Genomic DNA, 143799 nt, shown 5'->3' on the forward strand with positions numbered 1-143799 from the left:
CTGTGTCAGGGCATTGTGGGCCGCGATAAAGATTTCTTGAGCTTGCACCGCAAAGTCCTTCGCCTTGAACTGAGAGTCGTGCTCTTTGATTTTACGAATCCTGTAAGAAACAAAATTAAAAAGAGAAATCATCATCTCTCTCTCTCTCTGTGTGACGCTGCCACGACAACTTCCAGAAAAGCATCAGTGCAGGAACAACACGAGGAGGTAAGAGGAACAAACGTACGCTAGCTGTGAGCCGGCGCTCTGTCGCATCTGTTCAGTCCGCTGTTTGAGGCCTTCTTTGGACAGAGTGGAGAGACGGGCGTCGCCCTCCGGGGGGACGTAGGGGTCAAAGATCCCCGCTGGTAAAAAGACAACAGACAGGGAGGATCAATCAGTGCACACCCTCCAACCAGGAGAGATATTACACGATAAATTGTTGCTGTCTGTTTGACGAGTTTGGGCTGTGACGTGGCGTTTATTATAAAATAGATAGGTGGATAAAAACCGGCCTGGTGTGGACACTTAAGGACAAATGTGCACGTGTTCAATTCATCTCACTACTGATTCAACTCACAGACGACTGATTAAAGAGCAGATAGAATCAATTTTTGAGCTGGAATGAAAATAGATTTTACACCGATCAAGAATCTGCAAAAGGTCCTCAGGTGTTTGCTTTCTTAAACAAATCTTAATTAAAGAATATTCAACATTATTATATATACAATGTATTACACAGGTGATCAACTCTAGAAGAATGCATTCAACATAAAAGGTAAACTGAAAAAACTGACATTGTGTAGTAAAATGTATTAAATTAATCCGAGTAATTTATACATAGTAAAATTATAATTCAGTTAAAACTGGAATATCGTAAGTAAACATTTTTAATATTTACACATTTCACTGATGTAAGAGAGGCACTGAACAGGAAGACTACAGTATATTTTATATTTACAAATACAATTTAAATGATTTATAGTCACTGCACATTAACTTTTATAATGCTAATTCAATTTTACTCAAAATCTTTTTATCTGTATTTTTTTTTTTTATACCTCCATTGTGTTTTTATAAGCTGCTGGAAATTCAATTTCCTTGCGGGAGTTCATCCGAAAAGGATCAACAAAGTGACGTCTGAGTCTTTTCAGTGTAAATCAGTAATAAATATATATATAAATAAATATCAGTAACTACCTACTATATGCTCAATGCCAGTTATTTCCTTATATAAAGAGAAATAGCTATATGACACTTTCAAAATCACCCCAAATATCATTTTCTGCATCCTATGTTCTGTATACAAAGTGTTCATATTGACTCATATATGACAACATTTACGCTGTCTTGACATTCAACCATTAGAAACTAGAAGACTCACAGAACTAACTTCATGTTTAAGGAACACAAAAACACCGTTACCAGTGCAGGTGATGTTGATGGGTCTCTCCAGGATCTGCTGCCTGTAGACGATGCCTGCTGCTCGGGCCTTGGCCTCCGGAGTCTTCTCCCCCTCGCCCCCCTTGAGCCTCACTGACGGAGGGATAAAGTAGCGCTTCTTGGTCCGGACCGGCAGGAACAGTGGGACCGGATGCCGCACGTCCAGAGACACCTCGGCATTCTGGGAGAAAGTGTTTTTAAAATAAGATAAAAACCTGATTTATACGCTGGGAAACTGTGGTGAGTCAGTTGCGGTTCAAATGTGTGCAAACAAAACAAAAGTAGTGTATTTCATCAGTGCATCGATAAATTCAGTGTCACTTTTCAACCATGTAGAGGAACATCCTGTCCACTGCTGCACCAATTTTGGGATTAACCAGAGCTTTCATTATTAAATGACCTGAGTTAAGGTGTATCATCTCCCATTCAGCCCAGATTTGTTTTTGTTTTTTTTACTCATTTATTCATGGGGCGTCACAATATCTGTCAGTTCAACCACTTTTGTAGTTTGTTATATAATATAAAAATGCTTTGTTTTAGCTCTGGTGGAGTATCTCATGATTGTGAGTGACTTCCCACTCGCCTCTAAAAAGGTGCAAATTCAGTCAAAACAGCTTTTTTTTGTCAATTTCTGCAATAGGTGCCAAACATACAGAGGAATTTAAAATACTTTTTTCACCGACTCACGGTGCGGTAGGTACAAGAGTAATGTAGAATAGATGCATTCAAAATAGTGCAAAAGAAATAGAACAAAACAGAGATGGAAAATGTGCAATGTAAAGGACATACTGTACAATAAGTGCAATAAACAGGGAACTAAATAAATACATTGGAAATGTACAATTAAAAAAGGACATAACACACTAAATGTAAAGTTAGAAGGCAGTGATGAGCTCAGGAAAGCTTGGCTTCTTTCTTTTAAAAAAATGGACTTATGTAAATAAAACATTTTTAGAATAATTAGTACTTTTATCCAAAATACTCTGAACATAAAGCATTTGCAGTGAATCCAAACAAAACGTGTTCCCAAGGTAAGAACCGTACAATCCGTGCAATAAACAGGAAATTAAATAATAAATGATGTACAATAAAAGGGCAAGAAAGACAAAATGTCATAAATGTAAAGGCACTGTTTAAGTGATATATTTGATTTAAATATTCGCCCCTGTGTGTCTCTGATGTCCTGACAGTTAGCTACCGTTAGCATCGTTAGCCTAGTCAGGACTTTGCGCCGTGACGCGTTAATATCAAAACAAAACAAACGCGCCGCTTCCACAACACAATAACTTTCTTTATTTAACAAAGTAAACAGTTATTAAATGTCTCTCTACCTTCAAACTGCTACATGTTGCTCTGTGGAGAGCCACCAGCGACCTCCTCATGGGCGCCGCCATCTTGAAATCCGTTTGACAGTAACAAACATTTCCGGTTTCACACTTTCAGAATAAAACGTTCATATTATGAGTTCACCTTAAAGCAGCTTGACATCTTGCAAAGTCACCAGGAAAGCTGCAGACAAATAGGGTGTGTGCACCAATTAAGTCAATTCTCACCAAGTGCTTGATTAACACCAATAACTGGTAGTTTTTTGTTGCTTTTCCTCAAAACTTTAAATCATATTACAACTTTCTGTACATTTCAATTTGATACACACATCAATTTAAAAAATTAAATTAAAATAAAACATTTGCTTGCCTTTGAAACAACACAAACGTACAACACATTAACAAGATAAAATAAAATTTAAAAAAATAGTCACAGGGGTTGACGGTTCAACAAAGGAGCTTTAAGCGGTTAAAAGAACACATGATTGTAAATTAAAGAGCAAGAGACTTTGACATTGTTTCATATAATTTGTTTATAGACTGGTTTACTTCTGATAATACCTTCAGGGATGTTATATAGTTTTTAATTTCATATTTAAAACAGTTTATGGTGGGTTTGATTTTATTCTTGTGATGATGGTTTGGAAATATCTTTACTGATGGTTAAATACTTTTATTTCAATTTTTTTTTAAAAACTTGCCTCCCATCGGGGCCCTTAGAAATATAAAAAAATGACGTCACTGATTGGATAGATATGGGACACATTAACCCAAACAGCTGCCACTTATTTTTGTTTTCCTTTTCTCTCTCCCTCTTTTTTTGCCATAGTTTGTTGTCTGTATGTTTTTATAATACCTGTCTTAGGACAACAGAGGGAACTTAGCAATGAAGCTAACTCTGGCATTTTTACATTGATACCCTTTGATATGTTAATTAACATGCATTATCCCAATCAAATAAATAAATAAATAAAATGATATGTCACTCACTGTTACAGTCTAGTGGCAAAATGCCAGAAAGGAAGCGTGAGAAAAGCAGAACCACCACTTAAGTGCAATAATTTATTCTTACTGCTCATTTCTGTCACATACAGTCAAACATATTTTATCTTTATCTACATTTAACTTATCTGATTTAACTTTCTGTGAATTTTATTTGACCTGTATTCTTACATCTACCTCACATATATCCTATCCTATATCCTATCCTATGGGAGAATACCTCTTCGATAAACACACTCTTTGAAGGTCACACCAGTACAGTGAAATAAGCTCCACGTTTTAAAAAGATACATGGGGGCACACTGCTTTCTTCTCTGTTAAGAAAACGTATATATATATATATATATAAGAGTTTATTGCTTACTGTTTATTGTTTTTTTATACTTTCTGTATTTATTTAGCAAAGAGTTTATTGGTTATCTTGTATTGTATTTATTTATTCCTTTGTTGTGTTTTTGTAAGCTGCTGGAATAGTCATCCCAAATGATCAATAAAGACAAGTCTAAGTCTAAGAACGACTGAACAGCGGGACCAAGATCTACTAAAGAAAATTGCTAAATTGACTGGATTTTTCAAGTTTGAGGACTTTTTATCAGTTCTAGTATTTTTTTCTGATAAAGCATGATTAATAATGTGGGGGGCCCAAACAAACAGTAGCCCAGGGGCCCCTGAGCACCTTAAACCGCCACTGTTTGAGATGTAATTCTGGTTCAGGCACGTACGCTGACCCAACACGACGTGATGACGTAGGCTTACGCAGGCCGACGCTGCTTAACTTGAGTTGTTTGGTGTGTACGGGGAGAGAGAAGTGTTAGCTGGCAGTGCTGAGGGAGGGTTCAGTTGATGTTGCTGCTCTTGGGCCGCAGGGTTCCGCTGTCATTCGGTACACAGACTCACTTACCTGCTGCTGTCCACCATCCTCACTGTCACTTCTGCATTATTAATAATAAAAAGTAACTCAGAGCGATAGGTTAAGAGCCACACAACAGCAGCAGCGACCGTTAGTCTTCGTTAGCGCAACAATAATACAGGAACCATGCCCGAGCGGAGGCCCTTCGTCCGGCTACCGACGGACGTTTACCCGGTCAACTACGGCTTGTGTCTGAAGCCCGACCTGATCGACTTCACGTTTGAAGGCAAGCTGGAGGCGCTGGTGGAGGTATGTCGGTGTTACTGTTGCATTTGTCGGGGATCTTCGTTATGTAATCTGATCAGCTAATAACGTTACCAACAACTGCTAAAGCTAATGTGTTAGCCACTAGCCGTTAGCTGGCAGTTGCTAACCGTTTGAAGCTAACCCGTTTCTTGACTTGGCTTCACACCGGGGGAATAATAACAACGTGGGGGTGTTTCTGTGGCAATCCAGAAGAAGAAGCTAATTGAAGCTAAGAAGCTAAGTTAGCAAAACAACAGTCCTGTTAGACAGGCAGCAGACTTGCACTCTCATGTTAGCTTAGCATTAGCCCTTTTACATTTTTTTTTAAATCTTTATTGAACATGTTACAAAAAGTAATTATACAAACTAAAGAAAGTGAATGTGCAGTAAAAAGTAAAGCTAAAAAAGGATCCTCAGAATCCTAAGCGATAAATATATAATCATATAGTTCATGGTCAAAAGGGATAGGCACAAGTTAGAAACTTTAACTTATTTTTTAAATATTTTTTTTGAATTATTGATCATAAACAAAGTAAAAATTGAGTTTGAATCAGTTGGTATCTGATATTTGGCTTCTCGGTTAAAACAAATCACAGCAAAACAATAACGACAAGAACAAGAGATAGACACAAACAAACAAAAAACAACAACAACAAACAAAAATTCAGTGCTCCAGCTCAGAAGACATCAATGTTGTACCCAGTGATAGGCCGATACATCGGCCGGACGGTATTATCGTCCCATATTTGCGATATTTTTAGGTGTATCATATCGGTCGATGCGGGATGTGTCGCGTTCACGATAGTTTTTTTCCTGGTATTATTTACAGACAGGCGTTCACGGGCAGCGCTGTGTTGCAGGAGATGCCTTTTTTAAGTTCAATAAATGTTCCTTTTTGTTTTAAAATTGAGACATTTGCTAACATCATTGTGTAATTTTTATGATGTAAGTTGAGGGAGCGAAAGTAGCATCGGCCCAAGAAAATTGGCATTTTGTCATCGGCTAAGGCTGATGGGGGAAAAAACTAATGGCATCGTCCCTTGAAAATCCATATCAGTTGTTCCCTAGTTTTGTCTTTGAAGAGATTATTTAAGTTCGATATATCGGTACATTATTTCATCAGTTCCACAGACTAACAGCCTTGTTGTAAACGGTTCTTATTGCTGTTTTTTTTTAATATATACAGGTTCCACTTAACTTGTACTTGATTTCTCGAAGTTGGCGCCTGCTAACTAACAGGCGCTGATAGGTCTCAAGAGCATTTCGTTTGTATGCCAGTTAACGTTAACCCCTTGTTGCTATTAGCCAGGATCAGTTACTCTGTTATAGATCACTTTAAGCTGTTAGCTAGCTGCCCACTAATGTTTGTTAAATCATGGCAACATCACGTCGCCCCTCCTACCGCTGCCTCACTCACACTGGCGAGGAAGTATTCATATGCTTTACTTCAGTCAAGGCACTGATAACACACTGTGAAACATTGCAAGTAAAAGTTCTAAGTTCAAAAGACATGTTTTAAGATTTTATGAAAAATGCTCCATTTATTTTTAAAAACAATTTGTCTGTTGCAAGTTTCCTGTTAACATCCCTTAAAAAGTAGAAATCCAGCATCTGTAAATATTCAAATATTGTTATTGTTGGGGGGGGAAATGTTTCCTACTCCATTATAAAGTTGTGTGAGCACGTGCTTGTACTTGTTTCCGTTCAATATTGTATCGGGATTGACTTCCAAACTATTTGTGATGTCACAAACCGTGCTTGTAGGCCCACCCCTTTAAATTAGATTTTCATTGAGCACAGAGAAACTTTCCTCTTTCAGATGTAAATGTGATGGCAGCCTTTGAGTGTCCAACTCTGGTCATGCATGTTTCTGCACAGTGAAGGGCAAACATTCAACTGTAGGTACAAGAAGAAAAAAATATTTTTGAGTGGAGGAGGACTTTAAGTAAAAGTTTGTACCAGCAAAATATATTTAAAGTATGAAAAGTAAAAAAGCACAAAAATATATCCCTAGTTTATATGTTTGTGGATTAATGTTGCATTGTATTGCTGTAGATGTTTAAGGTTGTGCTCATTTTAACTCATTTTATATATTTTTTGGTAGTTTAATGCACAGCAATGCATCATATGACACCTATAGCAGTATTGGTACCACCTAAAGCGCTGGTATTGGGGCCGGCGAGTACACAAGTCTATGCTCCGATCCCAGATAATATCATGATTTTACCCTCAAACAAATCTACTTTAAAATGGTTTATTTATGTTCTTTTTACATTATGACTGAATGCCAAACTAGGTAATTAAAGCAAGTTATACAGGGATAGTAGTAAACAGCTGTTATATAATAATATGTTCAACCCTTCAGTTTATTGCAAACATTCAGCATCAACACATCTGGTGAAAAATGCTTTTCACTGAACATGACAGGGATGAAAAAGTGTCATCTTATGAGTAACTAAAGCTGTCAGACAAACACAGTGACGTAAAAGGACAATATTTACCTCTGAGACGTTGTGGAAGTAAATTGCATTGAATGGAAATACGTAAATAGTAAAGTGCACATGATTCGACTTTGCACTCGAGTAGAGTTCTCAGGTGAATGGACTAAACTGCCCTGACTGTAAAACTGACGTGTGGGTGAGAGTATCTTCAGAGCAGTTCTAGTTAAAGTTAAACTATTCTTTGAAAAGTCTTTTGGGTCCATGTGTGGAATGCACACTGTTAGCCTTCAGTTGACTTAGGGTCATGAATATGTTGAATTCCCTGTAGCGTGTTGCTAAAAAGTGTGCGTGCGCTGTGTACATAGTAGCTACTATGTAACTACCACATAAAACAAACATACCAGCTCACTTTGCATTCATTTCAGAGGGGTAGAATTTGTGCTTACGGTGTGTAAAACGCTCCATTGTGCGGGCACAGACACCTGTCAGCTGAGTGTGTCCCACTCGCTCAACCACACGCTATCAGAGCATCAAGACACACCACATCATCAGTCTGTGTGCATTTGTAAATATTAGTTTTTCCTCTGTGTATAGGGCACCTTTCACTAATGGGATATAAACCGCTTCATAGTCTGGTAGCACATTAAAAATGCTAAGATAAGACTAACCAGAGTGACGTTTGAAATGCAAAGCAGACAGCTGTAAAATGAATAACATAATGTTTTGCTTAACCAGCGGTCCAAAACTCATTGATATACACCTTACAAACACTATAACCAAGACAAGTAAATCCACACATATTTTTAAAAAAAGCTGTTAATTTCCCTTGAAAAATAACTTATTTTAACATGATTATTATTCTGTTGATCGGTTCATTCTTTCAGCACTAAAGCATTGAAAGCTGGCACTTGGCCTTTGTTGAATAACGCAGCAAACAAAGGCATAGAAAAAGTATTGTTTTTTGCATCTGTACAAAAACTCTGGTATCTTCTGGCACCTGTACAGGGCATGACAGGGAAGAATGGGAGAAAATGTGCAAAACAAAGCTATTAAAGCAGGAAATATTCACACACATTTCAAGAAATTGATTGATAAAACATCCAATTAGTGCTGAACAATATGGCCCTAAATCTTCCACCCAGACGTGTCCTTTCAAACCTTGATAACAATGTAATTCAATTCCGTTTTATTCATATTGCCAAATCCTAACCAAAGCTATCTCAGGACACTTTACAGAGTAGGTAAAGACCACACTCTATGACTTAGTCATGATTTACATAGACCCAACAATTCCCCCGTAGAGTACGGTGGAGACGAAAACCTTCACTATAACAGACAGGAACGTCAGACAGACCCAGCTCTGTGGAGGACGCACATCTGAGAGAGGAAGAAAAGGAGAGAGAGAGAGAGAGAAAAGACGGACAGATGGACAGAGAGAGACAAAGACAGACACAAAGACAGACAGACACACTTATATGACTTATATGTTATGGCAGTTAATACAGCAGAAAAGTAGAAACAAGCACAGCTAAGGTGATGGATTATAATAGCAGCAGGAAGCGTCATGCAGGACCACGGCAGCAGGCACCACCACGATCAGCAGAGACCTGCGAGACGACAAAGCACAAACAACTCCGGGGAAGAAGTTGAATTAGTAACATGCATTGATGAGACTTTGATGATACAGACAGAGAGGAGAGAAGCTCAGAGGATATAACAAAACACATACATTTTTCCAGCTGTACAAATTTACCTTACTATGTGCTTTTTACTTTCAATTTAGACGATGCATGTTACGATATGATTTCATCACGACAGGATTCTATTAAAATATGATAAATTAGCATTATAAATTATCTCCCTTCCCTACATTTAACCAGGTTTTGAACATATTCAAACGGCCTATCCTTATTTGAACCATTTAAATGTTCTTTTCAGCAGGTCTTAAAGTTAAGTCCTCCTCAAAGTATTATTTAATCCTGTGTTTGCTAAGACTCGACCACAGTTTGGTTTAGTAATACCCTGTTTGCCTGCAGTTTGTACAGAGCCTGGGTAAAATACAATGGGCCGGAAGAAACTCCAGCAATGTGGCACTTTGCCATTCGCCTGACATGTTTGACAAATACTGCCTCTCTACCGCTGTGTCTTAAACGACGGCAGCGTCCAACCGGCGCCTCCACGAACCCTGAATGTCACTATTACTTCCCTTTCCCAAAACGGCCTGGCATCCAAGTGTGCCACTGTGTTTCGCTCTCAATAAGGTGGACATCCACAGTTTTCACATCTCAAGTCAGAAGCTGTCTAGTCAGTAGATTCACTCCCGTTTCAGCTGATGTTAGAGCTTGTGCTCCTTCTGAATACGCCATCAGACATGCATTTACACTCATCACACACAACTCTTGCTTCTTCACATACTTTATTGAAAGTAGGGATGGACGATTTAAGTAATGTCAATATTTGAATGCTCTCATTACCTTATGAACGAGTCGCTCAGCTGACGAACGAGGAGCAACACACTCTCTCTCACAGCGCATCTGTGCGCAGAGGAGAGAGAGAGAGGACACCGTCTGCCTCCACGGCCACAAATTAACCTCCTGTTGTGTTGCTGCTGTTAAGTTTCGTGGAAGGCAAAGGCTTCTGCGAGTGGATTACTTTTATCTAGCCTGAGTACAAGCCACCATCACAGCAAACATCTGCAACAAGGGTGGTGAAAAAAAATATATATGACAGGGCGGAAAGATTGAGGGCTGATTTGGAACATGTCGAAAAGAGGCAACAGCAGCTTCTCATCGCTGTGTAGCGAATGTATTCAAACAATGGAATGGCGTTTTTTCCCGCGTATCATGTATAGGGGACCGTTACTCGAATAGCGGCGTCAACAATGAGTAATCATACCCATCCCTAATTTAAAGTTCCCCTCCACTCAAAAAAGTGTTGTTCTTCTGTTTGTCTCCTCTAAAATGTCTGACACTGACTCAAGTGACTTGTATCTATCAAAGTTTGTCACTAGAGAGGTGTTTCCACATTCCTCTCCTGAAGGAGGAGATGTCTGTGCACTTCTCTGAAATCTGACATTTAAACGTATCCCGGGCAGTCGGGCATTGTCTAATATGTGAAACACTATTCGACGGGGGATGACCTCAACAAACCGGCAAAGAAAGGTGAAACCTCGAGCTGAGAGCGGACCGTCGGTACAGGCTAACAGAAACAGAAGCTGATAAAAGATGCTAACTACATTTACCATTCTGATGTGTCTGTAAGTCCACCATTTTAGTGACAACACACTCCTCATCTGAGTCCGGGTCTGGCTGACGCCAGGTTCGGGACTCTGAAACTCTAACTATAACGGTAGCGCCATGTGCAGGCAGTCCAGCTATCCACCTCCGCTAGTCACACCTGCCATACCTCAAGTTGGTGATCCGCTGCCCCGCCGTTCCTGTCTGAAGCCGGCTCGAACATGTAGGCAGACAGCTGATTTTCTCTGAAACCTTTAGTCAGCTTGATGAGAGGTTTGCACGCTTCTCTTTCACTTCGGGTCTGCTCTTCAACCGCGGGGAGAAGCTAGTAGAAAGTAGTCACCGAAGAGTCTCAGCCTAGATCGAGGAGCGGTGGGTGAAGCCAGATGTAGAGTGTCTCGATGAGGGAGAAGGAGATATGCTTCCAGCCCCAGTTTCTTTTACTTTCTATGCAGGAAAACCACGTTATCAACATATTAATCATCAGCAGAGCATTTTTTTTTTTAATCCTTTAAAACGTGTCTTCTTGAGTGAGACTTAAAACTCCATCTTCCCCCAAACAGATTTGCATTTGAAATTCTGGCACCGCAGAGATTATGAGAGGATGAATAATTCTGCTTTATTTCAATATTTACAGGTCACACAAGCCACAAATCAGATTGTGATGAACTGTGCCGACATCGACATCATCACAGCTTCCTTTGTACCGCAGGGAGGAGAAGGTGAGGGTCGGCTTCTTTCCTCTCTTTTATTCCTTATTAACGACATTTTCATCAGTGAATAGTTTGTATGTGTCTTGATTTTTGGATTACACCTGATTTTTAACTGCTAAAACAGAAAAGTGGACGTTGCGTGCTGTGGCAATTGTTTTCTTCCTCTCTTTTTTCACTTTTTTATAGAAATAAATGCAACTGGATTCAACTATCAAAATGAGGATGAGAAAGTCACCCTGTCATTTCCTAGTGCTTTACAGAAAGGTAAGAAGAGTCTCCTCCGTGTGAAACACTAGTTTCTCATTAATAGAATAGGATAGAAAGCCGGTGTTGTCATTATACAGTCGGGCTGCAGGAGATAAGGAAATTATCTACTTTGACTGATACTGCAATTACATTATGATTCACGATAATGGGGGTAATTATCCTTTTTGCATAATTATTCTAATTTTCATTGAAAAATATATTAAATTAATTAATGTAGGGTACGACTTGTAAGCCAGGACATTGCTGCAGCACTCACACTTAATTCAGAATGGTATTTTGACACAAATATCACACCCCTCTGCCATTTGGATATTGCAATTTTATGGAAGTTGTAATTGAAAATGAATTGTGCAGCCCTATTGTACAGAACACAGTGATAGCAATAAACAGACCTCAAAAACAAACATCTTCAGTCAACGAAAAAAGTTAAATCAATAATTTGACACGAAAATAAGAGTATTTCTTGAATAATGTTGACGAATACAGTATTTCCCCCCTTCTGTCGTGGCTGAACTAACTGCAGCTCTCTGTGTGCACGCCTCCTTCCTCAGGCTCCGGCACGTTGAAGATAGACTTTGTCGGGGAGCTCAACGACAAAATGAAGGGATTCTATAGAAGTAAATATACAACCGCTGCTGGAGAGAGCCGCTACGCTGCTGTCACACAGTTTGAGGTGAGCCAACGGCCTGAGGGGGAATGGGATGTTTTCTTTTTCCAGTGCGTTGCTTAACTCACAACTTGCCTGTGTTGCAACATAGGAAGGTGTGTTGGTCACGTGACTCCTGTTGGTTTTCCAGAATTGTCCCTAAAGATGAGGCAATCCGTCAAACATCATTCTATTTATACGTGTGTTTTGTGTTGCACGTGTTTTTGGGAGTGTGGACATCAGAACCTGCAGGACACCCACCTGCTGTGTCCGTGCACAGGCTGACGTGCATGCTAACAAATCCTTTCAGTTTGTGCTACACGCAGACATCGAACAGATACAAAGTTAGAACGTGGCTGGGCGACGGTCAGAAAAAGAGCGTGAGCATGAAAGTGAAACAAAAACTGTCTTGTATCTTAGGGTGTGTGTCCACATAGTGTTCTTTTCTGGCAGTGAGGAGGTGGCAGAGCTCTGAGGGGCGCTTCATCCGAGCACCTTGAAGCGCTGCCTGTGGGTTTTGTTTCTATGACAATTACCTTACATGCTGTTAGCTGTGTAGCCACCTAGCTTACATTAAAGTGTAATTCTGGCGCAAAATCATCCCATGGTGTTTTCCGGCACCTACATTCATTCAATAAGCCATCGAGACAGTTTTTTTTTCATGTATGACCTGTTAACGGAGAAATCCGATAGTCGCTAACAGCCGGACGTGGCTAACACTGATTAGTTCGGGGCCGCACGGTGAAGGCGTTAAAACGTCTTTTTTAGAGCAGTTTCTCATTGACCCCCATGTTAAACAGACTGTTTTTCACAGCTTAATTAAACCTGATTAAGACCTGGTACAAAAAAACATTCTAGTCTGTATGTTTAGGTCATATCTCCATGACAACACTGAGGGAGGTGATTGTTTTTATACCAGTGCAGCGATGGCCTTAAGAACAGAAGTGTGCTTGAGACAAAAACTGTTAGTCCGAAGTGTCACCTGACCTTCCCAGTGTTTCACTCCACACAGAAATGAATGTGAAAGAAGGAGTCGTGTGAAGAATGAAAAAGAGAGAAGTTCAAAGTCACCATTTTCATAATTACACACTCGGCCCGTTGCTGCTCGAGGCGGAAGTCTTTTATTTGTTTTGGGAAGGACATGAGGAATTCGGTCAATTCAGATTTCGTCCGTTTGTTTGGTTTCAGCATTTTCTTCACATTCGGCACAAAACATCCTCTTGGACTCAAAGATGAAGCGGTTAAAGTTTGGAGGTCAAAGGTCACTACAACCGACTTCACAAAACACTTTTTTTTGTCCGTAATTCCTCACTAATTATGACAAAAGTTCACAGAAATGTCTTGCAGGATAAAAGTGATGAAGGGGCATTTTCTATCCACAAGGCCAAAGGTCAACTTCACTGTGACATCATAATGTTTCATAATTCAGGAACAGGAGGGGACGCATGTGGACACTGAGGTGGTGACACACATCTTTAAACCGTGCTGGTTTGTTTAGATCTGAGGATGTGTGTGAAGGGTCAATGTTTCAACCCAAAAAAAAAAAACTTTTTTTAAGTCTTCACTACATAGATTATGTAATTCTGTACGGTCTGGGTGGAGACGGCGAGTTGACTGGTTGGTGGGGGAAAACAACCGCAAGGCAGTCGTTCTAGTCATTTTTCTGTGTATTTATATCCAGTATTCAAACAGCGTCCTTCAGCCGGCCTCCGCTCGTATGTCCGAGCGGCCACAGCGTCTCACAGACAAAAATCAAATGTGAGATGTGATCACAGCAAGCGGGCACTGGTTTAAGATGCTTTCTGACACCTCAGATTGATTTGAACCCCGTCTGGATTTGTCTGAATCGAACACACAGGGTCTCAGTTTGTGTCCTTTGTCTCTCTTTCTCTCTCTCTCTCTCTCTCTCTCTCTCTCTCTCTCTCTCTCTCTCTCTCTCTCTCTCTCTCTCTCTCTCTCTCTCTCTCTCTCTCTCTCTCTCTCTCTCTCTCTCTCTCTCTCTCTCTCTCTCTCTCTCTCTCTCTCTCTCTCTCTCTCCTCTCTCTCTCTCTCTCTCTCTCTCTCTCTCTCTCTTCCTCCTTCAGGCCACGGACGCTCGCAGAGCTTTCCCCTGTTGGGACGAGCCAGCTATCAAAGCCACCTTTGACATCGCTCTGATAGTTCCCAAGGACCGAGTAGCCTTGTCAAATATGGTACGTGTCCTACGTTCACTCCTCCCCTCGGAGACACTCCAGACCCCAGACTGTCTGAGTCACTGTCTGATGCCAAGTTTTTTTATGTGTGTGTGTGCGTGTGTGTGTGTGTTCCCCCCCCCCCTTTCTGTGCGCTCTCTTTTCTTTTCCCAGCTTACATAACAGAGCGCAGCAGACAGTCACTGCATATATCACCTCTGGCTAATTTTATGTTTAACCTCATGTGAGGTACAACTACTGTACATGTATAATATAACATCACACTGCTATTATTATTATCATTATATACTTTATTACAATAGCACTCTTTACTTAGGTAGAGCTGAACATCAGGTGATTAAGTCATTACGCACTAACACAAAATTAATAGAAAAAATAAAAAATATGAAAACCGATATACTGATGATATAAGACAGAAAAAGATGTTTAAACAAAGAATCAAAAGGTAATATCTACGTAAATATGTAATTAAATAAAACTCAACATAACACACACACATATATAATATAATATATAATTAGTTTTATTAATAACATTATACTAAATAATTAAATAAGAATAAAACTCTCTATAGCTCATAATAATACATTCACCATAACACATAATGAATAAATATAAATAAATAAATATAGTTTTTTAATAAAATAACTCCATAACAAATAATAAATAACTCTCGATAACCCATAATAAATTAATAAATATAAATAAAAAAATATTGTTTTTTTATAATAAAATAACTCTTCATAACACATAATGATAAAATACTCACTGTAACACATGATACATTAATAAATATAAATAAATTAATATTGTTTTTTATAATAAAATTACTCCTCATAACACATAATAAAAAACTCACTGTAACACATGATAAATAAATAAATAAATATGTTTAACCTCATGTGAAATGCAGCTACTGTACATGTGCAAAGAGGTTTTTGATCTCACAAATTCTTTTTAAAAAAAACATCTAAAAACTTTGTCACACAGACAGTTTGCATCAGAAAACATCATCTGGCTTAGATCATCACTAACAACAACAGCCCTCCAGGCTACCGCGGTTCACCTGTGCGGTGACCATGAGGCTAAATGTGGGTCTCTCTGGTGACGGGCTGAAGAAGGAAATGTGATTATATCTGCGAGCAGGACTAAGCTCTGCACAGACTGATGCCGGTCCAGCTCTCGACCTTTTGTGTCCACGAAACCTGCTGAACATTTATTCTCTCAGCACGTCTGCTGTGACCTTTTTTAACGTCCAGCGCAAAACAATACTTCACTGAGCCGGGCCGGGCCGCGTGTCGACGCTCTTCAGTGGAAACTTTGTGTTAACATGAGGGTTTAGATCAGCGCTACTCAGTTGGCGGCCCGCGGACTTCACCGAGCCTGGGAGGGAATATTAACTGGCCCTTTGACTAAAAGCATACATAGGGATAAAAAAAGTAATTTGTGGCCGACGTTGACTGCTGTCCTCTGTCTCAGCGCGTCAAATACCAGACTCGCTCCACACGCTCACTGTAGGCGCACAGCCACAACGCTCCGCACACTCCCGTTATGTTCTTCTTGGTGGGTTTCTGAAACCTCTTGGCAACAGCTCGCCAAGCTCCTCTCTGTTGTTGTTCTTGCAATAGTTTCAGTCAGGATAAATCACCACCGCGACGTCTCTGTCTACTAGAAAACCAGCAATTCAGCAGTGAATGAACAGAGACGCTTTTGTTTAAAACTGTCACTGTGAAAGATGTGTTTACTCTGCAGCCATATCAGTGTCTAAAGAGAATAACTTGATAAGACAAATCCTGCTAACTTCAACACCACTTTCCCACTGAACTGTAAAAAATACTCTGCTTTAACGTTAATTTTTGTCAGTCCAGTTTTTGAGTAATAAACTAATGTCTCCAATGTGCCTATAAGCCTGGTAAAGTAACAAGTAACTTCAATAATCAGATGTAGTGGAGTAAATAGCAGAATATTTCCCACTGATTTGTAGTGGAGTAGAATTATAAAGTAGCATTAAAAGAGTATTAAGTAAAGGACAAGTTCAATTCAGTTTTATTCATAGTGCCAAATCATAACAAAAGTTATCTCAGGACACTTTACAGAGTAGGTAAAGACCACACTCTATGACTTATTTATGATTTACAGAGACCCAACAATTCCCCCATTAAGTTTGACAAGAGCCTCAAAATTGTACTTTAGTGCAGTAGTTGAGTGAAAACCTCGGCTCTTATGTCGCTGTAGTGTTTTACAGTATCCATTAATGTGATGCTCCTCATTTTGGATCATTTTGGTCAACCAGCCCCACTTCCAAATTATTGAATAGCCCTGGTTTAGACGCTGCTACAGGTGGTGAAAGATATCTGCAGCTGATAGCAGGAGAAGTTCTAACACGTTGTGTGTTTGTGTGTGTGCGTGTGTGTGTGTGTGTGCGTGTGCGTGTGCGTGTGCGTGTGCGTGTGTGTGTGTCCTCGTCTTCCTCCACTGTTGGACTGACATGTTCCTGCGCACACACAGAGTAGTTTAATTTGACGCAACCTCTCACACACACACACACACTCCTGCTGACACAAATACTCAGTAGAGCACTAAATGTGGATAAATCCGCCGCTGAAAGTAGTCCCCGACAAATGCTCCATTTCCCTTCTTCTCTGTCTAAAACAAATATAAACAACATTTCTAATGAAACGAAACATTTTGACGACATCATCATAAACAAAACTCAAAGTAGAAAGGCATGCAGGTACTCTGGCCCGGCTGTGAGTAGATTCATGCTCCACAGAAGATGAACCACTGATTTTAATGACCACACCACTTCCCTCGAGGCAAACTCGACCTGTTTAGCTTCTCCGCCAGCATCGCTCCTGAAATAGTAAATCCATCTGTACATTGTTCTGCCAGACGCCACAATTAATAAATATTTCAGCCTTTAACAGCTGCTGGGGAAGCTTTAGATTTGAGTCGGTTTGCAGCATCACTCTTTGCCTGAACGCTTCTGCTCTTGAGCTCAGTGTCCCAACGTTAACGGTTGAATTCCCCCTTTGTTTTCATTAATCTGTTTCCCTGCTGTTCAACTGTACCTTTGCTCTTCTCCAGAATGTCATTGATCGAAAGCCATATCCGGAGGACGAGAACCTGGTGGAAGTGAAGTTTGCCACCACGCCCATCATGTCCACATACCTTGTAGCTTTTGTCATCGGTGAATACGACTTTGTGGAGAGCCAATCATCAGACGGTATAACGGTACGCGTCTACACGCCTGTCGGGAAGGCGGAACAAGGGAAATTTGCACTGGAGGTGAGAATGTTGACGAAACACCTTTGCACCAATATTTATACTGTATATAATTACATACACATGCAATATCGCCCTGTTTACAATGTGAAATTATCATACATGTGCAATATGTATATATGCGACCCGACCCCGGATAAGCGGATGAAGATGAGATGAGATGTGCAATATCATTACCAGTGCAAAAGTATTTATATTTGTCATATCTATTTCAAAGTGTAACCACTCCCACTCCATTCCCCTCTTTTCCCATGTATATAGCTATTTATTCTTATATTATCAATAAAATGAAATTTTAGAATATAATATTTCATTTACCTCCCGAGTGTTTTTGTAAGCTGCTGGAAATTCAATTTCCTTGCGTGCGTCATCCCAAAGAGATCAATAAAGAGAAGTCTAAGTCTCCTAGTCTGTATTTTTATATACATTTTTATTGTTTGAAGTGTCCCTAAATAGTTTTTTATATTGCTGTTTAAATTGTACTTATATTGTCTTGTATGCACCACAGGAGTTGCAATTGTTGTATGCAATAATACAATGATAATAAAAGGTATTCTATTCTATACAAACGTGACTGGAGATGTAAACAAATACACAGGAAACAGACACTTTTACCAGCATTTAATGGTTTTGTCCATCTTGAATACTTGAATCTTTGTGTCTTCTTTAGATAGATAGATAGATAACTTTATTTATCCCAGAGGGGAAATTAGGTCATCATAGCAGCAGTACAAAACAATCAGAAAGTCTCTCTGTCTCGACCATCGTCTTTTAAAATTTGTTTTGTTACATATTGTTTTTTTCTCGTTTGCAGGTTGCGACTAAGACTTTACCTTTCTACAAAGACTACTTCAATGTTCCTTATCCGTTGCCTAAAATCGATCTCATAGCGATCGCTGATTTTGCTGCTGGTGAGTAGTTCAGTAATTCTACGTTCAGTCATTTGAGACTTTTCTGTTGAAAGTGTTGAAAGTGAAACTCTGTCTGCTTCCTCCCTCTCAGGTGCCATGGAGAACTGGGGCCTTGTTACCTACAGGTGAGCCTTTTAAAAACACCATCACTATATACTTTATTACAATAGCACTCTTTATACTTTAGAGCTGAGCATCAGGTGATTAAGTCATTACGCACTGACAGAAAATTAATAGAAAAGAAATACTCACCAATTTATTTATTTGCTTTCAGTAAAGATTATGAGATATATGATAACTGATCATGTATACTGATGATAAGAGATGGAAAAAAATGTTTAAACAACAAATTAAAAGACAAATATATAAATAAATAACAACTAAAACTCACCATAACACACATAATATATATCTTTTTTATATATTTTATATATATATATTTTTAAATATTATAATTAATAATTAGCAAGAAACAAAACCCTCCATAACAAATAATAATAAAAAACTTGCCATAATAAATAAATAAATATATATATACATATAGTTTTTATATAATATAAGTAAATACAAATAAAACTCACCATTATAAATAAATAAATATATAGTTTTTGAATAACATAATAAATTAAATAAAACTCACCATAATAACAAAATAATTGTATATAAAATAATGAATAAAAAAAATAAACTTTACCATCACACTTTATTTACAAAACAACCAAGTAAAAACAGCAACACTAACAAGACAAAGGTTTGAGGCACACAGTCACATCTGCACCACTCTCACAGCAGATAAATACATTTTCAACTGCTTCACCAAGTTTGTGATAAAAGTGCCAAACATGAAAGGATCCGTCATTAGACTCACGAATATCAAACCTCGTTTCCTCGAAGTTCAGGAAGCTCAAAGTATCCCTGATCCAATGATCCAACAGTTTTGATTAATGATCAATCGCCTTGGTACATTAAAATACCTGTTAAACTGTAGTTGAGCAGCTCCTTCCTTCAGGAAAGTTCTTGTTGCCTCTCCTTGGTTGACGGCGCTGAGGCGCTGCCACCTGTCATGTGTTCAGATGGCCTGTGATTAGCACACGGCAGCCGGCTCTGCTCATTTACCAGCTACAGCCGCCTGCGTGCAGGTGCTCTTAATGAACCGCCTAGCAGCTGATAGTCTGCACGGTTGATGGAGGTAGTCCTTCTGCCGTTCAGAGGAGGCGTCGACCTTCAGCCGGAGGCGTCGACCTTCAGTCACGTTAACTTCCACTCTGTTGTTTTGTGTGTTTTTCCCCCCCAGGGAGACAGCACTGCTAATCGACCCGAAGAACTCCTGCTCGTCCTCCAGGCAGTGGGTGGCGCTGGTGGTCGGACACGAACTTGCCCACCAGTGGTTCGGAAACCTGGTCACCATGGTAACCAGCCATAAACTTCCATCAGCTGTTGTTTTCAGTTACAGACTCCCTGAGCACAGATGCATCTTGTGAGCAGCTTTTTAAAAAATAATAATGGTGACTAGGAGTGCACGTCTCTGTTAAGGCACTGGGAACACAAAATCAGTGCCATCTGTGTATCTCCGCAGTATTCCAACAATCACTCCGAGTCAGAGTAATGTAGGAGATTATGTTTTGACTGACTTGGAGGACACATGTCATTGTGTGTGTGTGTGTGTGTGTGTGTGTGTGTATGTGCGTGTGTAGGAATGGTGGACTCATCTGTGGCTTAATGAGGGTTTTGCGTCCTGGATCGAGTATCTGTGTGTGGACCACTGCTTCCCGGAGTACGACATCTGGACCCAGTTTGTCTCAGCCGACTACACCCGCGCTCTGGACCTGGACGCACTGGACAGTAGCCATCCCATAGAGGTGAGCTGCGGAGAGATTTATAACCCTGAGCGCTGCTGGCTCGTTGGGAAGAATGTTTTTACCGGTGGTGACTTCTTTTCTAATGTAACAACCAAAAGGACAGCCCTCTGATTTATGGATTATTTTGGAAGTGATCTCCTCTATCACTCGTTATTTTTGAATGGTCTTTGATGCTTTTAGGATTATACAAAGTTCTCTTTGCAGATATGTGTTATTTAGTTTTGTCCGTTAGTGTTTGCTCATGGAGAACCAGACTGAGAGAGACTTCACTTGGTATTCGACCGAGAACCACAGTTGTTATCTTAACCAGAACGTCTTGTGACGCTGCAGTAATTAACAAACACAAACTGGGGAAAAGTACACAGAGGCGTGCATGTTAACAGAAAATAAACTTGCTGTACAGTTGAAGACGCGTGAGCAGGGAGAAGTGCAATGGTTGGTTGTCTCTGCTGAGTTTAACCGAACTGTCTGTCGCTGCTCTGAAGACGGGGCTGGCGATGCACGCGTCTATGGCGGCCGCTGCAACAGCGTGACCAGTCCGGTAGAAACACCTACGTGTTCCAGTAATAAAGACCTATTAAGAAAGCGTATTAGGGCCAAGAATGAAAAAATTTAATTTATGAGATTAAAAAGTAGCAAATCTACGAGGAAAAAGTCGCCGATTTATGAGATTCAAAGTCGGAAAAATCCGGCTGTTAAGTCGTGACGTAAAACCCTTTCAAAAAATGATTCCCGGGTCCAAGCCGCTCCAAGCCTTGTATTTCTACATCGCTGCAGTGCTGTGTTCCTTGTTGTTTGAAAAGATCAGAGTTTAAAAAAAACAACGTAATTGTCATTTAACGTCTTTCTTATGGATGAAAAAGATGTCGAACTGATGTTAGAGGTGATCGTAATTGTTCATTTGTTCGGCTGTTGTGTCAGTTTTGTTTCAACGGAGCGTTTGGACCCGGGAATCTTATTTTGAAAGGGTGTTACGATAGTGTTTTGATGTTTAGTTTAGTGAATAGTGTTTATCGTTAATCTTTCTCGTAGATTTGTTGCTTTGAATCTCATAAATGTGCAACTTCATTTTATCAAAATATTACCTCCCTGCCCCGGGTCTGCTTAATTTTTTTCATACTTGGCCCTAATACGCTGTCGTAGACATATAATCATCAAATTAAACGCAGAGTGTAAATACGAGGTTATTCATGCTCCTAAATATATTCTACAGTTCCCACACTGTGGAGCCCAGGTTACAGGGTTTCTCTGAGAACCTCCTTCATGACATTTGGTCAATTATAGTTTTTATGTCTGTTAAAATCGACTTTATTGGAGCAAATAAGATAAACATCAAAGCGTCGGTTAACACCATCAGACTCGCGTCCTGATTTCTGTCTTTGTGTGCTCCAGGTGAACGTGGGTCATCCGTCAGAGGTCGATGAAATCTTCGACGCCATCTCCTACAGCAAAGGAGCGTCTGTGATCCGCATGTTGCACAACTACACAGGAGACGAGGTTGGTTGTCCCACACTTATCGGCTCATTTCCATCTTTATACTCAGTTCATTAGAGGTTCACCTCTTAACTTTTTTCTCTCGTAGGACTTTAGGAAAGGAATGAACGCCTATCTTTTGAAGTTCCAACATAAAAATGCTTCGACAGGTAAGAAACACGCGGAAATAATTTTCCCCCCTCGAAATGAAAAAAGTGCCGTGTGACTCGATCGATCGTTCTGACACCCTGCTGAATTCCTACAGAGGACCTTTGGGACTGTCTGGAACAGGCCAGTGGAAAACCCATCGCTGCAGTGATGAGCTCTTGGACCAAGCAGATGGGCTTCCCCATAATCGAAGTGGACCAGGAGCAGGTGAGCTTCACCGGACACCAGCTGTTAAATCTGCCTCGAGGTAGAGTGCTTTAAATCCATTCTTACCTTTCTGGCATGTCTCACCGCGCTTCCCTCCGAAGTCCCACCCTCTTCCCCCTACCTGATCTCTGACACTTCCTCCTCCCCGACACGTGCGTTGAGAGAGAAATGCTGCGTTCAGGTGCCATGGGAAGTCCAAAGTTTCGGACTCTAACCAGGCAAAGTGCACTTGAAGCCTGTGGAACCTTCTACTAATGAATTTGGAGATCGACCTACCCCCGAATTCGCTAGAAGGTTCCACTTTCTACCTTTCCCATGGCGCTTGAACGCAGCAACACCACCGCAACTGAAACTGAGCGACGGATGACGGACAGGAAGCTTGGCAAATAATTTATTCGGACCAAATAAAATGATTGGTCAGACTTTTAATCAGAAATATATAATAATTAGTTATTGATGAGTTCCAACACCTGGTGGATTTCTTTTACATTGTAGTCTGTCATATGCTTATTAGGAGCATTTTAAGATTACAAAAGAAAAGTGTCAAAGTGCCAGAAAGGTAAGAAAATTGCTTTAAATCAGCATCAGACATTTTGTTGAACGACTGAACTGCTGCTTCAGTATTTCATCGACTTTGCTTCTTTCACGCGTACCTAATGTGACAGCGTGTTTTTCTGGTTCTGTTTGATCATTCACACACACACACACACACACTAACCATGATGTTATTTATAGCAAGGTGACGACCGCATCCTCAAGATCTCTCAGAAGAAGTTCTGTGCCAGTGGACCACACAATGGTGAGAGTTTATATCCGTCATGTTGTGACTTGTACAGGGTTCATACAGTATATTGTGCTGTACTAAACTCTTACTATATATGTTTGATGTTCCATGTCAAACATATATAGTACGAGTTATTCTATATCACTACATTTCACCTTGATGTCCCGGCCGGCTAACACGTACGTTCTGCACCTGCGTGAGAGGACATTAAGTGTGTTCCATGCTTGTGTTCCAAGTGTGGTCAGCGCGTAGATCAGCTCAGGTCAGAGTCCCTCAGATTGCAATGATTGACTCTGTTCTCGTAGCCGCAATCAAAATGCATGAAACAGACATAATTATCCGAACCAGCAGAAAGTCTGTATTCATCATTCAAAAAGAGAAACTGGAAAAAAGACTGGACTCTGGCTGTATTAATTGTATTGTGGTTCACTGTGAGAATTGGGACTTTTTCTCACAGTGCGTGTTAAGGAGTCGGCAGGAAGAGTTGGCTTTTGCTATGGGAAGAGCCGAGCTAACTTACTATGTTACATGACGGGACGATTCGTTAGCACGCTAACAACACAACCTGAACAAACAATTAGGAAGCGTTTCTGCTAAAGAGTTAAGTGGATAACAGCAATTAATGTGACCTGATAAAACAAGTTAGTTTTCAGTCTCACAGCTGACAGACTTTAGCCGTTTGTTTACTTTCCGCACTTCTGTTTCACTTCTCGTGCACTGACTGAACTGAAAATCAAGGCAAGTTTATTCATATAGCACAATTCAAATATATATATATATATATATAAACATAATTAAAAGATCAGGAAATTTCTGAAAAAGTAATATCCGGTTGTTAATTAAAGGTAATATCAGTGACAGTACAGTGCAAGCAGTTAATAAGTTATTTAGTTCACTGGAAGGTGGCTGCAAATAGGAAAGCGTGGATTTAAAAGAGCTGAGAGTTGCAGCAGACCTGCAGTTTTCTGGAAGTTAGTTCCAGATATGTGGAGCATAAACACTGAAAGCTGCCTCTCCATGTTCAGATTTAGAGTCATTTTTTTCCCAAACGCACTTCGCCACCGATTCAACTTGCTGAAATCGTCCAAGAAGCCGTCGGTGAGGCCCGACAAGTAGCAACGGTGCAGTCGTCCTGGTGTGTCAGGGCTCTTATAATACATTATTTCAAATACTATACGATGTTATACTGTTTTATTACAATATACTCAACATTATAGTAGCATCATTACTTATTACATATTAGTCTCATGTACTGTGGTAACATCCACTGTACTGACTTTACTGATCCCACCACTTTAATTGCTCGTGTAAAGTTTCCATTTTTTTTAATTTGACCCCTGATTGTTTACTTTTATCTGATCTTTCTTTCCTCCTGAGTTTCCCCTCTGGAGGTCATTACTGATATCTTGCTGTTGTCGCCTCTCATTGTCTCCTTGTGTTGTGTGTTGGTCAGGTGAGGACTGTCCCAGCTGGATGGTCCCCATTAGCATTTGTACCAGCGAGGACCCCAAATGCACCAAGCTCAAGGTTCTGCTGGACAGAGCCGACACGACCATCACCCTGAGCGGCGTTGCCCCTGACCAGTGGATCAAGGTGAGGTCAAGTCACGCTTCCAGGACCGTATCTCATCTCATCTCATCTTCAGCCTCTTATCCGGGGTCGGGTCACGGGGGCAGCAGCTTTAGCAGGGGACCCCAAACTTCCCTTTCCCGGGCCACATTAACCAGCTCTAACTGGGGGATCCCGAGGCGTTCCCAGGCCAGTGTGGAGATCTAATCTCTCCACCTGGTCCTGGGTCTTCCCCGAGGCCTCCTCCCAGCTGGACGTGCCTGGAACACCTCCCTAGGGAGGCGCCCAGGGTTCAACCTTACTAGATGCCCGAACCACCTCAACTGGCTCCTTTCAACACAAAGGAGCAGTGGCACTGCCCGAGTTCCTCACGGATGGCTGAACTTCTCCCCCTCTCTCTAAGGGAGACTCCAGCCACCCTCCTGAGGAAACCCATTTCGGCCGCTTGTACCCGCGACCTCGTTCTTTCGGTCATGACCCAGCTTCCATGACCATAGGTGGGGGTAGGAACGAAAATTGACAGGTAGATCCCGAGCTTTGCCTTCCTCAGCTCTCGTTTCGTCACACCGGTGTGGTAGAGAGACTGCAGCACCGCCCCCGCTGCTCCGATTCTCCGGCCAAACTCACGCTCTATCGTCGTTTCATTCTCAGATGAAAAACTGAGGGTAAAATGTGGAAGTGTTTGAGGGCAGTAACCCTTGAGTTTTTTTTGAACGTGGATATTCATGCGATCACTTATTTCTTTGCATTATGAAGTGTGGCGTCATAATGTGACTCTAGGCGTCGAATTTGTGGAAAAGGTCATGACGAACATACAAACGGGTAAAACTTTAAGCTAAGACAGTCACCGCGTTTGGCAAATACAAACATTACATCCAGAAAGGAGTTAAACTTTGACCGTCCAGCGTCCTGAGCTGCATTAATGAGTCATCAGAGGAGAAGCCTCGTTCTGTTTTCATGAGAAAGTCGAAACAAAGTCCACCGGAGTTCCTGTTTGTCAGCTGTGAGGACGAAGCAGGAGGGGAAGAGGTCATCAGACTCACCCACAGAGTCTCTCCACACGTTCACCTCGTCCATTCACACACAACGGTTTAGACGGTTAGGTTGTGTCATCTTTTATTCTTGTGGTTTTGGGAGTGGATCTGAGGCAAGAATGTGAATGGACTCGTTGGAGATCTCACAGGTGAAACTTCTAAAATTAGGGATGGGAATCAAGAACCGGTTCCTGTTGACAGCCGGTTGGAAGCCTGAAATATTCGCCGTTACCTCCAGAGGCTAAATCTTCACACAGCTGATGCTGAAAATACTTTGGCTCTGCTCCAAGTTATGAAACTGTAGTTGGTTCATAATTATTAGACTAAAGTTCTCTCTTCCTATTTCTGTTCAGTTAAAAGTCTGAATCATTAGTGCAGACCTGGGACCTCATTTATAGAACTGTGCGTTGAATCCTTCCCAAAACATTGCGTTTGCGCGTAACTATGAACGTGCAAGAAAAATTTAAGATTTATAAAACTCTGCAGCGCACATTTGCTCGCGCTCTTAGGGCACACTCACACTGTCCTTCCACACCGGGCCAAAACGGGTTTTTCGGCAAAAGCCTAGTGCGTTTGACCAGTGTGAGTGCACCCGCTCTGCGCATAACTGCGGCCACGGCCAGTCTGAGAGAGGTGGGCTTTTGTAGAGCGTGTTTGCACGTATACGAGCACGAGGCCTACGGCGGTTCTGACGTCATTTATGTGCGCCTGTTGGAACATAGAAAACAGACAATGGTGGCGAAAGGTTCCCGTTGGTGTGATGCGGAGGTGGAGTGTTTACTGCAGATTTGATCGATGAAAAGATTCAAAAACAGTCGACAAGAGGCACAAAAACTCTGAGGTCTACGGAAAGATTTGTAAACAAAGCGACGCATCGCGATGATGTCATCAATGCGTGTGACGTGTTACGGCGTGATGACGTATAGGCAGCAAGAAGCATTGGCCGAGGCCCAGGTAGTGTGAGTACAAACAGGCTGGCAAGCGGGGGGGACAAGTACCGTAAAGCCCGGGGCACGGTGTGGAAGGACAGTGTGAGTCCGCCCTCAATTATAAATACTGATAATTTCCACCTGTGTTGAATTGTGCGGGAATGATCTCAGTGTCCTTCCACTTTCCCCCCACCGTCTTCCATAAATGACATATGCTAAGAAGCTCATGTCATGTCTAAATGAGGACGTCACATTGACTGACAGTAGGAAAATGACACAGTAGAAGGATAAAAAAACAAAGTGAGAAGGAAATGGAGGTTGAGCACTGCAAAGATGTGTTTGGAAGCATCAGTAGAGGCATTTCAAATGACTTGATTCACTGTTTATATTTAACGCGACCGTTATTATTTTTAAGAAAGTTAAGCATATTTATGTATAAGATATCGAGGGCTATTTAGAAAATGTAAGCCACGCTGTCTAAGAGCACTCTGTCTACATGTTTCGGTCCAACAGTCTGACCCAGTTGTGTCCCCGCTGTTCACAGATCAACCCGGGCACCGTGGGCTTCTACCGCATCCAGTACAGCTCGTCCATGCTGGAGAGTCTGCTGCCGGGCGTCAGAGACCTCAGCCTGCAGCCGGTGGATCGACTCGGCCTGCAGAACGACCTCTTCTCCCTGGTGAAGCTCACGCACACTCACACACGCACGCATGCACGCACGCGCGCGCAGACACACACACACACGCACGCACGCGCGCGCAGACACACACAGATCCCTACTGCTGGGCCATGAAACAATAACAATAATTTCCTTTTTTTTCTTCTTCATGGAAACTCCCTTCACTTCCAGCATAAACAAATACTCAGAATAGAAGAGGGCTGAAACTGAGAAGGGAAAGTGAGCGATGAAAAGTCAAAACAAGTGAAAATTGAATTTAGCTTGTTGACATTAACGGTTTGGTGTTTTTAATAAAATCCAGAACTTTTCCAAACTCTTGGAAATGTTATTTTGAGAAACTGAATTAATTGTAATAAGATTAAAGAAGCCACGTTCATTTATTATCAAACCCTTGTGTGGTGTTTATGCACAGCTTGAGAAAAGTTATTAGTTACAAACCGTCACAGTTTTTCTGGAAGAGTCAGAACTTTAAATTCTGACCGTAAATCTCATGTGGGGCGACTTTAAAGCCGTTTTTCACAGGTGCGATATGGAAATGGGGTGTGGGCTGTGCCAACTATGCACACTGGGTCTAGCGTCAATGATCCGCTTTGCCGTATTCCAGAAATCGAGCGCCTTGAGTAGTCAGAAGATTCGAAAAGAGCTGTATGTGTACATAAAGCCATAAAGCGAGGCAACCATGAGTCTACTGAGGCCACGTCCGAGACACCCTCACCTGCCGGCACTGAGGTTGGCTAGTTTTTATTTACATGACATGGGACTGGTCTCTGTACAAAATAGGTTTTATGTTTATAATTTTATTCTTTTTTTGACTCTCATGCCTTTATTGTGACAGTACAGCTGGAGGTTTTTCCAGGAAATGAGAGAGAGGACTCGTCATGCAGCAAAGGGCCAAGTTGAACCCTGGGTGGCTGTGGCGAGGACTTTAAGCCTCTGTATACGGGGCGTCCCAAAAACTATCTTTGATCAGAAGTGCCACATGCTTAATAATGTTTATATAAACAATATATTCAGTGTACTTCCTGCAAAAGGAAAAATTTGATTAAAAGAAAGATTTTTTTCAAGACAAAAAAAAAGATGTAAAAAGGTCAAACCTTCTCTGTGTGGTTTGTGTGTTTGGACGCTAAAAGCTAAAGTCGGCTGATGTGAAATTTGACAAAGTTGCAACAAACGGAGCACCGTCATCCTCCTCTTCCTCTTCCTCCCCCTCTTCCTCCCCTCAGCTGCTGGAGTGAGTCAGTGCGGTGAAGAGGTTTTTCAGACTTCAAGTCGCACCTCTTCTGTTTCTTCTCATTCAGTCTCTGTTTGAGATGAAAGGAGGATCCAGAACGCGTTAAAACCAGATGTTCAGAAAACAGCTCGTCCTGAATCTTTCTTTTTATTTCCAGACCTTCTCGTGATCTTAAACAGAAGCAGGACTTTTATCTTTTTCTTATTTCTGTCGTCACACGGATGTTTACGGATCAGTCCTTTGGCACAAATTCTTACAAACTACCTTAAATAAAAAAAGATTATTGATTTTAAAAATAATTGCTTCCCAACATTAAGCTGGTGCAGACAATAAACAGATCGATGAAGATAAACGTCGTCCCCTGAACATCACACAAACATTGGTAAACATCATCATATTTGCCGATTGCAGTCAACAAGGCGACGACAGATAAATTTCCCTTCTGTAGAAAACTTTACAACACATAGTTTTAGTTGTTTATAGCACAATAACATGTTATTTAATGTGAGGAATAAATGAAATAATCAGGATACTGTACATACAGTTTGTGGAGCTGTAAGCTGCTTAAAAAGCTTGAAAAATGTTGTGAATTTGACTCTGGAAGAGGTGTAAAGAGCCCTGACAGATGGATGAAGAGTCTTTCAAAAGTACTGGTGTTGCTTCACAACGTTGAGCATTTTGTAAGCGTGACCTCGGCCTCGCCACCAACACCGTCACATCAGCTGATCAGTGTCAGACTTTCCTCACTTCACAGGAACTTTATTATCAGGTTTAACTGGAGATCAAAAAAAGAACTGAGTGTTAAATCTTGATTTATTCATAAAATATTATGTTTTATTGTTTGGAATTTGATAGAATATAAATCTTTATTTCTACATTTATTTATTCTTTTATGTATTTATACATTTACTGATTCATTTATTTATTATTTATGTATTTATTCCAGTAAATATTAATTATAATAGAATTACTTTAATGATCCCAGACTGAAAAATTATTTATTTTAATTTATTTATTTTTATTAAGTATTTTATTTATTCCTTTATTCATGCAGGTATTTATTATTTTATTTATTTATTTATACATTTATCGATTCATTTATTTATGCATTATTTATTAATTATTTTAAATATTAATAATTTATTTATTTCATTCATGCATTTATTTATTTATTCCTGTAAATATTAATTATTTTATTTATTATTTAATTTATGCATTTATTTATTTATTCCTGTATTTATTTATTATTTTATTTACTCATTTATTTACACTAAAGTCATGTTTACTCTTTCAAACACAAGGAGCAGGCACTGAAATATCTACAGTTCATTGGTTTTTCAATATCAGTTCGGCTGTGATATTTGAGTTTCAGTGCTGAAACCTGAACAATACTTTTCTTTTTTAAACACCCTGAGTTAAATAAACATGTTTTCTTTTTCACGTCTGAGGTCAGGACATTTTTAAAATATTTTTGGGGGAGTTTTCTTTCAGTGGGAGGAAACAGGAGCACCCGGAGGAAACCCCTGCAATAATAGGAAAGAGTGAAGGAAGTTTTAAGGATGAAAAAGAGAAAGTAGGAAGGTTTTTTTGCAGAGGGCGTAAACTGGATCACCCAGAGTAAACCCGTGCAAGAGGAGGAAATAGTGAAGGAAGGTTGTTAGAGAGAGCAGAGAGTGTCGTGGCGACAGGATGGTCCTGACACTTGCGTGCTGAAAGGACGTGGCATGAGCTCCTGAAGTCTTACACAGAGGGCGCTCATTAAGTTTACCTGTCTGAAGTTTCTTGTTAATTGTAACTGGACCAATAATGATGATGATGTGCAACATGCAATACCTCCACTGCAATTATCTCTCGCTCAGTTGCAATTTTCCTGCAAGACAGTGCCCACTGTCACGCTGCAGAACAGGGTAAGCAGCCCAGAGTCCGGATCCAAACCGCAAAGAGAATCTCTGGGAAATCCCTGACTCATTTGAGTCCCGACAGGAAACTTGTTTTGCAGCAGGTGTGATTCCAACTTCTCCTCTGCTGCTCTTTCCTTTATAAAACCTTCAGTGTGAGACTTTAAATGTGACGTGAGAGGAAATTTGGATGCTTTTATCGTGCAGGACTTTATTTATTTATTTTAGAGGATCAGAAAAAGAGGAGGGGGAACGTGTCTAAACTCGTTGCCGTGTCTTCAGTCTCGCGCAGGGATGATCAGCACGGTGGAGGTGCTGAAGCTGATGGAGGCGTTCGTCAACGAGCCCAACTACACGGTGTGGAGCGACCTCAGCTGCAACCTGGGAGTGTTGTCCTCTCTGCTGTCTCACACCGACTTCCACGAGGAGATCCAGGAGTTCATCCGGGACCTCTTCACCCCCATCGGCCTGGAGCTCGGCTGGGACTGCAAACCAGGGGAAGGTGAGGAGAAGTGTTCTCGTTTAGAGCCAAAGTAGATTCCTCTTTATTAGCATCTCTCTGAAATCACTTGTTAGAGTGCGTTTTCTGTTACGCGTAGATTTAAAATACAACACTTTTATTTGGACCTTGCAAAATAAGATGTTTCAAGCCGTTTTGTCTCTGTGCCTGTCATCATTTTTTTAAAAGGTCCTGTGTGTAATATTTTACATGTTTTCATAGATTTTTAATAGTGAATGAACGGGTTGTTACCTAACTTAAACATTGAGACCTTGACCAACTTTCTCTGTTGTCATTAACAGCCTGTGGAGTGACTTCTGTGTAAAGGTTTTAAGGTTATTTTACTTTTTTCCCCCAGACTTTGTGTATTGCTTTTCTCAGGGGTATACAATTGATAAATATATTAAAAGTTATGTGTACAAAGCAGTTCCTGTTTTACCCAAGAAGACACAGAGAGACACAACACAAACAAGACACGGCAGATAACGAAAATAAATGAATTAATAAATACATTTAATTAGAAATAATTAAGAATAATAGAACTCAACCTAAACTGTAAAAAAAAAACACACACAACGGACATAACACATACAAGACACTGCAGAAAAATAAACTAAGTAAAAATAATCAAGAATAGTGGAACCAAAACAAAAAAAACAACAACAAATCAACACCAGTCAGTAGAAACAGAATAGACAAATATATTAAAAGTTATCTGTACAAAGCAGTTCCCTTTTTACCCAAGAAGACACAGAGAGACACAACACAAACTAGACACGGCAGATAATGAGAAAAAATGAATAAATAAATTAAAGTAACATTAATCAAGAATAACAGAACTCAAAGTAAACACACAACAGACATAAAACACACAAGACACAGCAGATAATGAAAATAAATTAATATATTATTAAGTAAAAATAATCAAGAAAATTTGAACTGAAACAACAACAAAACAACACCAGTCAGTACAAGATCAGAAAAAATACCTGAGTAAAAGAACCTTAACAGTCGCTGCTAACTGTCAAAAGTCAGACATTAAAACGGGGCAAAGGCCCCTGGAGGTCAAAGGTCATTCTGGAACAGAGACGCTCCCATGTTTTCCTGAAGTTGTCAGAAGAAGCTCACAAAGAAAACCTGAGTTGTTCCAGTTTTAGGAAATAAAGAAACGTCTCTGATCCGATGACGAAAGGAGGGAGGAGAGTGAGATTTAAGCCAAATAAGTCTTCGCACTGGAAGAGTAGTAAAGGCCAGAACATCTTTCATAGACGCAGATAAAGAAGAAGAAGAATTCCTTTATTTGTCCCGCAATGGGGAAATTCAATTTTCACTCTATGATTATTTTTCATGTTACACACACACAGGCCCGAAATATACACACACACATGCACAGACAGGACCTATATACATGCAATTAATGGAGAGATGTCAGAGCGAGGGGGCTGCCAGTGACTGGCGCCCCGAGCAGTTGGGGGTTTGGTGCCCTGCTCAACAGCACCTCGGCAGTGCCCAGGAGATGAACTGGCACCTCTCCATCCACCAGTCCACGCTCCATTCATGGTCCACACAGGGACTCAAACCAGTGACCCTCCTCAGTCACCTATGGACTGAGCTGGGGAGACGCCAAATAAAGCACTAAGTGGATTAGGATCTACTTTCTCTGTGCAGATTTGAGATGATGTGTTGAAAATCGAGGATAGCTTGAACCTGAGGGCTTTTGTCGCGCAGGTCACCTGGACGCCCTGTTGAGAGGTCTGGTTCTGGGGAAGCTGGGGAAGGCGGGACACAAACCCACACTGGAGGAGGCCCGACGGAGATTCAGGGACCACGTGGACGGCAAGCAGGGCCTGCCTGCAGACCTCCGGAGCCCGGTGAGCAGGACACACACACACTAGCACACACACACACACACACACACACACACACACACACACACACACACACACACACACACACACACACACACACACACACACACACACACGCACACACACAGAGCGTGTTTTGTTACTGGTGTAAAGGGAGGGTCATTTTTGACTGTCTGTGTCCGCAGGTGTATTTAACAGTGCTGAAACATGGAGACAGCGCCACGTTGGACACGATGCTGAAGGTAAGACTGGGGAGAACACGGTGACGGAGACGCGAAGATCTTCAGTGACAGTTACTCAAACTTATTAGTAAGGGGGAGGACATTCATTTTCAGTATGTATGCATTGGTAGAATATGTAAGGTAAGATGTTAGGTGTCTGGAGCCTGACGTATGAACAGGTGTTCAAAGTATTTAAATCAGAGTAATAGTGATGAAAGAAGGAGGTGATGATTTATTCTGTCACATCTTTTTACAGCTCCACAAACAAGCAGACATGCAGGAGGAGAAGAACCGCATCGAGCGAGTGCTGGGCGCCATCTCCGCCCCCGACCTCATCCAGAAAGTCCTCAGCTTCGCCCTCTCGGTACGCACGCACGCACGCACGCACGCACGCACGCACGCACGCACGCACGCAAGCACACGTTTAACGCAAGCACGCGTTTAACGCAAGCACGCGTTTAACGCACGCACGCGTTTAACGCACGCACGCGTTTAACGCACGCACACGTTTAACACACGCACGCGTTTAACACACGCACACGTTTAACGCACGCACGCGTTTAACACACGCACACGTTTAGCGCACATGCTGGGAAAAGGTTTTGGGCTCTGTCCCTAGTTTGCAGCTTTAACTTCTGGTGTGTTTACGGAGTAAATGTGACCCAGTTTGTGTTTTTCATTCATTTGGACTTTGAGGCGGTTTTATGACGCTGGTTGATGATTTCCACGGAAACAACGAGGCTCAAACTTCATCGTTCAGTCACAAAACACTGTGAACAGGAGCAGGAGCAGGTTTACAGCTGCTTCACCTCAACTCTCTCACTCTCTCTCACACTCCCTCCCTCTTTCTCTCCCTCTTTCTCTCCCTCTTTCTCTCTCTCTCTCTCTCTCTCTCTCTCTCGCTCTCGCTCTCTTCTCTCTCTCTCTCTCTCTCTCTCTCTCGCTCTCTCTCTCCCTCTCTCTCTCTCTCCCCCCCTTTCTCTCTCTCTCTCTCTCTCTCCCCCTCTCTCCCCCTCCCTCTCTCTCTCTCTCCCTCTCTCCCTCTCTCTCTCTTCTCCCCCGACAGGAAGAGGTTCGTCCCCAGGACACAGTGTCGGTGATCGGGGGCGTGGCAGGAAGCAGTAAACACGGCCGGAAAGCTGCCTGGAAGTTTGTCAAGGACAACTGGGAGGAGCTTTACAACCGCTACCAGGGCGGCTTCCTCATATCACGGCTCATCAAGGTGCACACACACACACACACACACACGCACACACACACACACACACGCACACGCACACGCACACGCACACACACACCACTGAAGATCCTTTTCAAATATTAAACATGTTCAATATTTATGGTATTTAAAAGCTGCTGTCACATTTCTAACCTTCTTCTAAGACTTTACATTCATTTATTTCAACTCCTCGTGACGACCCCTGGGAGAGAAGCAGATGAATCATTAAACATGGACGTCAGTGTCTGTTAACTAAAACTTTTATGGAGTTTTCATTTACTTCACGTGTTTCCTGTTCTCGTGTCTCTGCAGCTCACAGTCGACGGCTTCGCTATCGACAAAATGGCGGCTGAAGTGAAGGTGAGAGCGCTTCACTCTGTGTTCTGCAGTTTGCTGTTTTTAAAGGAGGTTCATTCCTGGAACAGAGAAGGAAGCAGACAAATATTTCTGCTAATTCATGAATCTTTCCATGGACTTTTATTTACGGAAACAGATTTTTGGAAACTGATTTTAAATCGGCTGAATCACATTTCGAAGCTGTTGTTTTGTTGAATTGATCCCAAGGATAAACTGTGTTTTGAGGGTAACAGGAGGGTTAAGTGGCTTTCAGCACACCTCAAACCCTTTTTTTATTTCCTAAGAGCCCGTCAGCTTCTCAACCTGTCGTCTTCCTGCGTGTGTTTGTTTCCCTGCAGAGTTTCTTTGAGAGCCACCCGGCGCCGGCGGCCGAGCGCACGGTGCAGCAGTGCTGCGAGAACATCCTCCTCAACGCCGCCTGGCTGAAACGCGACGCAGACGACATCCAGCAGTATCTACTGCAGCGCAAAGCACCCCCCGTCTGAGCCACAGCCCCCCCGTCCGCCCGCCCGCCATCCCTCCCAACCTCCGCCGTCTCCCTCTTCGCCCTCCTTCGTCGCTCCAGCGCGGACCTCCCCAGCATCATAGCTGCCCCCTCCTCCCCCCGACCAGAGCGTACTTACAGCAGGCTTCATTTCTCTAAAGAAACTGTATAAAAACAAGAAGGCAAAGCCAAGAATTTAACAAAGTGTTGGAAACACAAAGAGACTCTTTCTACGCTAACGAAGCAAATTCATTTTAGACCAGGAATGTAGTTTTACCCCCATTCTGCCCTCGGAGCGGACGACACTTCCGCCAGTCAGCGTTAAATAGAAAAGCCGGCGTTTCAATAAAAAAAAAGAAAAATAGAAACACCCTCGAAAACAGCCGCTATCTCTGCATCACCTGCCCCGTATGCACACCCTCGTCCATCTCCGCGCCGTAGCTGAGAAAACTGTGAATCCCCCGACTTCCTTCCCCCGTCCCCTCCCCCGCTGACACTCATTTTCGAATGCATGAAGTGTGATTTTCTGCATTTGCTGCTTTTGTTTTACTTCCGTTTGTTTTCTGTACAAACAAATTATTTTTCTTTTTATCCCTCCCTTCAGTTAGACCCCCCTCCTCCTCCTCCTCCTTCGTCTCTTTTAGGGCGTTCTGATTGGGTGAAAGCAGAAGGCACGTGGGCAGAATGGGGTTAATAACAGTAGTGTGTGTGTATGCGTGTGTGTGTGTGCGTGCGTGTGTGTGTGTTGTCGTTTCAAACAGCACTGATTCTCCATTTGCTAATAAGCGGTTTAGGACGAAGGCGAGCAGCGCTAGCATGGTACTACATTGTAAACTGTATAATGCAAGCATATTTTTTTTTTGCAGACGATGTTCCTTTTAAAAGAATTAAACGGTAAAGTTCATGGTTACCTGTTTCCCCTCCCCCCTCCCCCCTCCTCTCTCCCCTCCCCTCCCCCCCTTCGAGGTCTGTTCAGTCCGAGTTTGTATAGTTTGAATCATAAACAGGCATATTTAAAAAACGGTTCTCTTCACCCGCCTCCCTCAGTGAAGCGAAGATATCGGCGTGTTTTATAAGACATCAGATGCAGTGGTTTATTTAAATGTTGAGATAATCTTATATTCTGAGGAGAGAGAGAGTGAGAGAGTAAGAGACGAAGAAAAAGATCACAACACTACTCTTTGGGGCCTTTTTTCATTCTGAAGTAACATCAGGAAACGCCTCTTTGATCAAGCGCTCGAGCGTCCGGCGCCTCGACTCAAACGCCGTCAAACTTGGAAGCCTTAAAGTGGTTTTGAGCGGTTTGCGGAGAAAAAATGCTTTTAACTTCAAGTGAAGTGGTGAAAACGGGCGATTTCCACGTAAACGTCAAATGTATCTAAATGTGACAGATTATGCAGACTTGTTGAACGAGTATATCTATATAGAATTTACAATTTGATGTGTTTTTTTTTTTGTTTTTTTTGTTTTATTTTGAAAACATACCGACCCGAGAAGTCATCCGACCCGTCGTTGAGACTCTTCCTCCCCCCCCCCTCCTCCTCCTCCTCCCCGTCCCCTGGAACATTTGTTGTTGTTTTTCTTTTCTTTCTTTTTTTTTTTTTTTTTTTTTTTTGTTTAAAACAGTTGGTGTTCATTAAAGTGAAAAAGGATTATAAAAAAAAAACAAATGATGTGAAATCAATAAGAAAGGATTTTTATTAATGAGTGACGTGTGGAAGTGGGCATGCGCGTCAACAGATGTGGTTTGTTTTGTGTCATCTCACACACACGCACGCGGACGAGGGGAGGACGTGATCGTATGGGATAAAGCAGCAGTGAAGCAGATGAGCACACACACACGTGCACGTGCACACACACACGCGTGGACGAGGGGAGGGCGTGATTTTATGGGATAAAGCAGCAGTGAAGCAGTCTCTCTCTCTCTCTCTCTCTCTCTCTCTCTCTCTCTCTCTCTCTCTCTCTCTCTCGAAGAGAATCCTTTTACTTTGACCTAACAGTTTGTCCAACTGTAAAGTGGAATAATATGAACATGTGATGAACTGACACCCAACCACCCACTGCCTTTATCGCCCTCTATCACAGGTTAGCATAGCTGGTGTACACTCAGCGGCCACTTTATTAGGCACGCCTGCTGCTTAATAAAGTGTCAGTGTGTCTGCTGCTGCTGTTCCCTCTGCTAGAAAGTCGGTGGTGTTGTGTGTTCACAAATGCTCTCCTGCATCCCTCTGTTGGAACCAGTGGATATTTGAGTTACTGTTGCCTTTCTATCAGCTCCGACCAGTGTGTACATTCCCCTCTGACCTCTGGCATCAACAAGGCATCTGCGCCCACAGAACTGCCGCTCACTGGATCTTTTCTCTTTTTGGGACCATTCTCTGTAAACCCTAGAGATGGTTGTGCGTGAAAATCCCAGTAGATCAGCAGTTAGTGAAACACTCAGAGCAGCCCGCCTGGCACCAACAACCACGCCACGTTCAAAGTCACTTAAATCACCTTTCTTCCCCATTCTGATGCTCCGTTTGAACTTCAGCACCTCTTCTTCACCACGTCTACATGCCTGAATGCATGTGGTTGCTGCCATGTGATAGGCTGATTAGAAATTTGCGTTAAGGAGCAGTTGGACAGGTGTACCTAATAAAGTGGCCGGTGAGTGTATAAAATATTAAAGATGATTACAGAGAGGAAATTCAGGTGTCTACAAATTTTAGTTTCGTGTGCAGAGATATTTAATGTTTTCTAATGAGTCAGAGCTTAGTTGAACACGTCCCAGGTGTTTCTAAGGTAATAGAAGGAGGCTGGGACACCAAAAACATATGTCTGAGCTTTGGGGTATGACGTGCAGTGACACCTGGTCTGCAATTATGGAGGCCTGAACATACATACATACATTAATGTATAAATAAATACAGGAATACATGCATGAATAAATCATTTAATAAATATATAAAAAATGCATTAAATTTACTAAATATATGTACAAATTAATGTGAAAATACGTACACTATAAAAAAATAAATGTAGTACACTATAATTATTATATTAGTAGTAGTAGTAGTATCTTGAGTATTAGTATTTGTATTATACCTATTATAGTCATATTATTAGTAGTAGTATTAAATTATTAGTAGTATTCTTTTTTATAATAAGTATTATTATCAAATGCATAGATAAATAGGATTAAATGAATGCATATTAGTGTATAAATAAATACAGGAATATAGAAATACATGCATGAATAAAAAGATACATAATTTAATAAATATTTTTAAAAATGCATTAAATTTACTAAATATATGCACAACTTAATGTCAAAAGACGTACACTAAAAAATAAATGTAGTACACTTTAATTAGTTTATTATATTTATTATTATTATATTATTATTTATTATATAACTATTAGAATAGAATAGATTTACTTTAATGATCCCAGACCGGGAAATTATTCTGTAACAGCAGCAGTGGGTCAGCAAATAAACACTTTGTACATAACATGCATAGAATCCATTACATACATAGTGCATATATATACAGTGCACAGTGTGCTGTAAACAAACAATAATATATACAACAAAATATGCAAAATATACTATAACAATAATAATATATACTAAAAAACATATTACTTTATATTATATTATAATTCCTATACAATTATTATTATTAGTAGTATGATATTATTATTTTAATATGATTCTTTTAATAGTATTATTATTATTATTAATATTATTATATTCACCTGTAGCGTCTCCCCCACTGGAGCCTGTTGGGTGCAGTTCCCATGTGTCGCCGGTAGGGGCCGCGGTGGTGTCGTGTGTTTGGTGAGCGGAAGGAAAAAGGAGGAGAAGAAGTGAACTTGTGTTTGGACGAAGATGACAGCTGTGTGAGTAAACAGGAGAAATGTGTTAATATACAAACTAATACATGTTTGATAATGAAGTCGGGACTTATTTAATCAAGTTTTAAGTCTTACGGCTGCGTCCGTGTTCTGGAAACTTTACGGATTTAAGCTCAACCTGAACGAGTTAGCATCGTTAGCTGCGCGGGGCTAAATGTACTGTGTGATAAGAAGCTAACCGAGTTAAACAAGTAAGAAGCTCAGACTAGCGTTACCTCTGCTAACTGCACTAAGAGCTAATATATGATGTTAAGTTATATTCCCCATTATTTATATTTAATAGATATATTTGTATTTAATATTTTAACCGTTGGGTTGTTCAGGTTGTAACTGCTGACAGGTGTTAGCATAGTAGCATGTTAGCATTCAACTCAAACCCACTAATAGTTGTTATTGTTATCCAAAAACCGGAGCCAGGGCTGTTTTAATGTTACATTTCTCACACGTAAGTGGTTGGAAAGTGTTTGTAATGTTTGTAAAAGTCGTTAATAACGTTTCAAATCCTTCCTGTCAAAGGTCAAAGGTTTATTTTTAGCTCTGCTGAGGGTCAGTGGTTCCTCCCGAGAGGCGGCTCGGGTTAATGGACACCTACAGACAGTGATTCAACAAGTGTCCACATCCTTTACTTGACTTAAAGTCCTCACAGCTACACTGTGACTAAATATATACAGTTTACAATGATTTAAAACAGAGAAAATCAGCATATTTTCACATCTGAGAGGGTGGATCTTTGGCATTTTACATGAAAAGTTACTTGTCAGTCGATATTCTGACAGAATAAAGCATTTTGTGTAAGATCTGGTCTGCGATTATGGAGAAACTATGACTTAAGTCTCAATAAATCAATGCATAAATCGACGTACAAATAAAAAAATACACAAATTAATAAATGCATATACAGTATTAGTGTATAAATACAGGAATAAATAAATGCATACATTAATGTCTAAATCAATCGATACTTGAATAAACAAATGTATAAATAAAAACACAAATTAATAAATGCATATGTTAATGTATGAATAAATAAATACAGGAATAAATAGATGCATACATTAATGTCTAAATCAGTCGATACATAAATAAATTAATGTTTAAATAAATACACACATTAATGAATGCACATATTAATGTATACATACAATAAATATGGGAATAAATAAATGCATGAATTAATGTCTAAATAAATACAGGAATAAATAAATAATGCATGGATTAACATTCCCGCTGTTTCAATGTGCATTTTACTGCTGTAGATGTTTAAGGTTGTGCTTATTGCATTTTAAGTATTTTAAGTAGCAATGTAAGTAAAAGTAGCAGTACCTCAGGGTCAGATTACACTTACACAAATCTTTCTTAAGTCGAAGCATCAACATCAACATCATCTGAGGACACGTGGTTTTCCCTGCACAGGAAGGAGATGAAAAACTGTCATCTGAAAAGTAACGAAAGCTGCCGGACAAACGTAGAGAAGTAACTTACTCATATGAACTGGATTTCTTCCTGTTTGTCAAGAGTGAAAACTCACCAAACAGGATCCCAGGAGGAGGCGCTGTCGCCATGGTAGCACCTAAAGGAGCTCCACATAACAGTAAACAGGAGGAAACATTTTTTATGGCTTTTTCATGATTATTTAAACACAAAATGTTTTATTCTGTCAGAATATTGACTGACAAGTAACTTTTCAAGTAAAATGCCAAAGATCCACCCTCTCTGATGTGAAAATGTGCTGATTTCCTCTGTTTTAAATCATTGTAAACTGAATATATTTAGTCACAGTGTAGCTGTGAGGACTTTAACTCAAGTAAAGGATGTGGATACTTGTTAAATCAGTCTGTGGGTGTCCATTGCCGTCCAGTCCATATAGCCAAAAGAAACCACTGACCCTCTGCCGAGCTAAACCTTTGACCGTTGACAGGAAGGATTTTAACGTTTATCAACGACTTTCACAAATATGTATTCGCTGTAATGTTCAGCCTCAACGCTTTCCAACCACATACGTGTGAGAAATGTAACATTAAAACAGCCCTGGTTCTGTTTTTTGGATAACAATAACAACTATTAGTGTGTTTGAGTTGAATGCTAACATGCTACTATGCTAACACCTGTCAGCAGTTACAACCTGAACAACCCAACGGTTAAATATATATATATATATAGTATAGTAAAGTGGCAATAATCTCCTGGTTCAAATGCTGAAATGTGCTGCTGTAATGAATATATTTAGTTGGTCAGACAAAATAAGCGCTTTGAAGACGTTATTTTGGGCTGTAGGAAATGTGATTAATTGAATAACCATAAGTTGTATGCTTATTAAACGTAGCACAGGGTTATTTCCTTTCTGTGATGGTGTGTCCTGAAGTTTCCCGTCCTCTCTTCAGGCTGTCTGGTGTCGTCCAGGCGGTGACTGACTGACCGATGCCTTCATCATGATGCTGAGCTGCAGCGCCCTGGTCGTCGCCCTCCTGCTGTCCCAGGCCAGAGGCTTCCTGAGCCTCTCCGAGGACGACAGCGTCCCCGAAGAGTGGGTGCTGCTCCACGTGGTTCAGGGCCACATCGGGGCCGGAAACTACAGCTACCTGCGCCTCAACCACGATGGCAGGATCATCCTGCACATGCGAAGCCTCAAGGGGGACGCCGACCTCTACGTGTCGGATAAAACCCTGCGGCCGAGCTTCGACACCTACAAGCTGCAGTCGGTGACCTGCGGCCAGGACGTGGTGGTGGTGCCGGGGGACTTCACGAGGCCCGTGGGCATCGGCATATACGGCCACCCGTCTTACAAGGAGAGCGAGTTTGAAATGCGGGTGTTTTACGATCAGACGGTTCCCCAGGACCCGTTCGACAAGGGCTCATACACTTCAGAGGGACTAAAGAAAAGGAAATCCCCTCAGGCAGAAGAGGAGGACTTTCAGGAAGAGGAGTCGATCTTTTGGACTATTCTAATCGGACTTTTGAAGATTATACTTGAGATTTTGTTTTGAAAAAGGTTTCCTTCATCGGTGCTGTAACACAAAGACGAGATTCTGCTTCTTCTTCTTTTTCCGGCTCAGCTTTGATACATCAAATATTCTTTTCTTCTATCCTGTAAGGGTGAGAAAATGTCGCCACTGAGAATTCTGGCATTTTAACAAGCGTTCGTTCCTTGGGATCAAAATCGCAAACTTGATTTAAAAGAAAAATTGAATTCGCCGGTGAAGCCTGACTGGTGAAAAGCAAACGAACCCGAGCTCGTCAGATTCAGCAGGTTTGGCTTCGGTGTCCTCTCGTGCAAAAACACAATGAAGCGTATCAAGGTGAAGCACAGGTACATGTTTAGTCATCGCCTACATTTGGGCCTTTGGGAGTTTCTATATGGAACCGCAGTTCAACCAAAAGGGCAAGAGGGGAAGATTTCTCGCATCTCAAAGGATTGGTTTGGGTTTCATTCAAGTGTATCTTTAATTTAACGCACAGTTGGAGGAGTTATAGGTTACTGTCGATGCCGGTCGTGAAGTGATCCCTTCTGATCCGCAGCACTCGTTAAACCTGAGGGGGTAGGCGGTTTATTTGTGGTGTTGTTGGGCAAAAGAGATCCGTTATAATCTTTCATCATATTGTAATTCAAGTGTCCTTTTGGCCCGTGAGCAGCAGTGAGTTCTTACTGATGGAACCACATTAAACAAAATATCACACCGGAGTGATAGTTATTACAAACTTTAAACCATGTCTGCAGTGGGAATTTAATCCCTAGGTTTGGTGCGTGGATTCATGAATAATTAAAGTGTAATTCCGCACAACATCATCATCCCATGTTGTTTTTACGGCACTTACATTCATCAAATAAGCCATCAAGACAGTTTTTTACGTGTAACAACTATTAACGAAGAAATCCGGTAGAGTCGCTAACAGCCGGATGTGGCTAACACTGATTAGCTCGGGGCAGCACGGTGAAGGCATTAAAACGTCTTTTTTAACCACTAATACTGCTGAAAATAACAGCAAACCTCTGCAGTAGTGCGAGAAGCTGACTGAGCTGGTACAGGGACCAGTAAGTAAGTCTTTAAAACACTCTTTTAATAAACTCCGGGTTCAATAACTACGTTGTTGGTGCTTTGTTTTATGTGTAGTGACTCTTCTCATGCTGCTGCAGAGGTTTGGTGTTATTTTGAGCAGAATTAGTGGTTAAAAAAGACCTTTGAATGCCTTCACCGTGCTGCCCCGAGCTAATCACTGTTAGCAAAGTCCGGCTGTTAGCGACTCTCCCAGATTTCTCTGTTAATAGTTCAAACATGATAAAACTATCTTGATGGCTTTTTGATTGATTATATAAGTGCTGAAAAACAACTATGGATGATTTTGCGCGGGAATTACACTTTAACCGCAGTGCCACTAGCTGGTTACACGCCCGTGTTGGGCCCAAAGACCAATAAACATCCTGAACAAGGCAAAAATACTAAGAAAAGAGGAAATCCAGGCAGAGGGCAGGTTCATACGTGATGATTAAAAGGGATTACTGGACTTTACAATCGTATTTGGAAAAAAAAGCTGCTTTTTAAAACCCATTGTTGTGAGACAGCCTGCATCCATCTGAGAGGGGATCACTCCACGGTCGGTACGGCAGAAGTCTCACAGCGTACACAAGACGTGAGCGAACCTGAAATCTGAACCGATTGTTTTTGACTTTTAACATTAATGTTCAAATTTAGAGATCCTCAAACAGAGATGAGCGTAGCGGCCGCCTCCCGCCTCTCAGCCTGTGAATGAATGAAACCGCTTGTCTTAACTTCTTGCATATCAACACGTCACAGGATGTGTGTGTGTGTGTGTGTGTGCGTGGCTCCAACAGAAGAAGAAAAACAACAATTTAGCAATACAGACACTCGTCAGACGGGTTTATTACTGGGGTTAATATAGTTTTATCTTTATCATTCGACTGAAAGGCTTTAACGGGAGAAGGACGCAGGGCTGTAACTTACCATTATTTACATTGTTGATTAATCCGTTATTTAATTAGTTGTTAGATCTATTAAAAAAAAGTCTTTCAGGGGAGGAAAGAAACCAGAAACTCAAATTTAAGATGCTGGAATCAGAGAAATCTGAGTTTTCTTTCTTATCAAAACCGTTTGCGTTTGATGTAATCGTTGGATTTAATGTCTGCAGCTCGATTAAGACGTCACCGAAGGTTAAGCTGCTGCTGAATACGCTGTCATGATTCACTGTTTGCAGGATTATTTCCTTAATTTGGGATCATCTGGGTTCATGGGGATATAGCTACCGACCTGTTAACATTAGTAGCAACATTTAATTTGGTTCAATCACTTTTTGTTTTGTTGTATTTTTAGTTTTTTTTGCCTGTTGGACACGTTCCTGATTTTAAAACCATCCCCTCCTGCTGCGTTTGGAGTTCAGTTACGACCACTGAGCAGAAATGTTCAACAGTGCCTTCCAGAGATCAGTCTCCTGTTGTGCGGGCGAAACCGCCGAGCAGCCGTTTCTCCTGTTCCCGGAGACGAATCAATCAGGTTTCTAAATAAAAGCTGTTGTTTTTTGCAGACTGTTAAAAAAAAACAGTGTCGTCTCATTTATCTTTGTTTCAGATTTGGGAGGGAAAATGCACTTTGATGCCTTCACGACCACTGAGAAGTTAATATTAATCTGCAAATTTAATGTCATTTATCAGACAAATGTAGTGACGTAAAAAGCACAATATGTCCCTCAGGGGTGGAGTGGAGTAAAAGTATTAAGTAGCATTAAATGGGAGTGGGGGAACTTTTTGTTTTGATACTTAAAAGTACATTTTAATGATAATATTTGCGTAATTTACGTTTTATACTGTGATATTTACTTTGAGACTAGTTGTTAACTGACAGATATCACCATGAAACTCCCCCGGTTTATTACTGACATTAAGACTATTATCTTTGTGTTAAAAGTTTTGTGAAAATGTAATGTTTAAATATGCAAATGAGGCATAATGTTATGAAATACGAGCTAATTTGCATCAATTTCCAGAAGAGAAATGTGAACACTGGATAAAACCAGGTTCAAAATTCTTGTTTTACTTTGTAGACATATTAGAGTCAAAGGTTTTTACAGAAATCTCCATAAATCAGGCTTAAAAATGCAAGTTTTTATGACTTAAATGTTTTTTAAATGAGGCCGTGATTGTAAAAACCTTGCGTATATAGAGAGGAATGAAAGTGTGAAGTTTGGCGTCTGTAGCTGCGGCTCAAGTGGAGAAAAAACCTCTAAAATTCATAGATTTTGTAAAACACTTAAGGTGAAAATCTATTCAAACTAACCGATATCCCCATGAAACTCCCCCGGTTCATTAGTGATATTAACACTTCTTGTTTTTACGCGATGTTTCTGAAATGTTGTGTTTAAATACGCAGATGAGTCGTTTTCTAACGCTGACTTTTGTTGAATTAAGGAGAAATCCACAGACACAAACAGACAAAAGTGAAGATTAATAAATGTTTCCTTTCCACCAAAGAGAGAAAACATGTTTAGGAAGCAAAATGGACCAAAAAAAACTCAAACTGAAGTGAATTAAAGTATGTTTTTACTAACACCGTTTACCCTTGGGGTCAATTGCGACCTCAGCAATTTAAACATCCAGGAAATGATCACAATCAAAGCTGTTACTCAGGTTTTAACGTCAGGTATTCAGTGTTTTTGTCGACTTCCTGAATAACATTTTAAATTAGGTGGAGAAACCATCGCTAAACAGAGGAGGAGGGCTGAGACACCACTTATCTCCAGTTTACAGTGCTGCCCTTTCATCCCTTCATTCAATAATCCAACCTCAAAGAACAACTGTTCAGACATGGCCCCGTGTGACCTCAACGACTGTCGTTAAGACTCAATAGAGCACTAACGAGGTCCAAACCAACGACTGTCACTCTAACAACAGTCGTTGGCACTTGGAGCACAAAAGGTTCCAGTGACATCATCGACCTTGTGAGAGGTTAAATACCTGGATCTCAAACCAGTTAGTTGGACCAGTCCCAGCCTGGTCCTGGTCCAGTCCCAGCCTGGTCCTGGTCCTGGTCCTGGTCGTGGTTCAGTCCCAGCCTGGTCCTGGTCCAGTCCCAGCCTGGTCCTGGTCCTGGTCCAGTCCCAGCCTGGTCCTGGTCCTGGTCCTGGTCAGATGCGTACATGAACTGATGAAGCCTCTTGGATGAGAGGAGAAACGTCTTCCTAGAGAAACAACCAGTCCAGTTGTTTTTGACTGAAATTGCTTTAAGGATAACGACGAGCTGGACACATGAGGACATTCACAGGCTTCCTGATTAACATTTTAAGTTAGGGCGCACTCACTCACACTGTCCTTCTGCACTGGGCCCAAACAGGTTTTACAGGTGAACCCCAGCTCGTTTGACCAGTGTGAGTGCAACCGCTCCGCGCCTAACACAGCACTGAACACCTTCTTATACGTCCAGAATACCTGTGATGTGACTTTGGAAATATACGGAAAAAATACTGATCTAAAATTGGATTGAGGGAAATATTTGTTTGTGTGTTTTAAAGGAAGTATTTTATTTATGAGTACTAGTTCGGGCGTCTGGTAAGGATGAACCCTGGGCGCCTCCCTAGGGAGGTGTTCCAGGCACGTCCAGCTGGGAGGAGGCCTCGGGGAAGACCCAGGACCAGGTGGAGAGATTATATCCCCACACTGGCCTGGGAACGCCTCAGGATCCCCCAGTTAGAGCTGGTTAATGTGGCCCGGGAAAGGGAAGTTTGGGGTCCCCTGCTAAAGCTGCTGCCCCCACGACCCGACCCCGGATAAGAGGCTGAAGATGAGATGAAACTATTTTGTGTTATTTATAATATTTGGAATAAAAGTAACGTCCATTAGGTGTTACCTTCAGGGTCAATTTGAGCTCAGGAAAAACAAACTATTTCAAACATTTCTAAATATTTGAATTGTAAAATACAGAGTTATAATAATTATATCATTAAAATTATAGAATTGACCCAAAGAAACACAGATGTGACAAGTTTGTTTACAGAACAATGAAAAAATATGTACAATTTTAGGTTTTCCCCCCATAAAATTAGGAAAAGTCCTTAAATATGAAGCAAAAACATGATTATTTAGAGACGTTAAACCTTGATCCTGAGGATAAAAAGAGGGTTACGGTGAATATCTATTCAAACATATCCCCATGAAACTCCCCCAGTTCATTAGTGACATTAACACTTATTGTTTTTACGCCAAGTTTTCTGAAATGTTGTGTTAAAATACGCAGATGAGTTGATTTCTAACGCTGACTTTTGTTGATTTAAGGAGAAATCCACAGACACAAACAGACAAAAGTGAAGATTAATAAATGTTTTCCTTCCACCAAAGAAAGAAAACATGTTACGGAAGCAAAATAGACCCAAAAACCTCAAAATTAAGTGCATTAAAGTATGTTTTTTCCCCTGCAGTGTCTCCCTTTAACACTTTAAATTATAACCCAGAATAAAAAACAAGTAATGTGCAAAAAGATGAAGCTTTATTTACAGTTTTAAACCCAGTTAAAGCTCGGGTCCAGTATAAACAGTCACCTTGTTGCTGCATTAACACATGAACTTATTTATATTAATAAAACAAATAAAGCAGAGTCTCTGTGTGGACCCGGGTCCCTCATGTGAGTCTGGGGGCCAGCTCGATGCTGTTGATCCGCAGCACCGTCTGCGGCTGGACGATGATCCTCTTGCGCTGGAACCGGTGTCTCTTCCAGAACCTCATGTGCACTTTGGGCCAGGACTCGGTCTTCTCGATGACCGTGGCCTCGACCCGGACCAGCTCCTTCCCGAGCAGAGGCCTGCCCACCAGGGTGAAGTCCTCCGCGCCCACCAGCAGCACCTTCTCCATGCGGATCCGCTCCCCGCACTCCGCCTCGATGTGGTTCTCGATGAGGATCAGGTCCTCGCCGGTGACCTTCCACTGGCGGCCGGCGACGTGCACCACGGCGAACAGGCGGCCGTATTCCCGCTGCAGGATCCGCTGGTTCACGGTGCTCACCACCGCGGCGTGTCGGCTCCGCTCCTCCTCCTCAGAGACCAAGGTCGTCTGCTCCGGCCACGGCGGCCGGGACAGGGAGGTCAGGGGCTCCAGGACCCCGCTCCCCGAGCTCTGTGTTCGGACAGCGGCCGGGGACAGCAGCGGGTTCGTGGGTAAAAACCTGCAGCATGTCCTCCACAGACCCGCTCCTCTGGTCAGCGCCATCTTTACAGGAAACGCTCCGGTCCGCACCGCGCATGCGCGAACTGCCCTTTTCTGCTTTCAAGGACCCTTTACCAGTGTCGGACATTTTAAACACACTCATTTACACTACAATAAAGTTGTTTTATTTTCTTCTTTAAAAATAGAAAAATAAATACATAAATTACCAGACAAAGATAAATAATAATAAATAAATACTAAAATAAATATCAGTCAAAATACAAGCCGTCAGTTAGAAAATAAGGTCTATAGATTTCATACAGATTTATATTTATTTTATGTATTTGAACTTTTTTGTTATTTTGGCGGCCTTAATAAAGTTTTAAACACAGTCATTTACACTACACTAAAGTTTTTATTTTCTTCTTTAAAGTAGGAAAATAAATACATAAATTACCAGACAAAGATAAATAATAATAAATAATTACAAGAATAAATATCAGTCAAAATACAAGCTGTCAGTTAGAAAATAAGGTCTATAGATTTCATACAGATTTATATTTATTTTAGTTTCATGTATTTTAATTTTTGGTTATTTTTTATTTTCTTGCTTTACTTTTATGTACTGCTTTTGTATTTATTGTATTAAATGTTTTCAATTTGAATGTATTTTACAAGTGAATGTACATTTGAAAAACGGTTAATAAACTACATGAATACATTTAAAGAAATCCATGTATATGTTTAGATTTTAAAAAAATAAAAATTAAAACAAAAAACAAATCTAAACATATGTATGGATTTTTTTTAAATGTATGCTATTAAGCGTTTTTCAAATGTACATTCACTTGTCAAATACATTCAAAATGAAAATATATCAAAATAAATACAAAAATACTAAAAATAGAAAAAACTCCTACATTAACAATATAAATAAATATATATATATACTGTTTACATCGAAGTTTTTTTTCTATTTTATTTTAGATAGTTATATATATAAATACATATGTATATATACTGATTATAAAGAGGTTATTTTCTATTTTATTATATATAGTTATATATATATATAAATATATATATACTGTTTATAAAGAGGTTATTTTCTATTGTATTTTATATAGTTATATATATAAATATAAATATATATATATATATATATATACTGTTTTTAAAGAGGTTATTTTCTATTTTATTTTATATAGTTATATATATAAATATAAATATATATATATACTGTTTATAAAGAGGTTATTTTCTATTTTATTTTATATAGTTATATATATAAATATAAATATATATATATATATATATATACTGTTTTTAAAGAGGTTATTTTCTATTTTATTTTATATAGTTATATATATAAATATATACATAACAGGGAAGTTTCGACCTTGGCTGCTGGAGTTCTAAATTTCCGACAGCACTTAAACGCAGCGCAGATGTGCCTCCATTTTGTTTCGGCCCGTTTCCGTGTTTCCACGAAAGGAACCGATTAAAAACGGTGTTCACGGGAGAACCATGGCTCTGCTGGCGGGTCCGGACTGCGGGTAAAGTTTTCCGTGTTTCCCTGGACACTGGTTAAAGTGACTCCGAAGCGCCCCTCCGTGTCCTCGCACCACAGCCGTTGACGGTTTCACAGCAGCCGGACTGCGCCGGACTCTGACAGCTGAGAAAGTAAACAGCTCCATGCTAACGAGCTAACGGCGGCTAAGCTAGCTCCGCCGTGTTAACCGCCAACCGAGCTAACCGAGCCAACCGAGCTAACGCTAGCTAACGTTAACCTGTTAGTGATTTATTTTGTGTGTTAAGTTACATCACCAGGACGTGCCAGACAACGCCACTACGGCACTTTCCATCCATGTTGTTGTGGAGGACGAGGTTATCCAACGTCTTCTTCTTCGAGCCGCAGGGTGAGTGCTGAAGCTAACTTTACTCCACCTAAGTTTAACATGAAGCTCCCAGGTGAAGACGAACCTGGGAGCGGCTGAACAACCTGCCCAGGCCCGATGAATCCTGCTTTTACTGAGTTTTATATACAGCTGTGGAAGAAGTACACATATTATTTACTTATATAAAAGTACACTGAATATGTTCCACTACAAATACCCTAAAAGTGCTGCGTTCAAGCCCTTTTATTGATGTACAATCCTTGAGACAATTGATACAATCCTGTAAAATAACCTGTAATGCTTCATGTTTTATACACGGAGCTTATCTTTTATAAGTCAAACATTCATATTCAAATGAACTAAAGCTGTCAGAGTAATGTAGTGGAATAAAATGTACAATAATTATTGGGTTTATTGGGTTAATTGGCTATTTAGTGACATAAAAAGCCTAAAAACAAACACACAGAGAGCCACAAATCCTGTTTTCTGAGCTTCATTCATCATGGTTTATACACTAAGCTTATCTTATAAAAGTAAAACATTTAGTCTTAAAATTAACAAAAGCTGTCAGACAAATGTAGGGGAGTAAAATGTACATTATTTATTGTGTTTATTGGTTAATAGGCTTTACTTAGTGCCATTAAAAAGGTAAAAAAAACACACACAGAGCCACGAATTCTGTTTTTCTGAGCTTTATATCCAGTGGTGCAAGAAGTACATATATTATTAACTTAAATAAAAGAACACTGAATATGTTCCAATACAAGTAGCCTAAAAGTGCTGCGTTCAAACCCTTTTATTCATGTAATATCCTATAAAATAACCTGTAATGCATCATGTTTTATACACAGAGCACATCTTTTAAAAGTTAAACATTCATATTCAAATTAACTAAAGCTGTCAGACTAATGTAGTGGAATAAAATGTACAATAATTATTGGTTAATTGGTTATTTAGTGACATAAAAAGCTTAAAAATAAACACACAGAGCCACAAATCCTGTTTTTCTGAGCTTTATATACAGCGGTGGAAGACGTACACATTATTTACTTGTACACTGAATATGTTCCACTACAAATACCCTAAAAGTGCTGCGTTCAATCCCTTTTATTCATGTACAATCCTATAAAATAACCTGTTATGCATCATGTTTTATACACCGAGCTTATCTTATAAAAGTAAAACCATTAGTCCTAAAATTAACAAAAGCTGTCAGACAAATGTAGTGGAGTAAAATGTACAATAATTATTGTGTTTATTGGGTTAATTGGCATAAAAAGCCTAAAAACAAACACACAGAGAGCCACAAATCCTGTTTTCTGAGCTTCATTCATCATGTTTTATACACAGAGCTTATCTTATAAAAGTCAAACATTCATATTCAAATGAACTAAAGCTGTCAAACAAATGTAGTGGAGTAAAATGTACAATATTTATTGGGTTTATTAGTTGATTGGCTTTACTTAGGGGCATTAAAAAGCCTAAAAACAAACACACAGAGCCACATATCCTGTTTTTCTGAGCTTTATAAACAGTGGTGAAAGAAGTACACATATTATTTACTTAAATAAAAGTACACTGAATATCTTCCAATACAAGTAGCCTAAAAGTGCTGCGTTCAAACCATTTTATTCATGTACAATTCTATAAAATAACCTGTAATGCATCATGGTTTATACACCGAGCTTATCTTTTATAAGTTAAACATTCATATTCAAATGAACTAAAGCTGTCAGACTAATGTAGTGGAGTAAAATGTACAATATTTATTGGTTAATTGGCTTTATTTAGTAGCATAAAAAGCATAAAAACAAACACACAGAGCCATAAATCCTGTTATTCTGAGCTTTATATAGAGGAGTGGAAGAAGTACACATATTATTTACTTGTACACTGAAAATGTTCCACTAACAACAGCCTTAAAGTGCTGAGTTCAAACATTGTTACTGATTTACTATTCTGAAAAATAACCTGTAATGCATCATGTTTTATACCCAAAGCATATCTTTTGCAATAATAATTTTACTTTGTGGCATAAAAAGCCTAAAGAAACACACACAGAGAGCCACAAATCCTGTTTTTCTGAGCTTTACATACAGCGGTGGAAGAAGTACACATATTATTTACTTATATAAAAGTACACTGAATATGTTCCACTACAAACAGCCTAAAAGTGCTGCGTTCAAGCCCTTTTATTAATGTACAATCCTATAAAATAACCTGTAATGCTTCATGGTTTATACACTGAGCTTATCTTATAAAAGTAAAACCATTAGTCCTAAAATTAACAAAAGCTGTCAGACAAATGTAGTGGAGTAAAATGTACAATAATTATTGTGTTTATTGGGTTAATTGGCATAAAAAGCCTAAAAACAAACACACAGAGAGCCACAAATCCTGTTTTCTGAGCTTCATTCATCATGGTTTATACACCGAGCTTATCTTATAAAAGTCAAACATTCATATTCAAATGAACTAAAGCTGTCGAACAAATGTAGTGGAGTAAAATGTACAATAATTATTGTGTTTATCGGTTTATAGGCTTTACTTAGTGCCATTAAAAAGCCTAAAAACAAACACACAGAAAGCCACAAATCCTGGTTTAGTTATATAAAAGAACACTGTGAAAATGCTGCACTACAAGTAGCCTAAAGTGCTGCGTTCAAACCCTTTTATTCATGTACAATCGTATAAAATAACCTGTAATGCATCGTGTTTTATACACTGAGCACATCTTTTATAAGTCAGACATTCATTTTAAATTAACTAAAGCCGTCAAACAAATGTAGTGGAGTAAAAAGTACAATAATAATTTTACTTAGTGGCATAAAAAGCCTAAAAACAAACAAAGAAAGCCACAAATCCTGTTTTCTGAGCTTTATAAACAGCGGTGGGAGAAGTACACATATTTTATACTTTTAATACGAATAGCAACTAAAGTACAAGTAGCCTAAAAGTGCTGCATTCAAACTCTTTTATTTATGGAAAATCATCTACGGTAACCTGTAATGCATCATGTTTTATACACAGAGCACATCTTTTATAAATAAAACATTTATATTCAAAGTAACTAAAGCTGTCACACGGATGCAGTGGAGTAAAAAGTACAATGATAATTTGCTTTACTTAGTGGCATAAAAAGCCTAAAAACAAACACACAGAGAGCCATAAATCCTGTTTTTATGAGCTTTATAAACAGCGGTGGAAGAAGTTCACATTATTAACTTAAATAAAACTACACTGTGAAAATGCTGCACTACAAACAGCCTAAAAGTGCTGCGTTCAAACCCTTTTATTGATGTAAAAGTGAAGCAGAAAATGGAGATACAATGGAGGTACAATTAGTGTGCGGTTAGGGCTGGTCCATAGATCAATACGATCATTTATCGTCTTTCAGTAGAATCGTACTGTGATGAAATCATATATTGAGATATCATGATACACAATAATGTCCTCTAAATCAACAGTAACCAGCAAATTAACTCCAAATTGTTAAAGTTATGGTTTTATGATCAAAATCGTCATATGTACCAGCATGGTGCCCAGAAATACACCTTCAAAATGATGTTTAAATGTCTATTGTGTGTTTATATTATATATAGATCGGCTTATCGCACTGCCAAAGAAACAGCGGCTGAACCTTTACATCACGTGGACATCCATGTGGTTATTTCTTAAAGACTGTACATTAATTGAATAACCAGAAAACATGCTTTATCATGATATATATACCGTTTCAGCCCCCTGTACAGTGCTCTCTGCGTGTTTTCCCCATTAAAACTCCTGATTTTGTCCAACAACATTTATGATTTATGATTTAATAATGGAATAAATACACGTGTGCTTTGCTACACTGTTAAACAACTTACGGCACAGTTTGTCTTGGAAGTGATGCTATGTTACGACTTCACTCTGCGCCGCAAAAAGCCTAGAAACACACACACACACACGCACGCACGCACGCACGCACGCACGCACGCGCGCGCACGCACGCACGCACGCACACGCACACGCACACACACACAGGTAAAGGCCTTTAGTTCAGTGTATTTCCTTGCCCACGAAAGCACCTTACTTCCTCGTACGGCCCCACTCTCTCTGGCTGTATTTCCCTGTGTGGCGTCACACTGTTGATGTGGGGAAACAAACTCTTTCTCTCCGTTAAATGTTTGGATGAACATCGTAACGGGACCAAACGTCAGCGATCAGAACCTACTTATGGACCTCACTTTGCTTTCATCTTGAATGGAAAGGATTTGTCAGATTATTTGGGTCAAAGGTCAGGACCTGTTGCTTTTTATCAGGGTTATAGCTGTCAGTTTAAGGTTTTCTCATATATATATATATATATATATATATATATATATATATATGTGTGTATGTATGTGTGTGTGACAAAATTAGAGCTGCAACAATGAGTCGATTATTCAATTAGTTCTCAACTAATAAATTAATCTGCAACTCTTGATTATCGATTAATCGGTTGTGTAAAAATGCTCTGATTCCAGCTTCTTAAATGTGAATATTTTCCGGTTTCTTTCCTCCTCTGTGACAGGAAACTGACTTTCTTTGATTTGAGGACAAAACGAGACATTTGATGACGTCATCTTGGGCTTTGGGAAACACCGATCCACATATTTTAAACAGTTTTATGATATTTTACAGACCAAACAGCTAATCGATTAATCAACAATGACAATAAACGTTGAGTTGAACTGCAGTACGGCAATATTTACGCCATTTGGACGCTTTACGTTCTAAACTTTGCACCTTTTGGTCATTTTGCACTAAACTTCTTAATAAAAATGAGAAAATACGTTTTATTTTAAGGTATTTAATTCACACAGAAGTACGCAAAATTAGGCATTACCATGTGGTTATTCCATAAAGAGTATTTATTGAACTTGGACTAGAAGAGTTTGGCCATCGCCCGGCCCTATATGAAGCTTTTCTCCGTACTATTTTGTTTTCTGTTTTAGTAAACGGAGTATCTTTAAGGTCTTGGACTGTTGTTCAGACACAGTAAGCACTGGAAACGTGTGATGGGAATTTGGGGTATTTGTTTAGATTTGATTAATTCCTATAAATGTCCCAGAAAAATGTGTCAGCGTTGTGTCTTTGGCACCATTATCACCTCAGTCAACCTAACCCCAGAGTCGTGTATCTGGAAACTTTTATTTTCTTGTTTTTTTTAATCCTTTTAAAGACGCTCAATACTTTTTACATCTGTTCAGGGTTTTGCTAAATACTTCAGCAGGAGACTCATTTTATTTCACCTTTGGCATCAACAGTAATCCACAATAAAAAGAGTGAAAGTATTCCAAAAATAAAACGTAATTTCCGCTGCAAAAAGCGCTTATTTTTTAATATCTATAAATAATCTATGCAGTCTGTAAGCTGTCGTTGTAATGGAAAATTCCCATCAGATGTTACCAGAGTCCAAACCGAGCTCCTAACAGTGGTTTATTTTTAGAAGATGTTTGTAAGCAAGTTTTTGGTCCTTCTACTTAATAAATGACGTAAAAGATTAATGTAAATATGTATTTCTTTAAAGGATTAATTAACCATTTAACTGTTGCAGCTCCACGTTAGAAGCAGAGTGATTAAATACCAGAAAGGCCGACCGTGTATGTTGGTTTATTGTTTTTTTTTACTGCTTTTCCCACTAAAAGTAATCTAAAACATGGCTTCCTCTGTCAAATTGGTTTGTGCGTCTCAAACAGAGTTGCGTTGTGTGAGGTGTGTCAACAGCGGCTTGTGTAATTATTCTGATGATTATTAGTATAATAACCGGCTTGAAACTAGGATCTGTGTGGCTTTGGTCCTTGTACGCTCAGCAGATCTCAAAACATTTATTTTTCCTCCGGAGGAGCGATAACCCCCGACTCTCTTCGTTTAAACCACGTCACTGACTGACTGACTGACTGGCGAGCTTGCTCGGTGAGATTCCTTTGGTTTCCCTCGGTGAAAACCTGCCCCAACACTCAACCGGGCTGCCTGAGGAATGGAGCAGCAGCAGCAGCGGCAGCGGACGGTGAGGGTGGGGTGAGGAGCTGCTGCTGCTGCTGCTGCTGCCTGCAGGAGCCAACAATGGGCCCAGACAGCTAACTGGTTTGGGGAGATCTAATGACCTCAGTCGCTGTGTTGACACACTTAGAGCAGTTTCAGGCGGGGTTTATCATAGGTACGTTTATTAAACAGGCATACACTCAAAAAAGAAATAAAAAAGTGTAGAGGAAGAGCAACAGATGAGGGATCCCTTGTGTGTGCAGAATGGACCGACATAATAATGGATTGGGTTTATAAAGCGCCTGTCTCAGTACTGAAGGAGCTTTACAGAGTCCAGGTCCCATTCATTCACACAGACACACGTGGTGGTGGTGGTGATAAACTCCTACAGTAGTCGCAGCCGCCCTGGGGCAGACTGACGGAAGTGGGCTGCTAATCAGCGCCTGAACAGCAACATGTGAGACCACATCCACCTTAGGAAAGCTTTTCTGAAAACCTCTGCCACTTCAAAGCGTGATCCTCAGGAAGTGAAGACACCAAAGTCAGTAAGGATATGTTCACACTGCAGGTCTTATTGCTCAAATACGTTTTTGTTTTGTTTGGCTGCTCACATTACGTCTTTAAATGCGGCCTGTCTGTGGATTGCTCCTGCTCTGCTACCGATACCTGGGCTGAGCGTATCGATGTATATCCAATACCGATCCGATAGTACTGTTGAATAAATAAACCGTATACCTCGCCATGTGAGTGAAGGCATCAGGCTTGACACAAACATTTAGCCTTGTTAAAAAAAGGCAACAAATTAACACAGATGACAAGCGGTTGAAGATGAATGAATGAATGAATGAATGAATGAATAAATGTACTTACTATTATTTATTAACAAATAACAAAGTGTACATTAGCAAAGAAATAACTAACACTTCTGTGTAAAGTGCACTGCAAACCATTATTTTAAAATGTAATATAAAAAATAGCCGCTTCCTGAAACCCAACAAATAAGGCTTAATTAACTTCCTGTGTATTATATTAATAAAGAAGAAATGACTGGGTCGGCCTCATTCATCTGATATCCGAACTAGCTAATTAGTCAATATCGGAGCCGATACCCGGATCGGTGCATCTCTACTCCTGAATGACCCGCATGCATATGTCGATCATTGATGACATCACGTCACAACGGTGTCTACGGAAGCGAACATGGCAACATCAGTCAGTTGCTGAACTCTTTAAATAAAGAATAAATAAAAATAAATCTAAATAAACATGTTCAGTATTAGTCAGTTGCTGAACATTTTAAATAAAGAATAAATAAAAATTTAAGTTTGACACCATTTGTAAATCGCCTTAAGCACGGTTTTCTGTAAAAGTTTTCATATTGGCGCTTATCAGAAAACCTAAACGCTGATGTGGTCATGATGGGCCATCTTTCTCTCGACCCTCCTTCTCTCCACACTTCACTGACGTTTCCCCGGAGCTGCTTCAACAACGGCGTCTTTCTCCCAAGAATCTCCTCCATGAGCACATTTGTTTCCACTGTGAAGCAGCAGAATGAACCGCGCTGGCGTCCGTCCTCCTTTCTCTTTTTAAAGGTAGCTTTCACGTCAGCAGAAAAGTCTCGCAACTAATCCTGGTGATCTCATGTTGTCACCTGTTTTAGGGTTTGTCCTGTGTTAGGTGGAGTGTGTGTGTGTGTGTTCACCTTGAGCCTTAATAAAACCACGATGACGTTTTGATAATGAGTAATGCTCATGTGGGATTTAGCTGAGGGTGTTTTGATTGTCTTAATCGTGGTAAATGTTACTTTTCTGTCAGATCTTTGACTCCCATCTGAGTCATGGTTTCATATTTTCCCGTCACAAATCATGTGAGACATCCTGGGTACTGAGACAAGAGACAGGGACTTGTGTTTTGTGTACTTTAATACACAATAAAGCATTTTCACTCTGCCCTTTTAACACAGCGGCTTCTGTCTTCTGGCTAAAAAAAGACTAAACGGGTTAAATTCAAAGGCATTAGTGCCGGATGATGTGCCCAAAATCTTCTATCCTGATATAGGTCGTTTTGCTATATACGTACATCATGATAATAATAATAATACTAATACATTTTATTTGTGTTGGACTCTACATTCAACAATCTCAAAGTGCTACAGAGCAGAATAGAAACATAAAAATAAAAGGTAAATTGAAAAATAAGTGTTAAGTTAAAAGGATATAATACGTTTTTCTGGTCATTCAACACATAAATGTAAAACTTTTTATGAAATAACAACACAGTAGGGATTTAACAGTACACTAAAGTCACAGTTCTGTACGTAACTCGTGAATTTCACTGCCTTCAGGGAGTAACGCTACCTCCGGAGAACCGTTACAGTGCTGAGGTCCAGATTTTGCTCTGATTGAATTGTAATAAAATGGGTAAAATTTAAAAAAAAGGCAAAATAACGACAGCATTATGTCGATTTGTAAAAAAGTCTTTAGTCATACTTTGTCGGCTCAGTCCCCCAAGACGACAGTTAACAAGATTAAAACTGTTTTCAATATGCAAATGATTTTCAGAATTTACCAGGTAACGTTTGTTCAACTTCTTCGCTTACTTTTCACGCGTGAACATTTTATTTTAAAGTAGAAAACGTGATGTGTATCTATGAAATTTCTCACTTTTAACTCTCCAAGTCTGTTTCTGCTTTCATCAATACACCGACTTTTCCACCTCCAAGCATAAAAACATTATTTTGAGGGGTTCATTCATTCATCTTCAACCGCTTATCCCGGGGTCGGGGGGTGCTGGAGCCGATCCCAGCTGACATCGGGCGTGAGGCGGGGTCCACCCTGGACAGGACGGCAGTCTATCGCAGGACACATAGAGACGAACAGAGACAGACAACCATTCACACCTACGGGTGATTTAGAGTCATCAATGAACCGAACACCTGCACGTCTTTGGACTGTGGGAGGAAACCGGAGAACCCGGAGAAAACCCACGCAGACACGGGGAGAACATGCAAACTCCACACAGAAAGGCCCCAGCCGGGATGCACGTACGTTCAGCGTCGAGGGTTCGATACCTCATGTTTGCTCAGTGGTCAAGCAGCTGGAGCTGTGTGAGGTTTTTTGGGGGCATTTTTTTTACAATGCAGCCACATAATTGTTTCCTGAATTATCATCTGCACTGTAAGCCAACGAGGCATTAACCACTTTGACTGTATGCTCTATACTGGAGCTGACTCGTCCTCATTTTTATGCCAATATCACCAAGCTGCAGCTGTGGAGAACCACCTTTTTAGAAACCTGCTGGTGTACAGAGAAGTGGTGTTTTCTTAAAAACGGAGGGTTTTCCCACTGGGGAAGACATTTCACACTGTGGACACTTTTTTCCAACCACATTTGCACAGACGATAGACAGAAAACCCTAAAGTATGACATGTAGAGCTGTGCCAGTAATAAAATACCTTCAGTATGACATTTCTTAGAACATCTGTAGAAGAAATGTTTGGACACACAAGAATACAGCGAGGAGGCAATTAAATATTGAGCTGGGCTTGGGCTAGAAAATGGTGAAAGATTTTTTTGAGCGGTTCCCAAAGCCCAAGATGACGTCCGCAAATGTCTTGTTTTGTCCACAACTCAAGGACATTCAACTTCCTGTCACAGGAGGAAAGAAACCAGAAAATATTCACTTTGAAGAAGCTGAAAAAAGAGAATTTGGACATTTTCTTTCTCTTTAAAAAAATAGATTATCAAAATAGTTGCCAATTAATGATCAATCTTTGCACCACCTACATGCACATCATACACATGTATTCTTCTTTGTGTATGACGGATATGGGTATACCTTTTTAGCCTCTATATTTTAACCCTTTACTGTTTTAGGCAACAGTTTTTAGTCTCCAGTGTTTCCTCAGGGGGCCTGCCAGTTTGGGAGTTGTCTCTGATCTTGGCCGCGGGGGGTGCTGTCCCGGGGACAGTTCCAGCCCGGGCGACTAGAGGGCTCTGCACCTTGGTGCGGAGGCTCCTGTCTGCCCGGGTTGGGGTGGTCCCTGTGGCGGTGCTCCCTGCGACCGTGGACTAGGACCTCTCCCAGTGTGGTTGGCCCCCCAAAGGTAGCTTCCTCTAGCCTCCTCTGTACGTCAGGTCTCGCTGCCCGGCCATGTCTCTGTAGCGACAGCTCGTGTTTGTGTAGGTGTGAGTGTGTGTCAGCGTGGCTGTGTGTGTGTGTGAATGTGTGAATGTGTGAATGAACGTATACATATGTGTGTATGTCTCTGTGCATGACTGTGGGAGGGTTGGGTTCTTTTAACTTTCTTCTCCTGATTTTATTTGATGTTTCTCTTTTTCTGTACATCTCTGTAACTCGGCACTTTGCGATACTTGTATGTATGAAAATCAGCATATAAATAAAGGTTGATTTGATTTGATTAAAAATAATAGTGTATTTGCCAGTGTACTCTGCAGATGAAAAGACCAAAATTAGATGAGAAAAGGTTTTACTTCTTGCCTCCTCATGGAGCTGTGGATACCACAAAGTGTTTTAACCTTTCTCTCGTTTTGGAAGTTAATTCAAGTTTTCATCTGGAAATACCAATGTTTGCAAATACAACTCGCCTGAAAAGATTCACACGTTTCAGTGTTTGAATGATCATTTCTCAGCCTGATCGGATAAAAACATGTCTGTTGTCTTTCAGGAGTCAGCTGAGACGGTGAAGTCCCGGTCCTTTGCCCCCCCGCCCACACAGAGAGGTGCCAACAGAGGGACAGGATGCCTATTCCTCCCCCTCCTCCCCCCCCAGGACCCCCTCCTCCCCCCACCTTCAGTCAGGTCAGTTTTTCCTTCTGTTTCCGTCCTCTAATATGTGCTGACGTTGTCAAAGCTTGTCAAAGTTTGTCCCCACAGAGGTGTTTTCACATTCCTCCCCTGAAGGAGGAAATCTGACATCAAAAGTATCTCGGGCAAACTATAGTTGGAACGTCACAAGCTAACAAACAACAGAAACTAATGAAAGATGCTACCTACACTTACCATTCGAATAAGCCCGTCAGTCCACCATTTTAGTGACAACAGACTCCTCATCTTAGTCTGTATCTTCGAGTTCAGGACGCCAAAACTATCTGGCTGTTAAAGTCTGACGTAACACCCTTTCAAAATAAGATTTCTGGATCCAAACGCTCCATTAAGACAAAACCGACACAACGACCGAACATGTGAACAATTTCGATCACCTCTTTCGTCAGTTAGACATCTTTTATATCGATACGAAAGAGGTTAAATGACAATTGCACTTTTTTCTTTTTTAAACTCTGATCTGTTCAAACAACGGGAACGCAGCAACATCTACATTGCTGCCGGGCGTTCCCCTTTGTTTGAACAGATCTAAGAGGCTTGGACCTTTGGAAATCATATTTTAAAAGGGTGTTACGTCACGATTTAACAGCCGGATAGACCTATTTCCAAACCGCAAGCACGCAGGTCGGGGAGCCAAACGCCGTTCTGTTCATGTTCATCTGTTCACGTGAACGTTCAATGTTCATTTCTGGCAGCGGAGGTCTGCTCTGCAGAGAGCTCTGTGCAAAGCCCCCCTTCAAGTAGCAAAACTAAAATCTGTAGTTATAAACTTCGCTGATGAAGCAGAACTAAACATTAAGCTTCTGAAATAATAATAATAATAATAATGAGTGAAGTCCTGGTACGTAATTGTGCGCACGCTGTCTCTCTTAACGGGGACACCGACACACCTGCCTGATGAGAAATGAAGCCATGTGCTGAAGCGGTGGACCGCAGCTCTGCAGCTTTGTTACATTTCATAAAATACATTTAGCAGTAATATTTTCCATAATGATATAATTTGTGACCCATAATATAATATTGAGAGTACATTACTTTTGGCTTAAAGTATTCACACATCGTATAAGCTCTCTAACGCGACACGAGGGGACAGTAATTTGATTTGTTTAGGAGGAAAAAACTTCCTCTCAGATCTTTAATGCAGTTACATGTTCCTGGAAAATGGAGAGGAAAAAAAAGCAAATTTCAAAGTCCGGGCTAAAGATCCTGTTTTCCTGTTTTCTCACCTGGCATGAACATCAGAGAAGGATAATTATAACAAAATATACAGTTTCAGGGACAGCAGTCAAACTCTGTACCCTGGCAGGAAGACACGCTGTCCAGTGAACCAGCTACTGAGTCACGTGACGTTTGTTTACGAGCTGTGGTTTTCTTTAAAGAGTGCAGTTTGAACCCAAACACACAAACTGTTCCACTACGGTTCAGACCAGAGGAACTGGAGGTGTGACGGCGAACTTTTCAACTCTCTTCGCAGGCGAACACGAATCCTCCCAAGCTGAGCTCATCCGAGACTAAAGGCAGAGGAGCTCTGCTGTCCGACATCTGCAAAGGCGCCAGACTAAAGAAGGTCGGCGTGGTCAATGACCGGAGCGGGCCCATTCTAGAGAGTAGGTCGCACGCACGCACGCACGCACGCACGCACACACGCAAACACACACAAACACACACAAACTGATGTGCAACAGTGAAACAAAAATCTGACGTTTTTTTTTTTAATCAAATGCAGTTTTAAGGCGTTTTGATAGTTTCGTCTGCAATGAAACTGAGGTTTTGCACCAGACGTCAAGTAATGTCATGACGTCATGACGTGAGACACAGAAGCTTCTGCTGCAGAGTACGAAAAGCCCCAGAGGGTCATACATTACAAACATTTTATTTCCTCTGTTTTCTCTTTTTCAAGATAATTAATTTGAGATCTGGAGAAAACAAAACGACAGTGTAGTCTATTAAATCAATTCAGGTACCATCATTCAGTGTAGCAATGTCAGAGGAGCAGGAGAATATCGATCGCCATATCTCTTAAATCAAATAAAATAGCTGAAATACGCCATCTATTACATCTATATCAGATAATGTTCACATTAGTGTGCATCTAAGGGCGCACTCACACTGTCCTTGACACTGCGTTTGACCAGTGTGAGTGCAACCGCTCCGCGTATAACTGCGCCCAGCTGTGTTCGCCTGTTGGGACATAGAAAATAGAAGGAGGGCCCATGCGCGGACATTTAACAACAACAACAACAATGGCGGCGAAAGGTTCACGTTGGTGTAATGCTGAGGTGGAGTGTTTACTGCAGATTTAGTCGGATGAAAATATTCAAAAACAGTCGACAAGATGCACAAAAACTCTGAGGTCTATGGAAAGATTTGTAAACGAAGCCACGCATCGCGATGACGTCAATCAATGCGTGTGACGTGTTACGGCGTGATGACGTATGGACAGGCAAGAAGCATTTGCGCGAGGCCCAGGTAGTGTGAGTACAAGCGGGCCTGGGGCGCAGGGGGAGAGGGAGGGGAGGACAAGTACCCTAAAGCCCGGGGCGCGGTGCGGAAGGACAGTGTGAGTGCGCCCTAAGAAGACGGTTAGCAAGGTTTTTAGCTTTATCAGAGGCGTGAGTGAGCCTGATGTCCTCATTAACTACATAGGTTGTTTTGGTTTGTTATAACAATTCAAAAATATTATATTTCAACAGCATAAATACAAGTACAGGGAGGAATTAAGATATAGATTACAGTTTGATTTCACAACAGTAAATAACCAACTGAAATCATCTGTCATTGTTGTCTATAGTGTTCTTAAAGATATGAGAAGTCTTTATGAGGCGTTACGTGTCAGGTGGGATGGAAATCTCAGGCCTATCACGTTTCATTCATCATCTGTCAAATTAATTATCGTTATCACGGGAAAACCGAGGAAATAAAATGTTATGTATGACCCTTCAGGGCTTCTGTAGCAGAACGATTAAATGCTCTAGATATTATACTTTTTATTTTAGATTGTTTTATACAGCATTACGTAAACAACCATGCGATACCATGTTAGTTTGAATTGACGTGGGTCTCATCTCTTCACCAGAGGCAGGAGGTGGAGGAGGAGGAGGTGGAGGAGGAGGAGGTGGAGGAGGAGGTGGAGGTTTCGGAGGAGGAGCACCGATGGGAATGGGAGGCCTTTTCCAGGGAGGTGTGCCAAAATTACGCCCAGTTGGAGGTAAAGACTTTTGCCGTATTTCTGACGTGATCATCTATATTTGAAAGTGACTTTGTGATGTCACGATACAAAAAACAACAGTGGTAGGAAACTATTTCATGTTGCACAAATGCTCCTTGTGACTGTTCTGCAGCTTATTTTCAATTTTCTCGTTTAATCTTTGGGTTGTTTGGTTCATAAAATGTCACAAAAGGTCGCACCGTCTTTGTTTAAGTGTTCTTACCACAGAGAGAGAGCCTGAAGTCAAAGTCCACCTCTGCAGGGAGCTAATAAATAAATAAAGCTCATAAAATCATTGATAATCAGCAGCAGTCCAACACAAACAGTGTATCTGCTCATGCACTCAATAAACTGATAAAGGAGAAGGAAACTTTCTCTGTTTCTACTGAGCTTTTACTTTTATTTCTCCCCTCAGCAAACTGTTCTCCACGATCATTTTGTGGTTATAGAAATGTTGTTTTAAAGGCCACAGGCCATAAAAGTCCTCAATGTTTGAATCAGCAGAGAGGATTTGGACTCGAACACGGTTATTTTCAGCTTAATGGAACTTTTTCTCCCACTTATCTCTGATGGAACAGATGTTATTTGTGGTCGGCGCTGAAGCAGTGAGGGACGAGGGATATTAAATATGAATGAAAGGCTTAATTTAGAGATATCAAATATTTACAGTTAGACAAAGCGACTGTGACCTTTGACCTCCTTACTGCAGTGGAGAGAAGCGAAATGATGAAGATATAAAAAATAAGAAGCCATATTGATACTTAGGGGTCAAATTTGGAACAGTTATTGTGTGTGAGTGTATAAATATGTAGTATATACATTTGTTGAAGGGAAATTTTGCAATACGTCGACAGGTATTTAATTTATTGAATTACCACAAAACAAAGACATTTCTCGGCAGAAAATGAAACTACTCTGATAATAGATGAGTCCTTTAACTCCTTCCCTCAAACAAAAATGACAAAACTTGTTCCTGTTTCTTAAATGATTTACAGTTTATCGTCATGTGGTGTGATGAGGTGCTTTCCATCCACCTGTTTTAATGCACGTTTTCAATTTGCGCATAAAACCCTGAATTGAAACGCTGTAATTTTTGAGAAAACGCTTGGCTGAGGTGGGAAAGTTGGCAAACTGATAAAAGCCAAACGTGACATCAAATCATCAAATCAACCTTTATTTATATGGCGCTTTTCATACAGAAAAGTATCGCAAAGTGCCTTACAGAGATGTACAGAAGAAGAGAAACATCAAGTTAAGCAGGAACATAGTTAAGCAGGAACAGATTTGGTGAATAAATGACACATCAGCCCGCTGTGGTGGAGCCGGCGGTCAGGTGACTGCACGCTCTCCCTCTGCATACACACTGAGATCGCCTCCTACTTGCGTATAGAGAGTGTGCATTATTATCTTGAGTATATCTGACATGTGGGGTGGGTTTAGTTCTTGTATGATGTCCTAAACGTCATCTCTCTGTCCTCCACATAGATGGTTCAGCCGGCGGTTCAGTAGGGAGATCCGCGCTGCGGCCCCCAGGGGCCCGGCCCGCTGCCCCTCGGCCCCCCACTGGCCGCTCCCCCTCACCTTCCCCGGCCAACAAGCCCTCTCCACCGGAGCACCAGCGATCCCACCGCCCCTCGCTCCCTGACATCTCCCGCCCCCCCAGCAGCAGCTCCTCCACAGGCAGCGGGATGAAGCACAGCACCTCCGCCCCGCCTCCTCCTCCACCTTTCAACAGAGGTGGTCGCGGCAACGCTCCGCCTACGCCCAGTCAGAAAGCACAAGCGCCGTCTTCCTCATCCTCCTCTCACAGCAGAGAGAAGCCCCTCCCACCGACGCCCAGCAGAGGCCACACCCCTCCCAGCTCCGTGAAGCCGCCTCAGTCTTCCAGCAGACCACCAACAGGTGGCTCCTCGGCTCCTCCACCTCCTCCACCGTACAGACCACACACCGGCGTCTCCAACGGGCCGTCCCAAGTAGACGGCAGTGGTGCTCCAGAGCTGCCGCAGAGGCACAACTCTCTGCACAAAAAACACACATCAGGAGGCAGCAGCCAAGGACGCAGCCACGCTCCTCCACCTCCTCCGTCACCGTCCCCTGCCTCCCAGCCGGGAGGAGGACGACCACCCCCACCCGCCAGAGAGCCGCCTGGACGCAGATCAGGTACAGCACACTGTAAACGCACAGAACTGTCAGTGTTCAGTTCTGAACAGAGGTCACTACTCGTGCTGCAGGTTTAATGTCCGTCACAGATAAAAGAAAAAGCATTCGAGATCACGTTGCAGTCTGTCTGGAGATTAGTTACTGTGTACATTCGTTAAGGATGTGTTGAGTATTTGATGAAGACAACATCTCAGCTGGAGGAATGTTCATGCAGAGGCCGAAGCAAGTTTTGACTCGTGAATCTCTATTGTGCAAACGCAGCCTGAACATTTCCTCCACATAGAGCTCACCTACTGTAGGTCCATTTCTCAAAGCAGACAGGATTTAGTTTGGCTTTACTTCACTTATAAACACCCGTCTCTTCTGAAGCCAGGCTTCTGCAGAGATACTTAACGTACTGTAGTTTAATATTTCCTGTTATATCTACAGCTGTTTCTGTGTTTTGGGACTTTTTTTTTCCCCCCATTGGATCAAATCAGAGTAGTTCAACACATGGAGTCAGTGGATGTGTTTTGGCTTGTTTGGGTCGATGCCCATGTGGATTATGACACACATCAAATGCCTCAGCATATTGTTTAAGTAGGTAAATGTTTTATGTGCACATAATATAAAAGACAATTCCCATATATATTTTAGGTGAGGTTTTAAGATAAGCTCGTAGTTGGTTTCTACCTCACATGCATTTACATTATTATAACTTCTCTGCCTCTTTAGGAAACCAGCAACAGGTGTATTGATTCAAATGGGAGAAGTGAACACAGATAATGACATTTCCCTTCAGCCAATAATCACTAAAGTAAATATTGTCTGGATCTGCTCGGCTAAGCTAACGTCTGTGAACACCTCAGAGAAAAACATTTTTGCAATTAGCTGTGTAAATATCTATGTCAGCAAAAGAAAACATAAAAATATTCTGCAGATACAACTTTTCATTAGGGTTGGGTACCAGTCTCATTTGAACCGGTACCCAACGATCCGTGACCTTAGACTCCGCCCACTCCACAGAGTTGACTTATTCGCCTGGCATTGTGACGTGAAACTGCGGTTTTCTCAGTTAAACTAGAAGAGCTGCACACATTAACTATTGTACTCCTATTCAAGTTAGCAAAGCGCTAAACAGAAGTGAGTCGGTTCAGACCGGACGTCTCTTTTGATCGGTTAGGAAATATCGAATCACCTTCCTCCATGGATATCAGTGCAGGTAATGTCCGACTGAAGATGGAAACGTAGTGAAATTAGTTACAATTCTATCTGATGTTAGGCTACAACTTTCTCTCTGTAATAAGAAAAGTATAATTGCAGTTGTAAGACACCCAAACTAACAGTTATTTATCCTATTTACTTATTAACATTTTATTTATGTAGAACAATTTAAAACAAAATACAAACCCTTGCTTACTCCCTTTTTCTTCAGGCTAGTTTTTATTTTATTGGAGGTTAAAGATTATGGATAATTAGGGGCGCGGCCACTTGAGTGACAGCTGGCCCCTGGCCCTCACTTTGCCCTCGGAGGCTAGTTGTCAGGATTAGCATCATTAGCATGCTAACTCCGTCATCTCAACCTGAACTGCGGCCATTCAGGTGGTGGTGTTACTACAAGTGACAAGATGGTTTGCTCTTCGATCGACTGTACAGACAGATGGTTTAGGAACACACTGTATTAACGTTAGCTTTGTTATGCTAATTAAGTAGCTGCACTTGCACCATGCACTCTATCCATTGTCGACACATACACTAGATGCTAATCTGGAGCACCAGGAGGATTCGGGCCGTGAGGGTCGGTGTTTTACAGTCTATGGGCACAGTGCTGTGTTGAATATCACTTTAAATCATAGATCGGAAATGCTCCCTGCACTTGACTCCTGGAGCCGGTGTGTTCTCCGCTCGAGACTGACATGGCGGTGGTGGTAATGTTGCTTATTCAGTAATCGTCAGCCAGATGGACGTATCTCCCTCCCCCCAACGTCACATACATGCCCTTTTTTATGAAGAGGAAATGAGGCGGAGTCAAAGTCTGAGAAGATGGCGACTCACGTAGGCGGGGACGATGGGATCAAGTTTAAATAATTGACATCGTTGTAGAGGTTTCATCCATCATATATATATTATATACTATCTATGGTCCGTACCCTACCTTACTTTTCACCCATCCACATGACGTCCACTACTTTCAAACGAGACAGGAAGTGTGAACCGCTTTACTCCACGGGCACATCTTTAGTATAGAGAGAGCCTCTATTTATATTACATGTCTATATCAACAGGCATATTTTGATATGCCTAATTGCATTGTCAATTATGATTAGCTGCTAATAAAAGCACAGAATCAATGTATTAATTTCTAGGTTTTATATGGTCATTGAGAAACTTATCATTGTTTAAAGTTAAGTTGTGATAAATCCCAGCAGAAAAGACAAAATCATGATTATTCAATATGAAATGTTTTTGTCATTAAACACTCGTGAGTCTCATCGTTTTATCTTGAAGAAAGGAATTACTTGAGAATTTAAGACGCCTACAACAAAACTCGTGTCAAAACGTTGTAGAATGAAACCTTTTATATCTCACAGACATTAAACAGATAAAATGTCAGACGTCAGAGCAGATATATGGCTCGCTGGAAACCGTTTTTTTTCGATTCATGATTTGAATTCAGAACACACACACACACACACACACAAACAAACACACTAACACACACACACACACACACACAAAACAGGAACGCACTTGTTAGCCGGAGCTGCGTGTGTGTTGTGATTGGACGGCGGGGCGATTCGCCACGAGGCCTCCTGGTTCCTCTGCATTCCTGCAGCCCTGTGGAATATTCCAGCATTCCTCTTCTTCACTTTCATTCTTCCTTTTGCTGCTTTTTTCTTTGTTTTTACATCAAATTACAAGTTGTTTCCTGTCGTGTTCCTATTCTGTGCTCCTGGTTTGTTTCGTTCTTTTATTTCCTCCATATTTAAAAGATTAATGTTGCCGTGCAGCAGAGACTGGTTCACAGTAGAGGCTCTATGACGGTATATAACAACAAAACACACTTTGACATTTTAACAAGGTAGATTTGTCAATTTAACAACACAGTGTTGTTCTCAACTATTGAATTAAGTCCAAAATAACTATTCTTACAACACAAATATTCCACCTTTTTCCCTGTCTCTCTGGGTATATTTGTACATAAGTTAGTGAGTATACATTGTTTTATGTTATTACATTTTATTCTATTCCAATTTAAATGTGTGTATACATGTGTGTAGCTTGAACTTGGTCAACTTGGCTGCAGTTATCGATTCATGAAAATAATGAACAGATAAAATGAAAATAATCATTGAGTTGTTTGCTCTAAAATGTCCGAAAAAATTGTGAAAAATGTTGTTCAGTGTTTCTCAAAGGGCCAACACAACAACAAACATTAAGTTTTTTTGTCACAGAAGAGGAAAGAAACTAGAAATATTCACATTTAAGAAGCTGGAATCTGAGAATTTGGACTTTTTTTTTTTCTGTAAAGATGACTCAAAACCATTAATTGATCATAAAAATGGTTGTTGATTAATTTAATGTGAAGTCATCTACAGTACGTGAGTCATGGAACAAGTAAAAACACACTAAACGACAAAATAAGCCCAGAAATATTAAAACATGATGCCCGTTTTATAATCTGTAATAATAATAATACTTTATGGATGCTGTAATTCAGAAACTGCAGTTCTTCATCATACATGTCATCCTCATCATCTGTGTGTGTGTGTGTGTTGTTCACACAGCTCCCCAGGTGCCCCCCTCCGGGTCTCGTAACGGCGGTCGGGACGCCCCTCCTCCTCCGCCCCCGTACCGCATCCACAGCTCTGCGGCGTCAGAGCCTCACAACCGAGTGGGCAAACCTCCTCCCCCTCCCTCCTCTTCCTCCTCCGTCTCCTCATCCTCCTCCACCCGAACCCCGGCTGGACCCCCTCCACCGCCCCCGCCCATCCGGAACGGCCACTCCTCCATGTCCTCCTCGAGGTCCATCATGGGTGAGTCAACATGTTCCTCCTCCATTCCTGACTTCACCATCAGACAGCTGCTAAAAGATTTGTGCACTCGGCTTTTGTGACTTTGTCTTTATTTTACAAAACAAACATGAGTTTAAGAACAAAACAGGACGTTTGTTTATTTAGCATGACATCATTTAAAGGGCGCCAGTCTCCACATGGTGGGAAGACACGATGTAAATATGCTGTTGATGTTCACGTATTTCTTGCACGTTCAGGAATAATTCTCGAAGTCTGTTTCAGTTCCCAAACGTTTGCACTTCGGCTGAGGGTAGAAAAGTTTTTGCAGTAGTTTGATAGTTTGTGGTTTCTGCATTTGCACCGTCACGCTTCACAACAGCCACTCATGCCCCCTTTCGACCAAGACATTTTGAGGGCCGGTTTAGAGCCGGTGCCCAATTTTGAACCAGTTCTTTCCGTATCGACAGCCAAAGAACCGGCTCTCAGTCAGGAAAACTGGTTCCAGAGCGGCACCAACTCTTTACTGGTCTTGAACCGGCGCCAGAAAACGTCTTGCATGCTTTAAATAAATGTTGTGATTTTAGAATTTGAGTATTTTATTGTTTGTTTTATTGTTTTTGTTGTGTTTTATTTATTTCTTTGGTCAAATTAACACATTTTCGAAAGAGACATGTCTTGAGAAACACGGTTTAAGTTAGGTTTTTTTTTTTTAAATGTTTATTCACAGTTATGCACAAGAATTATTCACAGTTCCTTTCAGAAAATCAAAGAACTATTAACAACTCGGCAAGCTAAAATAAAAATGTACATGTCTGGTGTAATGGCAGTTTTCATTGCACACAGCAACAGCCCAGCACTAGAACGGGGTCTGGGTTGGTCGAAAAGGGGTATAAATGACTCATTTCACTCAAGTCCAGAAAAGCTACACGATGAAATAATTCAATCCCATTTACTTTAAGTTAGCTGGAGCCATAAACAGGAAGTAGCTTCTGGTTTTCCTGCTCTGAGGGCCCAACCTCAAGTCGTGCCGATTGGGCATTTTTTGCTGCAGAAGTTTTTGGCTTCATGTGCTGCTGAGCATATGAAGCAGCTGCCTCCAACACTGTATCCAGTTTTCTTTATACATTTATGATAAAAACAGCTGGGTGGTAACTAGGGTCGTACAATTGATTCCTTTTTCATTTCCGGAGCACGTGAGCCGAGAGGAGATCATTTCTGCTCCTCACTCGTGGAGCTGTTTGTTCCTCAGATCGCTCCGTCTGCATGGACTGCAACGCTGCAATAACACAGAGACGAGCTCGGGCGTGCTTCGATCTCATGATGTGAGCGTTATCAGAGGGAACCTGGAGTAAAACATCCCACTTTTTAAAAAATCCGCTCTGAGCTCTATCCAAATAAATAAATAAATCCTTGCTCCTCGGCTCTGCTCACATTCTGTCGTCCAACTGTACCTTCTCCAGATCTCCTTCAGTTTGTAATGCAGGTTTTCTGTTTAATACATTTTTTTATTTCTCTGTTTTTTGCTTTAGTGAGCACCTCCGGAACCACGTAGGACATTACACAGCCTAAACTTAATTTAATGTGTAAAGCCGGATTATTTACCCGTTAAAACCCCAAATATCTGATTCTTTCATGCGGTCAGACTTCCTTCTGCACTTTGCTGCGACTAAAACAAGAATTCAGATGTGAAGAAACGAAGGGAAACTAAAACAACACGAAGCGGTCGGTCAAATGAAGTGTTTGAACGGACTTGCTTTTTAAATCCACCAGTTATTCTGCTGTTGCACTTGTATCTTTTATTCTCCTTTCACTCTCAGCTGTGTGTCTAATCCTCACTCCCAGGAGCTGTGGGCGCAGGCTTTTTTTCTGATCTTGATGTGATGGTGATGAAACACCGCCGATAGTCAAATGTTCCACTGCAGCCATGCAAACGAGCCCTTTTTCTGTTTCCTGCTGTACTAGAATAAATCAGGAGGGAAGGGATGATTCCTAGATTACTGTCTGAGGTTCATGTGTAGTACGCAAATAAGACACACATTCATTCAGGGAAGTGATGCGTTGTTCCAGCTCATTTAATGTTAAGTTGTTCACTCAGCGTACAGTGTAGGACTTCTTTTATACACAGTCCAAAACTTTAACCACAATGTTGTAGTATAATAATGTTAATTTACAGACAAGGTAATCCAGAGGTTTAAGAGTCAATCACCTGACCGACTGGTGACGTGTTTCACTGCTGAAGATCAGACGTAACAACAGGAAGTGAACACCTCTGCAGTAAACAGGTGTTCCTAATGAACTGGTAATTTGATGTATGTGCACATTTTTAAAAAGCTGCTGTTTTGTGTTTGTCTCTTCCCTCAGATGATTTTGAATCCAAGTTCAACTTCCACCCTATTGAAGACCTTCCCCCTCCAGAGGAGTACAGGCATTTCAACAAGGTTTACCCCAGCAAAAACAACAAGGGTACGAGCGCAGCACGGCTCACGTGTGCTTCTACGTCTCTGCACCGCTCACTGAGACTGTTGTTGTCGGATGAGTTTGGTTTATTTGTCCAGTTTAAATAAAAGAGAGAGAAGTGGAAACTCAAGTCTTAAAGTAGAACAACAGTAAAAAATCAAGAGGAGGAAAAGGTTTTTAAGATGAAGCTGTGTGTCAGAAGGAAGTTTAGTTTAATGTGACAACAAATACAGATAATTGTGTGCCTTTTTGTAGTAATCGTCAGGTTAACAGTTAATGGTTTGTGTTTTTGCCCCATTGCCTGCCCTGTCCGGTGCAGATTTAGCTCAGTGAGAAGTTAATTGTTGAGGTGGAGGCTCAATCTCTGGCTCCATCTGTCCACAGCACCTGTGCTTTTCCTGCTGTGAGAGTCAAACTGTGCACAGATGCCCCCTCTCACAATGTGGACTAAAATGGAAAACAATTTGTGATTCAGATGCGCTCCAAAATGTTTTGGGTCCTTCCTCGGACCGTGCTACACCTTTTCACCAAGGCTAATGATTTGGTAACCGTGCTGACAGAAACCAAGCCGGGGCGCCTCGTAGCTCTCCTGTCATGTGGGACTTAAAACCTGTTTCCAGGAGCTACCGTGTTTTCCCGAGTATAAGCTGCACCAGCTAAAAAATGCATAGTACATAAAAAGAAAACCCATAAACATTTATTTTATAAAATCAGAGACCAAGAGAGAGACCAGCTACCTGGGCGTGGAGACGTAACTGTACTGTTGACACGCCTCTCCGGGCGGCACGTTGTTCAACCACCCGTGTGTGAACTTGTTCCCCTCGCTGTGGCCATCGAGCTTTTAGCCCCAAAATTAGCTTTTTTTGTTTTCTTCATTGCACTTTAGAGGATCCTCCGCTTTTCTCCAGTCCCTCACAAGTTTCTCGCTCACTCCAAACTTGCTCGATTACCGTTTTCATCTTCAGTGGTACAGGAGTAACAGGAGGAGCAGATACTGGCACACAAGCCTAGAGCGCCCTCTGTCAGTGTGAAAACAACGAACATGTGAAATTATATATTTTAAATGTACTGTATAAGTCACACCTGAGTTTAAGTCGCAGGATCAGCCAAACCATGGAACATAGTGAAACTTATTACCGTATTTTCTGGACTATATTTCCACCAGTTGACCTGAAGTGACCCCTGCTCCTCTGTCTCTCCTTCTTCTGTCCTCAGGCACGATGAGAGGAGCTCCTCCGGCGCCACCGGTGGGGAGGTGAACGGACCCTCAGCTCAGGACTTGAACTCTCAGTCAGCACCGAGGAGCGAGAGAGAGAGTGAACGAGAGAGAGAAAGAGAGTGAGTGGTGAAGAAGACACACTCAAATCACACAACACACTACAACACACACCAACACTAAAAGCCACCAGCTGGAATACACACGACAGAAACGCTACGACACCACGCAGGTTTGACACGACTCGCCGGTCACCTTCTGACTTTTGCACGAGAAGAAAAAAACAACAAAAACCACTCGGGAGGTTTTCTGACTGCGACTCCGCCTCGACTTCTTCTCCGCCGCTGCCTGCTGAACGTAGAGGACTCAAACATATCAGGACCAAACTCTCCGGACACTTCCAAAACCTCTGCATTCCATCTTTTTTTTTTTTTTTTATGCATAATCACGATAATAATGGTGAGTTTCATAATTCTGAATAACGTTTGATTTTGATGATTTTGGTGTCAGCATTAATTTGTGGTTGGGGAAAAAAAAAGAATTCAACTCTACGGATGGATTCCCACAAAACTGATAATGCCATGAATGTGTGGGAGCTTATCGACAATTATTATTATTATTATTATTATTATTGTTGTTATTTTGGATATATTTTGTCTTAAATAGCCATTCCAGCAGTGCCAGGCTGAGGGTGCGTTTGATCTACCCTCTTGTGTCAGTGCCAAACGCGGGTGGAGTCAGATGAGCTGCACAGGTTCAGTTCACAGACGTGTTCGACGTATAACTAACATTCAATTCTCCTCTCTGATCAAAACGCATCGCTAGAAAGCTCGTCAAAGTTCTGACAGAAGCCTTGCATGGTCGTTTATTTTATTTTTTACATTTGGAGAGGGACTATTTCTTCTTTCGGTTGTTTTGTTTTTTGTACCCCCCCCCCCCCCCCGCCCTTTACTATAACTTTATTATATTTCCATATTCAGGCGATGTTGCACGGCAGCTTAACTGCTTAAACCGAGACACTGTGCATGACGCTTTTTTATGCACTTATGATAACGTGAGATCGCGGTTTTTCACGTCTAAAAAAAGACAAAACAAACAAAAAAAAACTAAAAGGGTTCTTTGCTTATTTTTTCCCCGACGTGTTTGACAAACTGTTCACATGGTCGACGTCTTTCTCCAAAAGCACGCCGCGGTCCCTGTGAGGTAACGACACTAAAGTGTGTTTGATGTTTGCCGCAGGTCTGCAGAGTTCCTCAAGGTGTTATTAAGGGATCATTTATCGACTTTCCATCCAGGGAAGTCGCTGTTGAAGTGTTATTCCGGCGCAAAATCATCCCATGGTCTTTTTCTGCACTAAGATCCATAAGCCATTGAGACAGTTTTTTTTCCTGTAACAACTTTTAACGGAAAATCCTGGAGAGATGCTAACAGCCAGAGGTGGCTAACACTGATTAGCTCGGGGCAGTACGGTGAACGCATTCAAACGTCTTTTTTAACCACTAATGCTGCTGAAAATAACACCAAACCTCTGCAGCAGCATGAGAAGAGTCTCTACACATAAAACAAAACACCAATGGGCTCCTTCCTTTTGGATTGACTTTGGTAAATGAGTGGAATGGACTTTACTATGAGAGGAGCTGGTACAGGAGCCAGTAGGTAAGTCTTTAAAACACTCCTTAATAAACTCTGGGTTCACTAACTACGTTGTTGGTGCTTTGTTTTCTGTGTCAGGACTCTTCTCATGCTACTACAGAGGTTTGGTGTTATTTTGAGCAGAATTAGTGGTTAAAAAAGACGTTTTAATGCCTTCACCGTGCTGCCCCGAGCTAATCAGTGTTAGCCACATCCGGCTGTTAGCGACTCTCCAGGATTTCTCTGTTAATAGTTGTTACAGAAAAAAAACTCTCACTTATTTGATGTAAGTAAGTGCAGAAAAAGACCATGGGATGGTTTGGCGCCGGAATAACACTTTGAAAAGCTCAAATCTGTTCTGAATAATCAGTCATTTCTTTCGTATCACTTTCGCTGCTGCTGGTGACCCCCTTTATACAGAAGCACCGTACGGCCGGAGGACGACGACGACTGCGTGTTGTTGGATTGCTATGCAAAGAGCAGTTTGTACAGATTGTAGTTGGTAGCAGCTAACCAAAAAAAAAAAACAGAAAAAAAACACTTAAGTGCCAGAGAACTGTTTAAGCAGACGGAGGTTGTTTCCTTTTCTTTTAAGCTTAACTTTAAAACACTAATTACATCCTATTGAAAACTAAAATGAACAAAAAGAAAAGCTCCTCAGTGACGCAGCGCCCCCTGCTGGTCTTTGCCTTACAAAAGAAAAAATCTGTTGTCACTCTCATCGGTACCAGTGCTTTGTATTGTTTTTGTTTAGGGGGGAAAGATGATGACGACAAGGTAAATAAGAAGCAAGTTTATTTGAAAATGCAATAAATATTGTATATTTACATTAAGGAATATGGTAATCATAGCTATTGATCTATTTTTATGTTGTAAAAAGTTTGTAATATAGGAAAGAGAAACGATTATAACGATGTTGCAGTCGGGAGCTTTCGGTCGCTTTAGACTCTGTTAGCGCCTCTCTGGATGTTTGACCATCAGGGGGAACGAGCTGATCGGATTTGTGAGGTTTTTGCCAACGAGCCAACGTTTTTGGGGATCCTGTTTCTATGATGCCGTGTGGCGGGGGCCGGGCGCTGTCGTGGAGGCGTGTGGCGGCCGACCACGACCACAACCACACAAAACAGTGGAACTACACTTCCTGTCCCGCACATGGTTGTTGTTTTTTTTTTTTTAAATGTCTCCTGTTCTCACCTCGTCCACTCTTTAAGAGCGACAGCCCCGGTGGTCATTTCATGTTAATCAACCATGTTTTTATCATTTGAAATAATTTCAAATAAATATGGGGGGAAAAGGGTACCTGGTGTTTTTGTTTGCTCCTCCTGCCGTCGACTCTGTGTTTTACTGTGTGATTTGTTTTATAGTGGGGAAGAATATCAAAAGGTTACACATGAGGATCTGTGTTTCTACAAAAACCCAAGATGACCTCCTCAAACGTCTTAGGTCAGGGTTAGCGAACCCAGTCCAAGACCTAAAAAGACTCTGTACTATTTTGTTGTCTTTTATAGCAAACGGAGAGAAGCTTCATATGGGGCCTGTCAGAGACGTTTGAACATTATCTCTTCAAATGTTCTTTTTAAAGAAAGGTTAAGTGTAAATAAAATCAACCTGCACGACATACGGACGTCCCACATGGTGACTGTTAAACAGGAGCGTGTTGAGCCATTTTCAACCCATTAAATGCTGATTTTGTTTTTATTTTTATGTTTATGTTAATGTGAGAAATGAGAAATATTAATATTAGCATAAAATAAAAATATGTTTACAAGTACTTTTACTTAAGGATCACAATTAATTAATTATTTGTAAAAACATTTATATTTAAAAATGAATAAAAAATATTAATATAAGTATAAAATAAAAATATTAATATTAGTACTTTTACTTTTGTTTAGGATCTGAAATAATGAATTAATTTGTAACATTGATATTCTAAATTAAACTTAAAACGTATAAATAAAAATACAATAGATAAAATATAAATATTAATTTGTAAAAAACATTTTGAAAATAAATAAAAATATTAATATTAGTTTATTAGTATTACATGGGTACTTTTTTAATGATCACAATGAATTCATATTTTAAAACTTTTTTAAAATAAATAATATTGGCATAAAATAAAAATATGAATACAAGTACTTTTACTTAAGGATCACAAATAATGAATTTATTTGTAAAAACATTTATATTCTAAATAAAACGTATGAATACAAATATTAATAATTTGTAAAACATTTTTAAATAAAATAAATAAACATATGTATATTAGTTTATTAGTATTATATTAGTGCTTTTTCTTAAGTATTACAACGAATTATTTTTTTTAAACTTTTTAAAATCAAACAATATTAATATTTAACTATACTTAAAGGATCACAAATAATGAATTCATTTGTAAAAACATTTTTATGCTAAATAAAAAATAATACATAAAAATAAAATATTAATTTGTAAAAACATTTTTATGCTAAATAACAAATAATACATAAAAATAAAATATTAATTTGTAAAAACGTTTATATGCTAAATAAAAAAAATCATATAAATAGAATAAAAATATTATTAGTAGTTTTACTAAAAAAAAAATAATACATATAAATAAAATACAATGAATAAAATATTAATATTAATTTGTAAAAACATTTATAGTTTTACTTGACTCTGGTTCTAACAGACTGCCACGTCACTGACTGACGTAACGAAACAACAGCTGATTTTCCCGGGAAAATTAAATTCCGCCAAAACCACAAAACAGCGTTCTGTTTAAACTCCCGCCACACGCCCTCTCGGCTTCTTCACCACTGACGTAACATCCGGTCTGTGACGCTAGGCCAATGAACGTCGGGTACACTGTTGCTGTGACCTTTGCTCGACCAATCAGAGCACAGCAACGGGTGACGCAGAGGATCCGAAGCAGCTTTGGCGCAAGTTTGAGCTCAGTGTGCGGAATAAACCGGAGCAGAGCGACGCGGAGAGGACTCCGGGACAGGAGAAGACACTTTTATCCGAACTGAGAAGACTTCCTCCAGGTTTTTAAAAAGGTAAATAAAATAAAAACACTTTAATTTAAACGTTTAAAGGCGAAGCGCGCGCAACATCTGCGTCGATCGTAACCGGAAAAGAGTTCCGTCTTCTTCTCTTTCGAGTTGTGTAGTTCGCTTATCGCCTAAAATGTCCCCTTAAACTTCTGTTTCTTGTTTTATATTTAACTTTACACCGATTATTATGTTAACACGCTATGTTTTAGTTTAAACTACAGTCATGATAATGTCGTAAATGTGATTCTTTTAACGTAAAGCTGTCTTGGCGCCATTTAACAACCGCGCTGTATTGTTTGTTTGTTCTGAGGGAGATTTAATGAAAATATAACTTAAATATGTTTTATAACCTTTATTTAAACTAAGGAATATATTGCGGATTAACCTCATATACATTGATGTGTTCCTGAATCATGGAAACCGATATAAAGTTCATATAAATATAGTCTTAAACACATTTACATTTGTACTATTGATCATCAGCTTAAAGTTGATTTAGACTGTTGGTGTTTAATGCAAAGTTGTGTCGGTTTTAAGAAGTTAACGCTTATTTACAACCAGAAAAACGCATTATATAAGAGATGATTTTTATTATTTTAATAATTAAAGCTGCTGTAGCTCAAGAACTTTAAGTAGAATTTGAGGTATTTGTATTTTATTTGAGTATTTCCTTCTTAATGCTACTTTATACTTTGACTCTGTTTTACCTCAGAGTGAAAATTTGTACTTTTAAAACTGTATTCTGGATTAAGATACCGAGCATAATATAAAGTAGTTAAAATGAGCTCCACATTTATCAGCTGCAGCATTAAAGTGATGCAGATTAACGACTAAACATGTTTAAATAAATAAATGCATCATAAATACAGAAATAAATGAAAAGATGATGAAATGTAAAGCATGTATGTATTTTATCAATTTATGTATTTATTTATTTTATTTTTACATTTATTTAATGTATTTATTAATACATTCATGTATTCTTTAATGTATTAATACATTTATTGAGGCATTCATTCTTTTTATTTATACATCTTTTTTAATTTATACATTTTTGATGCATTTATTTTATTTCTAAATCTATTTATTTTATTATATAATATAATAAATATAATACTATTTATACATTCATTCTTTAATGTATTTATTTATACATTTTTAGGCATTAATTCTTTTATTTATAAATGTATTTAGTTATGCATTTATTTATACATTTTTGAAGCATTTATTATTCTTAATTTATTTCCGTTTGTTTATTCCTGTATGTATTTATTTATTTATTGAGACTGAAGCCGTGTTTAGTCCTCCATAAAACACATGGATGCATTAATCTTTATGCTTTAGCATTTGTGAGATTCACGCCAATAAAGCTGAATTAAATTCTTCAATAATTGTAATGCTGTAATATTATAAAGTTTGGTGTGTTTTCTGTTTAAAACGCCTGTAAATTTAAAACAAAGTGATGTAACGAAATCCAAATTCAGAACCAGGAAAAATCTGCATAAATACTTGTTAAACCTTTCTCCAGGTGTTTCCTTTTATCTAATTATTAATTCTTATGTTTTCTGTTTCAGACTCAACATGCCCAGCACGCGCTCCCACGGTCAGGCTCAGCCCACGCTGTCCTTCCCTCGCCGCAAATCCTGCAGAGTTTCCTCCCGCTCCAAGACGCCAAAGCAGCCACAGACGCCTCCATCACCATCACCGACCAAGCCTGAACCCCAGCAGCTCCCCGCCCCGGCTTTGACCCCGAGGCGTCCTGCTGTCCAGTCCGCACTGCTCTCCCCAAAACGAGCGGCTCAGCCGTCGCCCCCCAGCCTCCAGCCTCGGCTTCCACTCAGCCCCAGGAAACGCACAGGTGAGCGAGACTGAACCAGCATCGACTCACGGGACGTGCAGGGGTCGTACGGGGGTCCGATTTAGTACAGGGGTCGTTCAGGTGCTGGGAATCCTTAAAAATGCTTCAATTTTAAGCTTTCAAGGCTTGAATGATGATGATCAGAATAGTTGATTATATTTCTGTGGAGTTAGTTTTCCTCCATCGTCGTCCATCTGGAAAACTGTCTCCAAACATCATGTGTGTTGTTTATAGGACAATAACATCAAATTTGATGTGATGAACCAGTGCAATATTAAGTTTACTGAGGATCTTTCTTTGTAAATATGGAGTTTTCCACAGCTGTGAGGTGCTGGAAAAGACTAAAAATGCTTGGAAAGTGGTGGAAGTTGACTTTAGAAAAGGTGCAGAAATGCTGCATGTGTTCATGTGTAACCTTAAATAAGTGTCACTGCCTAAAACGGTCTGTTGCGTGTTATTGACGCCTGTGCAGCTCGGCGTCTTTACGTCAACACAAAACTGTCAATCGCCTTTTTTTAACTATGTTTTTTGAGTTTCAGACCTTTTTTTATCAGTGTTCTCAAACGTCTCTGTTGTTGTTCCTTCTGCTTCTGAATTGGTTTGGTTTTATCAGTTCACGGTTAGCGTCTTCTAGTGACGTGCACGACTTCCTGCTCATTAAAACATTTGTGTTTCCTTTCTCCAGGTGACGAAAATGGCTGTAACCTTGGTGCCGCCCTGCTCGGGTCGCCGCCAAAGCAGAGCAAGCCGACTCCGACTTATTCGCCCCGGAAGCTCGGCTTCAACGAGAACTCGCCGCTCCTGGCCCGCCGCCGGCTGGTCCCATCCTTGTCACCGCGGAAACCGCTCTCCCCCACCGCCGCGTCGTCCCCAGGGCGACAGGAAACGCCCGCTGGAAGCCCGGCCCGCCACAACTCTGAGAGGAAGACGCCGGCTGTTCAGCTCTTTGCAGAAAGTAAGAAACTCTTTTTATCAGAAAAAGAAACTAATAATAAACGTGTTTCAGAACAACTGTAACCATCCAAATGTCTTGTTTAGTGATCGACCGAAGCATCGGCCGCTCGATGCGGGCTGCTACGGTTGCCGTTTTTTCCCCAACATTATTTACGGAGAGGCGCCCACAGGCAGCTCCGTGTTTCTGGACTCCTAACATTTGTCGTCATTGTGTAATTTTTTATGGTGAAAATTGAGGGAGCAAAAGTCGTATCAGCTCAAGAAAACCATCAGTTCGTATTGGTTAAAAAAAAGCAATAATAAAAATATAAATAATAAATTGGTATCGGCATTGGCCCTAAAAATCCCCTCTTCGATCCCTGATCTTGTTTTGTCGCCCAAAACCAAAATGTTTCCAGTTTAATCTCCTGGAAAATTAAGAAAAGTTTAAGTATTCGCTCACGTTCGCCTCCACGTTTCTCCTCCAGAGTCGCGGTTTCTGAACGTGAAGCAGGCGCTCCACACCGCCGTCCCCGAGCGCCTCCTGTCCCGGGAGGCCGAGCGTGCGTCCATCCGCTCTTTCCTGGAGGAGAAGGCCCTGCAGCGCCTCCCCGGCAGCCTCTACATCTCCGGAGCCCCCGGCACGGGCAAGACGGCGTGCCTCAACTGTGTGCTGCACGAGATGAAGGTACTTAAACGTTTCTGCTTTGTTTTTATAACGTCATCATTCTTATTTATTTAATTACTTATTTCATTATCTATTTATTACTATTTAATTATAATTCTTTTTATTAGATTTATTAATGCCCTTATTTATTTTATTATTTATTTATTTGTTTATTAATGTAATTTATTTATTTCATTATTATTCTTTTTATTAGACTTATCAATGCCATTATTTATTTATTTTATTATAATTTTTATACTATTTAATTATTATTCTTTTTATATTTATGTTTATCAATGTCATCATTAATTTAATAAGTTCATTATTTGTTAGTTATTAATGTTTATAACCGTGTTTGTGTCTCGTGGTCCCGTCAGGCCGAGCTGACCCCGGTTCAGACCGTGCTGGTGAACTGTATGAGTCTGCGGAGCTCCCACGCCATCTTCCCGCTGCTCGCCGCCAAGCTGCAGGCGCCGGGCGGACAGAAGGGGCTGCAGGCGTTCCTGACGGCCCCGGGGCCCGCTGTGTGAGTACCTGACTGACCTGCTCCGCCCGCTCTCAGTGTTTAAGAGGAGCTAGAGGAGTCTGAATCTAACAGACACGTACGTTTGTTTGTTTGTTTCCAGGCTGCTGGTTCTGGATGAGATGGACCAGCTGGACAGTAAAGCTCAGGACGTCCTCTACACCGTGTTCGAGTGGCCGCACCTGCACAAGTCTCGCCTCTGCCTCATCGGTGAGAAACGGACGAGAACATTTACACACAACAGGAAAACACACGTCTGACCTTTTTTATTATTATTATTATTATTATTATTATTATTGTTGTTATTCAGGTTCCTACAAAGTCTTGAAAGTGTTTGAAAATGCTTCATTTTAACATTTATGTTTTTTTGGTTCGGGAATAAACTTTAATTTAAAAATTCTCCTTATAAAATGCATCGTTTTCAACACAATCTGGTTTTTCATCAGAGAGAACGACGTGTTTATTAACAAGGAGAAAAAAATATAAAAATACAATTAAATTAATATGACATATTTAGATCGACAAAATATAAAACTTTTAATTAGCAAAAGAAATTATAGTACATTTAAATCAGTTATGAATAAAAGAATAATTCATTTTAATCAACAAAATTAAATAATACATTTAAATAAGCAAACTAAAAATATGTTTAAATTTAAACAAACAAACCAAAATGATACGTTTATATGTATTCTTTTATGCATTATTAATTTAAACAAGAAATAATACATTTAATTAAGCAAACTATAAAAATAAGAAAACATTTAAATTAAGAAAAGTCTTTTTAATATTTGAAATAAAAGGATTAATTGTCTCCTGGCGTCTTAGACGATCTGGGCATTTTTTGTTTTAGATGTGGAAGTGCTTTAATCTGTTTGTTTATTATTATTATTTTTATTAACAACAAAACATTAACTTTTTTAACCTTCTGATACAAAAATGTGTTTTGAAAGAACTTCTGACGCAAAATGTGAAAAGTTTCCAAAACAAACACGGAGAGAAACAAAGAAGTGGTGAAAGATATTAATGCATTATTATTATGATTTAATAATGTTCTGTTGTTTCTTTCTTCAGGTATCGCCAACGCTCTGGATCTGACCGACCGTATCCTGCCGCGGCTGCAGGCTCGCCCTCACTGCCGCCCGCTGCTGCTGCACTTCCCCCCGTACAGCCGGCAGGAGCTCGCCGCCATCGTGCAGGACCGGCTCGCTCAGGTAGACGCAGGCTGAGATGTTAACTTCCTCTTGGTTCTGAAACCTCCCAGACGTTTGTACTCAGTACTGTTCTGCGCTCTTCCTCTCAGGCGTCGGCTGAAGGGCTCCTGGACGCCTCTGCGGTTCAGTTCTGCGCCAGGAAAGTGTCGGCGGTGTCGGGAGACGCCAGGAAGGCTCTGGACATCTGCAGGTACGAGTTCAAGTTCAGCGTCGTCTCTGCTGGTTAAACGCCAGAAGTAGCTTTTTAGATTAAATGTAGATCACTGAGGAGTTGAGTTAGTTTGACATTAAATCCGTTTCCTTGGTTTCATCCTCAGGAGAGCCGTGGAGGTCGTGGAGTCTGACGAGCGGAAGAAAACCTCGGATCAAACGTCTGAAACTAAAGGTGAGCGTCGCCGCCGCTGCGTCTGAACGGGCACATTTATTCTGTTTCCTGACACAAACACTAACTCCAGCTCTTCCTGTCCTTTGGTGCGTGCAGCGTCCCGGGTCAGCCTTCCTCAGGTGGCGCGGGTGCTGTCGGAGGTTTACGGCGACCGCATGGCGTCTCAGTGCGGCGGCGGCTCTGACGGAGAGAGTTTCCCCCTGCAGCAGAAGCTGCTGGTCTGCTGCCTGCTGCTGCTCACACGCACCGGGAAGAGCAAAGAGATCGTCCTGGGAAAGGTGAGTCGCCCCGCGGGCTTCTGTTCACGCAGACGCAGAGACGGCACAGATGTGACTCAACATTTACTTTATTATTCTGCATCACAACACAAACGTGTACGTGTAAATCTCTGAGCTTTAATGTCTCATAACCAGTGTTGCTGAGTGATCATTTTTTCGTGTGTTAAAGAGTAAAAATGACGTGTTTGTTTTTGTGTTTCAGCTCCACGAGGTGTACAGTCGCCTGTGCGCCCAGCGGCAGGTGTCTGCGGTGGGTCAGGGCGAGTGTTTGTCTCTGTGCGGTCTGCTGGAGAGTCGAGGCATCTTCTCTCTGAAGAAAGCCAAAGAGGCTCGACTCACCAAGGTGAGTCACGCGCCGCGCTGCGACACCACAGCACCGCCACAGCACAGCACCGCGACACACTACGTCAAATATAAGAATACGTTTAAAGTAACAGAGTTTGTTGTCGCTCTGACACTTTCACATCTTTGTTCTGAAACTGTTGCACAATAATTTCCCTCGGGGTAAAAAAAAAGCTCCTTGAATCTTTCCAAAACAAACAGAAATAAAGAAAAATATTCATTTTATTTTTATATATATGTAAATATATTAGTATCTTTGTCTTTCCTAACGTTAATGTTTTGAATTAACTTCTCGAAAACAACTATTTTTCCACAGTTTGCTGTTTTCTTTCTACCCAACGACTCGTGTAAACCAAACATATTTGTAATATTTATTAAAAAAATAGAAATAAAACCATCCCATCGTCACATTTCTTTGTCTAAAACCCAAAAAGATTCAATTCACTTTGATGTAAAGTCAAAAAAAGCAACAAAGTCTTGTATTAAAAGCCTGTAACTGTTGCATTTTTGGACCTTTTTGCTGGAAAAAACGACATTTTTGTGGCTTTAATTGACTGATTGTTGCAGCTCTGCGTGTAAATCCGTTAAAGATCCGATGTCTCTCGTATAAACGTTTGAGTTTGATGTGTTTTCTGTGTAAACGTGACGCCTTTGTTTGTTTCCTGCAGGTGTTTCTAAAGATCGAGGAGAAGGACGTGGAAAACGCTCTGAAGGACCGGACGCTGCTGGGGAGCATCCTCGCCGCAGGACTCCCCTCGTGATCACACCTGTTTTTTTTTTATAAAGACGTTTGTTTACGATGATTTTTCTGTTTTTTATTCTCGTTTTTGCTGAGAGTTTGTACAGTTTTTGATTTTTAAATGAAAAATAAGATTTTTTCCCCTCATACCGACGCTCAGCTCCTGAGCCGATGAAATATATGAAACTTTCACGTCTGTTGCAGATTTACAGCGTTTTGTTTGTTTGGATTTGTGACGTTTATGCTGTAAATAAACAAATGTACAGAGCTTTTAATCAGTCACCTTTTTGTTTCACTGTGTGTTTGTTTGATTTCCTTGTGTTTAATATGTTATTTTTCTGCAACAGAAGCCGCTCTCTAACTGAAGCAGGAGTGTGTCCGACGCATCTAAAGCTTTTAACCTGCTGAAGTAACGAAGCTCTGACCGGATTAAAGGGTCACGCGTCGCAGCAGCAGCAGGGTCAGGGTCAGCAGCAGCGTCAGGGTCAGCAGCAGCAGCAGGGTCAGCGGCAGCAGCAGCAGCAGGGTCAGCGGCAGCAGCAGCAGCAGCAGGGTCAGCGGCAGCAGCAGCAGCAGGGTCAGCGGCGGCAGCAGCAGCAGGGTCGGCGGCGGCAGCAGCAGCAGGGTCAGCGGCGGCAGCAGCAGCAGCAGCAGCAGCAGTAACAGCAGCAGCAGTAACAGCAGCAGCAGCAGTAACAGCAGCAGCAGGGTCAGCAGCAGCAGCAGCAGTAACAGCAGCAGCAGCAGCAGGGTCAGCGGCAGCAGCAGCAGTAACAGCAGCAGGGTCAGCAGCAGCAGCAGCAGCGTCCTCCTCTGCAGCAGCAGCAGGTTGGACACGACTCATGCTTTAGTCCTGTGGCTCCTTCATTAGCTCCCAACAACAATTATATAAAAGTGGAATTTAATTGTTTAATGTAGTTGAACTCTCAGTATTAACGTGGGTTTGGGCAAAAATAATACTGCTGCTGCTATTTTTTAATTATAAATACTGCTGCTGGTAGTGAAGCTCAATGCTTCAACGTTTTAGCTAATCCAATGGGTTTTTTGTTAATGTTAATGATACTTTTTTACTATTTCAACAGTTTTTCTGTTAATACTTTTATACTAACTATTTCAACAGTTTTCCATTACTTACTTTAACAGAAAAAAACTGCTGAAGTAGTTAATGATACGTTTTTTCACTAACTATTTGTACAGTTAATCCGTTTTTCTGAGTTTTACTTTAACTAAATTATTTCCAATTTATACAAGTTTATATTTCTACTCCTGTCCACTAAAAACTACTTTATATATTAATAGTAATATAATATTATATATATTATAACTACATCTCAGAGGGAAATATCGTACTTCTTACTCCACTGTTTCATACATTTAATCACTAATTTACAGATTCTGGTAATTGATAAAAAATATAACCAGCAAATAAAACAGTGTATAAAATATTAAACTATATAAAGTATTAAAATTAGCTCCATGTTTCCCAGCTGCAACATTAAAGCATCGATCAGTCCAATAATATAACACATGTCAGTGCATAATGAGTCCTTTTGGTATTTTAAGTATAGTTTGATGCTGATACTTAATATTAGTATCTAAAGTAATATTAGTGTTTCTATGCTGTGATTTTGGTTTTTATGTAAAGCATCTGAATATTTTTCAACAATGAAAGAAAAAATGTTCAACTTTTAATTTGGGGATAAAAAATAAACATAAAGCAAGACGTCGCTTCCGATCTGACGGGTAAATAAAGTGAATTTAGTGAAATAACGTCGATAAAGAAGATATTTTATTCCATATTCAAACATCGGACACAAAACTATTCAAACCAGGTTTTATTGAAATATGATTTATTCACAGCAAAGTGGGTGAAAATATAGTTGTGCATGTTTCAAATACAAATACAGCGAGCAGAAATGTAAACGTGTTTGGAGATAGAATATTTAAACATACCAACATATAATAATAATAATAATAATATTAATAATAAACAACACTAACTAAAGCTTTTCCAGATACAGCGAATAAACGTCGGCTTCTCCAACAGTGCATTTCACAAACTCCTCACACATAATATATATATTATATTTCTATTTTTTTAGCTTAAACATGAGATTTATTTATTTTTAACAACAATTTGAATGTTTTCCTGTGATTGTCTGAAACAAATCAGCTCCTCAGGTCCCGAAATAAAGAAAAACACAAAGTATCTTTAAATTAAACGACTTTTAATCTTCTTTCAACCTGAGACGTTTGCTGGAAATCAGGACTTTATCTTGTAAAAATGTCTTTTCTTTTATTAAATTACATATTTTTAAACTGTCACACAGAAGTAACATCTGTGTGTGCATTTAGAAACCAAATATATATATTTTTTCCCAAATAATAAAAGGTTTTTGGATCTTCTGCTGTACTTTTCAGAAACATTACGTTGATTTTCTCTTTAAAATCGAATCATTTCTCAAATTCCACGTCGTCAGTTACGCTGTGCAGCTTCAACATCATTAGTTTAAGAGTTAATATTAGTTTTAATAACAATCTGACGTGTTCTTTTAAACATTAGACCGTTTAATCTCCTTTCAGTGAAACAGAATCGACACTTAAAGAGTCTGAAACACGGAAACGAAGCTCAGGTTGTTCGTGCTGAAGACGTTTAAGCCACAAACGCTTTAAGATCTAAAACGTACGCAAAAAAAAGAGGCGTGAGGAGACGCGAGGACGTCAGTGTGTCCAGTTTAAAACAACACACACTCACACACACATCTGTACACCTGACTCCCCTCTAAGATGATGTTTTGATCTTTTTTTTTACAATATTAAAGAGAAAATATTCAGTTTTTCTTCTTGTCCAGGCAAAAAAAACTACATTCACACCATAATATAATATAACATTTGTCCTTTCATTTATCATATTTTTTTTAAACATTAACAGATTTTTAAAAGCCAAAATGGCAGATTTTCAGTGTTAAATTCAGATTTTTGTTCCTAAAAAGTGAGAAAATGTGAGTAAAATCCTAATTTTCAGTGTTAAATTCTGATTTTTGTTCCTAAAATGTGAGTAAAATCATAATTTTCAGTGTTAAATTCTGATTTTTGTTCCTAAAAAGTGAGAAAATGTGAGTAAAATCATAATTTCCAGTGTTAAATCCAGATTTGTGCTATTAAAAAGTGAGAAAATGTGAGTAAAATCCTAATTTTCAGTGTTAAATTCTGATTTTTGTTCTTAAAAAGTGAGAAAATGTGAGTAAAATCATAACTTTCAGTGTTTAATTCTGTTTTTTGTTCCTAAAAAGTGAGAAAATGTGAGTAAAATCATAATTTTCAGTGTTAAATCCTGATTTTGGTTCTTGAAAATGTGAGTAAAATCAATATTTTCAATGTTAAATTCAGATTTTTGTTCTTGAAAATGTGAGTAAAATTAAAAAAGAGATTTAAATTTGAAATAATCTCACAAACGTACGAATCTAGTGTTAAAATAAAGTAACAGCTGTGTTGTTTCACACTGGACACTTGAAAACAACAATTAAGAGTAAATAAATAACTGTGCACATTCATAGTGACGAGGTTCGTCCGGTGCTGAAACATTCTCAGCGATTTAAAACACGTTACGTTGCGTCCGTGATGAACTTTAGCCCTCGGTTTGAGTCACGACGACATCGACACTTATTTACAATCTTCCGTCACGTCAAACGCTCAGAAACGCACTTTTCTTCACTACGACACGACTTTGATTTCACGGAGACGTCAAATCTAAATATCAAAATACCTTCAAATATATTTAAATTAAACTTCACTGGATGCAAACTCACTTTTTTTTCACATTTCATATCGTTGCTGGAAACAAACGCCGCTCCTGTCGAAGCAAATACGCTTCAGACGTCTTAATTAAACATAAATTAACAATATTACAGTGTTGCATTTTAATAAGTTACTATTTAAAACGTTTAAATTGTTGACTTTTGTATCATCACCCACGAGACGTTGCAATTATCCCTCCTTAAACTCAAGCAGAAGCTGCATCTCACTGAAGAACGAACTTAAATCTGAGGTTATTGGAAAGGCAGTACACTTTAAATAAACCTTTTACTCTGAAAATACTCGTTTAATCTGATTTATGTGGATTATTCTGATCTAAATATCAGAAATGTTCCCGTTTGGTCCGTGTTTTCCTGCTGCCTTTGAGTTGTAAACGCACACAGCTGCCTTTTGTGAAAGAGGAGTGAAAATAAACGCGTCTAAAATAAAGCAAATACATTCAAATAGTGATCAGACTGTGAATTTCCCTTCAAAATAAAAGCTCAGAACGACTCAAATCTCTCTACATAAACAGAGAAACGATATTTCACCTCGACAAAACTGATCCGGTTCAGTTTGTTTCGCTGCTATCAGACGAAAAAACACAAGTTTATTTTCAAATGACTCATAAATAAGTTGTTTTTTTAAATAACAGTCAGATTTAAAGGTCTTTGAACACTGTAAACATCCTCGTTTACGTGGATTTTAAAGGGAAACGATACATTTAGTGGTCGTATGGAGGACGGAAGCTGCCAAAATAATAATAATAAATGCAAAATTAGATTAAAAAAATACATTTTAATTGAATTAATACAAATAAAGAAGCAAATTAAAACAGAAATTTGAATTAACGTCACATTTTCCTCAGTTAATTTCAGTTAAATCATTAATTTTTAATATTATTTTAGAGTTGCACGGTTGAACAGATTAGTTGTCGAATATTAAATTAATTGGTAACTATTTTAATAATCAATTAATCGTTTTGATTCATTTTTTAAGAAAAAAACCTAATAATTCTCTGACATTTAAAGACGTCATCTTGGGAAAAACATCCACATTTTTTTACCATTTTAAAAATAAGTAATTAATTAATTGAGACTGAAAATAACCGTTAGTTGCAGTCTTTTGTTATTTTTGGTTCATTTAACGGTGTTTTATATAAAGGGGTGAATGGGGCACGATTTATTATATTATTAAAATATTTATTGTATTACAAGTTCTTTGAAACGTTATGTTTAAAAATGCAAATGAGGCGTTAAGTTCTGAAATATGAGGTTTTTTTTTTATACATTTCCAGAACAGAAACGTGAACATTTGATAAAACCAGGTTCAACGTTCTCGTTTAATGTCGACATATTTATAATATAGAGATATTTACAGAAACCACTTTTAACCATAAATCAGAAAATACTGTTAGTTTTGTTTTCTGCTTGTTTTTATGAATCAATTGTAGAAATCAGATCAGAGATCACCATGAAACTTATTACTGACATTAAGGCGCTTATTTTTTATAGTTTTAAGTTTTCTAAAATGTTCTGTTTAAATATGCAAATGAGGAATTATCTGATGTTAACTTTTGATGAATTAAGGAGAAATCTACAGCCACAAACGAACAAAGTGAAGTCAAATAAATGTTTTCTTAAACTAAAAAGCAATTTATTCATTTATTTATTATTTGTTTGGCAGCTTCTTCCCTCCGTACTGTGCGTCTGTGCACTGTTTTAATGATATTTCTATGGTTACACTTATTTAATTCATATTATTATATGAAGATTTAGTCTGTGAGTGTGTAACCTTTACTTTAATATCATATATATGTATATATATTTATATTTATGTATAAAACCAAATATTGTATCAGTTTATCTCCATATTTAATGATTCAGTCGTTACTGAGCTCTGATCCAAAGCTTCTACTGTCACGGACCTCGTCTCGTTTAATGTTTGGTGAACGTCTGTGACTTTAAATGACACAGTGTTTAAATAAATAACCGTATAAACTTTAAATTTTGTGTGAGTTTTGTGTGTTTTCTCCCTCGACAGCAGCGATTCGCTCTCACGGGACGCCGTTGGACTCTATCGACACGGTTCTGTTCGTGTCACCGCTCTTCTTTAGCGAGGGATCGTGGTTTAAAGGGGGGCGTCCCGTCTCTACCTCAGCCGGGCGGAGAAGCAGCGCATGTACTCCGTCATCCAGCGGTCGTCCACCACCGTCAGCTGCGACCTCCTCGTCTTCTCCAGGTCGGCCGAGCGAGCCCGCCGGCGCTCCGGGTTGGAGCCTCGTTTGTCGGACTCCCTGCGAGGCTGAGCGCAGGCGTCGGGCGTGTTGCTCTGAGAGGAGAAACCAGAGAGATGCCCGCGTTTTATTATTCATGTCTGCGGAGTTTCTGGTGACACGGCTTCACTTCTCCGGTGTCCTGTGAGCGAAGTGGAGCCTCGGAAACACCCGACACTTTAACTCTTCAGTGGTTCCTCTTTTAAAATCGCTTTAACGGAAGATCACCAGGACAAAGATGTCTAAAGATCATGCTTGTGCTCTTTTTGGGTTTGTATCTTATTTTCAAACTAACCATTGACTTCACGTTTCTGAGCAGATATCCTGATATGCTAATAAAGTCCTTCTTAAATGGAAAAATGACAGTTTATATATTTACACAAGCATCTGAAGGCGTGTTTAGTTTTGCTTTCGTCTACGAAAACGATGACGAAATATTGTCGTCAACGACCCTTTATCACGTGACGAAAACTAGACGAGACGAAACGAAAATGCTGGGCATGTGACGACGACTAAGACAAAATATATAATGCAATTTCGTTGACGAAATGTCGTTGTTTCGTCTCGTTTAATCACGTTTTTATTATTATTATTTTGCTGTTTTTCTGTTTCCTGTGTCTGTGTGTGAGACTAGCGTGTGTGTGTCTCTCTCTGTGTGTGTGTGTGTGTGTGTGTGTGTGTGTGTGTGTGTGTGTGTGTGTGTGTGTGTCTAGCGTGTGTGTGTGTGTGTGTCTAGCGTGTGTGTGTGTGTGTGTGTGTCTAGCGTGTGTGTGTGTGTGTGTCTAGCGTGTGTGTGTGTGTCTGTGTGTCTAGCGTGTGTGTGTCTGTGTGTATTTGTTTGTGAGAGTGTAAAGTGTGTGTTTAGTTCCTAACTGACTGACTCACTCTATAAGTGCACTAAACTTCCCCTTGTTGGCCAAATACTTTCACTAGTTTTGTGTTTCACAGAGCAAATCACACTGAACTGAATTTAGCATCAACATAAATTGGATTACCTCTTCTAGACCTGTAAACTAAAGATATGTGCATGAAAACTAAAGATATGTGCATGTAAACTAAAGATATGTGCATGAAAACTAAAGATATGTGCATGAAAACTAAAGATATGTGCATGTAAACTAAAGATATGTGCATGAAAACTAAAGATATGTGCATGTAAACTAAAGATATGTGCATGAAAACTAAAGATATGTGCATGTAAACTAAAGATATGTGCATGAAAACTAAAGATATGTGCATGTAAACTAAAGATATGTGCATGAAAACTAAAGATATGTGCATGTAAACTAAAGATATGTGCATGAAAACTAAAGATATGTGCATGAAAACTAAAGATATGTGCATGTAAACTAAAGATATGTGCATGAAAACTAAAGATATGTGCATGTAAACTAAAGATATGTGCATGAAAACTAAAGATATGTGCATGTAAACTAAAGATATGTGCATGAAAACTAAAGATATGTGCATGTAAACTAAAGAAATGTGCATGTAAACTAAAGACATGTGCATGTAAACTAAAGATATGTGCATGTAAACTAAAGATATGTAAACTAAAGATATGTGCATGTAAACTAAAGATATGTAAACTAAAGATATGTGCATGTAAACTAAAGATATGTAAACTAAAGATATGTGCATGTAAACTAAAGATATGTGCATGTAAACTAAAGATATGTGCATGTAAACTAAAGATATGTAAACTAAAGATACAGTATGTGCATGTAAACTAAAGATATGTAAACTAAAGATATGTGCATGTAAACTAAAGATATGTAAACTAAAGATACAGTATGTGCATGTAAACTAAAGATATGTAAACTAAAGATATGTGCATGTAAACTAAAGATATGTAAACTAAAGATATGTAAACTAAAGATATGTGCACGTAAACTAAAGATATGTGCATGTAAACTAAAGATATGTAAACTAAAGATATGTGCATGTAAACTAAAGATATGTAAACTAAAGATATGTGCATGTAAACTAAAGATATCTGCACGTAAACTAAAGATATGTAAACTAAAGATATGTGCACGTAAACTAAAGATATCTGCACGTAAACTAAAGATATGTAAACTAAAGATATGTGCACGTAAACTAAAGATATCTGCATGTAAACTAAAGATATGTAAACTAAAGATATGTGCATGTAAACTAAAGATATGTGCATGGGTTTGGCTAAAAGGAAATGTTGGTTTCATCAATACTACTAGGTACTTTTATATATTGATTAAATATAATTGCATCACTAAAAAGAGACTAATATACAATTTTCCTCGACTAAAACTAGACTAAAAAGAATATAACCGTGACTAAAACTAATAAAGACTAAAATGACAGCTTGACACAAAAACTAGAGTAAAACTAAAAGTAAAACAGGCCAAAAGCAACACCAGGCGTGTTCATGACGTCTATATCATGCGTCGTCATCACAGGAGCAAATCAAACCTCTGACGCTGAAGAAAAAGACCTTTAACTTGCTCTAAAATGCTGAGTTTTCCACACTCACGTGATTCGGCGTCCTCCTGACCTCCGTCCGTCTCTCGGTCCACTCCAGTCGGCTGGACGGCGTCCGGTTCTCTTTCTCCTTGGTGCTGATCGGCGGTTGGCTCTTCGCCCTCGGCGGTTTGCGGACGACGGCCGGTTTGTCGTCATGGGAACTGTCCCGGTGTAACGGTACAGACCTAGGGGTGCGCCGGCGGTGACGTCGCTTCGGTGCCGGGTTCACCGGCTCCCCGTCAGAAGAGGTCGTGTCTGCGGGGCCGTTGTCTGTCGCGGTGTCCTCCGAGGCGCCGCTGCCGTTTGGAACCAACGAACCACCGCTGGCTTCAGTCACGCCGTTTTCTAGAATCGGTTGACAGTAAAAAAATTGTGTATCTAATGTATAATAATGTTAAATATTATATTTCTTTTAGAGAGCAGACTTCTGAGACCTTTGCTGAGTCTGTTTTTCAGTCGATTGTGTTTAATATTCTGCAGACTGACCTTTCTTAAATGTGTGGAGCTGAAAGTCAGAGCTTCTGTTTCATATCTGAGCTCGGTGTGTGCACACGAGGATACAGTGAATATTTTTAGCTTCAGCGTCTGCTGAGGTAAAGCGGCCTCAGACCCTCAGACCCTCAGCGTGACGCTCACACAGGAGCACAAAGAAACTCCCCCTGGGGTTCGTTACAGTTCCCAAAATAAACACAAGAACCAACAGAAACAGGACACTCACTCACACTGTCCATCCGTACCGTGCCCAAACAGGTTCCACGGCTAAAGTCTAGTTCGTTAGACCAGTGTGAGTGCAACCGTACCGCGGCTAGGTGCGGCACGGCTTTTGTAAAACATGTTTGCACATGTTGCACAGATATGCTTATGATATGATCTGGTCACAGTCTCCTCACCTGTGGTCGGTGCAGCTACATTCGGTGCTTCTCCACCTCCCAGGTCAGTCTCTCCGCCCTCAGGAGAAGGTTTGGGCCCGGGGCTGGACAATATCTCCTTCGTCTCCGAGGATGACGGCGGTGGGAGGGACAGAGGGGCGATTTTGTTCCTGGTCAGCCTCGGCGTGGACCAGCCGCTGGAGTCCGAGCTGCTGTCCCAGCCCTCCCAGAACCAGGGCTTGTGCGAATGCTCCATCACCCGCCGGGTCAGACGGTACTTCAGAGAGTCCTCGTAACATTTGGAAAACGTCTCCCACTTTGGATCCCTGAACTTCTTCATGTACTCCGTCCGGATTTTCCTGGTCACCATGGTTACAGCTCCTGTCTGGTTCTTATCACTGTAAATATGAAGCGGAGCAGGAAGTCAAACAAAGACGTTAACTGCCAAAATGTGTTTCTGTCATATTCATGTCAAATTAAAAAGAACAGTGTCAGAAGCTGTGTTGGTTTTTAAAGGAGTGTTTTATTCAGATCCTTAAGTGTTGCATTGAAAGTACAAGTTCAGTAAAAGTGTGTTTAATCAGTAAAATGTAGTTAAAGTATAAAAAATGTCCCCTGTGAATGTTATATTATAAACTTAGTAGACATCCCTCTGGGGCTTAAAGCATCAGAGGGAATTTAAAAACTGTACTTTTTTAAGACAGTTTTGATCTGTAAAAAGACGAAAATCATATTAGAGCATAGAAAATTATAATAAAAAAGTTTAAAAAATCATAGAAAATTATAACAAAAAAGTTTAAAAAATCATAGAAAATTATAACAAAAAAAGTAAAAAAAATCTGAAAATTATAACAAAAAAGTTTAAAAAGATCATAGAAAATAACAAAAAAGTAAGAAAATCATAGAAAATTATAACAAAAAAGTAAAAAAATCAGAAAATTATAACAAAAAAGTTTTAAAAAATCATAGAAAATAACAAAAAAGTTTAAAAAATCATAGAAAATAACAAAAAAGTTTAAAAAATCATAGAAAATAACAAAAAAGTTTTAAAAAATCACAGAAAATTATAACAAAAAAGTTTTTAAAAATCAGAAAATTATAACAAAAAATTTAAAAAAAATCATAGAAAATAACAAAAAAGTTTCAAAAAATCATAGAAAATTATAACAAAAAAGTTTTAAAAAATCATAGAAAATTATAAAGAAAAAGGAAAAAAATATCTGAAAATTATAACAAAAAAGTTTTAAAAAATCATAGAAAATTATAACAAAAAAGTAAAAAAATCATAGAAAATTATAACAAAAAAGTTTAAAAAATCATAGAAAATTATAACAAAAAAGTTTAAAAATCATAGAAAATTATAACAAAAAAGTAAAAAAATCACAGAAAATTATAACAAAAAAGTTTTTAAAAATCAGAAAATTATAACAAAAAATTTAAAAAAAATCATAGAAAATAACAAAAAAGTTTCAAAAAATCATAGAAAATTATAACAAAAAAGTTTTAAAAAATCATAGAAAATTATAAAGAAAAAGGAAAAAAATATCTGAAAATTATAACAAAAAAGTTTTAAAAAATCATAGAAAATTATAACAAAAAAGTAAAAAAATCATAGAAAATTATAACAAAAAAGTTTAAAAAATCATAGAAAATTATAACAAAAAAGTAAAGAAAATCATAGAAAATTATAAGAAAAAAGTTTAAAAAATCATAGAAAATTATATTAAAACAGTTTTAAAAAATCATAGAAAATAACAAAAAAGTTTAAAAAATCATAGAAAATTATAACAAAAAGTTTTAAAAATCATAGAAAATTATAACAAAAAAGTAAAAAAATCATAAAAAATATAACAAAAAGTTTTAAAAAATCAGAAAATTATGATAAAAAAAACTTAGAAAATTATAACAAAAAAGTTTAAAGAATCATAAAAAATTATAACAAAAAAGTAAAAAAATCATAGAAAATTATAACAAAAAAGTTTAAAAAATCACATAAAATTATAACAAAAAGTTTAAAAAATCTTAGAAAATTATAACAAAAAGTTTAAAAAATCATAGAAAATTATAACAAAAAAGTAAAAAAAATCATAGAAAATTATAAAAAAAAGTTTAAAAAATCATAGAAAATAAAGAAGTTTTAAAAATCATAGAAAATTATAACAAAAAAGTAAAAAAAACAGAAAATTATAACAAAAAGTTTTAAAAAATCATAGAAAATTATAACAAAAAAGTTTAAAAAATCATAGAAAATTATAACAAAAAAGTAAAAAGAAAATCATAGAAAATAACAAAAAAGTTTAAAAAATCATAAAAAAATTATTACAAAAAAGTTTAAAAAATCACATAAAATTATAACAAAAAAGTTTAAAAAATCTTAGAAAATAACAAAAAAGTAAAGAAAATCATAGAAAATTAAGAAGTTTTAAAAATCATAGAAAATAAAGAAGTTTTAAAAATCATAGAAAGTTATAACAAAAAAGTTTAAAAACAGAAAATTATAACAAAAAAGTTTGAAAAAATCATAGAAAATAACTAAAAAGTTTTAAAAAATCATAGAAAATTATAACAAAAAGTTTAAAAAATCTTAGAAAATTATAACAAAAAGTTTAAAAAATCATAGAAAATTATAACAAAAAAGTAAAAAAAATCATAGAAAATTATAAAAAAAAGTTTAAAAAATCATAGAAAATAAAGAAGTTTTAAAAATCTTAGAAAATTATAACAAAAAAGTAAAAAAAACAGAAAATTATAACAAAAAGTTTTAAAAAATCATAGAAAATTATAACAAAAAAGTTTAAAAAATCATAGAAAATTATAACAAAAAAGTAAAAAAATCATAGAAAATTATAACAAAAAAGTAAAAAGAAAATCATAGAAAATAACAAAAAAGTTTAAAAAATCATAAAAAAAATTATTACAAAAAAGTTTAAAAAATCACATAAAATTATAACAAAAAAGTTTAAAAAATCTTAGAAAATAACAAAAAAGTAAAGAAAATCATAGAAAATTAAGAAGTTTTAAAAATCATAGAAAATAAAGAAGTTTTAAAAATCATAGAAAGTTATAACAAAAAAGTTTAAAAACAGAAAATTATAACAAAAAAGTTTGAAAAAATCATAGAAAATAACTAAAAAGTTTTAAAAAATCATAGAAAATTATAACAAAAAAGTAAAAAAATCATAGAAAATTATAACAAGAAAGTAAAAAAATCATAGAAAATTATAACAAGAAAGTAAAAAAATCATAGAAAATTATAACAAGAAAGTAAAAAAAATCATAGAAAATTATAACAAAAAAGTTTTAAAAAATCATAGAAAATTATAACAAAAAAGTTTAAAAAAATCATAGAAAATTATAACAAAAAAGTTAAAAAGAAATCATAGAAAATTATAAAAAAAAAGTTTAAAAAATCATAGAAAATTATAATAAAAAAGTTTTAAAAAATCATAGAAAATTATAACAAAAAAGTTAAAAAGAAATCATAGAAAATTATAAAAAAAAAAGTTTAAAAAATCATAGAAAATAACAAAAAAGTTAAAAAAATCATAGTAAATTATAACAAAAAAGTTAAAAAAATCATATATTATGAAAAAAGTTTTTAAAAAAGTCATAGTATGTCAAAAAAAAAATTAATAACAAAAAAGTAAACAAAAAAACAGTTAATTATAACAAAAAAGTTTTAAAAAGTCATAATTAAGCATATTGAAAAAAGTAAAAAAAACAGAAAATTATAACAAAAAGTTTTAAAAAATCATAGAAAATTATAACAAAAAAGTAAAAAAATCATAGAAAATTATAACAAAAAAGTAAAAAGAAAATCATAGAAAATAACAAAAAAGTTTAAAAAATCATAAAAAAAATTATTACAAAAAAGTTTAAAAAATCACATAAAATTATAACAAAAAAGTTTAAAAAATCTTAGAAAATAACAAAAAAGTAAAGAAAATCATAGAAAATTAAGAAGTTTTAAAAATCATAGAAAATAAAGAAGTTTTAAAAATCATAGAAAGTTATAACAAAAAAGTTTAAAAACAGAAAATTATAACAAAAAAGTTTGAAAAAATCATAGAAAATAACTAAAAAGTTTTAAAAAATCATAGAAAATTATAACAAAAAAGTAAAAAAATCATAGAAAATTATAACAAGAAAGTAAAAAAATCATAGAAAATTATAACAAGAAAGTAAAAAAATCATAGAAAATTATAACAAGAAAGTAAAAAAAATCATAGAAAATTATAACAAAAAAGTTTTAAAAAATCATAGAAAATTATAACAAAAAAGTTTTAAAAAATCATAGAAAATTATAACAAAAAAGTTAAAAAGAAATCATAGAAAATTATAAAAAAAAAGTTTAAAAAATCATAGAAAATTATAATAAAAAAGTTTTAAAAAATCATAGAAAATTATAACAAAAAAGTTAAAAAGAAATCATAGAAAATTATAAAAAAAAAAGTTTAAAAAATCATAGAAAATAACAAAAAAGTTAAAAAAATCATAGTAAATTATAACAAAAAAGTTAAAAAAATCATATATTATGAAAAAAGTTTTTAAAAAAGTCATAGTATGTCAAAAAAAAAATTAATAACAAAAAAGTAAACAAAAAAACAGTTAATTATAACAAAAAAGTTTTAAAAAGTCATAATTAAGCATATTGAAAAAAGTAAAAAAAAAAGTCATAATAAAAAATGAAAAAAAAAGCCATATCACAAAAAATGTTAAATAATAAATCATATTTTATAGTATTTCTACCAAATGAATGAGTTTGTTGGTGTCTGAGGAGGCTGTTTACCTGCAGCCCCGTGATGACGTGTCTCTGACAGGTGTGGTCGCACCTGTAAGCCCCGCCCCCTCCCTCCACAGCAGATTACGGTCAGAGGATTGAGTTTACCCCAGTTTCACTGCTCCACCATCAGGGCTCCAGCTATTTATGGCAGGAGTCCTCTCGCCTACACACACGCTTCATTTCATTTTATCACCCTTATCTTTCAGTGTAAATAACCTAAACTCATTATTCATTCATCTGAGCTGACCTATATTACCAATATTAAGTGTCAAAAAGCGAATTATTGCTAATTTCATTGGTGTTTTTCCTCCTGTAACTGAAGCACTGTCTTATTTTGAAGGGTTTTTATTTCCCATTCAAAAATCATATTTATTTTTTTAACGAGTTTATGCTTTAAAAACATCGCAGAGACAAATAAAACACCCGTTTGTTTCTGTTTAAGGTGAAAAATGACATTAAGTGTGTAAATGAGAGTTTTAAAATGTCGGTTATCGTGTGAAAACAGGCTACAACCCTGTTTAACGGCAGCCGTTACCTTCACCTGCCTGCTCCGTTAGTGCCCGTTTGTAAACACGGTGATGTTTGAGAAAAGAAAAGATGGCGGCCAACGGCTGGATATTAAAACGGCAGTTATCATTTCACTCACCCAGACATTCCAGAGCGGTCCGGTGCGGATTTAGACCCAGGCTGCCGCTTCACTCCCGCGGTCACACACCCAGCATCGCTCCGCTCCTCCGGCTGACAGCGAGCTACAAGCTAGCTTAACAGCGAAGACTTTCAAAATAAAACTAACGTATCACCTGCAGTGCATTTTTTTTAATAGTATAGTATAACGACAAAAGTTTATAAAAAAAAGTCATAGTAAAGTATGTCAAAAAGTAAAGTGCATTTACTTATTTATGCATTTATTTATTCTTTCATTTTTTATGCACAATTTATCTATTTCTGTTTTTATTTATTAACAACAAATTAATTCATAAATTAATAAATTAAATATATTTACATTAAATTAATTTATTTCAGCATTATGCATTTATTAATTTTTTTTATTATTACTTTTTATTTATTAATTAATTTCAGTATTTATACATTTATTTATGCATTTACTTATTATTTTATTTATTTATTCAATTATTTCTTTAATCATTTATGTTTATTTCTGTTATAAAATTATAGGATGTATGAATACATGAGACTTCCTACCTCATTAACAGATGAACACAGAAATACATAAATAGATACAGGTGAACAAAAATGTAGAAATAATGTAAAGCGTTAATTTATTTATTTATTACTACTATTCTTAGACATTTTGCATTTTGATTTTTACTTGTGGTCATTTTGTGTTGACAATATTATATGAATCAGGGCCCCTGACTTAATGGCCTCTGGGCCTTTGCCCGGTAGGCCCATTCAGTAATCCATCCATGCTTCTGAAGATATATACTTGATAAATATCCCTTACTATTTGATCATTTTTCACACCGACAGTCCTCTACCAAAAGTGTTTTGGTGTTTTAGTGCTTCAGAAACGTCACTAGAAGTCAGTAAAGGACAGCAGAACGCACCAAACTAAAAGCTAAAATCAATACATTTTTGAGGAAAACGCTCCTGCCAGCACTCTCTCTAAAAAAATACTACAACCTGATTATAGAAATAACAACATTTATTTAGAAAACAGCTCAAAAGTTCAAATAAATCTTGAAAATGATCAGAAAGGAAAGCTGAAGTGCAGTTGCAGCGTTACTTGGATCAGTCATCACATCTGAGCTTCTAGGTAATGTTCATAATTGGCCCGAAGGACAAATTCAAAATAAGGTTTGGATTTCAAAACGCTCAGCTCGCCCAGCTCCAGCAGCTCTTTGACGTCAGGCAGGTACGTCTGCAGAGGAACTCCTGCAACACAAAGAGTCTTTTGTCATTCTGGGAAAATCTAAATATAAGACAGCGTGAAGACATTAGTGTACGTCCACACGATCAAAAACAACCTTTTTTTTCCTCCGTAGTTCTTAAAAGGTTTTCTCTCCACACGGCCTCGACTCAAGAAATATCTGCGCCCACATGAAACCAGCTAAAAACGCTGTAGGAGACATGCCGGGCCTGGGTGTGGCGCTGTAACTGCCACAGAAATACACCAACAACAACAGAGAAGAAGAGGCGGGGAGACGCTGTGGAGAATACAAACACCAGAGAGTTTCTTCCCAAATCCTCCTCCATCCTAGAGACAAACGTGTCCCTGTTTCTGGTGTTAGTGGAGACTTTGGTGCTGTTCTGGACTCTGATGCACCCATCACTCTGCAGTTAGTGTCCTCACTGAGCAGAGGGGGCTGCTGGGAGCCCCTTCCCCGTCCCAAAGAACTCACAGACGCCACTTTCTCACTACTTTAGAGACTTTTTACACCTTCTTAGCAACTTTATTTATAAAAATAGACTAGCGACCAGTTTAGCGACTTATTCAGAGCATCAGGGAAAAGGGAGAAATCTGTGGTCGGCCTCATTCATTCCCATGCATGTGGCTCAGAGTCCAGTTCAGTAAACAGTCTACGGGTCCGTCTCTCTCCTTTCACGCAGCAGCACTGTTGCTATGTATGTGACGCCGCGGGGTTAAAGGTCGGAAGTGGGCCGATGTGTAATCATTTAACAAAGTATGACGTTTTGCTGTCCAGACGACAACGCCATTAAATCTTCCCACTCTGGCACTCGGTCTCAAAAGATCCCGTTTTCAGGCTTCGATAACGCCGGCTGCGTGTGGATGGACTAAAGTTGTGCAATTACAGAAAAACGCGTCTCAGTGTGGACGGGCCCTTAGAATAATATGACACCGTAAGATCTGAGGAATCCATCTGTACAAACATGCTAGCTGAGAAAGGGGCTAAATAACGTTAATAAGTTTTGTCGAGGGAAAAACTGTCTGCTATTTGCTTGCCTGGATTTTCATTAGACATTTGTTTTACATTATGTTTACTTGTGTGGAGGAGTTGATACCTTAGAAATGGTTAACGGGGATCCAAATAAATATATAAATCCAAAAATTTCCATAAAATAAACCTGTTGACATCGGGACAAGGGAAAAGGGGAAGGGGAAAAATGCTAACTCACATTGAGGTTTATGACTCTATACAGAATTAGAAAGCGTTGATCTCCAATAAAAACATTTTTATGAATGTAAATAATGATAATCACATCCTCTAGTGCGTTAATAATACCTTCTGCAAATCAGAGTGATAGGATTTAGTCATTTTTTTCCAATGTGTCCATTTGTGGATTAAATAAATCGTCCTGGTTGTGCTTTTATTTTTTAAACGCGGCTTCGTGAACGTTTTTCTCACCTTCCTGGATGAGTTTGAGGAGGATCTTGACGAAGATGCTGTCCTTGGCGGCCTCCAGAGGGTCGTCCGTCCCGTCAGCAGAGGACCAGCTGGGAGGCAGAGTCAAACATTAACGTGATGTTCAGTGAGCACGGAGCATGATACATAAACAAAAACACGCCCGGTGGCTCTTACTCGTCTCTCCGGAGCACTTTGCCGAAGATCTCACACTTCAGCGAGTCGATGTCTTCGGCTTCCTCCTGCAACACGAGCACAGAAAATCCACATGAAGTCGACTTTTAACTGCCGTGAGCCCCGAACGGTCAAACCAATGAATCAGTTGGTTACCTCGTCGATGTACTCCAGCAGATCCAGAGCCTTTTTGAAGTCGTACTCGTTGGCTCGCCTGTTGTCATCGCAGATGTACAGCTGAGGAGGAGAGGAGGCTGTGAAGTTACTGTCAAGCACACACACGCATGCACGAGATAGACAAAGCAGGGACCCGCTCAGAAATACAGCTCCATCGCTCCACTCATACATTCAAAATGTACATTATAAATTATGTCTCAGGGTGTCGCTACAGATATAAACATGACAGGCAGATAGCTTCAGTTTGCGTGCGTGCGTGCGTGTGTGTACCTGTATGAGGTTGTGAGCACTGAGCAGAGGCATGGTGTCGGGGTTCTGCTGCCTGTCCTCCAGCAGCTGTCGGGGCAGAGTCTCCTGATGCAGAAGGAAGCGCTCCTGCTCCACGATGTCTGCGTGGACAGATTAAGTATTTCTTTAACAGCATAATGCAGAAACTTCATACTAGGGGCTTCGTACTTAAACATGACCAGATAAACTCGTCAAACTGAGGGAGTTACCGTCGACTTGTTTGTTGAGCTCGCTCTCCGGCAGGTTGGATGCGAGCACCGTCAGTTTACTGAGAGCCAGCAGCGTCTTCTTCTTCACAAAGTAACGCGTCTCTGTGTTGGCCTGGCTGTAGAGCGTCCTGTTGGCCTGCAGTGACACGCCACGCCACATCAGTCACAGCATCACAATTAAAACTGTGTCAAAACAGCTTGTGCATATTTTGACTTTTCTTAAATTCTAAAGACTTTTTTCTGAAGATAATATGATATGTTTGAAGACTCATCTTTATAGTCAGTGCGCTTACATGCAGTTAAAAAACCTAATTATATTCCGTATTCCGTATACTCTGGTTTTTCAAACGCCATGTAAACACCGTACCCCGGTTAACAGACCTAGTTAACTCCTTCAGTAACTCATGGAGTATTCATGCATGTAAACATCTTACCTAGAATAATATCAGTTCATGCGTCTGCACATGCTCCGTAGGTTATAACTACCCCCCCCCCCCCCACTCCCCACTGATCTACAGCCTCTAGAACACGGTCAGCAGCTCTCAGAGGGTTTAAAGGAAGCTTCTCTTTTTCTGTGTGTGCTTGTGTGAAACACAGAGCGATATGTGTGTGTGTGTGTGTGTGTGTGTGTGTGTGTGTGTGTGTGTGTGTGTGTAAAATGCAGAGGCAGTTATTCTTGCTGCTGGTTGTTATGAGCAGAGAGACGGTGACTACCAAGCTGCTGAAACAGGAAGGAAACAGAGTGCGTGCGTGTGTGTGTGTGTGTGTGTGTGCGTACGTGTGTGTGTGTGTGTGTTTCCTCTGCTCTGTACTGTGGCTGCTGAAGACGATGAAAGTGAGGAGCAATGAAGGAGCGTGGTAGTTTTTAAATCGCACTGTAAAGAAATGACTGCCGCTCAGAGGAGGAAGTCTTGGCCCTGGATGTGCAAAACGCTTCACATTGCACACAAAAAAGATATGATGAAATGGAAGGAAGGAAGGAAGGAAGGAAGGAAGGAAGAAAGGCAGGAAGAAAGGCAGGAAGGAAGGCAGGAAGGAAGGCAGGAAGGAAGGCAGGAAGGAAGGAAGAAGGGCAGGAAGGAAGGCAGGAAGGAAGGAAGTGAGGCAGGAAGGAAGGAAGCAAGCAGGGTTCTTACACTTTTTCAAAGGTCAAATTCAAGCACTTTTCAAGCACTTTCAAGGTAAATTTAAGGTTTTCCAGCACCTTACAGCTGTGGTAAATTACATGTTTGTACAAATACATACATGTTGAAAATTATTTCATGTTTAAATCATGTTAAAAAAAGATGGCATTTGGCTGTTTTCTTACACCAGAAGAATGAGAAATTAAATTTCTGTTTTATGGCTCTTTGTTGTGAAAGAAATACGGAAATTATTTCAAGCACTTTATCCAAAACTCAAGCGCTTTTCAAACCTTGAAAACACAACACTAAAATTCAAGCATTTTCAAGGATTTCAAGCACCTTTATGAACCCTGAGGAAGGTAAATGAAAGTAAGGAGCCTTCAGGTCAGCAGCTACTGAGGAAGTGAAAAAATAGAAGGAATGAGGCGAGATTACAAACAAAGTCCTAATCACGCCGTGCAAAACGCTTCACATTGCACGCAAAAAAAGATGTGAGGAAAAGAAAGAGGAAGGAAGGAAGGACAGAAGGAAGGAAGGAAGGAATGAAGAAAGGAAGGAAGGAAGGAAGGAAGAAAGGAAGGTAAATGAAAGTAAAGAAGCCTTCCGAGGTCGACAGCTACTGAGGAACTTTTATTTATAGTCTCGGAGGATGTGGTTTTCATAGCATGGTGTGTGTGTGTGTGTGTGTGTGTGTGTGTGTGTGTGTGTGTGTGTGTGTGTGTGTGTGTGTGTGTGTGTGTGTGTGTGTGTGTGTGTGTGTGTGTGTGTGTGTCGTACGCTGTGGTAGTCGTGGACGTGGATGTGGTGCAGCCAGCTCAGGTGCTGGTGAGACTGCAGGAAGCTGGCCAGCTGTTGGTGCTGAGCGGCCGGCTGGGACAGCAGCTTTCCCCTCTTCCCCTTCTCCATGTACCAGCGGAACAGGAAGTCAGCAAAGTTCTGCGGCGGGAAGTGAAGAGACGACTTTAAGTCTCAAAATACTACAACTTTAGTCTCAAAATACTAAAACTCACAATAGTGTTAGAAAAACAGCCCTTTTTTCAGCTTTGTGACGTTTTTTCCAGGTAAAAGACTTAATATATATCTTCAGAAGGAGAAGAATTTTCTCAACACAAGTACAAACACGTGGTTTTCTCTGAACAGGAAGAGACGGTTTGCGGTTCTCTGAGTACCTGGTCTGCGAACTTGGTCATGTAGTGCTGCAGGCGGCTCTGGTTGTCCGTCTGCTCGCACATCTGGACCAAGATGTCGAAGTCACAGTACTTCTCGGCCAGCGCTGCCACCCACTGGTACTGACCCAGCTCCACTGCAACACGTCACAAGGTCAAAGTGAAAACAGTCAGCAACTCAAGCCTGCTGCAAGACTTCAAAAATACTCACAATGAGGAAAACTCTCCTCAGCAGTGGTGCAAAGTAACTAAATACATTTACTCAAGTGCTGTACTGAAGTACAAACGTGAGGTACAGACAGAAAAGGACCTGCGACAAAGTTCCTGCCTGAAATCAAACCTCCAATCTCTTTTTGTGAAGTCTATGATTTTAATCTTATCAGACTCTCAGTACGTTCAGTCCTCCACTCACATAACGGAGCCAGCAGCTCAGAGCGGCGTTGGCCGTACTCCATCTCTAGGCTGTTGTAGCGCTCCTGTTGGGCCCCCGGGGGCCTCTGCTGCTGCAGGGAGGTCAGCTGCGCCACATAGCCGCCCAGGTAGATGTCCAACAGCGCCACCAGCTGCTCGCAAAGGGCGCTGCGCAGCTCCGAGTCGGCGTGGGGGTACACCGAGCGCAGGATGATCTCGTGCTGGCGGGAGATGATGGAGCGAACACCACCGACACCTCCTGACGCTGGAGGAGAGGAGATAATACGTTATTCTACTACATAAAGACGATAAATCGATTATGAAAATAATTGTTAGCTGCAGCTTAAATCTAAATTAAACCACACTTTCAGTCTCACTTGGGCTCAAATCTGTCCGCTGTCGGGCGGCAGCAAATTGAACACTTACCTGTCCACGGGATGTACTCCGGCTCTGCAGCAGCGTTTTCAGAAGCTCTGTACATGAAGGCCTTCGTCTCTCTGTACTGACCAGCAGCCTGAAGCATGTCCTGCACACAGACAACAAGTATTAGGATTTTTTTTTCCCTTAGAGTTTATTTCGGACTTATAATAAAGACACGGACCAGATTTTTCCAGGAGAACTCTCTCCTAGGATACGTTTGAATGATTTGTGCACAAACATCTCCTTCTACCAGCAGAAGAATCTGAAAACACCTCTCTAGTGATAAACTGCTCTGATAGGAGTCAGTACAGTCATGTCAGACACTTGAGGTCAGAAACAGAAGGGTAGCAGACGGATCTTTAAGCGTTTACCTTGACGATGTTGTTGACAGTGAGAACCACCTCGGCCCACTGCACCGAGTCCACCGGGTTCTCCTTCAGACTCCGCTCCTCCTCGTCCAGCAGACAGTCGAACACTGAGGAGATCTGTGACACCTGCGAGGGCACCGCAAACACAAGAGTCAGCCTCTACACGCCACACGGATCATGAGCGCGAGAAAGAACACCATGAAAACACAAACCTCTCTGAAGAAGACGTCGGCCGCGGTGAGGCTGGGAGCCACCGCTGCGTTGCTCCTCTGCAGCGCGATGCCGATGGCCCGGTTCACCAGCTCGCCGTGTTTGGCGTGGTGGTTCTTCAGCACCATCGCTGCCTGAAGCTTCTCAGCGTGTTCGCACAGCAGCAGGCGTGTCGCCAAGGGAGTGGAGCGCACTGTCACCTGGCCGAGCCGCTCCAGCAGACCCACCTGACAGGAGGAGCGCAGAGACCATCATTTAATATTATATTGACTCTACCTTTCTGTTATTTCTAAATCCAGTCTTAGATCTATAATTATTATATATTATAATATCAATAATACACTTTGCTTTATTACAATAAAACCATTATATTTGATATTCTGTTCCATGTTATATTCAGTGTCAGAAATGAAGGGAAATGAAAAGAAATCCCAGAAAAAATGTGACTGACATTATTTTTGATTTACTTATTTTATTGTTCCCTTTTTATCATGTTCTTTAAATATTGTATTGTTAACATTTTAGAATCTATTTTATTTATCTAGTTCTTTAGTTATTGTGTTGTTAGAGGTTTTAAATCTATTTTATTGTTTGATTTTTATCAAGTTCTCCAATTATTTTATTGTTATAACCTTTAAATCTATTTTATTTTTGGAGGAATTCTTAAAGAGAGCTCTGTGTGTGTGTGTGTGTGTGTGTGTGTGTGTGTGTGTGTGTGTGTGTGTGTGTGTGTGTGTGTGTGTGTGTGTGTGTGTGTGTGTGTGTGTGTGTGTGTGTGTGTGTGTGTGTGTGTGTGTGTGTGTGTGCGTGCGTGCGTGCGTGCGTGCGTGCGTGCGTGCGTGCGTGCGTGCGTGCGTGCGTGCGTGCGTGCGTGCGTGCGTGCGTGCGTGCGTGTACCTGGAGCAGGAAGTCCATGAAGCAGCCGTGGGCCTTCATCTTGTCCTCCAGCTGGTGGAGGATGATGAGGGAAGTGAGGGGAAAGCCGGCGCTCTCTGGAAGAACAGAAATCCCCAAAAAATAAATAAAAATAAAAGAATAAAATATAAAAATGTATTCAGGTTATTTGATATAACTGTGTTTTTTTTTCTGATCAATTTCTGTAAGACTTTATTCAGTTTTTTATGTTATATGTTGTATTAAAGGGGAATTACTGCATTTATGAAAACAATAAAAACATGTTATATATGTTGTATTAAAGGGGAATTAATGCATTTATGAAAACAATAAAAACATGTTATATATGTTGTTGTAAAGAAACTGAAAAAAAGCTGTTTTTAGGGTGAAAATGTCTTTAACTTTAACATTAAAATGCAGATTGTTTTGGTCGAATCTTACGACTCACAATCTAATATATTACCTAAAGATTAGGGTCTGGCAGTGTTGTTAGATAAATATAGATATAATATAGTATAAGTCTTGTAATTTAACATTGTAAAGAGAAAAGGGCAGGTGGATAGACCGTCTCTCTCCCCCTCCTGTTCCCCTCCTCACCGTCGGGGACGGACTCGGCCCAGCGGGGGTCGGAGGCCGGGTAATCGTCCACCAGGTCCAGGTTGATTCGAGTCACCACGCCGTCCAGCTCCGCTCCCTCCTCGCCGTCACCGTCGGCGGGGAAGAGCTCATCCGTGACCGTCTGAGCGCCCACCAGATCGTTCCTGACAGAGGAGCGAAGGTTACTTTTCTTTTTACAGTGTCACAGCGAATAAAATCTCAGTCATAGATCGTGCAGCTTCAGTCTGAAAACTGCTGATCACAGCTTTATTATTCTTTTTTTGATGCACTATATAAAAACAGTCGTTATAATATCGACAATAATACATGAAATGTGATTGGAGATTAGTCTCACTTGTCTTACAGCAACTAGAAAATAGTTTACATTTGTGTACACGGTTTCTGTTAATCATTTATTGTATTAAGGGCGCACTCACACTGTCCTTCCACACCGGGCCAAAACTGTTTTTTCAGCTAAAGCCTAGTGTGTTTGACCAGTGTGAGTGCAACCGCTCTGCGCATAACTGACCGCAGTGCGAGAGGTGGGCTTTTGTAGAGCGCGTTTGCACATGTACGAGCGCGCGCACGTGTACAATGCCTACGGCGGTTCTGACGTAATTTTCTGTGCGCCTGTTCGGACATAGAAAATAGAAGGACGAACCATGTGCGGACATTTAACAACAACAACAATGGCGGTGAAAGGTTCACGTTGGTGTGATGCGGAGGTGGAGTGTTTACTGCAGATTTGGTCGATGAAAAGATTCAAAAACAGTCGACAAGACGCACAAAAACTCTGAGGGCTATGGAAAGATTTGTAAACAAAGAGACGCATCACGATGACGTCAGTCAATGCGTGTGACGTGTTACGGCGTGATGACGTATGGGCAGCAAGAAGCATTTGCGCGAGGCCCAGGCAGTGTGAGTACAAACGGGCCTGGGGCGTTGGGGGAGAGGGAGGGGGGACAAGTACCCTAAAGCCCGGGGCACGGTGCGGAAGGACAGTGTGAGTGCGCCGTAAGTGTCCATTTCATTATAATATAGGTGAAATAAGTACCGCAATAGTTACTTTCCATAGTAACTAGTCGCTTTTACGATTTGTAACTCAGTAATTAATTCAGTTTTTGGGAGAAGTAACTAGTAATTGTAACAAATGACTGTTTAAAATTAACGTGGCCAACACCCTCTCTCACTAAATACACTGACCCTCTGCAGAAACCGTGTGATGTATGATTCAGACGAAAGAATAAAGTATTGTGTGCAACCAGCAGTATTTTCCAAACCATCAATAAAAGATTCTGTTTCTTTTAAAAAGGGACTTGTGGGTAATTTACTGACGTACCGACAGAAATGCAAGAACGCCGCCTTCAGCAGTTTGGTTTTGTCCTCCTGAGCTACGGGCTCTGCTCTGGTCGGAGTCTCCATGGCTGAAACCTTCGACACAAAAACCAGTGTGAACATTAGAAATGCATTTAAGATTCAGACCGAACGCATTATCACACGCACGGTTCCCACGCTTCTCCACAAATGGCCGACCAACGTTTCCTAACTGGATTTTCAATATGTGAATCTTTTGCATAATGTAGGAATTAACGTGTCTTCTTTTAAGTCGACGGCCTTTTCTCCGTGTAGCTGCTGCCAGTTTGAGTTTTACCTCCGGAGCTGCAGCCAGCGAGGAGCACAGCGAGTCCTCCATGGTCTCCGGCAGGATGGAGGCGCTCTCCCGGGCCACCACCGCCACCAGGCCGCTGTTCTGGGAGAAAAACACGGGCAGGTTGGCGCAGCAGCCTCCTCCACGTACACCGTCACCTGGACAGGCGGAGGGAGAGGGAAACATCGTCATCATCAGACATACAGAGATTTTTTCTGCTCATCTGACTCTTCAGTCTGACGTAACACCCTTTCAAAATAAGATTTCCTGGGTCCAAACGCTCCGTTGAAAGAAAACAGACAACAGCGGCAGAACGTGAACAATCACGATCACCTCTACTGTCAGTTAGACACATTTTCATTGATAGGAAAGAGGTCAAACGGGGAACATGGCAACGCTGCGTTGTAGAAATACAAGGCCTTGGACCGGCTTAGACCCGGAAATCATATTTTGAAAGGGCGTCATGTCTTAACAGCCAGATTGTGTGGTTCCTTATGATCAGGTCCATTTGATTTTACATGTTTTCTTTCCTTTTTTTAAGTTTAAACCCCCAAAAAAGAATTACATTGCTTTTAATAAGGTCCTGCACATTTCTACCGTCAGAAACTCATTTATTTATGTACTTTCTTCATGAGCAAACAAAATACTTTCTGATATATGCTGCTGCAGAGGTTTGGTGTTATTTTGAGCAGCAATATTTGGTTAAAAAAGACGTTTGAATGCCTTCCCCGTAATGCCCCGAGCTAATCAGTGTTAGCCACGCCAGGCTGTTAGCAACTCTACCGGATTCTCCATTTCTGAAAACAGTTCTATACGAACGTTCATCTAGAGATCGTTGTAATGAGAGAGCATTTTTCCTTCAGAGACTTAAAGATAATTTTCTCACCAGGTGAGTTAAAGCTGATTTTCTCATCAGGTAGTCCTCCCCTGCTGGTGCCAGTGGAGCAAGCAAACACCATCTCCTCGTTGTACAGGAAGGCCGTGGAGCCGGGGAAGCGCGGCAACGCCAGCCGCGTAGCCTGTAGAGCCTCCTCACTCTGAGGAAACAAAATATTGAAAGAAAGTGTATTGTATAATGTTTATACACTGCTTAAGAAAAATAATAAAAAAGTCTCAAAAAATTAAATAAAACAATTTCTCTTATAAACTTAAAAAGGAACCTGTAGTTAAAAGAGTTTTGGTTGCATTTGTCAATGTTTTTAGAAATGAATTTCCACTAGAATACAATGAAGGAGACATGAATTTAGTTTGTGGTGAAATTTTAAAACTGTGAAGTGAAGAAAGAGAGCGATGTGAGACAAAGATACTCTGTGAGGCTTTTGACAAGCAGGAAGGGAGTCCACCCCTGCAGGATCAGGATCAGGATCAGGATCAGGACTGACCTGGAATGGAGTGGAGTACTTGGTGACTTCCACGGTGAAGTGGTCGGAAATGGCAGCTCCGGTGTCCATCAGGGTGACCAGGCAGAAGTAAGCCAGGCAGGGAGTGTCTGACGGGTGCCAGGCTGCAGCCAGAACCACCAGACCGGCTCTAAAAAACACGTAGCACAGACTCCGGTTTTATTTGGGTTTATTTCAACACTTACCCAGAAGTGATCATCAGAGGTGCAGCTCAATTATCAATGATCTTCTATTGTTTATGTTTATAATAAGCAGATAACACCAATGATTCTTTTAAATGTATGCAGTATCTTTTGTGTAACTCCTCAGTACACAAGGCGGTCTCGAAGACTACTTCTTTCTGCATACAAGGATCCTCCCTTTAGTGACTGATTATATGTGATTATTAAGTCCAAGCTTCCATTTGTCTCCTTGCAGGACAGATTTATTTGTTGAAAAGTAAACAAAACCGTCCATTTCCCATTTACTGACCTTGATTTAAAGGTCATACATGACATTCAGTTAGAGAGGATTAATAATAATAATAATATATAATAGAAAGATATTGTTATGGTGCGTATAATCTGGAATTTCAGACTAAAACACAACACAAAGCACCATTTGCACAGCACTATTATTAACAGGGGACCTCATGTGATTTAGAAATTACCTTCCCAAGCCTGTGTTTCATGCAGTGCATTCACACGAGATCAATCTGTATTTTTCTCAAATTTACTGACATTATCCCCTGAACATGTTAGCGGCCGTGCCTTCCCCTTTAAGAGTCTGTTAGAGGTCCGTTATGGGGAGTATCTCTCACGTGTTTGTGCAGAAAGCACCACAACACACGCCGCGGTGACAGAGGAGCGTACGTGTTCAAGGTGGTTAAATGGGAATAGTCTGATAAAAAGTCTCAAGAGTAACTCAAGCATGCTTTCCAACATTACCTTGAGAAAAACAGGTTGAACTTTTATTCTGAAGTGTAGAATAAGCAGGAAGTCATGCACATACAAACACACGGATGAACAACACACTCACTGGCTGAGCTTCATATCCAGGTACTTCACGTTGGCTCCCTCCTTCAGCTCCTCGTAGTTGCTCTCTGACCCCTGGAGGGAGAGAAATGTTTAATGTTGGACCATGAAGGGCATCTGCATACTTTAAGGACACGTTTCACTATGGTTTTCAATGCGGGACTTCTAATTTAATTAAATATTATTTACGGTGCCAAATCATAACAAAAGTTATCCCAAGACACTTTACCTATAGGGTAGGTAAAGACCACACTCTATGACTTATTCATGATTGAGGGGCCGTCGTAATTATACGTATGGTAGCTCATATAAGTGAATGAACTCTAAACCGAGACATGTTTATCGCACAGCATTTTATTAAAGCTAAATGCTGAAAGACTGTAATTAATAACTGTGAACCTGTAAAGCCCTACAGACAGTAACAGCAGGGATGGACTTTTAACCAGGAACTACAAAATAAAACACAAGTCTTTGCTTCATTGGCTTTAGATGGAGTTACATACTCACTCAATAAATGAGAATCTCAGTCACATGGCGAACGGTAACCATGGTAACCCGACACCAGTCAACACCCAGCTGGATTAGTTTCATATCATCTACAGGTCGGCTGTGTTACGTTGGTAAACTTGTTTTGATTTGCATAAATCAATATATCTATTTTATTTTAGAAAGTGAGATAATAGTCTGGAAACAACACAAACATCCAAACTCTGCCTTTTCCCTTTCTTATCCGGACCTGGACATTACTCAAATTAAATTCCACACTTTTACATACTGCGTAGCAACCCTGAGTCTGATATATAATCACGTGGATTCTGGTACTGACCCAGATGGCGTCCGCGATGCTCTCGGTCAGAGCTCTCTGGGCGTCCCAGCTGAGGATCTGGTGCTCCCAGCTGTCGTCCACCTCCCATTTACTTAGACTGGAGCTGGTCAGTGTGTACAGGCAGCTGGCTCCGCCCACCCACAGCACGCTGTGGAGCTGCAGCGGGAAAAAAAAACCAACAAAGACAGAGGACACGTTGTCAGGTTGGAGCTGTTCCCCCACTGAACTCTGAACTGAAATCTGTTAGCATGACTCACTGTGTCGTTGGCAGGTGGGGAGAGGATGCCGAACAGGCTGGAGACGCGGCGTCCAATGCCCGAGAGCATGCCCTGACCCTGCTGCAGGGCTCGGTACTGCAGCTTTCCTGAGGAATCTGCACTCGCTCTCAACAGATGACTTCTCTCTGAGGACAAGACGAAGCTTCCACCCTGGCAGAGGAGAAAAAAGTGAGGAATAAAGACAAAAGCAGGGGCGATTGGTTTGGTTTGTTCGATGTTTTAGCTGCAAACGCATCAAAACAAATCAGATCCACTGACATTGACAGCAACAACAAAGTTGCAGAGGTCTCCCAGGTCCACGTCAGTCTCCGTGTAGTTGCCCTCCTGGGTCAGGCAGGGCCAAAAGCGAGCCATTCCCTCCACAGCCACCGCCAGGACGGAGATGGACTGAACGGAGGCCGTCTCCAGAGGAGCGGCGGACGACACGGCCACGAGGTCGGCTGTGTAGTTGTACTCACTGCTGGGCAGCTGCAGCTCCTTACACACCGACAGCTGCAGGAAAACACACAGAGTCGGAGGATTTTAAGACTTGAATTATGAATCTGTGAGTGTTTCCTTTAGGGCTGCATCTCCGATCAACAGTCCAATACTAAAATATGTTCAGTTTACAACCATATAACACAGAGAACGTAGCAGTTTGTCACAATTAAGAAGCCGTCTACCTTAGCCACAGCAGTCTGGCAGATCTTCCAGATGATCAGTCTCTCTCCACAAACCATCCAAGCCCAGCCGCTCTCATTCACCTTCACTGAGATCCGGTCGTCAACTAGAAGGACCCGCACACGCAGAAAATGTTCGGTTTAAATACCCGAACAGGAAGCAGTACTTTTACCAAACCCTGACGCGAACAGAAACTTAATTTCGCCCCAAACAGAGATGAGGTTTTCCTTTACCGTCAGCCATCGTCAGCGCCTCCATCACTTTTACAGGCAGCGACGAGCCGAAGGTTTGGACGTCATAGTTGATTGAATCTGTAGCTGCGTGGGACTGCACTCTGGTGGGAGTGGACCTGACGGAGAGAAAGATTCAGAGGTAAACAGAGTGAACGAATGCTCACGACAATCAGCTGAGTATTGAGCTGCAACTGCTTTGGTGCCGTTGAACTGTTTTAAGAGATGTTTCTTAAATGTAGTCTACCGTCATTGATATCAATGAAGTGAATAATCTCAGTGGTGGAGGAAATATTCAGATCCTTTACTCAAATGAAATTACTTATAATACACTGTGAAAATACTCCATTACAAGTTAATCATGAAAATGAAGTTAAAAGTATTAAAAGTATAAAAATGTCCCCTGTTTTAAATATTATTATTAGCTCAAGCATTAATGTATTTACTAAATGTATTTAGTCACTTTCCACCACTGGAAACCAACTTTATATAAGATAAGATAGTCCTTTATTATTCTCACAGTGGGGAAATTTACAGGGTCACAGCAGATGCAAAACACAAAACAATCATAATAATAATAACAACAACAATAATAGTTTATGTACACAGTAAAAAAACACAAATTAACAGTTAAAAATAGCTAAAATGTAAAGTGACAGTAAAACACAAAAGTGAGAAATAAATAAAATGAAATAGTATTAAAATAATTTTGCATTTAAGTGAATTAGTTTGAGGTAGGTGCTCTTAAACTGGCAGCTGGGTAACAGTTAAAATAGGAAAAAAAAACTGTAATATATTTTAAAAAAAAGGTACAAATAACTAAAATGACCTAAAATAGGTCATAACTATAAAATTATTAGGCATTTTTACCTTTAAAAAATATGTAAAATATGTGGTAAAGTGACGGTAAAACACAAAAGTGATAAATAAATAAAATAAAATATTATTAAAGTATTGTTGTATGAGTGTATTAGTTTTAGGTAGGTAATCCTAACAAACTGGCAGCTGGCCAGTCTAAAATAAAAATAACAGTAACAGTTAAAAATAGGAATAAACTGTAATACATATTTTTTTAAAAGGTAAAAAAAATACCTAAAATTACCTAAAATAGGTCAAAACTGTCAAATGATTTGGTATTTTTAACTTAAAAAAATTATTAAAATATGTGGTAAAGTGACAGCAAAACACAAAAGTGTTTAATAAATGAATAAAACAAAAATAAATACATTAAATAAAAAATATCGTCCTAATAGTAACCTCCATAAAGTGGGGATTTATTACAAAAATGTTGTATTTGACTGCATCAGTTTAATCTCGGTGCTCCTAATAAACTGGCAGCTGAGTAAACACACACAAAAACAGCAGTCACCGGTACATGTGTCACTCACCTGGCCGACAGAGTGCTCCTCCTCACCGGGGAGAACAGCAGACTGGTGGCCGCTCCAGAGACGCTCTTCCTCCCGGGGGTCCTGCCCTGCTGCCTGCGGCCGGGGCTCGGGGCGGAGCGGGGGCTAAACATCCCTGCTGTGATACCGCTACTGCTAAACAGCTGAGAAATATGTAAAAAATTAAATATAGTTAACCAAAAACAGCATAACCAACAGCGCTAACCGTTAACTCCAAACAGCGCGCGGTACCGTCGCTTCAAATATACGTCATCAGTGGGTCAACGGAAAGTCCCGCCCACCAACCGCCAACTTTTTATTTTTATTTTCTTCTATTTACTTATTTTATTATTAACAATGATCTCATTATCTCGGCAATATACATTTTACACAAATGTCCTATTTTTATGTATTTTTAAATTAGATGAAACTAAACAAACTACGTCATCACTGGGGCAACGGGAAGTCCCGCCCTCCATCCTCCGCCCTCTAAAACGATTTTTTAAAATTCATTTTTATTTTATTTTATTTACTTCTTTTATTATTAAAAAAAATCTAATTTTGTTGGAAAAATACTTTACACATAAATGTCCTATTTTTTATTTATTTTTAAATTAGATAAAAATAAACAAAAAATAATTGATGACTCTAAAATCACCCGTAGGTGTGAATGGTTGTGTGTCTCTGTTCGTCTCTATGTGCCCTGTGATAGACTGGCGTCCTGTCCAGGGTGGACCCCGCCTCACGCCTGATGTCAGCTGGGATCGACTCCAGCTCCACACTGTGTAGGAACCCTGTTAAAAAGCCAAGAGGAGGTGCAGATGGCTTTTTCTTCAATGGATGTTTTTCACAATAAAGCAAAAAGTTCAATGGTAGAACTATCTACCTGTGCACTCAAAGTTAGACCAACAATCAGCAGTATCTCTCTGTTTTCAAGTCAAAAGGTCATATTGTTTGTTAAACAAATGGGCATAAGATGTTAGGATGCAGCTTATGTAAGAAACGGGTCCAATTTGGTGACACGATTTGCACAGATATCCTACATCCAACGTGGAGACAGTGGTGGTTTGTCATCTGTCAGTGTTGATTGTGGGTATTCAAATGTAGGAAGCATGAAGAGGAAGGTTTCTGTGTGAGCCCTGATCACCTTGATCCTGGGACGGCTGCTGAAAAACACTGGTTTCTAAAAGGTAAAGTGATCTTTAATGCTTGTTTTTTTTCATAGATTACAACAACATCCTGTTCCTCAGCTTTAGGGATGCAACTAATGATTATTTTTCTTTATCGATTAATCTGCTTATTATTATCTCGGTAAATCGATTTGTCTTTTGAAAAATGTCCAATTTATCAAAGTCCAAGGTGACGTCTTTAAATGTCTTGTTTTGTCAGTTCAACACCTTGGAAAATTCAGTTTAATATGATATAAAACAGAGGAAAAATGTTTGATTTTTGCACGCTAAATTGTTTTAGGATAAATTGCTTATTAACATTTTTTGCGATTATTTTTCTGTTGATCGATTCATTGATTAAATGACTAATCATTGCAGCTCCTCCAATAAGACAATAAGGCTCCTGACAGCTTTAGAAACATTTTTATATTCTGATTGTAATCTAAATTGTAGTTTTCCACCTTTGAGTTCCACTTGTTAGTAAAATATTACCAAAGGGCTATTTTTATCTATTTATTCATATATATATTTATATTTTCTGCCATTTTTTTGCGTGAAAAAAAACATTTTAACGATCAATCGATTGTTGAAACAGATGGAGATCGTTTTTCTGGCGACTGATTAATCGACTGATAGTTGCTGCTTTTCTTAACTTACCATTGAAAACTTCCTCAGCAGAAATCACAGGTTTCACAGCTACACAGAAATAATTATGTTGCGTTTATTTCCCTTAATTGAATCCCGTTGTGTTGTTTAGTGCAAGGCTGCGTTTCATTTCACTTTTTTTAACTTTCAGTTGTTTGTTTTAATGTATCTGTATACAGATGGAGTGAGTTACACGCAAAAGCATAAAGCATAAAGCATAAAGCATAAAGCATAAAGCAATCTTCCGACCATGAAAAAACAAGCTAAACAAAACTAATAAACACAGTTGAAGTGTTTTGTTAAATGTAGCTCTGTGTGAAGACGCCATAATCACAAAGACCTACAGCTTATTCAAGCAGCATAAACTGTTTTAAAGAAAGTTTTTGGTTCTTCCCCAGATATATATATACATGTATATATATATACTGTTTATAGCATGTAAGGACAGATGAGTGTTTATAATTAATGATAGATGCAGCTTCCTATATGTCAGAGAAGTGGGATTGTGTGTATGTTATATATTATAATAATATAAAGAATGATGTAATATTGTATCCAGATAAATATCTTTGTAATTACGCTTTGTTAGATACAGAACAAGGATAATTGTAGAATGACAAATGTAAGTTATTATTATTGTTATTATTACTTTATAGATAGAAGTGTTATTTCAGTAATATTTATTAAAAAGCGGTGGAATTAAATAAGTTTACACTTCTCCCCGCTCCTTTTCAGATATGTGAACAGAATTTATATTTTTTTAGTTTACTTTGTTAAACTTTGTTATTGTACATTTAATTTTCTCTCTGATTTTTTTATCTCTTTTCTTTATGACTGCCCATTAATGTGTGATCATTTTTGTTTTTTCTTATCTAATCAATAAACAAAAAACAATAGTTGCCCAGGAAAAGGCAAAACAAGCTGTGGTTCACAGCCGATCATGTAACCTGAGCGAACGAGATGCAGGACTTCTCAAACACAATCTGCATGTTTGAGAGATGTTAATAGATCATAAAAAAACATTATGTGGCGTTACACACACGCTCAACAGCAGAAACTCTGGCTTAACTATGAAAAACACGGAGGTAGAAAGAAACTATCATAACAATAATGAGTGAATTTGCATCATTTTTACAAGCTGTGCAAAACAACACCTGGCATACGGTGAGTGTAACATGCAAAGTAAAGAATAATGTTTTTACGGAGAGAAGTCGTGTTTTAATCAGTGGCAGCGACATTAAAAAGCTGCCTTGGGGGTTTTTTGGGATGTGAAGGGAGCATCGCGTGGAGGTGCGTGAATAAAGATCATTATCCCTTTTCACAAGAACTGGGGCCCGTTTCACAAAGCAGGTTAAAGGGCGCACTCACACTGTCTGAAAACTCAGAGTTTCCTATCTCAGAGCAGATCAACTCAGAGTTCAGGGTTAGACTCAGAGTTTGTTGAACCTGCTTTGTGAAACGGACCCCTGGTGTGCTCTTGATCAGGATAAGGAACATGCTACCCTGCAACAGCAGCAGACACAACTGTTTTCACTACAGACGGGGCACTGCGAGGGAAGCGTGTGCTTGGGTGACTGAGTTACGGTCAGTGATTACAGTTGTCTCAAAATCCTGTTTGTCCCGGAAATAAGACTAAACCTGAGTTTTGATTAGTTATAGCCCAATGAAACGTTGCTGCTTGTTGTGAACATGACGTCGGTGTCGCCCACAGATGTGCACGGTTATAACCTGACTCCGCCAGATGCATTGATTCGCATGATTCCCATTTTCTCAGCAGATCCATCCGGGAACTCTTTTGGGAAGGGGCGAAAATACCGGTTTCTGATAAATCATCTGTCTAGCGGGCCAAATCAACGAATCAGATCAACGAAGCGTATGACTTACTAAGGCAGGGGTGTCAAAGTGATCCAGTAAAGGGCCGTGTGGCTGCAGGTTTTCATTCCAACCAATCAAAAACACACCTGGTCCAACAAATCAACTGTGTGAAGACAGTTCAGGTGAGTGAGTAAGTCGAGTCAGGTGTGATCTTGTTTGGTTGGAATGAAAACCTGCAGCCACACGGCCCTTTACTGGATCAGTTCGACACCCCTGTACTAAGGCAAAGCTCAGAAAGTAAACAACATATCGGTAAAGGATATTTGCCGTTGGTGTAACGTGAATTTACGGATAAAAGGGAAAACTTCAGGTCCATATTCAACAGAAGGATCCAAGAGAAAAAAGCGTTAGCGAGCCGTTCGCTTCATAGCTGCGCTCATCTCATCCATGGAAGCCGCCATGTTGTTTACACTGAACAGTCGCGTCTCGTTTCTTCACTTAAATCCGCCTCAAAACCAACGCTGATTGGACGTACGCTTGACTACTTGAATATGACTCCAAATTTTTTCCGTTGCACGTTTCCAGACTGATGTGCGAGTAAAATAAAATGGAACTCGCAAGATCAGGATGGTCTAACGAGGCTAACACTGTTATGTCTGTAGCCTACACGACTTAAGACTGTTTTTTTTATCCGTGTTGTCGTGCCACAAAATGAAGAACGACGCATGGCGGCGGACGCATGGCGGCGGACGCATGGCGGCGGACGCATGGCGGCGGACGCATGGCGGTTGATGAACGCGACGGACGCAACGCATTGCAACATTTACAGAGAGAAATCGAACCATCCACAGGAGACCGACGGGAGACTTTGTTTTACTGGATAGTTAAAATATTCTTTTATGCAAAATTGGCAGAAAATGCGCTAAAGCAGAAGTAGCCGGACCGAGCATCAGAAGCTGCAGAAGTTGAACTTTTTTGGTTTCATGTGCCACTGAGATACTTTCACAAATGTGCTCTGCCTTAAACACTGTATCCAGTTTTCTATAAAGATCCCTGGTTTTTAAGAAAAGCGCTCTCTCCTCTCTTTTGACAGAAATTCAACGTAGACATCAGCTTGACCTCAACTCAGCCGAGGCGATGGAAAACCAAACCATCAATCAGAACAACAAAAGCGAGATGATGGATATTCCGGTCTGGTACTTCCTACCCATCATGGGCACAGTGCCAACACTCGGGTTACCGTCCAACGCTCTGGTCATACGCCTTCTGCTGGGGAAACCTGGTATCTGCTCCACCTCGGAGATCTTCATACTCAACCTGGCACTGTTCGACATGCTGTTCTGCGTAATGTTCATTGCGGAGTTCATCCGTTTCATGTGCACTCACACAGTGGAGGCTGCTAACTTCCTGGCTTTGGGTTTGATTCATGCAGGAGGGCCAATGTTGCTTTGCATTTTGAGTTTGGACAGCTACGTGGCTGTCTGCCATCCGCTCGTCTTCCTCCGGCTCAAGGATCCTAAACTGCGACTTTGGTTGTGCTCGGTGGTGAGTGCCGTAACTCTTATCTGTTGCGTATTGGTAAAGTTATCCCCAGTGTACAAGGGGGTTGTGACGTTGGGGCTCCTGAGCAGTGCCATAGTGACCATATCCACATGCAACATCCTGATTCTCAAGTCTCTCCGCCATTCAGGGCCCAACAGGAAGGTGATGCATCCAGTGAAAAAGCGAGCGTTTAAGACAGTGCTGACTGCGTTAGTGCTGGTCAACGTCCACTACCTCACCCCACTCATCGAGTACCTGATCAGGCATCTTGGTACGGGGAATTCTAATCCCTTCTCATTACCTACCTGTCTAAGTTACCTGACTCTCTCCATGGGCAGTTTCGTTCAGCCTCTGTGTTATCTGGTCCGCACCAAACAGCTGCCCAAGATCAGCCGTCACTGCGGCTCAGCTGCTGAGACAAAAACTGTGGCAGCAGATTAGACCAGCACGACCTTCACGACATAAGAGCCCACTGTAAGGTCAAGACAGATGTCCGTCCTCCACAGAGCTGGGTCTGTCTGACGTTCCTGTCTGTTATAGTGAAGGTTTTCGTCTCCACCGTACTCTACGGGGGAATTGTTGGGTCTATGTAAATCATAAATAAGTCCTAGAGTGTGGTTTTTACCTACTCTGTAAAGTGTCCTGAGATAACTTTTGTTATGATTTGGCACTATAAATAAAATTGAATTGAACTGAATTAAGGGAAGAGCTGGACTGGAACTTAAATGGTAGGATGACAACATGTCAACATTTTTGAGATATAATAGAGACTTCTATTTTGTTGTAACTTTATAAAGATCCTTTTGAGGAATGACCTCTAGTGACACCTGGTGGTAGCTGTTGGTCTTTAAATGCTCGTATGCCAAACCTGAAATTCCTTTTTTGTTTGCATCTTATATGGTTAAAGTAATTTTGTTCAACTTCTTCCCCGGAGTTGTTTGTGCTTTGTCGTCTCGCAGGTCTCTGCTGATGGTGGTGGTGCCTGCTGCCGTGGTCCTGCATGAAGCTTCCTGCTGCTGTTATAATCTATAACCTTAGCTGTGCTTGTTTCTACTATTCTGCTGTATTAACTGCCATAACAAATAAGTCATATCCACATTACTATAGATATTATTATAGTTACTGGAAGTGTGTCTGTGTCCGTCTTTGTCTCTCTCTGTCCATCTGTTCGTCTTTTCTCTCTCTCTCCTTCTCTTCCTCTCTCCGGTGCAGACAGATGTGCGTCCTCCACAGAGCTGGGTCTGTCTGACGTTCCTGTCTGTTATAGTGAAGGTTTTCAACGCCACCGTACTCTACGGGGGAATTGTTGGGTCTATGTAAATCATAAATAAGTCATAGAGTGTGGTCTTTACCTACTCTGTAAAGTGTCCTGAGATAACTTCTGTTATGATTTGGCACTATAAATAAAATTGAATTGAATTGAATTGATAAGCTAAGTAGAAAAAAAGCCACAGCATCTGGACACAGCTCCAGAAAACAACAACTGGAGATCCATTGTTTATATCGTCATAGAGCCGATGAACATACTCTAATATAATATATAATATAATATACTCTGTACTAAAGTATGTTTTCTCCACAAACGTCTACAGGCAAAACTGGGAAATAGGACTTCATAGAATAATAACTGCCAAAAGCATATTTCAATCATTTATTGAATAAATCAGACAAACATCACAGTTTGGCATTGATAGTCAAATACTCCCCGAGGCAGATATGACGCATGAATCTGTTTCATTAAAAGAGAAACAAATTATCATCAATGTCAATAAACATTTGAATTTATTCAGCTTCTCTTTGAATAGAGAGAAAAGTAAACACATTATCAGTCATGAATGGACATTATGAGGTTAATTAACTTGTTTGTGATTATGAGTATTGTCTGTGCATCTGTGCTGCTTGTGTTGTCGTACACACCAAGAAGAATCTGGGATAATTAAACTGAAAGAACATGAACACGTAGAGAGAGAGGACTGTTCGGGCTGTTCACCAGCTTTCAAATATGAAAACAAACATTTCACCTCTTAAAGGGAGTGTAAGTGAAAGAAAAATATTTTTTTTCTAAATCCTGGAGGTGTTGACCATTGTACTGTGCTGGAGCCGATCCCAGCTGACATCGGGCGTGAGGCGGGGTCCACCCTGGACAGGACGCCAGTCTATCACAGGACACATAGAGACGAACAGAGACAGACAACCATTCACACCTACGGGTGATTTAGAGTCATCAATTAACCGAACACCTGCACGTCTTTGGACTGTGGGAGGAAACCGGAGAACCCGGAGAAAACCCACACAGACACGGGGAGAACATGCAAACTCCACACAGAAGGGCCCCAGCCGAGATTCGAACCTTCTCGCTGTGGCGCGACAGTGCTAACCACTAATAATCTGCCAATCAAGGTGGAATTCACTGTATTAAATAAAAGGGCTTTGGTCAGGAGGAGCTCCTACAGATTCATTAGCGCTAATTCTTTATAGTGACACATCATCAAGCATCAGAATTAACATGAAATTAAGAAACGCACGGTACGTGTAAAAAATATATCAAAATATACAAATATATAATAAATAATTCTTGAAACTGAATTTATGATCCAAATCACAAAAACCTCCTCTCTGTCTTTTCCTACAGGTTTAGAACGAGTACGTGTTTAACCCTCCTGTTGCCTTCAAACTGTACTAACAATGTTTATCCTTGGGGTTAATTCGACCGCAGCAATTTAAACATCCAGAAAATGATCATAATCAAAGTTGTTGCTCATGTTTTTATGTCAGGTACTCAGGTATGTGTATTTGTTGACGGCCTAAATAGCGTTTTAAATTAAACACAGCACCGTAAAAACGCCTTCTTATACATGTATTTGGAAATATACAGGAAAATAACCAACTATCTTACGAATTTACCTAAAATTGGATTGAAGGATGTTCGTGTGTGTTTTAAAGTAAGTATATTATTAGTAAGTACAATTTTGTGTTATTTATAATATTTGGAATGAAAGCAATTTCCATTATCAAGGACAGTAGCGCGTATTTCTGAATATTTTTATTGTAAAATAGGTTGCTTACTCCAGGTAGGGAATGAGTCCTTACCCCAAGTGAAGGAGTTCAAGTACCTCGGGATCTTGTTCACGAGTGAGGGGACGATGGAGCGTGAGTTTGGCCGGAGAATCGGAGCAGCGGGGGCGGTGCTGCAGTCGCTCTACCGCACCGTTGTGACGAAAAGAGAGCTGAGGAAGGCAAAGCTCTGGATCTACCGGTCAATCTTTGTTCATACCCTCACCGATGGTCATGAAAGCTTGGTCATGACCGAAAGAACGAGGTCGCGGGTACAAGCGGCCGAAATGTGTTTCCTCAGGAGGGGGGCTGGAGTCTCCCTTAGAGAGAGGGGAGAAGTTCAGCATCCGTGAGGAACTCGGAGTAGAGCCGCTGCTCCTTTGCGTTGAAAGGAGCCAGTTGAGGTGGTTCAGGATCATCTAGTAAGGATGAACCCTGGGCGCCTCCCTAGGGAGGTGTTCCAGGCATGTCCAGCTGGGAGGAGGCCTCGGGGAAGACCCAGGACCAGGTGGAGAGATTAGATCTCCACACTGGCCTGGGAACGCCTCAGGATCCCCCAGTTAGAGCTGCTTAATGTGGCCCGGGATAGGGAAGTTTGGGGTCCCCTGCTAAAGCTGCTGCCCCCGCGACCCGACCCCGGATAAGAGGCTGAAGATGAGATGAGATAAAAAAAAATAATGATTATAAATGATCAACATGACCCAAAGGAACACCAGTGCGACAAGTTTGTGTTCACGACAATGAAAAAATATAATCATGTCCATTTTTATGTTTTCCCAGTTGTCCCCGTTAAATTAGGAAATTAGGAAAAGTCATTAAATATGAAGCAAAAACGAATTATGTAAAGCATGTAGTTAGAGATGTTAAGCATTGAATGGGGTCTAATTGACCCTACGGATAACAGGAGGGTTAAATGATGGATTTGACCCGGATTCTCCTCTAGTGCACTTCATAATAAGTATATATAACCTGGTATCAGGACATAAAGTATATATAAGTATCTGAATATTTTCTCCACCCTCTCCAGTTTAAGAGTTCTGTACGACAAACACACAAAGAACACACAGGAAATGATCGAATGACACAGACAGGTACTCATTTATCAATTCACCCGCTATGATTTCATAACACGTGGATCCACAACTGAATACGTTCACTTTTACAAATAAATAACACTTTTCTTTCTCATACAAAATGTGAGTTGTATGTACAAGCAAGTAGAATATCATGACGTCAACAGGACATCTTTCAGAGAGGTTAGAAAAATAGTTTTTTTCAAGTATTAAAAGTACCGGTAACAAAATCAAACTTAACTTTAACTTCAAACTTGCTAAAAGAGAAAAAAACGAAAGGTTAAAAAGCTGCATATTTGATCTTTCGTAGGTATATTAAATCCAACACTGATTAAAAAAAAACATTCACTGCCACACTATGATTCATTTCTACCTATTGTTCATAGGATGGAGAATCCCATCAGTCACATCAGAAACAACCATGATTCAGAAGTGTACGGTCAAAACGGCTCCTACGGCTGTTTCAAATCATCCTTTATGTGTAATTAACACACTTCCTCACGTACGCGTGACCGTAGGAAGTCTTCAGTGCACCATGAAGCAAAAACTTTAACACCCACTTGGTATAAAGAAAAGTAATGTTCATTCGAGATTGTGCTGCTGTACTAATGTGAAGTGAGACTGTGGATGCTCTCATTCGTCCAGGCCGTCGTTATCCCCAAAGCAATTTCAGTCAAAAGCAACTGGACTTGGTTATTTGTCCAGGAAGACGTTTCACCTCTCATCCAAGAGGCTTCATCAGTTCATGTACGCATCTGACCAGGCTGGGACTGGACCAGGACCAGGACCAGACTGGGACTGGACCAGGACCAGGACCAGGACCAGGCTGGGACTGGTCCAACTATCTGGTGTGAGATCCAGGTATTTAACCTCTCACAAGACCTTGACGACAGTCGTTGGAGTCACAGGAGGCCTTTTGTGAACAGTTGTTCTTTGAGGTTAGATTGTTGAATCTCCTGAAGGGCTGAAAGGGCAGCATTGTAAATTGGAGATAAGTGGTGTCTCAGACCTCCTCCTCTGTTTAGCGAGGAGTGGGCTTTCTCCTTGAGGTGTAAGTGGACAGCAGAGTCCAGGCCTGAGGAGTTAGCTCTCCTGTGTTGGGCCGTGCATTTATGCAGTGGTTGTTTTGTTTCTCCAATGTAGAGATCTTTGCATTCCTCATTGCATTGGACAGCATAAACCTGATTGCTTTTGTGGGTGTATGGTTAAATACCTGGATCTCGACACCAGTCTAGTTGGTCCAGTCCCAGCCTGGTCCTGGTCCAGTCCCAGCCTGGTCCTGGTCCTGGTCCAGTCCCAGCCTGGTCCTGGTCCTGGTCCAGTCCCAGCCTGGTCAGATGCGTACATGACCTGATGAAGCCTCTTGGATGAGAGGTGAAACGTCTTCCTAGACAAAGAACCAAGTCCAGTTGCTTTTGACTGAAATTGCTTTTAGGATAATGGGAAGTAGGAAAACCATGATAAATACGAACAGTTAATAATACGACAAAAGTAAAACGATTCTGTGGCACTCACATGATCGAAAGCATAAAGTTTCCAGAACTTCATGCTCTCAAATGGTTTCACTAGGTAGATTTTTTGGTTTTTAGAAAAATATTTTACACCTCATTCTGTTCATATATTCAACGTCAAGTGTGCACCTTAAATTTAAGGTGCACACAAAAAAACACAGCAAAACCAGCTGACTCACAGGAGTGACCTGGCTCAACACTCACTATCTGTATCTGTTCAGTAGCGTTTGGCCTTGAACGCACCTCAGAACACCAAAATGAATTGAACTTCTTATAAAGTGTACATGCAAATGTACTTGCTGATATGTTGGAATGAGACTCTGATTGGTGCAGAACCCCAATTTTAACAGGGAGGGAATACGATGATATCAACACATTACTCTCGTACAAGCCAAATTACACTGGCCGTCTGTTATCCACGCCACTGATTTTAAAATTGTACTCATCTGTACTGATGTGAGAGTGTTAGGTTATGTTTAGCACACATTTAACAATGCTGGACATCTGCATTTCCCTAATTAGGGATGAATAAAATACTTCTGTCCTATTCAATTCTAATCAGTTTTAAAGAATTGAATGGAGTTTCTCTAAATACTATTGTTTTTGATTTATTGACCTCATGTGCCGGGTTTTATCGTCCCTCCCTGACCATTTTATATAATTTAGCATGATTTTATCCTCCTGTGTTGATTCCTTCGTTGTTGTATTGTTTTTTTTTTGATTACCGCAAAGTTTTATATAAATAAAGTTTATTATTATGTGGATGCGATCTGTCCATGCACACGGAAACGGTAAAGGCACGTGTACTCGACGTGACCCCAGTTGGTGAGGACCCGCAGCTCCACAACTCGATACACCACGTCACTGGGGTTCTGCATGATGAGGGCGGGGGCACAGGAGGAAAGATGAGGAAGAGAAGGATAAAAAAGAAAAGACAGAAAATGAAACATAGGGGAGGAAGAGATAGAGATAAAAAAAAGATGGAAGAGAACAGAAGTTGTCAGATTATTTGGATTTTCAGTCACGCTAAACTCGTACTTTTTATACAGAACAGGAAGTAGTTAGGTCATGTCATGTTTGTCAGTATCAACTCACAGGCAGTTTGAACGTCTGCGTAGACTCTCCATGTTCATCGTAAGTGAATGTCCCCAGCAGTGTTCCTTCTTCTAGATCATCTTTCATCCCCTGGGAAAGAGAAAGTGAAATCACAAGCTATGTCTATACAGAATCAGAGTTATTAAGCTGCTCTGTGTGACTTTCAGTTTTTCCCTAAAGTGAAGAAATTAGATCAAATGATTAGATCAGGGCAGCTCCCCCTCCCCTTTTTAGTCTCTGCTTTTGTCTCCGTCTGTCGGTGTTTTCCTGTATGTGCTCCCTTTCTGTTTCCCTGGTTGGAGCTCGTTTTCCCGGCAAGTGTTTCTAGTTGGCTCTAATCACCTGCCTCTCAGGGCGCACTCACACTGTCCTTCCGCACCGGGCCAAAACAGGTTTTGCAGGTAAAGCCTAGTGCGTTTGACCAGTGTGAGTGCAACCACTCCGCGACTAGCTTTGGCCAGCTGGCCATCCACAGCCCAAGTACCTTAAAGCCCGGGGCGCGGTGCAGAAGGACAGTGTAAGTGCGTCCTCAGTATATTAAGCCGGTTCTGAGTCTCATTCGGGGCCGGATGATTATTCTACATACTCCAGATGTCTCCCCGCGTGCCTCCCTCCTGTGCTCATTCCCCGTGACCATTTTTCTCAGTTCTCTCCATGTTTTCCCCTTGTTCTCTGTGCACCCTTTTGTTAAGTGAGTTTAACAAATCTGTTAAAACTGTCTCTTGCGTTCCGTGTCTGCATTTGGGTCCAATCCTCCATGACAGAAATAATCAGGGATTAGGGAAGATCTACACCTTCCAATCAGAATTATCTGGAACAAAGAACAGCGTTCGAAATTTCTCAAATTACAAATCAGTTTTAATTACCGGTGTAAAATGCAGCTCCTTTAAAACAGGCTACAGGCTATGTTCTGCAAGATCTGTCTGTATCTGTCAATTAAACTGGGTTCAGGCAGTTTTGGTAGGTTTGCGCCTGCTAATAATGTTTGGTTAGAATATTCCAGAGCAGAGAGACATTCAATCCAGCAACAGCAGTCACAGGCTGCCTGGGAGCACTCACATAGACTTCAAAATCTTTGGGAGCGGAGTCGATGCGTCCGGTGGGAGAGTTGTAGCGCGGCAGGTGGTCCAGCGTCACATGAGTTAAAGTGATGGGGTGAGACAGAGAGATCACAAGAGTCCCCTCGACACCGTGAAACGCCCAACATTTCCCTGGGAGCAGCACCGGGTAGCCCTGGGTGGGGAAGGAGCAGACAGCACTGTTAGTAAAAAGTGCATGGTCATTGAGAGAGAAGGACGGACAGCAGAGAAGAAGAGACAGAAGGAGAAACAGAAAGGTGTTGTCAGAGCTCCTCAACCTCAGCATCCCTTTCCCTCCCTCCATCGCTCTTTTAGGGGATCTCTTCTCTCTCACTGTACACCAACATCGACAAACTTTCATTCTCATGGCACTCACGGTAGCCAGGAAAACTATTTTACTCAACTGGAAAGACCCAGCATTGGCTCAATCTATTAACCGATCGTGCAAATCTGGAACAGCTTACTTTATATCATCAATAACAGACAATGTGATGGATTTCAATAAAACCTGGTCTCCCTTTTCTTTCTCTATAAACATGCAAACATGGCAACGATTAAATAATAAATTATGGCTTCTTTCTTATCTTTTCATCTATTATTAGTATTGTAGCAAATACGTTTGATTTGTCTATTTTGTTCTCTTGTTTTGTCACAAAAAAAGAAAAAGAGAGGGAAGGTCCTGAGAAGACAGACAAGCGTGGAAGGAGACACGTAAGGGAAACAGAAAGAACATAATAATACCTGAATAACGGTGCGTGGGCTTTCAGATGGGTACCACAGAGGGAATCCAAACAGCGTCACACATGCTGAACGAATACGATATGTCTCTGAACACCTGGTGCTGATCACACTGGCACCTGCACACACACACACAAACAAACAAACAAACACACACACACACACACACACACACACACACAAACAAACAAACACGCACGCACACACCAAGAGTTTAGGTTGCACTTGCTACGCCACTTCCAAGTTGAAGGTTATTTGTCATAAAAATATGAATGTGTGATCTTTTATCCACAATGAAACAAGACAATAAAAAAACAAAACCAGACAAATTTGTTGCAAGTTTAAATGAACATGTTAAAACTAATAGACATATAATGTGGATGACTACCCGATGGACAAATACATTATGAATGCTTTTACATTTCCAAACCATAAAAACATCCAAATATGTTTGATAATCTTTTTAAATGAAGAGAGAGGGAGCACAGACAGAATTAAATATTACCAGTACCTTGAGTCTCCAGTGCAAAGTCGGCCATTTTGTCAGCCATGGGACGTCCAGAGTCTGAGTAGCTTCCTCTGCCACCGAGCCTGATAGCATCCTGCTCCTGGTTCACATACAGTAAATACCGTAAACACGTGTGCATATCTCATATATAGAAGTCATATGTGTCATCATATGCCAAGATACAGACTAACAGATGACACAGATCAACATTGAAATAATAAATTAAATCTATATAGCGCTTTTCGGACTCAAAGTCGCTTAAAATCAGATGCTACCGTATAAACAGTGTTATTCATCCAATCAAAACCTAATGGATACCACCACATGACAATAACAGAACTTCTTGTACTGTGATTATATTAATATGGGTTTTAGATTGGGTAAGAGGTCTTGAAAATGATCTACTGTCCCTCCACCCACCTTGATGCGGTCGGTGAGCCACTTCTCCATGGCCTGTCGGAGCTCTGGCGTGAGATCGTTTTGGACCGGGGTGGTGCTGGTATCAGGACAGGGAGCAGGAGGAGGCATCATCTGGATGGAGGACAACTCCTGGGACAGCTACAAAAAACAGGCACATTAAAGCCAGAGAGTCTGAAGGCAACAGGTCAGTTGGAAGTGAGTATTAAGGAAACACAGGGTAAACACATGGCTCTGTGTTTCCTCACAAAAATCTTGAGTTTAATCAGTTGTGTAGCCCTGTTACCTTTTCATTCTGGGCTTCTAACGCTTGGATCCTGAGGCTCAGGCTAGTAGCAGCAGAGTGGCTGTCCGCCTGATAATCCACCACCTGCCTGCCCAACCCTGAGACCTCCTGCTCCAGACGCAGCCGACTGTCCGAGTCCACAACCTCGAGCTTGGCTTTCATATCCTGCATGTCCAGCTGTATTCTCTCCTTCATCTGAGAAAGAAAGATGTGACCGCGTCAGTCAGAACTGGATTTATGGAGACATTAGAGGAAAAGCGTCAGGGAAGGTGAGTATCACTCGAAACAGTAATGGTGGGTAAGAGGTTACTGCTGAGGCTTTCAGAGTGGGTCCAATTAAACATTACATAACTCAAGTGAACTCAGGGGATTTAGGATGAACTCCACATTGTTGGACAGATATAGCTTAGTCCAAGGAGCTATTGATAGATCGATTTAATGTAGACAAATTACAATATAAAACGTTTAAAAGTAAATCGTGAATGATGCCTTCGATGACTGGTTTACACTACCAGAGTAAGTTACACTACAAAAACATACACACCGTATTGTTTTATTATTTTCTGCACTCCCTCTTCACCACCACTAGATGTTACTCAAGCACTGCTGGGTTTCATCCTTACTCACCAAGAAAGACTTTAACTACACACTGCTGGTTAACCACAAAAGGACAGGAATGAGAGAAGACATGGAGCATAGCAGAAAACGAGGCAGGCAGAAAAAGAGAGTGAAATTCTCCCTCACCTGAGAGAGCATCAGTTCCTGCTTCAGCTGCTGCTCCTCCTGCAACAAACACACACACACAGGTTACACTCCAAAAAAAACAAAGTGATAATACATCATGGTTTAGGGTTATAATGATTTGCATGATCTGTATCTTACCAAAAGATGTTGCAACTTTGCATCTACAGGAGCAGACACAACAGCTGGATCCTAGAGGGAAAAGGAGTCTTAATATTATTGGGTAAACAAATTATTGTTTAACGCTAACAACCCCCGAATAAATAGGTGTTTGTCATTTATAATAATTTTCAGATTATCTGTGCCTTACCAAAAGATGTTGTATCTTCGTCTCTACAGCCGCAGACACAACAGCTGGATCCTAGAGGGAATAAAGGACTCTTAATACTATCAAGGGCAGAAAAGAGACCCCATGTTTTCATGTCAACCCCCAAATACGTAGATGTTTGTCATTTTAAATCATTTACAGATTATCTGTGCTTTACCAAAAGATGTTGTATCTTCGTCTCTACGGCAGCAGATACAGCGGATGGATCCTAGAGGGAATAAAGGCGCCTTAACATTATCTAAGTAACAAAAAGACCCCATGTTTTCATGTCAACAACCCCCAAATACGTAGATGTTTGTCATTTTTAATCATTTACAGATTATCTGTGCCTTACCAAGAGACGTTGTATCTTCGTCTCTACGGCAGCAGACACAACGGATGGATCCTAGAAGGGAATAAAGGCGTCTTAACATTATCGAAGTAACAAAAAGACCCCATGTTTTCATGTCAACAACTCCCAATTAAATAAGTGTTTGTCATTTTTATAATTTGAAGATTATCTGTGCCTTACCAAAAGACGTTGTATCTTCGTTTCTATGGCAGCAGACACAACTGATGGATCCTAGAAGGAATAAAGGCGTCTTAACATTATCTAAGTAACAGAAAGACTCATGTTTTCATGTCAACAACCCCCAAATACGTAGATGTTTGTCATTTTAAATCATTTACAGATTATCTGTGCCTTACCAAAAGATGTTGTATCTTCGTCTCTACGGCAGCAGACACAACGGAGGGATCCTAGAGGGAATAAAGGCGTCTTAACATTATCGAAGTAACAAAAAGACCCCATGTTTTCATGTCAACAACCCCAAAAGAAAAAGGTGTTTGTCATTTTTATAATTTACAGATTATCTGTGCCTTACCAAAAGACGTTGTATCTTTGCCTCTACAGCAGTAGATACAACAGCTGGATCCTAGAGGGAATAAAGGCCACTTGTTATTATTGAGGTATCAGAAAGACCTCCCATTTTCATGCCAACAACCCCCAAATAAACAGGTGTTACTCATTTTTAACCATTTGCCTACGATCTGTATCTTACCAAAAGATGTTGTAACCTCGCCTCTACAGCAGCAGACACAACAGCTGGATCCTTGAGGGGGAAAAAAATATCTTAATACTATTGTGCTAATAAAAACATCCCCACATTTTCATGCCAACAACCCCCAAATAAATTAGTGAGTGTGACTGATGTCAGTGTGCTTACAGTATATATACTGAGTGAGTGCCAGAATAGTTACAATAATCATTTCTTCGTGTGTTAATGAGCTTTTAAATCTAGCGGGTCATTCTTTTAACGATAGGAACTGAAAAGGTAATTGAATTGATGAAAATCCTAAGGATACTATCTTTAACACGCACGCACGCACACACACACACGCACACACACAGTGAGATGAAGAGTGTCTGCCCTACCACCACAGGAGTAGTATGTATGGTGTTGGGTTGAGGAGGAGGACTGGCAGGGAAAACAGGTTGAATCTTGGGTTTTGTCTGTGACAGGGTCTTTGTGACAGCCATGCGGGAGATGAGAGAGGTCAACAAAGGAAGGAGAAACCAAACACCTGGAGAAAACAGGAGAAATGGAGCCTTAAGAAACAGAACTTAGAAACAGAGACATGGTCTGACTCCATGAAACTATAAAAGTCCCACAGACGCGTGAAACTTGTAACGACTGACATTTACTATGACTCATTCAGTCAGGTGGGGCAAATGGAGGGTGAAGAAAAGCTCACCACATGAGCAGAGGAGGCCGAGCAGTGCTGCTGTGCAAGTCAAACCCACACATTCAGGGGCAGACTCTACTTCCTCATCTCCACTAACCAATTACCTGGAGGAAACACGAGGACCGCAAATCTATGATGCCTTTAGAAAAGTAGGTTGTGGGCAGCTCAGCACAAGTGTGTCAATGTTTTCCAGTCATAAATCCGAAATCAAGAATAAATAACTAATTAAATCAATTGTATTAGTGTATAAGGGTTTAGTACATTAAGACTGAAATATATGAAACCCATTCCCATGCTCACTAATGTCTCATGAGTTGTTGCAGCAGTTTTTTGTCTGATACCATATGTTACACAGATTTGGTGGTGCACAATTTAACCATTTATTTTACTGAGAATTGATAAAATAGGTCAAAAATCCCTCCAAAATACCACATTAAGACACCCAAACCCAGAGGAACACCATAGGAAAATATATACTGTGATTCAAAAACGTTTGACATTTGGAGATTTCTGCAAGAATTGCATTTTTTGGGTGATTGGATGGCGAGCGCTTCTGTTCTGGAAACTGCTCATGAACGCCCTTATTGTCAGTTTACTCAAGTTTCAAAAAACAATGAAAAGGCCTAACATCACACATGAATACGACTGGGCTCATTGAATCCACAAGAGTCTCAGCTTTCCAGTCACAATGAATGTCATTACAAGACTTTTTAAGGACCCCCGTATGCAGAAATATTAAAAATTTCAATTTATTCTAGTTTAGAAAAGGCCAAAAAAGCACATTTGTACTGCATGAAAGAAAAACTGCATGGGATTATCATAAAGTGGGCATGTCTGTAAAGGCGAGACTCGTGGGTTCCCACAGAACCCATTTACATTCAGATATCTTGAGGTTTGAGGTCGAGGGTCCCCTTTGAAAATGGACACGACAGTTTTACCACGCCAAAATTTAGCCTAACTTCGGAGAGTTACTTAGCCTCTTCCCGACAAGATAGCATGTTATGGTTAGATCTTCTAGTTTCCTGTTCTTCTTCACTCTTTCTTTAACACTGAGCTGGCTACAGCCTTGGAAAGACAATTGAATCAGGGCCTGCAGACAGGCCGCTGCAAGTCAAGGGAGTTAAGGCACAGCATAACTAAGACATTATGTCCCAGGTGACTCAGCAAACTTGAATCCGTTAAATGTTTATCTGACTTACATAGAAGTATGATGATGAGGAGGAGGAGAAACAGACCCCAAGCCTTCTTCGTGCGCCTGCTGACTGATCTATTGGCTGCAGGGACACAAAAAGAAGTTGATTTGCAGGGATTTCGATAAGCCGGAGCCAAATCACATGCAACGATTGGGAAAACACAAACCTACTGGAATGTGAAAGCAGTATTTGTGTGGACGTGTGGACATTGTCCAAATCCACTTAACAATGCTTAAAAACAAGCACAAGAGTGTACACACGTATGACATTGTATACAAATACACACACTATACATGCATATAGCTTAAACACATGCACCAAAACCATACCTAACGCTGTCAGACGCATTATTTTTGACTGTGATGCAGCGGCCATCAATGAAATCGAGTCTGCACAAAACACAGGAAACAATGTGATTATTACATAGACACACACACACACACACGCACACACGCACACACACACACACACACACACACGCACTCCAGCTCTCACCCATTAAATTAAAGAAGGCACTGCTGATTCTGCTTCTGTATCCAATAATGGGAGCCCCACTTTTACTGCTGATTCTGCTGGCGCCGCTGACTGCTGTCTTCCCGTGAGGACCCTCAGAGGACGAGTACCCTGAGCTGTCCACGCCGCTCTGACTCAGCTCCTTGTGGTTGGGTCTGAGGTGTAATCCTGGCCTGATGGAGCTGCAGAGCCCAGCGTAGGGGCTCTTCTCTGGAGGTGCTGAGGGGCAGGGTGTGGGCGTCTGACTCCGGGAGGACGACGGGGTCAGGGGTGGCCGAGGGGTAGCCGTGGTGGAGACGTAGGGCACGGTCCTCATGGTCGACTGTGTCTGGCTGCTCAAGGGAGAAGGAGTCAGGCCTGAGAGGCAGAAGGGAGATGAGGACAGACACAGTTAGGGAGCAACAGTCAGCTGTGAATAATTATATAATAATTAATCACTTGTTTTTTTTTATGAGAAACTTCTTTTCCAAAACAAGATGGTTTCATGATGTTTTATTTATAGACTAATTAAAAAACGGAAAAGGGCTGCGAACTAGGAGGCCATATGCAAATGAATCATTAAATTTGATTTAATAATTTCTTTCAGACTTTCTTCTAACCTTAGTTCTTTTCTTGTGAGTCAGAGCATTTTGCCTCTTCATGCCTTTAAAAATGGTCACATGAAAATCCCTCTTCAGTCAAACTAGTCACATGGGGTAGACATAAGAACCAGTCCATGTAACAGGGACGAAGAGTTGCAAATAGGGACTGCTTTGTGAAGGGATCGTGAACAGTTTTACAACACTTCTTTAATCTATAAAAGGAAATTATAAAGACATTTGTATCACAATTATACCCAGCTAATTGTGACATCTTCACATTACTTGTTTTGTCCAATCGACATTGTTAAATTGACACTTGTATTAAAACAGTAGAAGGCATCAAATCCTCACATTTGAGATGCTGGAACCAATGAGTGTTTAGCATGTTTGCTTTATAAATGACAATCAACATGTGTGTTGATTAATCAACCATGTATTTAATAAACAAATTGTTTCATCACTCCTCTGAAATGTCTGTGAAACAAATGTCCCCAACCCTGTTTCATCCCTGCTAGTGTTAATACTTTTGTATTGACAGGATATTGCATTGCTATTACCATCATACTGGCCTGCAGTGATGGGCAGCTCAGCGCTGGCAGTACTAGCATTGCTGTTTGCTCTACTGGGGGTACGGGAGCCGGCCTTGCGGGTCCCTGCCTTCTTCTTGAAAACCCTGACGACAATAGACAAGACAACACACACAGGATGGGAAAGGGCAAAAGACAAAGAGTGCTTATCGTTACGTTTTTCAAAATCAGATATGCCGACTAGAATCCAAGCTATGGACACATTATCTCACACACACACACAAACACACACACTTAGAGTTACGTACTTGACAGTGTTTTCGCGGTAGGTTATGTTTGTCACGCTACTTGAATCAGATTCTTCATCTGAATTATAGTAGCCGACCGACACCAGGCGGGAACTCCTACGAGACATGACTGAGAGACACGGAGAGAAAAATAATCAGTTATTTGTCAATAATTTACATACATAAGCTCTGCTGGCAGGAGGTGGTCAGTACAGCGCCATACACACAATATGACTTTCCTTTCATCAAGTAGAGTCTACAAGGAACTCTGATGCAGTGTTTATAATTATGTAGTCGTGCTTATTTCAACAAATATTGATAAAAATACAATTTTTCCAACTACGTCAATTTAATATTGACTATTGTACTAGCTGTATGTAGAAAATTCAGATTTAGACCCATGCCATCAGCAATGATTTAGCCTCTGGAGGCAAAAGACTACATTTTATGATGTCTGGTGTAGCCAGCAGCTAAAACACCTTCTTTTGTGTGTCATTGTTTAAAGACTGATTAGCAACTTGAGACACGAGAATAGAGTTGGAGTTCAGGGACGACGTATACGACTGGACTGTTTCTCTGCATATGAACAAAGATATATTTATTAAAAAGCTTACTCATCAGACGATAGACGATGGGCTCTGAGATTGCATTTACGCCAATACATTCAGCTTCTTTTGCTCTCCACACGGACTATTTACCTGCATGCAACATAAGCCCACTGATTGGTCAATATTACCCAGACTACAAACTGAAAACAGAACGCTCCTACTAGTTCGGTGCACAGCCCAACACATCATCAACTAGGCCATTCAGTCCCTCTGACATATAAGGCCAGAAGTAGCTCATAGCATGCTATTTAAATAGTCGCAGTGTGATACAGTACGTACAGTAGGTTGTGGCATCTGCAGCAGTGGGTAGATATATTCTAGTGGGCGCAGTAGCAGCAGTAGGTAAAGCAGCAGTTAATATTGAGCTGTGTTATTAGCGGTAGATGCAGTAGCTTGTTCTTATATTGAAAGTATGAGTTGCAAGAGTGGCATAATTGTTAAGTAGTAGCAGCAACAGAAGCAGTAGAAGCAGCAGCAGTACCGTACTACCTTAATGTTGTGGTAGTTAACAGTTAACAGACGGCAGTCACAGCAGAAGTTATAGTACTCACATATTAGTTTAAGTAGCAGTAGTAATTGTAGTTAAGTGGAATAGCAGCTGATGTTATAGTGGTAGCAGAAAGTCTCTAACAGATGCTCATTTGGTTAATCTCAGCGGTCTGTAATCCAACTAATCTACAGGAGTCGTCCTGTTCTTCAAACACTCACTGTGATTTACAGAGCAGAGTTAAAACACACACACACACAAAACAACGCATCTGAACGCACAAGCGTAAAGAACAAAAAGATAGTGTTACTGTGCTAAGGAGCAGACACAGTCAGAGTACAAATGGTGCAAAGCAACACTGCAGAGACACAAAAACACACACACACACACACACACACACACACACAAAGGTAGCATACCTTAACAGACCCACCATACTTAAAGTGAAGGGGAATCTTTGAACAGGTAGATGTAGACGAGGAGAGCAAAGATGACCTGATTTCAGCTACACAGCGCTGTGATCGTGTTTGTTAGAAAGTATCCGGCCAGGTTAACTTTCAGAAACGCTGCCATCACAAGCGTTGTGTAACAGGCATCTTAAGAAGAGCAATCTGATTGGTCAGTGTGTTCTTACAGTGCAGACGATTAGCATAAACCACAGCTCAGACGCTCTGCCGTTTGCTCTGCAGACTCATACACAAGCTTTCATGTTACCCCCTTATTTTCATATATCTGCATCTATCATTTCAAGTGGGGAGGAAGAGGAAGATTGGTTAATCTGACTTCAAACCAACTGCTGACTATCAATGATCAGTCCGTGTGACGAGCTCCAGAGATGCTGCTCAGTTGTTTCCCCTTCTGTCTGAGCTCCAGGTTGAAACGTATCAAACATAGAGGAGAATTTAAGTTTCATGAAGTACTTTACACCAAAATGTCGTAGTATGCATATCATGAGTGACAGCAGTGAACAAACAGACTCATCATCAGGAAGAAAGAAACAGTTTTCGACATCTTGGGTTTCACGTCTGATGCATTAAGGCAACATTGGCTGCAAGACGTACGGGTCATTACAAGTGAGATATCAGAAAGGTACCTGATTCTGAAAGTTATAAACAACAGTCTATCAACTCCACTGGGCGTAATCCAGCACGGTGACAACTACATCTGCTAGAGTCTACATTTATTTAAGGCCACACTGTCAAAAACATCCAGTAACCATGAGAATCTGCTTTGCAATTCAGTCTTTACAGTATATCCTGCATCAAACTGCGCCTCCAAGACTTGTGGGTTCAGAAGAACTAACGTAGAAGCTTGAATGAGCCTTCTGATATGATTTGGCAGGGACCAGACGACAGCAGAGCAGGGAGTAAGGCAACTGAAAAGAGCGGCAGAAGATGACAGAAAGGGAAGCTGTGGCTTTCTGTACCCAACAGATAGAGACAGGAAGTCAGTGTGATCGCACGCACACAGAAACCTCCACTCCCAAAGAAGGGCGTTATGGCTTCATTTAGCTAATTTTGATTATCTCGATCTTTGGAGAGTATTACACTCTTACACAACTCTGATGTTTGTCCACTACGACCTTCATCATGCTCAACACGACAGTGATAATCAACATCTTCCTCTTTAATTTCAGCGTCCTCCTCTGGTTCTGTGCATGAAAGTGATTAAAAGAGTACATGGGGTGGATTTTTAGGCTTGCATAAAAATGTGTTGACGGACTGATAAGAGTAAAGAACATCAGCAGGCAGTATGCCGTACTGTAGGCAGGCAATAATAGCAACATCACACGTGACTGCGCCTAACAGCAGTCCATTACTGTGGTTGCCACTGCCAGCAGAGCAGACACATATTCTCTGTTTACCGTCAATAAGGACAACACCGCCGTCATACAGGAAATCATTTTCCTGCAGCAGCTGCAAGCAATCCACGAGTGAGGTTTCTTATTTTCCATAACACTGTAAAAACATTTTTTAAAAGCTACATATTCAACCACTTATCTCTTCACAGAGAAAAACGTTCATCAGTTAGAAACACTATATGGTAGTGATAAACACGTGTATTATTGTATCTCTCCCTCTGGTGTCCATCCACCCACAAGGCTGTTTATGTAAATGTGAGTTCTTGCGTTTTAATTTTGCATATTTGCAAGTGCAAGCATAAATTCACAGACACTGCCAGCAGCCAATAATAATGAGGTCACTGACAACCCGTTTAACTCTTTAATTTTCCTTAGTGTGTTTCCTTAGCACTGCCGCCTCACAGCAAAAGGGTTCCTGGTTCGAATCCCGGCTGGGGCACTTCCATGTGGAGTTTGCATGTTCTCCCCGTGTCTGCGTGGGTTTTCTCCTGGTTCTCCGGTTTCCTCCCACAGTCCAAAGACATGCACTTGTTAGGTTCATTGATGACTCTAAAATTGCCCGTTGCGTCCTGTCCAGGGTGTACACCTCCTCACGCCTGATGTCAGCTGGGATAGGCTCCAGCCCCCCGCGACCCCGACAGGGACAAGCGGTTGAAGATGAATGAATGAATGAAGATGGACACCCTGGACAGGACGCCAGTCTATCGCAGGGCACATAGAGACGAACAGAGACAGACAACCATTCACACCTACGGGCAATATCAGAGTCATCAGTATCTGGTAAACAATCATAGAAATATGGCGCTTGGCTCACGCTACGTTGCACCTCATAAACCGACCGGTAAACAAGCGTACCGGACGGGACGGAGTATTTTTAATAAACCGTCCAGTGGCTACTGAACTGTGAGATATATCAGCCACAAAACTCAGATCTCCAAAGATGGTAAAACTGATACCGTAACATGCCGTAAACCATTTTGGAGAGCCCTACACAAAAACAGACAAACATCAACAAAGGTCACAAATATTTGGACTCCACGGCAACAGCAGCCTCTATCTGTGCCGGGCAAACAAACGCCTCTCTTTCACACAATTAACTTCCCTCATGTCACGTCAAGAGGCTTTAGTGAGGCAATAGCGTGGAGAAAGGAGCAGTTTGTTCGATAATTCCTTCAAATCCTCCCCTCCACTTGAAATGGCATCTCCGTGCAGCTTAGCTCAGCACTTTCCCCTCCTGAACATACCTACCCCCTCCTTATTAGAGCAGAGGACAACCCCGCACAGAGCTACACTCATCCTCTTATTATTCCCCTCTTCTTTCTTTCATTTATCACCTCATCTGATACCAATTTTCCCAGTAAAACACTGTAAAAGCGTCTAATCCCATCCTACATTATTCTGTAGCCGCAGTGTTTCGAGCTAATCATCATATCATCTTGAACTCAAAACTGAATTACATTTCACAAAATTACCCAGTCATGCTCTAACCTTGGAAAGATTATGCTGGAAATGGGTTGCATTTCACATTTAAAAGATTTCAAGAGCTTTTGAATTTAAATTTCAAGAGCCTGTTACCGTGGATACCCTTACATTGCACTACTCTGTGTGTCCTCGAGTGTACATTGGTCAGGAAAGCCCTGAATAGCAAATCAATCACAGTGGGACGGTCAGAGGAACATATACCTAAATATGCCGAGTGAAACCTGTTTTGGTTCCTTTGGGAATAATATAATGAAAGACACAAACGCTGCTGTTCTTCCAAAGCAGGGAGCTCGCATTGCATTTAAATCCTGTGACATTACAGCTTCACTTTCAGTGATTATCCTGGAAGAATTAACCAGGTTAATGCAACGTGCGCGTGTTTAAGGATGAAGGAGGACAGCTGAAGAGAAGCACATCACATCTGGCTGTGACCTAAGATGAATTAGTCTAAATGAAACCCTGCGTGACAGGTATCGTCGGCGCTCTGCCCACAAGAAATGAGAAGCAAAACTCAAGAGTGAAATTGTCTCCTGAACACCAGCGAGAGGCCACAGTTATGCCTTTGCTCTCTCACATCCCCTTACAGGATTTATAGGTATTAAATCAATGTATGATCAAATACAAAATAAAGTCTTGGGAGTACGAGCATTTCTTAATGCAGGTTGGATCCACAACATTGACTCAACAGCCGTTCAAAACTGACCGAAAAACCAAACAAGCATGTCAAAGCATGTGTGAGGCCAATAATGCACAGTCATGCATCTATACCCGATCAAATCTGGGGCAGCAGAGATGGAGATGCAGCGGTGGTGTTTGCTCAGGGCCGGGCAGGGCGGGGCACTGTAACTGGTCCAGTATCCTGACCACTGACTGACACAGGGCACACACAAAAAAAGGAAGAAACGACAATAGCAGACTGGAACAAAGGCAATGGCAGGGTTGAGAGAAAGACAGAGAGACGACAGCACAACAAAGACAAAAGGATGAATGGTGGAGTGAGGGATGAAATGACAACAAGGGGAAAGATGAAAGAGGGGAATGTGTGTTAGACATTTCAGTTTGAATTCACAGGAGGGAAATGTGTAAAAACACTCTCAGTAAGGGTGTTAAAGTTTTCAAACCGAGTGGAAAAATGTTTAAAAGGGGACGAGAAAAAAGTCCAGGAATGAAAGAAAGGCTGAGGGAAGAAAGGAAGACGGAGCGGGCAAAGAAAGGAATGCAGAGAAATATTCCTCACCAGTCCAAAAAGTGACTGGCAAACGGTTTGATACTGTGGCTAACTTTAGGACGGTGCCAGTGAAATATGACTCAGGCATACAGAGCAGATGAGTCACGTGTGGACTGCATTTAGACAAATTACCCCGAGCTCTTTGTGAAGCAGAAGGGGGGGAAACACAAACTACAGTCATTGAGCTGAGCGGCTCCCTACTGAAGTCTGAACAATGTGAGCCAGATGCTTTCACCACATACACTTACTCTTCAAAATGTCCTCCGTTCCTCCGCAAACTAGTTTGACCTCACAGCCTTTTACCTAACTTTTGTAGTTTGTAGTTAATTAAAGCTTGAAATGTTACCCATTTGTTACTGCAATATCATTGTTTAAGTGCTATGAATGAGTTAATAAAATAATATAATATACTACAATATACTAAATATTCTGGCACAATATGTGAATGTAAGGAATATAACGTGAATGTAGGAAATTAACTTATGCTTCAGTAGAATACATACAATTTAGTTCATCCCATTTGGTGTGAGACTTTATCTACTATTTACTTTTGAATCTTTAAATGAGACAACAGAACAGCGTATCACAACATTCCTATAATAATTAGATAACAAGAACGGTTTTTCCATCACTATCATGAGGAAATAGGGCGGGGCAATAATTCAATATGATCATAAATCATCATATTAAATCCACACAGGAGGATAAAAAAAATAGTTCATGTAGACAGGAAACATGCTATATCTTGATCTAGATATGAAATG

General features: G+C 40.1%; 9 protein-coding genes across 17 annotated transcripts in view; 4 read left to right on the forward strand and 5 right to left on the reverse strand.

Moving 5' to 3' along the window:
- The window catches only part of mrpl45 (mitochondrial ribosomal protein L45), a 5370-nt gene extending 2549 nt beyond the window's left edge, over positions 1–2821 (reverse strand). The window contains exons 1-4 of the mRNA XM_083934530.1: positions 2754–2821; positions 1405–1603; positions 227–344; positions 2–100 (exon numbers count right to left, since the gene is read on the reverse strand). Of these exons, the coding sequence (XP_083790656.1) occupies positions 2–100; positions 227–344; positions 1405–1603; positions 2754–2816 (479 nt within the window). The 5' untranslated portion in view covers positions 2817–2821. The remainder of the gene's footprint in view (position 1; positions 101–226; positions 345–1404; positions 1604–2753) is intronic.
- Positions 2822–4576: 1755 nt separating this feature from the next.
- Positions 4577–36627, forward strand: npepps (aminopeptidase puromycin sensitive). The gene is made up of 23 exons (XM_083923651.1): positions 4577–4908; positions 11220–11304; positions 11482–11559; positions 12114–12235; positions 14293–14400; positions 17488–17688; positions 18500–18596; positions 18688–18721; positions 19891–20005; positions 20291–20455; positions 21848–21952; positions 22038–22098; positions 22194–22303; positions 23039–23102; positions 24541–24680; positions 27164–27298; positions 30710–30929; positions 32655–32797; positions 32980–33036; positions 33272–33379; positions 34082–34237; positions 34547–34594; positions 34930–36627. Exons 1-23 carry the CDS (start codon positions 4786–4788, stop codon positions 35074–35076), a joined length of 2622 nt encoding a protein of 873 aa, XP_083779777.1. The 5' UTR covers positions 4577–4785; the 3' UTR covers positions 35077–36627.
- A 2248-nt stretch (positions 36628–38875) lies between these two features.
- cUnh6orf120 (chromosome Un C6orf120 homolog) lies at positions 38876–44515 on the forward strand. The gene is made up of 2 exons (XM_083938291.1): positions 38876–38960; positions 41357–44515. Exon 2 carries the CDS (start codon positions 41405–41407, stop codon positions 41957–41959), a length of 555 nt encoding a protein of 184 aa, XP_083794417.1. The 5' UTR covers positions 38876–38960; positions 41357–41404; the 3' UTR covers positions 41960–44515.
- Positions 44516–47514: 2999 nt separating this feature from the next.
- Positions 47515–48180, reverse strand: mrpl21 (mitochondrial ribosomal protein L21). Its single transcript, XM_083938657.1, has one exon. The coding sequence runs from the start codon at positions 48175–48177 to the stop codon at positions 47593–47595; it is 585 nt and encodes a 194-aa protein (XP_083794783.1). The 5' UTR covers positions 48178–48180; the 3' UTR covers positions 47515–47592.
- A 1424-nt stretch (positions 48181–49604) lies between these two features.
- wipf2a (WAS/WASL interacting protein family, member 2a) lies at positions 49605–76833 on the forward strand. Its single transcript, XM_083925933.1, has 8 exons — positions 49605–50033; positions 60709–60842; positions 62341–62473; positions 63952–64074; positions 65560–66234; positions 70002–70250; positions 72591–72692; positions 73902–76833. The coding sequence occupies exons 2-8, from the start codon at positions 60783–60785 to the stop codon at positions 73943–73945; spliced, it is 1386 nt and encodes a 461-aa protein (XP_083782059.1). The 5' UTR covers positions 49605–50033; positions 60709–60782; the 3' UTR covers positions 73946–76833.
- A 1606-nt stretch (positions 76834–78439) lies between these two features.
- Positions 78440–85577, forward strand: cdc6 (cell division cycle 6 homolog). The gene is made up of 12 exons (XM_083929859.1): positions 78440–78578; positions 80150–80433; positions 81119–81388; positions 81855–82054; positions 82411–82559; positions 82660–82766; positions 83631–83770; positions 83860–83960; positions 84088–84155; positions 84252–84433; positions 84636–84776; positions 85444–85577. The coding sequence occupies exons 2-12, from the start codon at positions 80157–80159 to the stop codon at positions 85534–85536; spliced, it is 1728 nt and encodes a 575-aa protein (XP_083785985.1). The 5' UTR covers positions 78440–78578; positions 80150–80156; the 3' UTR covers positions 85537–85577.
- Positions 85578–91460: 5883 nt separating this feature from the next.
- ccsapa (centriole, cilia and spindle-associated protein a) lies at positions 91461–95325 on the reverse strand (the record flags this gene model as incomplete). Its single annotated transcript, XM_083936175.1, has 3 exons — positions 91461–91640; positions 94097–94431; positions 94977–95325. The coding sequence occupies 3 exons, from the start codon at positions 95323–95325 to the stop codon at positions 91461–91463; spliced, it is 864 nt and encodes a 287-aa protein (XP_083792301.1).
- Positions 95326–101497: 6172 nt separating this feature from the next.
- nup133 (nucleoporin 133) lies at positions 101498–116678 on the reverse strand (the record flags this gene model as incomplete). Its single annotated transcript, XM_083933388.1, has 25 exons — positions 116546–116678; positions 115161–115276; positions 114930–115033; positions 114526–114759; positions 114247–114417; positions 113990–114145; positions 113168–113238; positions 112133–112280; positions 111637–111787; positions 110754–110908; positions 110442–110533; positions 109103–109266; positions 108509–108603; positions 107614–107838; positions 107405–107527; positions 107040–107139; positions 106615–106878; positions 106206–106339; positions 105814–105972; positions 103913–104048; positions 103686–103804; positions 103395–103475; positions 103242–103306; positions 103068–103156; positions 101498–101634 (listed from the first exon to the last, which is right to left on the reverse strand). The coding sequence occupies exons 1-25, from the start codon at positions 116674–116676 to the stop codon at positions 101498–101500; spliced, it is 3420 nt and encodes a 1139-aa protein (XP_083789514.1). The 5' UTR covers positions 116677–116678.
- A 10595-nt stretch (positions 116679–127273) lies between these two features.
- sun2 (Sad1 and UNC84 domain containing 2) overlaps positions 127274–143799 on the reverse strand; it is an 18848-nt gene continuing 2322 nt past the window's right edge. For 2 of the 9 annotated variants that reach the window (XM_083921989.1, XM_083921992.1), the window contains exons 2-23: positions 137391–137499; positions 137113–137228; positions 135957–136331; positions 135791–135850; positions 135468–135542; positions 133958–134106; positions 133584–133634; positions 133407–133457; positions 133231–133281; positions 133055–133105; positions 132878–132928; positions 132701–132751; positions 132526–132576; positions 132357–132407; positions 132219–132257; positions 131475–131669; positions 131192–131329; positions 130775–130871; positions 130267–130382; positions 129506–129679; positions 128447–128536; positions 127274–128223 (exon numbers count right to left, since the gene is read on the reverse strand). In XM_083921989.1, coding sequence (XP_083778115.1) covers positions 128107–128223; positions 128447–128536; positions 129506–129679; positions 130267–130382; positions 130775–130871; positions 131192–131329; positions 131475–131669; positions 132219–132257; positions 132357–132407; positions 132526–132576; positions 132701–132751; positions 132878–132928; positions 133055–133105; positions 133231–133281; positions 133407–133457; positions 133584–133634; positions 133958–134106; positions 135468–135542; positions 135791–135850; positions 135957–136331; positions 137113–137228; positions 137391–137497 — 2256 coding nt within the window. In that variant the 5' untranslated portion in view covers positions 137498–137499 and the 3' untranslated portion in view covers positions 127274–128106. Of the gene's footprint in view, positions 128224–128446; positions 128537–129505; positions 129680–130266; positions 130383–130774; positions 130872–131191; positions 131330–131474; positions 131670–132218; positions 132258–132356; positions 132408–132525; positions 132577–132700; positions 132752–132877; positions 132929–133054; positions 133106–133230; positions 133282–133406; positions 133458–133583; positions 133635–133957; positions 134107–135467; positions 135543–135790; positions 135851–135956; positions 136332–137112; positions 137229–137390; positions 137500–138883; positions 138990–142575; positions 142678–143799 lie in introns of those variants that run through there. The other 7 variants (XM_083921990.1, XM_083921991.1, XM_083921995.1 and 4 more) reach the window with 7 other exon arrangements.

Source organism: Echiichthys vipera (assembly GCF_963691815.1).
Source record: "Echiichthys vipera genome assembly, chromosome: 2".
In the NCBI taxonomy this organism is placed as follows: domain Eukaryota; kingdom Metazoa; phylum Chordata; class Actinopteri; order Perciformes; family Trachinidae; genus Echiichthys; species Echiichthys vipera.

What these genes read in the sequence shown, in the direction of transcription:
- npepps (XM_083923651.1), top strand. Translation starts at nt 4,786, where the DNA reads ATGCCCGAGCGGAGGCCCTTCGTCCGGCTACCGACGGACGTTTACCCG. An exon ending in AGCTGGAGGCGCTGGTGGAG is followed by an intron (nt 4,909 to 11,219) that starts GTATGTCGGTGT and finishes CAATATTTACAG; the next exon opens with GTCACACAAGCCACAAATCA. An exon ending in ACATAAAAATGCTTCGACAG is followed by an intron (nt 22,099 to 22,193) that starts GTAAGAAACACG and finishes GAATTCCTACAG; the next exon opens with AGGACCTTTGGGACTGTCTG.
- cUnh6orf120 (XM_083938291.1), top strand. Translation starts at nt 41,405, where the DNA reads ATGATGCTGAGCTGCAGCGCCCTGGTCGTCGCCCTCCTGCTGTCCCAG.
- mrpl21 (XM_083938657.1), bottom strand. Translation starts at nt 48,177, where the DNA reads ATGGCGCTGACCAGAGGAGCGGGTCTGTGGAGGACATGCTGCAGGTTT.
- wipf2a (XM_083925933.1), top strand. Translation starts at nt 60,783, where the DNA reads ATGCCTATTCCTCCCCCTCCTCCCCCCCCAGGACCCCCTCCTCCCCCC. An exon ending in CTCCCCCCACCTTCAGTCAG is followed by an intron (nt 60,843 to 62,340) that starts GTCAGTTTTTCC and finishes CTCTCTTCGCAG; the next exon opens with GCGAACACGAATCCTCCCAA. An exon ending in AAAATTACGCCCAGTTGGAG is followed by an intron (nt 64,075 to 65,559) that starts GTAAAGACTTTT and finishes TCCTCCACATAG; the next exon opens with ATGGTTCAGCCGGCGGTTCA.
- cdc6 (XM_083929859.1), top strand. Translation starts at nt 80,157, where the DNA reads ATGCCCAGCACGCGCTCCCACGGTCAGGCTCAGCCCACGCTGTCCTTC. An exon ending in CAGCCCCAGGAAACGCACAG is followed by an intron (nt 80,434 to 81,118) that starts GTGAGCGAGACT and finishes TCCTTTCTCCAG; the next exon opens with GTGACGAAAATGGCTGTAAC. An exon ending in AAGAGATCGTCCTGGGAAAG is followed by an intron (nt 84,434 to 84,635) that starts GTGAGTCGCCCC and finishes TTTGTGTTTCAG; the next exon opens with CTCCACGAGGTGTACAGTCG.